Source organism: Bufo gargarizans, chromosome 10 (assembly GCF_014858855.1).
Source record: "Bufo gargarizans isolate SCDJY-AF-19 chromosome 10, ASM1485885v1, whole genome shotgun sequence".
NCBI classification, from domain to species: Eukaryota; Metazoa; Chordata; class Amphibia; order Anura; family Bufonidae; genus Bufo; species Bufo gargarizans.
Window position 1 is genome coordinate 65,768,104 of NC_058089.1, and position 121,896 is coordinate 65,889,999.

At 43.8% G+C, this 121,896-nt stretch overlaps 2 protein-coding genes across 7 annotated transcripts in view; one reads left to right on the forward strand and one right to left on the reverse strand.

Moving 5' to 3' along the window:
* Positions 1-283, forward strand: part of MUS81 (MUS81 structure-specific endonuclease subunit) — a 391,902-nt gene extending 391,619 nt beyond the window's left edge. For all 6 annotated transcript variants that reach the window (XM_044271087.1, XM_044271085.1, XM_044271088.1 and 3 more), the window contains one exon: positions 1-283. This exon is cut by the window's left edge and continues 603 nt beyond it. The gene's annotated coding sequence lies outside the window, so the exon portion shown is untranslated.
* Positions 284-43,600: 43,317 nt separating this feature from the next.
* Positions 43,601-120,670, reverse strand: EFEMP2 (EGF containing fibulin extracellular matrix protein 2). Its single transcript, XM_044269972.1, has 11 exons — positions 120,431-120,670; positions 118,956-119,036; positions 100,565-100,613; positions 99,981-100,208; positions 92,446-92,568; positions 91,540-91,656; positions 88,470-88,589; positions 86,473-86,592; positions 52,075-52,201; positions 47,534-47,729; positions 43,601-43,848 (listed from the first exon to the last, which is right to left on the reverse strand). Exons 2-11 carry the CDS (start codon positions 119,034-119,036, stop codon positions 43,693-43,695), a joined length of 1,317 nt encoding a protein of 438 aa, XP_044125907.1. The 5' UTR covers positions 120,431-120,670; the 3' UTR covers positions 43,601-43,692.
* Between the last annotated feature and the right edge of the window lie 1,226 nt (positions 120,671-121,896).

The window sequence follows — 121,896 nt, forward strand, 5'->3', positions numbered from 1 at the left end:
GGGGCTTCTTGCCAAGTGGAACTGTTCAGTGTTTGAAATCATCTAGCTATTCTGAACTGTTACTTAGGTCTACCTCATTTTCTGAGACTTTGACCATACCAGAGCAAACTATATCCCACTTTTATTAGTCTGTACTTATCAAGGACCACTTGAGTGTATACTTCAAATAGGTGTTTCATTTTTCTAATGTGAATTTAAGAGGTAGATTGTAAAATCAATGATATGTTGTACTGATGCTTTATTTGAATATGTCCTCAAATTTTCTTATTGTCAATAAAATATTTTTCAGATTTTTTTATATGTTTTATCTGTGTTAGTAATTCACCCAAAGTGCTACAGTTATTAAACAAATACTGTGTAGATGCCATATATTTGATGTGGACTGATTATGCAGAAAGCAGAAGATGGAAGTAATTAACATGACAGCTTCATCTGCAAAAGTGCACAAACCCTTAGCATATACCTTTTATAAAATTATAGCCTGTAAATAAGGAAAAACTGATTTGCTTGTATAAATCATTATGCAGTCTAGAAACTAGGTACACTCTCGTATGAACCCTTAAACATTTTGGTTTTCACATGCTCTCACTTATGTTACTTGACTTTTCAGCTCATTCATGTACAACAGAACTTGCCAGTATTATGCAAGCGGGTGTGGACCCACTGTGCCACTGACTGGCTATACTCTGGAGGGGCGTGACTAAGCAATTACCTGGTCTTCACTAGAGCCTCTGATGGTGGGGATAGGCTTGGGCTGTTAGGGTAGTTGCCAGGTGCCACTCCAGAGCAGTCCCCGAGTCAGTGGCAGCTGACCAGGGGGTCAGAGATACCAGTGCAAGCACCGAGGGGAAGTACGTGGTCAGGGTAGGCAGAGATCAAGCAAGGTCTGTAAACAAAGTCTGTGGGTCAGAGGCAGCTGGCAAACAAGCAATGTCTGTAAACGAAGTCTGAGGTCAGAAGCAGATGGCAAACTGGCAAAATCCTAAATTTCCAAAAGTAGGGTCCGGTACACAGCAGAGCAGAACTTGAAAAACACCTTCACACTTGGAACTAGGCAAGCTAGTGACCATGATTTTCTCAGGCATCTTCCTGTGGTAGGAAGCGCCTTTAAATGTTTCCTGCAATCCAGGCATAGGCTGGTAAGACAGAGGGCGTGTACGTGTTGCCTCACAAGTGAGGAGAGACACACCCATGCAAGCCCTAATAACAGTACAGGTCTCCAGCAGGAAGTAAACTCTGGCAAGGAGCATAGATGCAACAGTTCAGCTACCTGCTGCCCACGCTTGTCAGCATGGCAGCAGGAGGGAAAGAGGAAGCCCGGCGCCCATGTCCGCGAGTAGGGGCAGCAGCACCGGCATGGACCGCTGGGCTAACAGCCAGTGTCATCAATAGACAGCTTTGACACACCAATTTGATGAAAAAACCTGCGGCAAGCTGGAGTGGCAGATGAGGTTTATCATTGGTAAATGTAAGAATATGCACATGGGAAGGAATAACGCAAGTCACCCGTACATACTAAATGGTATAACACTGGGTAACTGTGACGGTCACGTAAACTACACACAGGGGGGAGGATAGTGACCACTGCGCTCCACCCTCACCCCTGGCCCTGCCTACTTGCCTCGCAAGTCCTAATGACAGGGGACAACTAGACAGCAGTCCCTAACTTAGGATACGTGCTGGGAAGACAGACAAGACAAATAACGGAACGTGAACAGACCGGGTCAATACCTAGAGAGCTACGCAGTACTAAGGAATGAGCAGAGAATAGTCAGGAAAAGCCGAGGTCAAATACCAGGATAGAAACAACAGGAGTCCGCAAAGAATCGTCAGGTGGAAGCCGGGGTCAGGATACCAGGAGAGATGCAAAGTACAGGAGGAGCAGGCAAAGGATCGTCAGGGAACAGGATCAGGTAGTATTCAGTAGTCCAACAAAATGCCAAGAACCTAGAATTAACAGGCAACCTGTGGCCAGCAGGCTGTCTGTATTTATAGTGGGGAGTGAGGGTCATGTGACGTGGCCAGCGTCACATGACCGACAGACCGACCAGTAGAGCACCGAGTGATCAGCTCGGCGCTCAAGGCAGACCTAGGAGCAGGGAGCCTCCCAGCTAGGAAAGCCGCCCTGGGAACGAGGTCAAACACAGATCCTCGCTCCCGAAGTTAAACAGCAGGTCTGCGGCTGATGGGAGACCAAGTGCGCCTTCGGCACCCTGTTACAGTAACATAGACATTTAAGAGGACTTAGACATTTTTGTGTACAGCAAACTAAACTGCAGAAACCACTGACAGGCAGCTGCTGCCAAGGCCAATAAGATAATGGGTTGCATCAAAAGGAGCATATATGCCTGTGATGACAACATAGTGCTACCACTCTACAAATCATTAGTCAGACCACACATGGAGTTCTGTGTACAGTTCTGGTCTCCTGTGAACAAGGCAGACATAGCAGAGCTGGAGAGTGGTCAGGGGAGGGCAACTAAAGTAATAACTGGAATGGGTGGACTACAGTTCCTTGAAAAATTGTCAAAATTAGGGTTATTCACTTTAGAAAAAAGACAACTAACCGTTGCGCTACCATCTGTTCCTGAAATATGCTTAATATAGCCATATTTCAGAATAATAGATGACCCCCATGTTTGTCCCTAATATAAAATGTGAGCACCCTATTTGAGGTGATATTCAAACTTTCATCTACAGTGCCTTGCAAAAGTATTCACCCCCTTGACTTTTTTGTGTGTTGTTACATTACAGTCTTAACTTCAATGTTTATTGTTTTACATGTCTTTGATAAAAAAAAATGTTTGGGTAAAAGTTATAGCATTTGCAAACTATGGTACAAAAATGTGAATTTCCGCTTTTTGAAGCAGCTCTCAGAAGAAGTAGGGCAATGTGTTTTGGGGTGTCTTTTTACATATACCCATGCTGGGTGAGAGAAATATCTTGGCAAAAGACAGCTTTTCCCATTTTTTTAATACAAAGTTGGCATTTGACCAAGATATTTATCTCACCCAGCATGGGTATATGTAAAATGACACCCCATAACACATTCCCCAACTTCTCCTGAGTACAGCGATACCACATGTGAGACACTTTTTTGCAGCCTAGGTGGGCAAAGGGGCCCACATTCCAAAGAGCACCTTTTGGATTTCACAGGCCATTTATTACACATTTTGATTTCAAACTACTTCGCACGCATTTGGGCCCGTAAAATGCCAGGGCAGTATAACTGCCCCACAAGTGACCCCATTTTGGAAAGAAGACACCCCAAGGTATTTCATGATAGGCATAGTGAGTTCATGGAAGTTTTAATTTTTTGTCACAAGTTAGTGGAATATGAGACTTTGTTAGAAAAATAAAAATCATCATTTTCCGCTAACTGGTGACAAAAAATAAAAAATTCTAGGAACTCGCCATGCCCCTCACGGAATACCTTTTACCTTTATAGGACAAACCTCTCCTTCCCCATGGGACAATGTGCAAAGCGCAAATCGCCCCAAAGATGTGGCGAAGTACATTATGCACTTTGTCCCAGGTTAAAGGAGAAGTTTGCAGCAGCTGTGTGAATGGGCCCTAATAGCCCTGTGTACCTGTCCTGTGAGATGTGATCCCTATGCTAAGTGTACCTGTGTGTGGTACTTCCGGAAACACTCCCCTAAGCATAGGGCAGGGTGGTCAGGGCAGTCGGGTCAGAAATAACTGGTGTCATGCCTTATTCCACTCCTGCTACAGACACAACATCTTTTTCGGGGTGACGGTTGGGTTGAGGTACCAGCAACGACATTGGGGAAATGTTGCTCGTGTAGACGGCTAACTACACTGGTGGATGGGGCCACGGAACCTCCTGGATACAGGAGGTTCTCGATGATCTCTTCCTGAAATTTGAGGAAGTATCCTGTTCTCCCAGCCTTATACTGTAGAGAACAAAACTATTATATGCAGCCAATTGAATCAAATATACAGAAACCTTCTTATACCAGCGTCTGGTGCGTCGGGAAACTACAGTAAATACAGAGCCAACATCTGGTCATTGAAGTCCACCCCTCCCATGTGAAGGTTATAAATCATGGACCGAGAGGGGCTTTTCAATGACACTGGTTGCCCGTTCTATTTGTATTGTCGTGTCTGCGTGAATGGAGGAGAGCATGCAAACGTCACGTTTGTCTCTCCATTTCACCGCGAGCAGTTCTTCATTACACAAGGCAGCCCTCTCCCCCCTTGCAAGACGGGTGGTAACGAGACGTTGGGGGAAGCCCGCGCGACTAGTTCGCGCGGTGCCACAGCAGCCAATCTGTTCTAGGAACAAATGCCTGAAGAGGGGCACACTTGTGTAGAAATTGTCCACATAAAGATGGTACCCCTTGCCAAATAAGGGTGACACCAAGTCCCAGACTGTCTTCCCACTGCTCCCCAGGTAGTCAGGGCAACCGACCTGCTCCAGGGTCTATCTTTACCCTCATAGATCCGAAATTTGTGGGTATAGCCTGTGGCCCTTTCACAGAGCTTATACAATTTGACCCCATACCGGGCGCGCTTGCTTGGGATGTATTGTTTGAAGCCAAGGCGCCCGGTAAAATGTATTAGGGACTCGTCTACGCAGATGTTTTGCTCAGGGGTATACAAATCTGCAAATTTCTGGTTGAAGTGGTCTATGAGGGGCCGAATTTTGTGGAGCCGGTCAAAAGCTGGGTGGCCTCTGGGACGGGAGGTGGTGTTGTCGCTAAAGTGCAGGAAACGCAGGATGGTCTCAAATCGTGTCCTGGACATAGCAGCAGAGAACATGGGCATGTGATGAATTGGGTTCTTGGACCAATATGACCGCAATTCATGCTTTTTGGTTAGACCCTTGTTGAGGAGAAGGCCCAGAAAAATGTTAATTTCGGAAACTTGGACTGGTTTCCACCGGAAAGGCTGGGCATAAAAGCTTCCCGGGTTGGCAGATATAAATTGAGTGGCATACCGATTTGTTTCTGCCACGACTATGTCCAAGAGCTCCGCAGTCAAGAACAGCTCAAAAAATCCCGGGGCCGAACCAATCTGAGCTGTCTCAACCCAAACTCCAGACTGGGCGGTGAAAGGGGGAACTAATGGTGCGGCTGAAGTTGGGGACTGCCAATCAGGGTTTGCCAGCACCTCACGGACTCTAGGGGCTCTACGGGCCTGTCTGTGCGGTGGCTGCGACGGGGTAACTATTGCACGTGCCACCGTACCAGCTTCAACTGCCCTTCTGGTACTCGCCACTTCACCATGTTGTACGGCAGTGCTGGTACTAGGTCCAGGATGGGCTGCGCTGTTGGTGTATGCCAGCCCCACTCTGCTGCCCTTGAAGCGGATCCTGCGCAACCAGTGGTCTAGCGACACGGGGCCGGGTATGCCTGGTGCTATCAGGGACCTCAACCTCCTCGTCCGAACTTTGGGTCAGACTGCCACTGCTTTCTACAGGTTCATATTCTGACCCACTAGATTCATCAGATGAGGGTTCCCATTCCTCATCCGACTGGGTCAGAAGCCTGTAGGCCTCTTCAGAAGAATACCCCCTGTTTGACATTTGGACTACTCAATTTAGGGGTATTCCCTGAGACTACCCAAGAAAAAAAGCAAGCCTGTCTTACAAATGGGAGGCTAGCGAAGTACCGGAGGCCGCTGCGATTGATAAAAAATATCAAAACAGATTTTTTTGTCACTGCGGCGGGGCGGGCGTGGGTGAACGCACGTGTGGGCGACCGATCAGGCCTGATCGGGCAAACACTGCGTTTTGGGTGGAGGGCGAGCTAAGGTGACACTAATACTATTATAGATCTGACTGTGATCAGTTTTGATCACTTACAGATACTATAAAAGTACAAAAGCTTATTAGCGATACGCTAATCGGCGAATAAGTGACTGCGGTGCGGTGGGCTGGGCGCTAACCGATTGCTAACTACCTAACCAAGGGGCCTAAACTATTCACTGGTATCAGTCAATACCGGTGAAAAAAAAAAAAGGGACAGTTTACACTGATCACTTTTTTCCCTTTCACTAGGTGATTGACAGGGGCAAGAATGGGTGATCAAGGGGTTAACTGGGGTGCTGGGGGGTGATCTGGGGCTAAGGTGTAGTGTTTGGTGCTACTCACTGTGATGCCTGCTCCTCTGCTGAGACCAACCGACGAAAAGAACCAGCAGAGGAGCAGGGAAGCCATTTAACACCTTATATTTATAAATATAAGGTGTTAGATGGCTTCTGATTTGAGATTTTGAAAATCGCCAGCCTGCCAGCAACGATCATTGGCTGGCAGGCTGGTGTCGAAATTGTTCTTCAACTTTTGCCGGCCCGCGATGCGCATGCGCGGGCCGGCTCAGACCGAAATCTCGCGTCTCGCAAGATGACGCACGGATGCGTCCAGGAGGAATTAATCGACCGCCTCCAGGACGCATCCGTGCGTTAGGCGTTCCTGGGGTGGTTAACAGTGACCTCCACAGTGCCCGCCCCTTCAACCCCTTAAGGAAATGGACATATTTCACCTTAAGGACCAGGCCATTTTTTGCAAATCTGACCAGTGTCACTTTATGTGGTGATAACTTTAAAACGCTTTGACTTACCCAGGTCATTCATGTTTTTTCATCACATATTGTACTTCATGACACTGGTAAAATGGAGTCAAAAATAATTATTTTTATTTATAAAAAATACCAAATTTACCAAAAATTTAGAACATTTTCTAATTTCCAAGTTTACATTTCTCTACTTCTATAATACGTTGTAATACCTGTAATAGTTATTATTTTACATTCCCCATATTCTACTTAATGTTTGGATAATTTTGGGAGTGACATTTTATTTTTGGGGGATGTTACAAGGCTTAGAAGTTTAGAAGCAAATCTTGAAATTTTTCAGAAATTTTCAAAAACCCAATTTTTAAAGGACCAGTTCAGGTCTAAAGTCACTTTGTGAGGCTTACATAATAGAAACCACTCAAAATGACCCCATTCTAGAAACTACACCCTCAAGGTATTCAAAACTGATTTTACAAACTTTGTTAACCCTTTAGGTGTTCCACAAGAATAAATGGAATGCTTTTTTGGCAGATTTTCCATTTTAATATTTTTTTTCCAGTTACAAAGCAAGGGTTAACAGCCAAACAAAACTCAATATTTATGGCCCCGATTCTGTAGTTTACAGAAACACCTCATACAGTCAGGTCCATAAATATTGGGACATCGACACAATTCAAATTTTTGTCTCTATACACCACCACAATGGATTTGAAATGAAACTAACAAGATCAGGTGAACTGTGTAGGAATTACAACAGTTTGCATATGTGCCTCACACTTGTTAAGGGACAAAAAGTAATGGGATAATAGGCTTCTCAGCTGTTCCATGGCCTGTTGTGTGTTATTCCCTCATTATCCCAATTACAATGAGCAGATAAAAGGTCCAGAGTTCATTTCAAGTGTTCCATTTGCATTTGGAATCTGTTGCTGTCAACTCTCAAGATTAGATCCAAAGAGCTGTCACTATCAATGAAGCAAGCGATTATTAGGCTGAAAAAAAATAAAATAAAAAATCAGAGAGATAGCAAAAACATTAGGTGTGGCCAAAACAACTGTTTGGAACATTCTTAAAAAGAAGGAAAGCACCGGTGAGCTCAGCAACACCAAAAGACCCGAAAGACCACGGAAAACAATTGTGGTGGATGACCAAATAATTCTTTACCTGGTGAAGAAAACAACCTTCATAACAGTTGGCCAAATCAAGAACACTCTCCAGGAGGTAGGTGCATGTGTGTCAAAGTCAACAATCAAGAGAAGACTTCACCAGAGTGAATACAGAGGGTTCACCACAAGATGTAAACCATTGGTGAGCCTCAAAAACAGGAAGGCCAGATTAGAGTTTACCAAACGACATCTAAAAAAGCCTTCACAGTTCTGGAACAATACCCTATGGACAGATGATACCAAGATCAACTTGTACCAGAGTGATGGGAAGAGAAGAGTATGGAGAAGAAAAGGAACTGCTCATGATGCTAAGCATACCATCTCATCACTGAAGCATGGTGGTGGATATGTCATGGCGTGGGCATGTATGGCTGACAATGGAACTGGTTCTCTTGTATTTATTGATGATGTGACTGCTGACAAAAGCAGCAGGATGAATTCTTAAGTGTTTCGGGCAATATTTTCTGCTCATATTCAGCCAAATGCTTCAGAACTCATTGGAAAGCACTTCACAGTGCAGATGGACAATGACCCAAAGCAAACTGCAAAGGCAACCAAAAAGCTTTTTTAAGGGAAAGAAGTGGAATGTTATGCAATGGCCAAGTCAATCACCTGACCTGAATCCGGTTGAGCATGCGTTTCACTTGTCGAAAACAAAACTGAAAGGAAAATGCCCCAAGAACAAGCAGGAACTGAAGACAGTTGCAGTAGAGGCCTGGCAGAGCATCACCAGGGATGAAACCCAGCGTCTGGTGATGTCTATGTGTTCCAGACTTCAGGCTGTAATTGACTGCAAAGGATTTGCAACCAAGTATTAAAAAGTGAAAGTTTGATTTATGATTATTATTCTGTCCCATTACTTTTGGTCCCTTAACAAGTTGGAGGCACATATGCAAACTGTTGTAATTCCTACACCGTTCTCCTGATTTGGATGTAAATACCCTCAAATTAAAGCTGACAGTCTGCATGTAAAGCACATCTTGTTTGTTTAATTTCAAATCCATTGTTGTGGTGTATAGAGCCAAAAATGTTAGAATTGTGTCCATGTCCTAATATTTATGGACCTGACTGTATGTGGTCGTAAACTGCTGTATGGGCACACGGCAGGGCGCAGAAGTAAATGAATACCATACGGTTTTTCACAGGCAGATTTTGCTGGACTGTTTTTTGACACCATGTCCCATTTGAAGCCCCCCTGATGCACCCCTAGAGTAGAAACTCCAAAAAATGACCCCATTTTAGAAACTACACCCCTCAAGGTATTCAACACTGATTTTACAAACTTTGTTAACCCTTTAGGTGTTCCACAAGAATTTATGGAAAATAGAGATAACGTTTAAAAATTTCACTTTTTGGGCAGATTTTCTACTTTAATCATTTTTGTTTCCAGTTACAAAGCAAGGGTTAACAGCCAAACAAAACTCAATATTTATGGCCCCGATTCTGTAGTTTACAGAAACACCCCATATGTGGTCGTAAACTGCTGTACGGGCACACGGCAGGGCGCAGAAGGAAAGGAATGCCATATGGTTTTTGGAAGGCAGATTTTGCTGGACTGGTTTTTTGACACCATATCCCATTTGAAGCCCCCCTGATGCACCCCTAGAGTAGAAACTCCCAAAAAGTGACCCCATTTTATAAACTACAGGATAGGGTGGCAGTTTTGTTGGTACTATTTTAGGGTATATATGATTTTTGGTTGCTCTATATTAAACTTTTTGTGAGGCAAGGTAACAAGAAATAGCTGTTTTGGCACCGTTTTTATTTTCTTATTTACAACATTCATCTGACAGGTTAGATCATGTGGTATTTTTATAGAGCAGGTTGTCACGGACGCGACAATGCCAAGCATAACTACTTTTTTGGTTGTTTGTTTCAGTTTTACATAACAAAGCATTTTTTATATTTTTTATGATTCTTTACATTCTGAAAGCATAGTTTTTATTTATTTTTTAGTTGACTGTCTTGTGTTGGAGCTCATTTTTTTTCGGGATGAGATGACGGTTTGATTGGCACTATTTTGGGGTGCGTATGACTTTTTGATCGCTTGCTATTACACTTTTTGTGATTTAAGGTGACAAAAAAAGGCTTTTTTTACACCGTTTTCTTTTTCTTTCTTTTTTTTTACAGTATTCACCTGAGGGGCTAGGTCATGTGATATTTTTATAGAGCAGGTTATTACGGACGCTGTGATACCTAATATGTATACTTTTTCTTTATTTCTGTAAGTTTTACACAATAATATTTTTTAAACAAAAAAAAAAATCATGTTTTAGTGTCTCCATATTCTGAGAGCCATAGTTTTTTCAGTTTTTGGGCGATTATCTTAGGTAGGGTCTCATTTTTTGCGGAATGAGATTACAGTTTGATTGGCACTATTTTGGGGTGCATATGACTTTTTGATCGCTTGCTATTACACTTTTTGTGATGTAAGTTGACAAAAAATGCATTTTTTTTAAACACTTTTTTTTTATGTTCACCTGAGGGGTTAGGTCATGTGATATTTTTATAGAGCATGTTATTACAGACGCGGTGATACCTAATATGTATACTTTTTAAAATTTACTTACGTTTTACACGATAACAGCTTTTTTAAAACAAAAAAATGATGTTTTAGTGTCTCCATATTCTGAGCCATAACTTTTTTTATTTTTTGAGCGATTGTCTTAGGTAGGGGCTCATTTTTTGCGGGATGAGGTGACGGTTAGATTGGTGCTATATTGGTGGGCATACGCCTTTTTGTTTGCTTGTACTTTTAGTGATGTAAGGTGACCCAAAAAATTGTTTATTTAGCATAGTTTTTATTTTTTACGGTGTTCATCTGAGGGGTTAGGCCATGTGATATGTTTATAGAGCCAGTTGATACGGACACGGCGATACCTAATACCTATTTTTTACCAATTTTTTGTTTTACTTTATTTGGAAATGAAGTTGTTTTTGTACTTTTTTTTAGGGGGAAAACTATTTTTTCAACTTTTTTTCACTTAATTTTTTGTCCCACTTTGGGACTTCAACTTTTGGGGGTCTAAACCCCTTTACAGTGCATTCTAATACTTCTGTATTGGAATGCATTGGCTGTATGAGTAATACAGTGTGTATTACTCATACAGCTTCCTGCCTGTGAGATCCAGGGGGCTGGATCTCACAGGCTCGTCACTGGAAGGCAGCGCCGATGCCGCAACGACCTGTAAAAGCTGCAAACCGCAGGTCTGAATTGACCTGCGGTTTGCTGCTCTCACTGACAGGGGGGAGAGGTGTGTCCCTCCCCTGTTCTTCTGATAGGCCGCAGGCACTAATGCCTGCAGCCTAACAGAGGCCGGCTCAGGCCGCGCGATGACGTCATCATCACGCCGCCTGAGCCGGGCAGAACACAGCAGGGACACAGGCCGGAAGAGGCCTGCATCGCATCGCTGCTGATGGAGGTAAGTATCAGTGTATATTTATTTATTTTTTATTATTTTTTGGAGGGGGGGGGGTCGCTGGCACTATAGGGGCATCTGACAATTCTTACAGACCCATTTTTTTGGGGGTGGCACTTCTTACTGGTACATTATGGGGGGGGGCACCATGGGGAGAGGAGCACTATGGGGGCTCTAAAGGGCTTTTTTTTTTTTTTTTTTACAACTCCACACTAAACAGGTGGAGTTTAGTTTCCCCTGAAGACGCCGACAGGCTCGGCGAAACATGTAGGGACACAGGTTGTGATTTTTAGGCAGGAGTAAATCAGGGAGCCCGATACTAAGTCTCAGTATTAAGAGATGGTTTACCAGCATACAATTAAAACGATCAGGAAGGTATAGATATAAGAGGTACAAGACAAACATATGTTAACTGGCAACTGACCCTGAAATTGTTACTCCTGAAGTTTTTAATATGTTCCCAGTAATATGTTGGTTTTAAAAAGATTATAATAAAATCAAGTTTTTTTTCTTATTGGCACATGGGGGGCATTATGGCATCTGGTGGCACTAAGGGGGCATTTTTTACTGGCATATTATGGGAGGCACTATAGGGGAGGGCACCACTATGGAGGAGTGGAGCACTATTGGGGCATATGGTGGCACTTTGAAGGGGCATTTTTTACTGGCACATTATGGGGCGGCACTATGGGGCATCTGGGGGGTCTAAAGGGGCTTTTTTATTGACACATTATGGGGCACTATAGGGGAGAATGGCACTATGGGGCATCTGGTGGCACTATAGGGGCATTATTTGGGGGCACTAAGGGGAAGTGGGTGCTCTAAAGGGGCCTTTATTCTTATTGGCACATTATGGGGGCATTATGGCATCTGGTGGCACTAAGGGGGCATTTTTTTACTGGCACATTATGGGAGGCACTATAGGGGAGAGCGGCACTATGGGGGAGAGGAGCACTATTGGGGCATATGGTGGCACTTAGAAGGGGCATTTTTTACTGGCATATTATGGGGGACACTATGGGGAAGGGGGATTCGAGCACTATGAGGGCATTTACTGGGGCACTATATAGGGGTATTTTATACTGGCATACATTATGGGGACATTAGCTCAACAGCGGGCACTAAGCGGGGGTATTTCATTTACTGTCATATTGTAGGGAGAATTATTAGTACTAGGAGGTATTATGCAGAGCTTTGCTACTACTGGGGGGCTATGAGGAACATGATTACTAGTATTGGCACTATAGGGGCATTATTACTACTAAGTGTGCTCTGGCAGAGAATTATTTCTATTTTGGGGAGCCCTTTTACTTTGGGGGGCACCCTGCCACAGTATCAGCTTAGCACAATAATTTTTGGGGGACATTATCTTTATACTATTAGTGTCTGGGCGCAGTTATTTTTTTTAGAGCACTGTGTGCCAATAATTGTTGATGGGGGCACCATCTGTGTGGTAGTAGTATTTCCAGAGGGACTGTTTCTGCAGTATAGTATTGGGGGTGCCAGGAAAGGGTGTTCAGAAGATGTGAAGATGATGGAAATGTGGGAAACTAATGTCTGTTTGTTAATCTCTGCAGAGATGGGAGATGGCTAAAAAATCATCATGGCGGTCTGGTCTGAAGACGATAAAGAAAGAGAACGTCTACAACAAAGGTGACATTACTGGATGTAAGAGGTATGTGGCGCTATGTAGGAGAGGAGATGCTCCGGCTCCTCCCCCTGCCATTTGCAGAAGGAGGATTCAGAGCTGGGTGAGGACAGTCAAGGGGGCAGCAGGCCACAGGCGGGTGGCAGATGGTGGGGGGAACCACAGGCCTTGAGCAGGATCTGGGGAGGGAGGAGAGCGGAGGAGCTTCCTGGCTGTAGCCTGCTGTTTATTGTATAATGTGAAGCAGGCAGTGCAGCCAGGACAAACCCCCCCCCCCCCCCCTCCGTATGATGTGTAGAGACAGGCCTCAACTATAGAATGTCAACTGTACAGTGTTTGTTGGGAATGGCCTATTAAATGTAGGAGGGGCTTTTAATAATGGGCGGGGCCCAAAAAATTGCAGCACGCGTGAGCTTTTAGAATCGGCAAGTAAAAGAATCAGCGCAACACACTACCCTCGTTCCCTGCACTTTAAAATATAAAGGGGGCTTTTAAAAATTGAATTAGCACAGCGCACTACACATGCCACATTTTTCTGCCTTTCGGGCCCCCCCTAGACAAAATTCCTGGGTGCTCCCCTGGTGGTAGGGATACCAAGAAGAATGCTAAGAGTGTTGCAAAAAATATTGCCAGAACTGCAATGAGATATAAAGTTTTTAGGGCTGTTGACTCTGCTGCATCTCCTCTATCCTCCTCAGGATCGGGGGAGGTGGAGAGGATTGTGGCGGAGGCTCAGGTTAATGAGACAGCTGCAGAAGCTGTGGAGGCTGAGGCTAAGGTCCCCACTGACCCAGTTGTGTCTTTGGGGGGGTTAAATGGAGGTGGCCACTGCAGATGTGGTTGCTCAGAGTAATAGTGAAGTTAATGTCATTGATGTTAATAGTGTTTTTGATGCTAATGGTGTTTTGGGTGTTGCTGCAGATCCTGGTTGGGGGGGGTGAGAGCGGGGGGTCGGTCGCCCGCTGTAAAAGTGGTGGGGGCCCCTCGTGGGGCAGCTTCTCCTGTATGTAGTGTGAGGGGGGGGCTCGTCTGCCCCTCCTGCATCAGTAGTACCTGGCAGAAGTTATGCCAGTGTGGCTGCAGCTGTAGGTGGGGAGTGGCTGTACTCGTTGGCTTCCTCGCTCTCACAGTCTGGTGATGGTGACTTGCAGCGGTGACTGTTGGAGGCCCTCAAAAAGGTGGGATAGCTCCATCACTGTAGAGGGGAAGAAGATTGATCTGTCATCCTGGATAAACAGACATGGCATGAGGGTCTTCCGAGAGCAGAGCAGGGGCGAGACCGCCTGGTCTTCACCCACAGCCGGCCCTGGAGTAGCGATGAAGCCTGCCCTTTAACAGTGAGCTCCTGCTTGGGATGGGTTTCAAGGCAACAGACATCTTTGCCTTGATCCATCCATATGGCTCCAAGGAGTTCAACGTCAGTTTTGTCCAGCCGGAGGGGCTAGAGCTCTTCTGGTCCGGATGTGAGCTGGCAAAGAACGCGCCGGACTGGCGCGGTTTCCTTGCAAAAGCGATAACCCGCCAGAGTGAGGTCAAGAGAGTGACCATTCTGACCCGTAACGGGTCGCTCTCTTGCATTGACATCATGACCTGGCTGGGCAGATATGGAGAGATCCAGGGGGTTCCATCTACGAACCTGGATGAGTTTGGCATTTGGTTCGGGCACCTGGACGTTTAGCTTTAAACTTAAAGGGAACCTGTCACCGGGATTTTGAGTATAGAGCTGAGGACATGAGTTGCTAGATGGCCGCTAGCACATCCGCAATCCCCAATCCCCATAGCTCTGTGTGCTTTTATTGTTTAAAAATAACGATTTGATAGATATGCAAATTAACCTGAGATGAGTCCTGTATGTGAGAGGAGTCAGGGACAGGACTCATCTCTGGTTAATTTGCATATGTATCAAATCAGGTTTTTTTACACAATAAAAGCACACAGAGCTATTTGGACTGGGTTTTGCGGATGTGCTAGCGGCCATCTAGCAACCCATGTACTCAGCTCTATACACAAAATCCCGGTGACAGGTTCCCTTTAAGTGTCTGGGGAGTACGGTTTCCAACATACCATCATCTGCCTTTATCGACCGTGACAGGATTTTGGTTTTCTACAGCGGGCAGCCTAAGCTCTGTCACACTTTAGCGCCAGCTGCAAAGTGCAAAAGTGCGTGCTGTGTGGGGGGGACTGGTCATCTAGCCGCATCTTGTGGGGAGATTAGGTGCAACCTGTGTGGTGAGCTCTGTCACCCTTTCAGTCACTGTCCTCTCTCTGAGGTAAAGAAGACTTTGTCCTCGCACTATGAAAGCGCTGCAGAAAATAGTAGGACAGAGTCCAAAAAATTTAGACGGAAATATCTTACTAACAAAAGACCTGGCCCGACCAAAGTAGCCAGGGAAGGCATTACCGGCTCCCCTCTGGAGCTCTCCAACCAGTTTCTCACCTTGGATGAGATCTCCGCCTCCTCTTCGGAGGAGGTTGAAGGTGGGGGATCGGAGGCGAAGGAGGGAGGGCCTTCAGCAGGCCCCGTGCCCCCCTCTGGTGGGGTCCTCCAGGAGGGGTGGCAAAACCAGGCCCTGAGACCGAGAAAGCCAGGAGTGGTGCGCAGAGGGAGGCGGTGGTGGCAAATGAGATGGACACCACTAGGTCGTGCTGCCCTAGAAGACAGCCCCAGGAGGGGCAGGAGGGTTAAAAAGAGTGGGAAGAAGGCCATCTAATTCAATTACTCTGAATGGCGGTACCCACTGTGCTGACAGAGCCAGCATTAAGTCGAATGCGGCTCGTTTTGCGGCCTTTGATTTTCTCAGCCGAATTGAGGCTGACATTTTGTTTTTGCAAGAGACCAGGCTGTCAGATTTGGCAGCGATTCATAAAGTCAGGAGGGAGTGGAGATCAGGGCCCTCCTACTGGTCTCTTGCGGCTGAGCCATATAGCGGAGTGGCGGTCCTTTTTACCGCATCGGTAAAATGATGACGAGTGATTGAGTTGGAAATGGGGAGGTGTTTGATCCTGGATGTCCTCATGAAGGGACAGGAACTGCGCCTAATACACATCTATGGGCCCCAGTCCAAAAGGGACAGGAAAAGTCTGTTTATGAGGATCAAGACTTTTCTTTTTACAAGTCGGCAGGTGGTCTTTGGAGAGGACTGCAACACAATCACGAGGTCCCAGGATAGGGGAGGCGACAGAGACCGACTTGGCTTATGATAGCATATTTTTAAATAGTGTAGCTAGTGAGGCTCGTCTGGTGGATGTCCACATTAGGGTATACCCCAGGCCACGAGGGTTTCACTTATTATAAAGGAAGTCAGACTAGGTCTAGAATAGAGAGGTTTTATTTAAAGGAGGAGGCTATTTTCTTGTCCTTCAGGGTTGTAGAGGTAGAATTTTCTGATCGCTGTCTGATTATGTTTTCTTTGAATATTTCAGAACAGAATCCCCCCAAATGGGAAGAGGTTACTGGAAGCTGAATTCAGGAGTCCTGGAGGAAGCATAGGTGGGACAATCCTTTGAGGACTTCCTTCAGAGTCAGGTAGCTTTGCTGGATCTTTGTGATACTAAGTCACAGTAGTGGGAGATATTCAAAGATCGGGCGGCAAAGTTCTTCCGCCAGCTCTCGAGCCTCAGATCCCTGGACAGGGTCTGAGGAGGAAACTCAAGCATCTGGTCTCGACTGGAGGTAGCTGCGAGGATATCTCCAGAGTGAAATCTTTAGTCAAGAGGTGCCAGTATGATAGGCACACATCTGAGGTTTTTGAGAGGGACTTCGGGAAGTACCGCTCGCCCGACCCTTACAGAAACTGCAAGATGTCAGTGAGTAGTAAGTTGGTGACAGGACTGGTTGATAGTACAGGATCCCTGAACAGGTCCAGATCAGGGATCCTGGAAATCGTCAGATCCTTCAACTCGTGCCTCTTGGAAAAGAGGGATCTGGATTGGGACAGGATGTCTGCTTTCCTGGCTGAAATCCCCCCTGAGTCAGGAGCTTACCTCTCTTTTGACGTTTTGGTAGAGGAGATCAGAAAGGAGGAAGTAATCCTGGCGGTGGAAGGGTTAGCTCTGAAGAAGTCGCCAGGCCCGGATGGCTTAACATCCGAGTTTTATAAGACCTTTAAGCATTCTTTAAGTCCCCTCTTGACTGAGGTTTTTAATGAGTGTCTATCCTCTGGCACTGTGCCGAAGTCAATAAGGAGGTCAGCCCTGATCCTTCTGTCAAAGGGTAAAGATCCGAGCCGTATTGAGAGCTGGTGGCCCATAGCACTTCTCAATATGGACAGAAAGATTCTGGCCAAGATACTGTTCAACAGGTTGGTGAAGTTTGCGTCACAACTCCTTTCGGTTTCAGGTCGCAGTACTTTTAGTGCTGTGCTCGGTGTCCGAGAGGCAGTGGAACAGAGTAGAGCAGGTCACTGGAAGGGGTACATGCTATCCTTAGATCAGGCAAAGGCATTTGATCGGGTGAACCACGAGTATCTCTGGTCGGTCCTTCTGAAGCATGGCCTGCCGGGGGGGGGTTTGTTGATTGTTTAAAGACCTTGTATGCGGGGGCGGAGAGTTTCCCGCTTGTGAACGGTTGGTGTGGCTGCCCTTTCGAGGTTGGGTCTGGTGTTCGTCAGGGTTGTCCTTTAAGGCCGCTTTTATACGTGTTCACGATTGATACTTTTCTTAAGAGGATCGAGAGGGGAGGCGGAATATGTGATGTCTGAGGTGGACCGCTACTCGGAGGCATCCGGGTCCATGATCAATCGAGATAAGTGTGAGAGTGTCTGGCTGGGAGGGGGTGAACCAGTTTTCGATCTCCCGGACACCCTTCCAGGGCCCCAGTCGTCAGCCAGAGTCCTAGGCATCCATTTCAGCCATGGGGATTACCCCACCCAAAATTGGGACGACAGGCTTAAGATCACCACTCAGAAGGTTGACCAGTGGAAGGGTTGGTCTTTGACCCTCAGGAAAAGGGTGAATCTGATCAAGACTTACTTTCTTCCTTTGCTGATCTATTTGGGCAGTGTGTATCTTGCCAGAGCCTCTCTAGACTTGGGTTTATAGCCTGTTCTTCCAGCTCTTATGGAGAAATAGGCTGAACCTGATCAAGAGAGAGGTGACTTATCGCACGAGGCGACTAGGGGGGGTTATCTATGGTCAACCCTGTGGTGTTTCTTGTGAACACCTTTGTTAAGACGAATTTGGCAAACCTCTGGTTGGAGAGGGCTCCTCCATGGGTAGTCTCCTGTAGGGGGTGGTTTCGGCCTTTCTTCCAGGAATGGGAGACAGGAGGGCAAGTGAAGGACTTGCGTACGCCTCACGGATATCTTCCGGCTTATGTCACCCCGATTCTGAAGGTGATCCGCTGGTGGGGTTTGGAAGTGAGGGAAATCAGGACTCTGTCAAGGAGATCCCTTGACGAGAGGGTCTTGTTGTCCCTGGCCCTCAAGTATTGCCCAAGCCGGGATCTAGACAAGGTTACAGTTGCTAAATTCGGCAAGGATCCCCTTGAAGTTTTGGGGCTTGGCGCTCTTTTCACAGGAGGCTGTATGTAAGGGAAAACTTGAAGTACAGGAACTCTGATGAAAGGGGTTGTCCCCAGGAAGAGTGTGGCTCCATACTGGAAAGTATGGAGCATTTCCTGCTTCATTGTCCCTTTAATACAGAGGTGTACAAACGGGTCGGAGCTTCCTAAGCTAGCCAGCCTCTCCTATGTGGAATGGGCGTATGGATTGTTTAGAGACCTGGGAAGGAGGGACCCGTGCATGGTTTTCTTAGTTAGCATAGTGGTTAGGTTCTGCACATGGAATGCATGATGTTTAGTTTCCACACAACAAAAATTCCTCCCAGTGGATGAGGTTTGTAGGAACATCCTGGGTGACTTGGTGAAGGTGCCTTCTCTTAAGTATGAGAGACTGGGTACCAGTAGGGCCTCTCTCCTCTGGAGAGGCTTTGCTTTTAATGTACCGTAAGTCTAGTCATACTGTTCCTGGTGATGCTTTTGCCTTAGATTTCTGTTTTGTGACATATTGAGGTCTTGGAAAAAAAGGCTTGCAAAGACCGAACTTGGGCCTTCAGGAGATTGTATAGTTAAGTAGTTATCAGCACATTCAACTATGTTGTCAGCACATTCAACTATGTAAAGAACAAAGTATTTCAGAAGAATATTTAATTAATTCAGTTCTTGGATGTGTTATTTTTGTGTTCCCTTTATTTTTTTGAGCAGTGTATATATATATATATATATAACAAAAGAGCGGGGCACATCAAAAATTAAGACAAGAGTGCCGGCACACAGTATATAATACACAATGTAATTTAAAGAGAAAGAATACCGAGATAGGAGCCGCACATCTAAAAAAGTATCAAATTTATTTAAAGCAACAGACACAACAAGAAATGGGTTAAAAACATGAATCCGGGCCATGTGGACCAATCATGTGCACATGCCCCCCTGACTCATCACTGAAGCATGAACATTCTCCAACATATACAGATATACAGCAGATTAAAGTGCATGAAATCCATCAACAATGAAATAATGGAAAGCTTATCATTTGAAATAGCGTAGTGGGGGTATGCGTGGTGGGCAAGAAACAAGACCAACGCGTATCGCCAGGCTCTGCTGGCTTCCTCAGGGGTGCCTGTTCCTGAATAGCACATAGCTCATATATATATACACATGGTAGATACTAATCATGATTATTCCCACCTGTCTCATAGGCGGCAACATGGAGCATAGGGGCGGTGACCCCACACTCATTGGGTCATTGGGAGGTGGAGAGGGAGGGCTCTGGTACCTTCTATCCACGCTGAATATCGCAGCCAATGAATGCCGAAATGCAAGGCAACCAGAGGTGACATACCAAGCGCGTGTGCCGCCGAGCAGGCGCGTCCTGCGTTCCAACTGTAAATTTCAAAATAAATTACATATATATATACACACACACACACAGTACAGACCAAAAGTTTGGACACACCTTATCATTCAAATAGTTTTCTTTATTTTCATGACTATGAAAATTGTAGATTCACACTGAAGGCATCAAAACTGTGAATTAACACATGTGGAATTATATACATAACAAAAAAGTGTGAAACAACTGAAAATATGTCATATTCTAGGTTCTTCAAAGTAGCCACCTTTTGCTTTGATTACTGCTTTGCACACTCTTGGCATTCTCTTGATGAGCTTCAAGAGGTAGTCACCTGAAATGGTCTTCCAACAGTCTTGAAGGAGTTCCCAGAGATGCTTAGCACTTGTTGGCCCTTTTGCCTTCACTCTGCAGTCCAGCTCACCCCAAACCATCTTGATTGGGTCCAGGTCCGGTGACTGTGGAGGCCAGGTCATCTGGCGCAGCACCCCATCACTCTCCTTCATGGTCAAATAGCCCTTACACAGCCTGGAGGTGTGTTTGGGGTCATTGTCCTGTTGAAAAATAAATGATGGTCCAACTAAACGCAAACCGGATGGAATAGCAAGCCGCTGCAAGATGCTGTGGTAGCCATGCTGGTTCAGTATGCCTTCAATTTTGAATAAATCCCCAACAGTGTCACCAGCAAAGCACCCCCACACCATCACACCTCCTCCTCCATGCTTCACGGTGGGAACCAGGCATGTAGAGTCCATCCGTTCACCTTTTCTGCATCGCACCAAGACACGGTGGTTGGAACCAGAGATCTCAAATTTGGACTCATCAGACCAAAGCACAGATTTCCACTGGTCTAATGTCCATTCCTTGTGTTCTTTAGCCCAAACAAGACACTTCTGCTTGGGCTTATCCTCCGCAGCAGAAGTGACTCTTGGTCTTCCTTTCCTGGGGAGGTCCGCATGTGAGCCAGTTTCTTTGTAGCGTTTGATGGTTTTTGTGACTGCACTTGGGGACACTTTTTCAAAGTTTTCCCAATTTTTTAAACTGACTGACCTTCATTTCTTAAAGTAATGATGGCCACTCGTTTTTCTTTACTTAGCTGCTTTTTTCTTGCCATAATACAAATTCTAACAGTCTATTCAGTAGGACTATCAGCTGTATATCCACCTGACTTCTCCACAACGCAACTGATGGTCCCAACCCCATTTATAAGGCAAGAAATCCCACTTATTAAACCTGACAGGGCACACCTGTGAAGTGAAAACCAATTCAGATGACTACCTCTTGAAGCTCATCAAGAGTATGCCAAGAGTGTGCAAAGCAGTAATCAAAGCAAAAGGTGGCTACTTTGAAGAACCTAGAATATGACATATTTTCAGTTGTTTCACAATTTTTTGTTATGTATATAATTCCATATGTGTCAATTCATAGTTTTGAGGCTTTCAGTGTGAATCTATAATTTTCATAGTCATGAAAATAAAGAAAACTCTTTGAATGAGACGGTGTTTATTTTTATATATATAATAAAATATAATTTGGCAAAGTCGCCCTGTTTTTGATTTCTCTTGGCTTTTTTTGGCAAAGGTCGCTTTTATTTATTTTTGCTTATGTTTGTTATATACTTTGTTTATTTATGACGAAATTAGTCTTCTTTTTGTTACCTCTTTCACACTTGCGTTGTCCGGATCCGGCGTGTACTCCATTTGCGGAAAAAACGCAAGTGAACTGAAAGCATTTGAAGACGGATCCGTCTTCAAAATGCGTTCAGTGTTACTATAGCAGCCAGGACGATATTAAAGTCCTGGTTGCCATAGTAGTAGTGGGGAGCGGGGGAGCAGTATACTTACAGTCCTCTGCGGCTCCCGGGGCGCTCCAGAATGACGTCAGAGCGCCCCATGCGCATGGGTGATGTGCCATGCAATCACGTCATCCATGCGCGTGGGGCGCCCTGACGTCACTCTGAAGCGCCCCGGGAGCCGCACGAATGGTGAGTATACTGCTCCCCCGCTCCCTACCACACTTTACCATGGCTGCCAGGACTTTAGCGTCCTGGCAGCCATGGTAACCATTCAGAAAAAGCTAAACGTCTGATCCGGCAATGCGCCGAAACGACGTTTAGCTTAAGACCAGATCCGAATCAATGCCTTTCAATGGGCATTAATTCCGGATCCGGCCTTGTGGCAAGTGTTCAGGATTTTTGGCCGGAGCAAAAAGCGCAGCATGCTGCAGTATTTTCTCCGGCCAAAAAATGTTCCGGTCCTGAACTGAAGACATCCTGATGCATCCTGAACAGATTTCTCTCCATCCAGAATGCATTAGGATAAAACTGATCAGGATTCTTCCGGCATAGAGCCCCGACGACAGAACTCTATGCCGAAAGAAAAGAACGCAAGTGTGAAAGAGCCCTTAGTTAGTTTTTTACAGCCGGGTCGGCCAGGTAAGTTTTAGTTAAGGGTTTTATGATAAAAGGTTTAGTTATTAGGGTTGGTCTGTTGATTTGAGATATGAATGTGAGTATGAGTGTAGCTGGGCCAGTGAGGGCTTTGTTTCATATTGTTTTTATTGAAATTGTAAAGTTTTGTATTTTTGTAATAAAAAGAGTTCCTAGAGAGCTGAGACCCAGTCTAAATCCTTCTCGAACACCTGATGTACCTGTGTGCCAAATTTGGTGAAGATCGGTCCAGTCGTTTGGTCGCGCATAAAGAATGTACAGACAGACGTCTAGACAGACAAACTCATTTTTATATATATAAGAGACTAGCAGAAGGACCCGGCTTCGCATAGGTATATTTCATCTATTTCATTTTATGTTTCCGTGTGTTGTAAAAAGATATCAACAGTTTCCCCCATAACAGCGACCTCCACAGTACCCGCCTCTTTATCAATGACCTTCTCAGTGCCCGCCCCCTTTAACAGTGACCGCCCCTTTAGCATTGACCACCCCTTTAACAGTGACTTTCACAGTGGCTGCCCCTTTAACAGTGACTTTCACAGTGGCTGCCCCTTTAACAGTGAATTTCACAGTGACCGCCCTTTTAACAGTGACTTTCACAGTGGTCGCACCTTTAACAGTAACTTTCACAGTGACTAGCCCTTTAACAGTAACTTTCACAGTGACTGCCCTTTTAACAGTGACCGCACCTTTAACAGTGACTTTCCCAGTGACCGCCCCTTTAAAAGTGACTTTCACAGTTACTGCCCCTTTAACAGTGACTTTCACAGTTACTGCCCTTATAACAGTGACTTTCACAGGAATCTGCTCTTTTAACAATGACTTTCACAGTGACCGCCCCTTTAACAGTAACTTTCTCAGTGACCTCCTATTTAACAGTGACTTTCACAGTGACCGCCCCTTTAACAGTAACTTTCACAGTGACCGGCCCTTTAACAGTAACTTTCACAGTGACCATCCCTTTAACAGTGACTGCCCATTTAACAGTGACTTTCACAGTGACCGCCCCTTTGACAGTGACTTTCACAGTGCCCGCCCCTTTGACAGTGACTTTCACAGTCCCCGCCCCTTTGACAGTGACTTTCACAGTGACCGCCCCTTTAACAGTAACTTTCACAGTGACCATCCCTTTAACAGTGACTGCCCATTTAACAGTGACTTTCACAGTGACCGCCCCTTTGACAGTGACTTTCACAGTGCCCGCCCCTTTGACAGTGACTTTCACAGTCCCCGCCCCTTTGACAGTGACTTTCACAGTCCCCGCCCCTTTAACAGTAACTTTCACATTGACCACACCTTTAACAGTGACTTTCACAGTGACCGCCTGTGACACACCCGCCAATCCCGTCGTACTAAGCCACAGTTGCCATACAGGTCTCCACTAGAGACTTCTGGAGGCGAATCCACTGTGAGCACAGAAGACGTTTAAGATTGGTTGGTGGGCCCAGACCGGATGCAATCACGATTGTATGTACAATCTGTAAAAATAAAATTACTGATTTTACGCTGGAAATCAAATTATTTTGCTGCCGCCACTCTTCGTATTGAATCGGGGTGAAGAGACCCCGGCTAGCTAATCCTAAAGGGACGAAAAGGTTATTTGCAACCTAGCTAGTACATTAGCAATTTATAAAAATAAAACTATTTGGTAGTATGTCTTCTGAGGACAGAGTTCTTAGCATAGATTAGGTCATCAAGTAACAAGGGCAAAACTGGAACGATGAAATCGCTAGTTTTTATTCTAAAACTATACACAAAAATATATATATTAAAGCTGACAGATAAATATACCTGCCAGTTGAACAGATTGGTTTAGATAGAAATAGGTAAGAGGTGGAAGGGAATAGAATGTCTGTAAGTTCAGAATTACCGTGGTAGTGTCCAGTAATAGGCAAAGTCTTTGAAAGGAATAATCCAAGATGGTGGGGTGTGTCCGTGTCCAGCAGGCGGTCGTGATGTTAGTCAACGTCAGATGGTAGGTGAAGGACGCAGGACCTGAGTGTGTCACTGTTTTTACCTACTCTGAAGCGGGGAGTGGTTATGACACGTTCAGGTCCAGCCTTGTGTAATTGGAACAGGGGCAGTCCTTTGCCCCATAGGGATAAAATCTGGCAGAATCTTTGCTTTGCCCATTTCTCCATATCCCGTAAGTCCAATCAAGAAATATAGTTGATATTGATAATCAGTACAATTTTACGCATCATCTGATAACAAATACGACTAAAAGATAATACAGGGTGCCTGAGAACCTTTATATCTCAGAGCGGGAATCTCTGATTTGCCCGCGGGTTTCCTAGAAGGTGGGTTAGAAGAAGCAAAACCATCTCTGAAAAGATGGTTCCTTTCACATTTCCATAACCCATGAAATATTAGGAAAATATGGGAAAAATATGAAGCTTATAGATTGAAGGGGACTTTCAGGTCATCTTCCTTCCTGTACCAACCAGCTGTGTGATAAGGATCTGTCCTTTTCTTCTGAAGCTCGCTGCCCAGGCTAAAGGTGTGAGACCCCTGCTGGTATTGGAGACACTATGGCTGCAGAAAGACCAGGTTTATGAGGTTCTGTCATAAGAGAACTAGATTGATGGCTACTCAACTTGGCATGGGCAGGAAAGGTTTGTCACTAGGTGGTGATAATGGCACCTCTGTTCTGTGAATTACTCCTTTAGTCAAAAAGAGAAGATTCTTAGTGAAGGCTCTTTTGTCTTTGTGATTGCGAAATAAGATAGGATAGGGGCTATCTATAGTATTTAGTATATTGGGCAGACTAGATGGGCCAAATGGTTCTTATCTGCCGACACATTCTATGTTTCTATATTTCTATGTTGACATGGCGCATTTGCGATTTCCTAGTATTGCTGTGGATCACAAAGCGTCATACCGCCCCTTTAACAGTGACTTTCACAGTGACCGCCCCCATAACAGTAACTTTCACAGTGACCGTCCCTTTAACAGTGACCGCCCCTTTCACAGTAACTTTCACAGTGACTGCTCTTTTAACAGTGGCCGCCTTTTTAACAGTGACTTTCACAGTGACCGGCCCCTTTAACAGTGACTTTCACAGGGACCGTCCCTTTAACCGTGACCGCCCCTTTAACAGTGACTTTCACAGTGACCTCCTATTTAAGTGATTTTCACAGTGACCGTCCCTTTAACAGTGACCACCCTTTTAACAGTAACTTTCACAATGACCGCCCCTTTAACAGTAACTTTCACAATGACCGACCCTTTAACAGTAACCGCCCATTTAACAGTGACTTTCACAGTGACCGCCCCTTTCACAGTGACCACCCCTTTAACAGTGACTTTCACAGTGACCGCCCCTATAACAGTAACTTTCACAGTGACCGTCCCTTTAACAGTGACCACCCCTTTCACAGTAACTTTCACAGTGACCGCCCCTTTAACAATAACTTTCACAGTGACCGCCCCTTTAACAGTGACCGCCCCTTTAACAGTGACTTTCACAGTGACCACCCCTTTAACAGTGACTGCCTTTTTAACAGTGATTTTCACAGTGACCGCCCATTTAACCGTGACTTTCACAATGACTGCTTCTTTAACAGTGACTTTCACAGTGAACGACCCTTTAAAAGTGACTTTCACAGTGACTGCCCGTTTAACAGTGACTTTCACAGTGTCCTCCCCTTTAACAGTGACCGCCTCTTTAACAGTGACTGCCTTTTTAACAGTGATTTTCACAGTGACTGCCCCTTTAACAGTGACTGCCCCTTTAAAAGTGACTTTCACAATGACTGCTTCTTTAACAGTGACTTTCACAGTGACCGCCCGTTTAACAGTGACTTTCACAGTGACCGCCCGTTTAACAGTGACCGCCTCAACAGTGACTGCCTTTTTAACAGTGATTTTCACAGTGACTGCCCCTTTAACAGTGACTGCCCCTTTAAAAGTGACTTTCACAATGACTGCTTCTTTAACAGTGACTTTCACAGTGACCGCCCGTTTAACAGTGACTTTCACAGTGACCGCCCGTTTAACAGTGACCGCCTCAACAGTGACTGCCTTTTTAACAGTGATTTTCACAGTGACTGCCCCTTTAACAGTGACTGCCCCTTTAACAGTGACTGCCCCTTTAAAAGTGACTTTCACAGTGACCGCCCCCAGGGCCGGCACCATATGTAAGGCGACCTAGGCAGCCGCCTAGGGCGCAATTTAGCAGGGGGCGCCGGCCACGTGCGTTTTTTTTAAGTATAGCAGGCGGCGGCGGGCCCTCCCCCGCACCGGGCGGCTGCCGCACTGCCCAGAGAGAGGGACTGACAGGAGGGAAGCGCCTCTAATGTAGCGTGGCCGAGCTCTGTTCGGTCCACGGTACAGGAGCATTTGTTTTCTGTACCCAGCCGTACTCACAGGAAGTGCTCACTTACAGCTCACTTACAGTGCTCACTTCCTTTCAGTTCGGCCGGGTACAGGAAACTAATGCTCCTGTACCGCGGACCGAACAGAGCTCGGCCACGCTACACTAGAGGTGGTGGTGGGGGGGAATGGAATGAGAGTGACAAGGGGGTGGGGGGGAAGGAAATGATGAGAATGAGTGACAAGGGAGTGGGGGGGGGAATGATGAGACTGAGTGACAAGGGAGTGGGGGGAAGAATGAGAGTGATAAGGGAGTGGGGGGGAGGAGAATGAGAGTGACAAGGAAGGGAGGGGGGAGTAAATGAGAGTGACAAGGGAGGGAGGGGGGAGTAAATGAGAGTGACAAGGGGGGAGGGGGGAGTAAATGAGAGTGACAAGGGGGGGAATGAGAGTGACAAGGGGGGGAATGAGAGTGACAAGGGAGGGGGGGAGTAAATGAGAGTGACAAAGGAGGGGGGAATGAGAGTGACAAGGGAGGGGGGAGAGAGTGACAAGGGAGGGGGGGAGAGAGTGACAAGGGAGGGGGGGAGAGAGTGACAAGGGAGGGGGGGAGAGAGTGACAAGGGAGGGGGGGGAGAGAGTGACAAGGGAGGGGGGGGAAGAGAGTGACAAGGGAGGGGGGGAGAAGAGAGTGACAAGGAAGGGGGGAGAAGAGAGTGACAAGGGAGGGGGGGGGGAGAGTGACAAGGGAGGGGGGGAGAAGAGAGTGACAAGGGAGGGGGGAGAAGAGAGTGACAAGGGATTCCTCAGAGCCAGACCAAGAACCAGACTGCAGCCAGAGACCAGATCATCTTATTGTCCTGGTGGTAAGTAGACAATGCAATATGTTTATTATTTAATTGTTTAGTTATTAATACTACATTGGAAACTAATTTACCTCACATTAAGGCTCCATTCACACGTCCGCAACGTGTTTTGCGGATACACGGAGCCGCGGATCCGCAAAACGCGGAAAGTGGCAATGTGCGTTCTGCATTTTGCGGACCTCACATTGCTGGCACTAATAGAATATGCCTGTTCTTGTCCGCAATTGCGGACAAGAATAGGACATGTTCTATTTTTTTGCGGAATGGAAGTGCAGACCCGGAGGTGCGGATCCGCAATTCCGTGTCTGGGCAGCACATCATGCTGCCCCATAGGAATGAATGGGTCCGCAATTCCGTTCCGCAAAATGCAGAACGAAATTGCGGACGTGTGAATGGAGCCTAAAAGGACACTATAGTCCCAGAACCACTACAGTTTAATGTAGTGGTACTGGTGTCTATAGCCTGTTCCTGCAGAGAAAAAGACACTGTGCAGTACTGGTGTTAAAGGAGCACTATAGTGCCAGGAAAACTCATTTTCCTGGCACTATATAGTTGTTAGGAGTAGGACACCCTCGTGTCCCCCTCCCACTGGGCTGAAGGGGTTAAAACCCCTTCAGCCACTTACCTTTCTCCAGCGCTGGCACTGGGAACTCTTCTCTCCAATTCTCCTATCAAATGCGCATACGCACGCGCATTCAAAACTATGTTCCGTGTCTTTCCACTGTAATTTTCACAGTGAGAATCGCGGAAGCACCTCTAGCGGCTGTCAGAGAGACAGCTACAGTTGTGTTCAAAATTATTCAACCCCCACTGAAATTTAGTGTTTTGGCCAGTTTGACATTGATTTTGATCATTTCAGTCATCTTGTTTACAATTAAATTAAAGAGGGACTTGTAAGTCAGACAAATATAACATAACATTTATAATGAAATAACCACAAATGTCTTTTCTGTGCTCACATCATTATCAGTTTTATTCAACCCCCAAGTGACATTCAATCTTAGTACTTAGTACAACATCCTTTTCCAGTTATAACAGCTTTTAAACGTGAAGCATAGCTTGACACAAGTGTCTTGCAGCAATCTACGGGTATCTTCGCCCATTCTTCATGGGCAAAAGCCTCCAGTTCAGTCACATTCTTAGGCTTGCGCGCGGCAACTGCTTTCTTTAAATCCCACCAGGGGTTCTCAATCGGATTTAAGTCTGGTGACTGCGATGGCCACTTCAAAATGTTCCAGCCTTTAATCTGCAACCATGCTCTAGTGGACTTGGAGGTATGCTTGGGATCATTGTCCTGTTGAAAGGTCCAACGTCTCCCAAGCCTCAGGTTTGTGACGGACTGCATCACATTTTCATCCAATATCTCCTGGTACTGAAGAGAATTCATGGTACCTTGCACACGCTGAAGCTTCCCTGTACCTGTAGAAGCAAAACAGCCCGAAAGTATGATTGACCCCCCGCCATGCTTCACAGTAGGCAAGGTGTCCTTTTCTTCATAGGCCTTGTTCTTCCTCCTCCAAACATAGCGTTGATCCATGGGCCCAAACAGTTCTAATTTTGTTTCATCAGTCCACAGAACACTGTCCCAAAACTTTTGTGGTTTGTCCACATGACTTTTGGCATACTGCAGTCGACTCTTCTTATTCTTTGGAGACAGCAAGGGGGTGCGCCTGGGAGTTCTGGCATGGAGGCCTTCATTACACAGTGTGCGCCTTATTGTCTGAACTGAAACTTCAGTACCCACATCTGACAAATCTTTTTTCAGTTCCTCAGCAGTCACACGGGGACTTTTCTCCACTTTGCACTTCAGGTAGCGCACAGCAATTAAAGTCAGCATCTTCTTTCTGCCACGACCAGGTAGCGTTTCAACAGTGCCCTTTGCCTTCAATTTGCAAATGATGCTTCCTATGGTGTCTCTTGGTATGTTTAACATCTTTGCAATCTTCTTATAGCCATTGCCCTTCCTGTGAAGAGAAATCACCTCTTCTCTTGTCTTCCTGGACCATTCTCTTGACTTCACCATGTTTGTAAACACACCAGTAAATGTCTAGACTCTAGAAGGAGATGAGTATCACAGTCCTTTTAAATCTGCCTAATTGGTGCTTATTATGCTTGATTGCTGCTCCTTGACATCCACAGGTGTTTTCAATACCTGATGGAAAACACTTGAATGAACCTCTGTTCTAAAGAGAGGTAGTCTTTAAGGGGTTGAATAATTGTGTCAATGAAGAAATCACAAAAAAAACATTTAATACTGTATTACAAAAACAATTGATGTCATTTTAGTTGCATTTGGTTCTTTAAAAAGTCTGTCACGACCGCTATCCCAGCAGCAGTCGTGTCGCACCAGACGGAGGGGAAGGGGGACCCTTATCTACGGATGGGAAATAGAACGGTCACCCCTGACTAACCCTAAGCTGGCACCTGTCTGCCCTGATACCCTAGACGGGGTGTGAACCCGTGCGGCGAGCAGGATGCCTAAACCCTCAGTCACCCTAACAAGACTAGACTGGGGAAAGGCAGATGGGAGCACTAGTCACCATCACTCATGTCTAGGAGAACAACAGGGGAAGACAGCAACAAGCAAACAAACAATCTATAACATAGATAGACTTATCCAGTCACGAGCAGAGAAGGTGATCCCAATAACGACAGTCCACGCCAGACAAGAGCTCCACAGCAATACCGTCAAACGCTCTCCTTCAAAGGTCAGAATAGCACTGGAAGTAAGGACTATATCTGGCAATGACTGCAAGTGAAACTGAAACTAATATAGTAGCTGGGAGTGGCAGACGGGACTCACCTGAGAAGGATGCCTACAAATTCCCAATCAGGACAAAAAGTTTCACAAGGCAAAACCCGGATGACATACCCTGAACCACGGAGCAAACTCACAAGCTATCGCGAGTAGCAAGTCGCTGCAACCTTCTCCTCCCAGACCTGTCTGGATCAGTCACAGTCGTGACAAAGTCCTTGTAAGATTTCATTCTGAACACAATTGCAAATGTACACTAAATTCCCTAAAACCCTTTACAGCATTGGGGGTTGAATAATTTTGAACACAACTGTACAAGAAGCTTGATTAACCCTAAGGGAAACATAGCAGTTCTTTTAATTTAAATGCTGAGAAAGGGGTGGAACATGATATGGACAGATCATCTGATAACGGGGGTAGGCGGCAATTTTTATCTTGCCTAGGGCAGCAAAAATCCTTGCACCCCCTTTAACAGTGACTTTCACAGTGACTGCCCCTTTTACAGTAACCGCCCCTTTAACAATGACTTTCACAGTGACCGCCCCTTTAACAGTGATTTTCAAAGTGACCGCCCCTTTAACAGTGACTTTCAAAGTGACCTCCCCTTTAACAGTGACTTTGACAGTTATCTCCCATTTAACGGTGACTTTCACAGTGACCAGCCCTTTAACGGTGACTTTCACAGTGACCTCCCCTTTAACAGTGACTTTCACAGTGACTGCCCCTTTAACAGTGACTTTCACAGTGACCTACACTTTAAAAGTGATTTTCACAGTGATCGCCCCTTTAACAGTGACTTTCAGAGTGACCGCCCCTTTAACAGTGACTTTCACAGTGACTGCCCCTTTAACAGTAACCGCCCCTTTAACAGTGACTTTCACAGTGACCGTCCCTTTAACAGTGACTTTTACAATGACCGCCCTTTTAACAGTGACTTTCACAGTGCCCACCCCTTTAACAGTGACCTTCACAGTGCCTGCCCCTTTAACCACCTCCCGACCGCCTAACGCAGGGATGCGTCCTGCGGGCGGCCGGGTTATTCCTCCTTGACGCATCGATGCGTCATCACGTGAGATTACGCGCATATCCGGCCCGCACATGTGCAGTGCGGGTCGGCAAAAGGCGCAGAAGGAGTTGGTCACCAGCCTGCCAGCCAATGATCAGCGCTGGCAGGTTGGTGACTTTTTAAATAACGAACCACAAGCCATATAACACATTATATTTATAAATATAATGTGTTAAATGGCTTCTGTGCTCTCTGCTGGGTCCTTTTCATCGGTTGGTCCCAGCAGAGAGCACAGATCACAGTGAGTACACCAAGCACAACATATTTAGCCCCCAGATCACCCCCAATTAAACCCTTGATCACCCCTGTCAATCACTAGTGAAAGGGAAAAAAGTGATCAGTGTAAACTGTCACTTTTTTTTTTCCAGCAGTATTGACTGTTAGGTTTAGGTTAGTTTAGGCCCCTTTGATAGGTAGTTAGCTTCAGTTAGCGCCCAGCCCACCGCAGTGACTGATCACAGTCAGATCTATAATAGTATTAGTGTCACCTTAGCTCGTCCTCCACCCAAAACGCTGTGTTTGCCCGATCAGGCCACAGTGACAAAAATGATATATTTTTTTTATCACTGCACAATCACTACACAAGCGCTGCGGCGATAAAAAAAAAAACAGTTTTGATATTTTTTATCAATCGCAGCGGCTTCCTGTACTTCGCTAGCCTCCCATTTGTAAGACAGGCTTGCTTTTTTTCTTGGGTAGTCTCAGGTAATACCCCCTAAATTTAGTTGACCAAATGGCAAGGAAGGGGTATTCTTCTGAAGAGGCCTACAGGCTTCTGACCCAGTCGGATGAGGAATGGGAACCCTCATCTGACGAATCCAGCGGGTCAGAATACGAACCTGTAGAAAGCAGTGCCAGTCTGACCCAAAGTTCGGACGATGAGGTTGAGGTCCCTGATACCACCAGGCGTACCCGGCCCCGTGTAGCTAGATCACAGATTGCGCAGGATCCGCTTCAAGGGCAGCAGAGTGGGGCTGGCGCAGCCCATCCTGGACCTAGTACCAGCACTGCCGTAGAACATGGCGAAGTGGTGAGCACTAGAAGGGCAGTTGAAGCTGGTACATTGGCACGTGCAGTAGTTCCCCCGTCGCAGCCACCACACAGACAGGCCCGTAGAGTCCCTGAGGTGCTGGCAAACTCTGATCGGCAGCCCCCAACTTCAGCCGCACCAGTAGTTCCCCCTTTCACCGCCCAGTCTGGAGTTCAGGTTGAGACAGCTCAGATCGGATCGGCACTGGTTTTTTTTGAGCTGTTCTTCACTGCGGAGCTCTTTGACTTAGTCGTGGCAGAAACAAACCGGTATGCCACTCAATTTATAGCCGCCAACCCGGGAAGCTTTTATGCCCAGTCTTTCCAGTGGAAACCCGTCCAGGTTTCCGAACTGAAGACTTTTCTGGGCCTTCTCCTCAACATGGGCCTGACAAAAAAGCATGAATTGCGGTCATATTGGTCCACGAACCCAATTCATCACATGCCCATTTTCTCTGCTGCCATGTCCAGGGCACGATTTGAGGCCATCCTGCGTTTCCTGCACTTTAGCGACAACAGCACCTCTCGTCCCAGAGGCCACCCAGCTTTTGACCGGCTCTACAAAATTCGGCCCCTCATAGACCACTTCAACACCAAATTTGCAGATTTGTATACCCCTGAGCAAAACATCTGCGTAGACGAGTCCCTTATACATTTTTTTTTGTATAATTGTCTTTTTTATTGAAAAAAGGTACAATAATAAAAGTATACATGTACAATTTCTCATGTGATCATTAGAAAATCAGACATTCCAAATGAAAAAGTAACAGGAATGACATTACAGATACAGCATCAAAATGCAGCTCAAATCAAACCCAATCAAATGACGTCTTATCCTAAGAAATCCCGAAAACCGGGAAAATGATTCACATACTCTATTGTGATATTGTATATTACGAGGAAACAAATAAGAGACAAGACAAGACACAAGAGGAGAGACATAGGAAAAGGGGAAGGGGGTTCTAATCGCTCTCATCAAAGAAAGTATCCCAAGGCTGCCAGACCTTATTAAATTTATCTACCGTATTATTAATGACTGCTGTCAAGTACTCCATCCTTCTGACCTCCGCAATACTAGTAAACAGCTCTAATTTAGTAGGTATGTCCCGTCTTTTCCAAAACTTAGCAATAAGGCGTTTCGCCGCCGACAGAACATGAAGTACCAAATAAAGCACTGGCTTCTTTAGTATTATTGGAGGCATGTTCAATAAAAACATGTATGGGTCCAATGAGAACGTAATATTAAAAAGCTGCAATAAAAGGTGTTGGACTTCCTTCCACAATGGAAAAATGACTGAGCAGTCCCAAAAGATGTGGAATAGAGACCCTTGACCAGAATCACAACTCTAACAAGTACCAGAAACAGTGGGGTTCAAATGTCTAAGCATCCGGGGTGTATGGTACCAAAACATTAATATTTTGTACGAATTTTCCCTAAAGGTCACACAAGTGGATGACATTGCGGCCCTACGCCAAATAAGCTGCCACTCACTTGGCGAGATGTCTTTTTAAAGGTATCTCTCCCATTTAGACATATACGCATGTCGTAAGACCTGAGGTGATTCCGGAGTTGAGAGGAGGACATAAATATCTGATATAAGACCTTTAGTAGAGGTCGAAAGTTTACATAGTCTTTCAAACTGTGTTGGAGTAGACACCTTCGTGTCCCGAAACAAGGATCTAAGCAAGTGTTTTATTTGCGAATGCTGCCATCTAGAGGCAGATTATATCTCTCCTTGAGCAAATCAAAAGATATGATCTCCAGAGTTCTATATTCCACTATATCAGCAAATCTAAATAACTTATTAGAAAACCATGGCTTAATGCACAAACCCTGCAATCCTACCGGAAACACAGGGTTGAATAAAAATGAGGTCAAGGAGGGCCTATCAGAGACTAATGGAAATTTCCGCCAACAACATTTCCAAATGTTAAACGTATGTGACATAGGGCCCAACAATTGAGCAGAGCAATCATCCGGTAAAGGAGACCACAAGAGGGCATTGGGGTGAATGGGAGCTAGCCAAAGCTTCTCAATCTCCATCCATCTAGAGAATGCCTGAAGTGAGGACCATGCCGGGATACGACTTAAATGCGTTGCCCAGTAATATTTCATTATATCAGGAAGCCCCAGACCACCTTGTGATTTAAGGGCAGTGAGAGTGCTGCATGCAATTCTATGTCTCTTCCCATTCCAGACAAACCTAAGGATAGAAGATTGTAACGCTCTTAGATCCTTTTTAGGTATCGGGACTGGAATAGTCTCCATCACGTATAGTAACTTGGGTAATATGGTCATTTTGACCGCTGCAATGCGCCCCAACAAAGAGATAGGCAGGGGCATCCACTTAGTCATAAGTGTATTACGTTCCTGAAAAAGTGGAACAAAATTGTGAGTATATAGGTTACCATATGTTTTCGTTCATTTCACTCCTAAATACTTAAGGGTGGTATCATTCCACCTGAAATGGTAATTGCTTTTTAAATTACTCAATATGTCCGGAGGGAGATTAATAGGCAATGCCTCTGTCTTTGACCTATTGATCTTATACCCAGATAGCTTACTGTATTCCTCTATGACCTGAAATAAATTTGGCAGTGAGATATGTAAATTTGTAAGCGTCAGAAGAATGTCATCAGCAAAGAGTGACAATTTAAAAGCCACTCTGTTTACTTCTACCCCTTGAATGTCAGGATGAGCCCATATTAGCACCGCCAGCGGCTCTATACATAATACAAATAGCAATGGGGACAACGGGCAGCCCTGCCTCGTGCCATTGTGGATGGGTATCAGTTTCGACTGGGCGTGTGTCATTTTCACAAAGGCCGTAGGGCGAGTGTAGAGGGCTCGTATAGCGTTCAGGAAGGGTCCCCCTATACCAAAACAACTCAGCGCAGAAAACATAAAAGGTCAACTCAGGCGATCAAAGGCCTTTTCTGCGTCTAGGCCTAACACCAATGCTTGCTGTTTCCTCCTATTAAGAACATCTATCAGATCTATAGTTCTTGTGTTATCACCTCCTTGGCGATGCAACACAAAACCAACCTGGTCTTTGTGAATCAGACTTGGAAGCAAGCTGACGTGTCTGTTTGCCAAGAGCTTTGTAAATATCTTCAAGTCTGAATTAAGGAGGGCTATAGGACGATAGTTCGCACAGTCCATATGATCTTTGTCTGGTTTAGGTATGAGGGTAATAAAAGACTGCAACATCGTGTCAGGTACAGGGTAGCCCTCCAAGAAGGAGTTAAAGGCCATGTGGGGGAGTAGAGTGTCTATATATGTCTTGCAATAAAGGTATGGTAGACCATCCGGCCCCGGTGACTTACGGTTTGGCAGACTATTAATCACTTCGGTTATTTCTTCTGCTGTAATTTGGGTGTTAAGTGTAGCTGCTGCTAGGTCGCTGGACAATTTAGGTAACCTACACTTTAAAAAAAAGAGCTGAGAACTGGTCACGTTGCTGTACAGGATCCCTTGCCACCTGCAGGGGAAGGGAATACAAATTCTCATAATATTTCTGGAAGATGGACATAATTTTATTTGGATCATAAGTGATAGTGCCATCAGCCTGTCTCAAGGCCGTCGGAGTGTTCGCTAAAGTGGAGTCCTGTAGTTGTTTCGCCAAGAGTGTGTGTGACTTATTCCCCTAGGCATAGTAACGCTGTCTGGAGTATAAGAGTAGCTTGTCTGTCTTTACCAGTGCTAAGTCTCTTAACTTAGCTCTCAACATAACTATACGCCTTAAAAGATGACGGGAACTACGGGATCCCAATTGACCCTCCAGACCTTCCAAATCTTTCCTGATAGAGCAATATTGCATATTCCTGTCCTTTTTTAATTTGGAACCAATGGCTATGCAGTTACCCCTAAAGACAGCTTTATGCGCCTCCCATAGAGTGGTTACCGAGGAAACTGATTGCTGATTTATACAAAAATATTCCGATAGGCCCTCCTGTAGCTCCTGCCTAGGTTAGAGAGTAGGCTTTCATTCAACCGCCAATGACAAACCTTAGTTATCGGATGTTTAGTACTTAATTTAAAAAAAATTGGCGCATGGTCTGACCATGAGATAGATCCTATATCAGCATCTACCATTAAACGCATTGTAGGAACATTACCTAAGAAATAATCTATGCGAGTGCGTACTATGAGGACGGGAGTAGAACGTGTATGTTTTAGATGTGGGATAGTTCACTCTCCATAGGTCAAACAACCCAAATCGTCTCACCAGGCGCCTGAAAAGACGCGAAAGCCTGGCCTGTTCTCTAGAAGGTAGTTTCCCTGTCAGTGCCTGCCTGTCAAATGTTTCAGAGAAAGAGACATTGAAGTCACCCCCCACAATGAGTGCTGCTGGTAACAAATGAGATACTTTAGTGAACACCTTGGTGATGAAAGGAATCTGCTTGGCATTCGGGGCATAAAGATTACATAACACTAAAGAAGTGCCATGTAGGATGGCCTGCACAATTACATAATGCCCCTGAGGGTCAGAGATCTGATCGGTCACTTGAAGAGGACAATTAGCAGATAGAAGGATCGCCATTCCTGCCTTTTTCTGCCTACTAGAGGCCAAGTAAGCCCTTGGGAATAGTCATTTAGCAAATTTAAATGTCCCTGTGTTATTGAAGTGTGTCTCCTGGAGGAAGACTATATCCGCCCTCTGGGCACGACATTCCGTCAAGGCCAGCTTCCGTTTGACATTGGAGTTCAGGCCTTTGACGTTCAAGGACATACACTTGATCATAGCATAAAGATTGGCTGCACCATATACTTGCTATTTTGGCAGTAAATGTCATTCCCCCAGGAGATCACATCCCGATTCTTCCAGTAGAGAATCTGAAAAAAATCATCGATATCATCAGATACATTAAACAGATAACATGATACGCGACACAAGAGGGTACAAGGTAACACAAAAGACGAGTACATAAAGAAGATATGAACAGGAAATATCTAAACATTGGACGTCCATATGGGGGCAATCAGAGAAGGCATAGAACATATAATATAGCCCAATCTCTTCTCCCCAACTCTATAGAGATCTGAGAAAAGGAAGAGGGCAAGTAGGATCAATCCCCCCTGTGGTGACATGGTAGAGCACACCCGACATAGATAACCAAACATTGTTTGAACAATATGCGTAGTAACTGAGGTCCTTAAAAAGCCCAATAACATGTTTTTCTAGAAAAATTAGGCACTAAAAACATATGAGGAACATCTGCCACCCGTCACAGCGGCATAAACTGTAGGAGGCGAGCATCAATTTATAGCTCAAGACCCAGCAGATCAGGTCATTTCATCTCTCATATTTAGTCTAAAATAGAGTTAAATAGCCCATTTAAAACCTCATGTAAATTCTCCTCAGAGTCCGATTCAGGCAGGCCCCGCACCCTAATATTATGTCTGCGACCCCTATTGTCCAGGTCCTCCAAGTGTCTAGTGTTATCTCGGACCACTTGGGTGCACTTCACAACAGTAGATTGGAGGTGAGCAATGTATTTGCGTGTAGTGTCGTGCTCAATTTCCAGAGAGTCCACCCTGGCTGTAACCTGTTGAAAGTCCTGGCGCAAGGATGAGATTTCAGCCTTAAACATGTCCCTGACTTCTACTATTAAATTTCTAAAGTCCTCTTTAGTAGGGAGATGTTGCAGCGACTGCCTTAGGGAGGCAGAGGCCTGTGACAATTGTAGAGCGCCATCTTCCATGTCTTCATTGATATCAGACTGTGAGTCCCAGGGCGCGTCATCTCCCCCACTTTTCTCCTTACCATGAATGTGGTCAGGGTCCTCAGAGCATCTGCCCAGTCCCTCCTGCGCTGCGTTGGTGTAGCTGAGGGGTTAATGCGCTTCGGCGCCATTTTAGGCGGCATGCTTGTGGTGTATTCAGCCCCCTGCAGCTGTCTCACCGCACCCGATGTCCCCCTCTGATCTTTCGGCTTGTATGTGAACTCCTCCGCTAGCGGAGACAAAGGAGAGCCACTCACTGTTACAGAGGCGCTGCGGGCAGCGCGTTGTGGCAGGAGAGCTTAACTACTTCCTCCTCCTGTGATGGCTCCCGCCGCGGTTTCGCGCCTCAGGCCTCCCAGAGCAGCAGGAACAGCAGCGCGGCGATCCAGGAAGACTGTGATGTCGTGGGTCCTCAGGTGGGGTGCCGGGCTTCCTCTTGTTCTTCTAGTGGGTAGCGATTTCCCCATGAGACCTGGGCACCGTGCTTATAAAGCTCTTATGTAGTGTCTGGGCAGCGGAGCTCCTCACTCACACAGCCATCTTGCCGGACAGCCAGGCCAAGCCACGCCCCCCCTTATACATTTTACCGGGCGCCTTAGCTTCAAACAATACATCCCAAGCAAGCGCGCCCTGTATGAGGTCAAATTATATAAGCTCTGTGAAAGGGCCACAGGCTATACCCACAAATTTCAGATCTATGAGGGTAAAGATCAGACCCTGGAGCCGGTCGGTTGCCCTGACTACCTGGGGAGCAGTGGGAAGACAGTCTGGGACTTGGTGTCACCCTTATTTGGCAAGGGGTACCATCTTTATGTGGACAATTTCTACACAAGTGTGCCCCAACGGCTCGTTACCACCCGTCTTGCAAGGGGGGAGAGGGCTGCCTTGTGTAACGAAGAACTGCTCGCGGTGAAATGGAGAGACAAGCGTGACGTTTACATGCTCTCCTCCATTCACGCAGACACGACAATACAAATTGAACGAGCAACCAGTGTCATTAAAAAAGCCCCTCTCGGTCCACGACTATAATTCGCTCATGGGAGGGGTGGACTTCAATGACCAGATGTTGGCTCCTTATTTAGTTTCCCAACGCACCAGACGCTGGTATAAGAAGATGTCTGTATATTTGATTCAATTGGCTGTATATAATAGTTTTGTTCTCTACAGTAAGGCTGGGAGAACAGGATCCTTCCTCAAATTTCAGGAAGAGATCATCGAGAACCTCCTGTGTCCAGGAGGTTCCGTGGCCCCAACGACCAGTGTAGTGAGCCGTCTACACGAGCGACATTTTCCCAATGTCGTTGCTGGTACCTCAACCCAACCGTCACCCCGAAAAAGATGTCGTGTCTGTAGCAGGAGTGGAATAAGGCGTGACACCCGCTATTTCTGTTCTGACTGCCCTGACCACCCTGCCCTATGCTTTGGGGAGTGTTTCCGGAAGTACCACACACAGGTACACTTAGCATAGGGATTGCGTTACACAGGACAGGCACACAGGGCTATTGGGGCCCTTTCACTCACAGCTGCTGCAAACCTCTCCTTTCACCTGGGACAAAGTGCATAATGTACTTCGCCACATCTTTGGGCAATTTGCGCTTTGCACATTGTCCCATGGGGAAGGAGAGGTTTGTCCTATAAAGGTAAAAAAAAATCAAAAAAAAAATCACCGGTATGCAAAAAAGTTAACATTCTGTTCAAAAAGTTAAATAAAGTTCATATTTTCCGTTCAAATGTTATTATAAAGTTAATAAATTTATTGTGTTGCAGCCTGGTTTTTTCTTTTTTGTTTAGTTTTTTTTACCTTCCAGGTGGACCAACCGATCGACTAGCTGCAGCACTGATGTGCATTCTGACAGAAGCATTGCGCTGCTGTCAGATTACACAAAAGTCTGTGTATGTGGCGCTGCAAGACGAGATTTCTTCTCTGCAGTAAAAGATACTTTTGCCGAGGCATATGAGCTGAGGGGGTGGCGGGGTTCATATGCTTTGGCAAACACTTTGTATATAAAAAAAAAATTAAAAAAATCCCGGCAATGATTTATTCATCCACATCGATTGATGTGAATGGAGAAATCGGGTTTGCCAGGGCATACGAGCTTAGTGGGTTTGGATGTTGGGCGGAGCTCCTATGTCCTGGCAGACGCCTTTCCCCTCCTTTTTTTTTTTGGGCAGAGATTTTTTCATCCACATTGATCGATGCGAATGAAGAAATCTGTACCGTTCATCAGCCCAGAGGCTGAACGAAAAAAAAAAATTTCATTACCCGTATGCTCAATATAAGGAGAATAGCAGAAGCAACTAATGCTGGCCATACATGTAATGATTGCGGAGACCCTCAAATGCCAGGGCAGTACAAACACCCCACAAATTACCCCATTTTGGAAAGAAGACATCCCAAGGTATGAGGGGCATATTGAGTCCATGAAAGATTGAAATTTGTATCCCAAGTTAGCGGAAAGGGAGACTTTGTGAGAAAAAACAATTTCCGCTAACTTGTGCCAAAAAAAAAAAAACTCGCCATGCACCTCATTGGATCCCTTGGGGTGTCTTCTTTCCAAAATGTGGTCACATGTGGGGTATTTATACTGCCCTGGCATTTTAGGGGCCCTAAAGCGTGAGAAGAAGTCTGGGATCCAAATGTCTAAAAATGTCCTCCTAAAATTAATTTGGGCCCCTTTGCGCATCTAGGCTGCAAAAAAGTGTCACACATGTGGTATCGCTGTACTCAGGAGAAGTTGGGCAATGTGTTTTGGGCTGTCATTTTACATATACCCATGCTGGGTGAGATAACTATCTTGGTCAAATGCCAACTTTGTATTAAAAAATGGGAAAAGTTGTCTTTTGCCGAGATATTTCTCTCAGCCAGCATGGGTATATGTAAAAAGACACCCCAAAACACATTGCCAAACTTCTCCTGAGTATGTTGATACCACATGTGACACTTTTTTGCAGCCTAGGTGGGCAAAGGGGCCCACATTCCAAAGAGCACCTTTAGGATTTCACAGGGCATTTTTTACACATTTTGATTTCAAACTACTTCTCACACATTAGGGTCCCTAAAATGCCATGGCAGTATAACTACCCCACAAGTGACCCCATTTTGGAAAGAAGACACCCCAAGGTACATGGGCATAGTGAGTTCATGGAAGTTTTTATTTTTTTCACAAGTTAGTGGAATATGAGACTTTGTAAGAAAAAAAAAATCATTTTCCGCTAACTTGTGACAAAAAATAAAAAGTTCTATGAACTCACTATGCCCATCAGCGAATACCTTAGGGTGTTTACTTTCCGAAATGGGGTAATTTGTGGGGATTTTCTACTGTCTGGGCATTGTAGAACCTCAGGAAACATGACAGGTGCTCAGAAAGTCAGAGCTGCTTCAAAAAGCGGAAATTCACATTTTTGTACCATAGTTTGTAAACGCTATAACTTTTTCCCAAACCATTTTTTTTTTTTACCCAAACATTTTTTTTTCATCAAAGATATGTAGAACAATAAATTTAGAGATAAATTTATATATAGATGTCGTTTTTTCAAAAAAAATTACAACTGAAAGTGAAAAGTGTCATTTTTTTGCTAAAATTTCGGTAAATTTTGATTAATAACAAAAAAAGGAAAATTGTCAGCAGCAATGAAATACCACCAAATTAAAGCTCTATTAGTGAGAAGAAAATTAGGTAAAATTCATTTGGGTGGTAAGTTGCATGAACGAGCAATAAACGGTGACAGTAGTGTAGTGCAGAATTGTAAAAAGTGGTCTGGCCATTAAGGGTGTTTAAGCTAGGGGAGCTGAGGTGGTTAAGCAGTAAAGAAAAATGGCTGGGTTGTTATGGAAACCTGGAGTAAAACTTTGTTTATGGCAGTTGGGATTTGAAGAGAAAGACTTGCAGGCTTGTATTGGCTAATGTGGGTAATTTTGGGGAAATATCTCAGGAACGGTACGTCCTAGAGATCTGAGACCCGGTCTAAAACCTTCCCGGACACCTGATGTACCTGTGGGCCAGATTTGATAAAGACAGACAGAAACTCATTTTTATGTATAATATATATATATATATATATATATATATATATATATAATGTTGTTTCACACTAGCGTTTTTCTTTTCCGGCACTGAGTTCCGTCCTAGAGGCTCTTTACCGGAAAAGAACTGATTTTGCATACTGAATGGAGAGCAATCCGTTCACCATGTCTTCAGTTCAGTCTTTTTTGACTGATCAGGACAGAGATAAAAAAACGCAGCATGCTACAACATGTCATTACAACAATGGTCTTTAGTACAGCCATTGTTGTAATGACATGCTGAAAAATTACTTTCTTTCTGTGAGTATAATAAAACAGGATTTTAACTGTGCTGGTGGTACTCTCACTATTGTGCGGTTTATGACATCTTGCAGATAGCCCACGACGGCTCAGCATAGAGGTGTGGGTGGTTCTGAACTATGCAGAGATTACATGTTGAGCTTACCAACCTGGGTGGAAGTATACTGCGATTTAATCTAGAGGTGTCTGTCTTGAGCCGGATTAAGTGAATACCTACATTCGAGGAAAAAAGCTCTGTGTGAATGAGAAGCAGCGCGGTCCCACCAGATTGACATTTTATAATTGTGAAGAACCCACTTCATTCAAGGAGACCAGCAGAGCAAGTACCATTGAAACCTAGGACTTATTTTACTCTTTTTTTTACAAATGCCTTCAATTGGCATACGTTTTGACGGATCTGGCAGGCTGTTTCGGCGACGGAACTGCCTTCCGGAATCCTCTGCCGCAAGTGTGAAAGTAGCCTAAGTTGGAGAACTGCTTTGAGGTAAATCCAGGACAACGGACTTTCATTCCCCACCCTCATAGACAGACCACAGGACTTTTTTTTTTTTCTTTATTAATGGACAATAAGAAAATATTACAAAGAGGAGTAATTTACAAGGATGGGGATAATATACAGAGAGTTGGGCTGCTAAACAATGTTTATACACCATAAATTCCACACCCATTGTAGAAGCCATGCACTGAACACCCATCTAGCACATACATTGTTATTTAGGTTTTACTTTGCTCAACGTAAACCTATGGAAATCTTATAATTTAATAACAGCTTGTAAAAAGGAAAACACACAATATAATAAACTAGTAGTAGTAGCTCATGTACCATGAGTTCAGCTCTTCATTCTTTAAATAATAAAATGATGCCATAAGCAAGAAACTAAACAACTATCAACGGAATGTATTGTATAATCCCCATGAAAGCAGTGCACTTTAGCCTGTCCCCAGTGGAACCATTATTGTTGGTTTCAGACATTCATAACACACCAGCATTTTATAATCTTTATTGATGTACCCCCCAGTTCCGAGTTAGTGAACTAACTTCAGTTTGGATCATGGGGGTTCAGGTCTTGCAGGGGTAATGTAGATATTAAAATGTGACCATTTGGAACCTGAATCACAGTCTTACAAAGCCTGGTAGTATAACTGTGTGTAGTCATACTGTATTACACAGAGAGCCTGGCCATATTTTGGATGCTATCCTATATTAGAGACAAGGACTTCACCTTTCAGTGCCAGACATGAAATTGCCTTGCACTGAAAGACGTTTTGGATCATTTATCAAACTGGTGTAAAGTAGAACTGCCTTAGTTGCCCATAGCAACCAATCAAATTCGACCTTTCATTTTTGACAGCTCCTTTGGAAAATGAAAGGTGGAATCTGATTGGTTGCTATGGGCAACTAAGCCAGTTCTACTTTACACCAGTTTGATAAATGACCCCATTGTCTCTTTCAAAACACAGACTGTGTTTAATAAAAAAGAAAATAAATAAAATACCAATGAATGAAAATTACTTAATAGCTCAGTGGCCAATGATACTTGTTGTCTAAAAGGGATGTGCTCCCACAATAATGGTAAGTCTCAGGACAGAGCTGTAGGTAAGTAGAGAGTTGGAGGTCAGCATTTCAAGATCCAGGACAAACTCCTGAGGACCTTTGATAGGACGTGCCAGGACAAGCATTGCACTGATGTTGTTTATTTGCTGTAAAAGAAGGAAACATCTGTTTAATTCTGATTCATAAAGAACAAGCAACTTAGGCCCCTTGCAGACGAGCGTGTCCGGATTAGGTTTGGATGCATTGCTTCTGCGATCAGGGAAAATCGTGCGAGTAGGTACGCAATTGCAGTCAGTTTTGATTGAGATTGCTTTTCGATGTTCGGTTTTTATTGCGCGAGTGGAATGCGTTTTGCACGCGCGTAATAAAAAACTGACTGTGGTACCCAGACCCGAACCCGGACTTCTTCACTGAAGTTTGGGTTAGGTGTTCTGTAGATTTTATTATTTTCCCTTATAACATGGTTATAAAGGAAAATATTAGCATTCTTAACACAGAATGCTTACTAAAATGTTGCTTGAGGGGTTAAAAATAAATAAATAATCAACTCACCTCATCCTGCTGTTCGCTCAGCCGGCATCATCTTCTTTTTTCTTCTTTCAGGACCTGCCAAAGGACCTTTGATGATGTAATTGCGCTCACCAAGTAGTGACGTCAGCACAGGTCCTGCTGAACGAAGATAGAAGATTTCTATCTTCATTCAGCAGGACCTGCGCTGACCTCACCACGTGGTGAGTGCAATTACGTCATCAAAGGTCCTTTGGCAGGTCCTGAAAGAAGATGATGCCGGCTGAGCGAACAACAGGATGAGGTGAGTTAATTTTTATTTATTTTTTAACCCCTCAAGCAGTTTTTAGTAAGCATTCTGTATTAAGAATTCTATTATTTTTCTTTAGAATCATGTAATAAGTGAAAATAATACAGTAAATTGACTTTTATCAATTTGCTTACATCATCTCCTAGCAACCATGCGTGAAAATCTGCACTTGCTTGCAGATGCTTGCGATTTTCACGCAGACCCATTCATTTATATGGGGCCTGCGTTGCATGAGAAACGCATTGCACCTGCACGGAATTCTTGCCCGTATGAAAGGGGCCTTAAAATTGAAATTGGCAGCAGGAAAATGGCCATATACTGAATTTATCTTTAGAGGAGATTTTGTGCCAGCATGCATGACTTTCTAAAGGACTTTATGTTCCTGTGCCATGGTATAAGGAATCCCTAGGGACCCTTGTGTACCACATGTGCCACAGTATAATAAGCTCTATGAGGAACCAAACTGTATTGTCCTTTGGAAGCAATACTTCTAGGGAAGATTTCCTCAGTAATACGGCATGCAATGCTATTTATAGTATCTGTGAGAAAAGCAGTTTTTTTACATGCAATTTTTGGTGTTAGTCTATGGATTCTTAAAACTAATGCAAACGGGCATTTCTGGATTCAATTGCTATGCCTTTTTTTGTTCATGTTTTTTTTTACCTTAAATGACAGTATGTTGTAGCTACAGCATTTTTTCACACGTGTAAAGAAAAAAAATGCCATCAAAAGTGCATTTGGCGGGAGGAGGTTTATAAGCCATACATGCTCATCTGGAATTCTGGGAAGAAAGGAATGCAAATAAGCTCCTAACAAGCTCTGCCTCTAACTCCACCAAATGTAAGGCAGCTATCCTATAAGTCAATGTTTCCTTATAACAGTAGATGAGGTACTGGCTCATTTATTATCCAACTCATGTCAGGTTCTATTTTAAGGGTCAAACATTGACTTATAGGATAGCTGCCTTAAGCCTCATTCACACGTCAGTGTTCCACGGACAGCACACGTCCCCATTCATTTTAATGTGCGTTTTTAGACATCAGTGTTTTAGCACGGTCCACGGTGTTTTCAGTACGGATGCATGCTCTATTTTGTCCGTTCACAGATCCATCACATCTATTATAGTCTATGTGTCAGTGAAAAGCACAGATGCCATCCGTGTTGCATCCGTGTTTCACGGATCATTAGGAAGAGATGCTTTGCTTTGAAAAAAAAAATTCAGCTGTTTAGTGTCAGTGAAACACGGATGCAACACGGACAGCAAAAAACAGATCCTTCACGGACAGCTTCACGGATGCATCACTGACCACCTGCTCACGGATTTGAGCACGGACGTGTGAATGAGGCTTTAGGCTTCTATTGCAAGTGCAGATCAGCAAGGCAATTGTCCGGAGGAAAACATTCCTTCCTGGCAATTGCCTGCTCGTTAGCGGAGAAGACCGCTGCTAGTACATGCAGCAATCTCCTCCACAGTATGGGGACAAGCAATTCCATCGCTTCTCCCTAAACAGAATCATTGTTTGCCGCAGCAGATCGTGATTAGACAGGACTATCTGCCGTCAGTAAGCGATGATTTTAAAACCTGCTGAAAGATTCTGATTGCCCAAGCATCGTGTTCATTGTGTAATTTGTGGCAGTATTACACAGGCAGATCATCGCTAACACTCATTCCTTTGAACACTTGTTAGCTATAATCTGCCTGATTATCTGCTTGTTTAATATAAGCCTTAAGGTGCATTTACAGGGCCCGAGAATTGGGCAGATTATCAGGAAATACTGTTCTTGTGAACAGTCGTTTCCGACGATCTGGCCATGTAAATGTGCTACTGATCACCCGATGATCAAGCAAAATGCTTTTTCATCGGATGATCCTATCGTTCATGCAGACATCACCAATCATGGCAGCAGATCGTGTTGTCTAAACAGCGATCTGCTGCTCAGAAACCATAATGATGTATAAGCACTAGGCATCACAGTAGCGTGTAATTGCAGCAGTCTCCTTCACTGAGCAAGCAGCCAACTGTCGGGAAGGAACACTTCCTTTCCTACAATTGGCCGCACAGTCAGCCTGTGTAAATCCAGCTTTACATCTGGTGGCGGTGCTGGCAGAGCTTGCTAAGAGTTCATTTGCATGCCTTCTTACAAGAAAAAGACACATGCTGTTTTATGGGGGAGATGTGCAGCAAAAAACACCAAAACTAATACATTTTGGACATTTAGGCTAAATGCACGGGAAAATCCGCACCGTAGGTCATGTACATTGTATTCTATGAGAATTTGAAATTCTCAAAGCACACAATGCAGATTTTTTTCTGCGTGAATTTTAAAATCCGCAGCATGTCAATTTATTTTATCTTTCCTGACCGGATTTTCTTCATTCACTTAGTAAAATCCGCACCAAATCTGCACACAAATCTGCATGCAATTCCGCACCAATTGATGTGGATTGACCGCACAGATTTGCCTGCGAACACCTGCGGATTTCAGTGCGGATTCTCCGCACATTAATCCTATAAGTCTGCATGTACCCTTAGGGAGTTATACACCTCTGACACTTGCACCTATTTGGAGAACTGGAGCCCACCAATCCACCTGGTAAGGTGATCACCAGCAACCGCATTCAGGCAGAGAATGAATGGAGAGCGGGAGGTGCATGTGCGTGGTTCTCTCCACTTCCATAGGAGTTACAAATATGTTATATAAGGCCAAGGTGGGATTATCTCTCTAACTGTCCCCTTATGTAGATGCCATACTGAGTAGTGCACACTATGTGATCCACGGCTGGGAAAGATGTGCAGCCAATCAGTGGCTGAAGTGGTTCACTGCTGCTGCCATCCATTTCTTGCTGTGTCGAGACAGGAGCAGGAAGTGGAGTGAGGCAGGGACCCAGTCACCATCAGAACAGCAGAGCCAGAGGATTGGTGAGGTATCTTATGTTAATGTTTTTACAGCATGTGCAGCCTGTGGGAACACTTTTTTATTGCATTGGAATAACCTTTAAAATTGTCACTTACCCTAATATAGAAATCGCCTTGTTCATTTCCTGACCGAATCTGGAAGGTATTGTATGCTCTAGGATACACACTGGTGGCCTGGATTTGGAATATGTCAGAGGGAACACTTCTGTCTGATGTTATGCTCATGTGCCGATACAATATTGAACCAGGCTCATCATGGCATAGTGGATTGCTGCCTGGGCACATACAGCGACTGCAATATAAAAATCACACAGTTCAAGTATAAGTTTAAAAAAAATCCTATTTTCAAAGAATAATTAAATGGTTCGAACCCAACAATCAAGGTGGTCCCACTGAGGCTCAAATGGGTTCAAGTCTAGAGAATTAGTAGACCAGGGTAATACTAATCATGGTCATGCTGTTCTAACCAATGACACTTCTAGTTGTGTGTCGCATGTCACATGTCGCATGCATGTGATCTGCAAGGATAGGTTCATTCTCAAATCAGTTGGAAGTGGCTTCTACATGGATGAGTGATCTCAGAGAATGCCACTAAAACATCCCCCAGACCATAGACTAGCTTGTGTTTTTCCAGCAACAGTTGCAGATTGTTTTTCTCTGATGTTTCTCCCCTGACTCCAGATGAAGTGTTGGCTTATTTATAATCTTATACTATGTCTCAAGGCCTAGTTATTAGGGTCAGACATTCACTTATAGGATAGCTGCCTTACATCTGATGGCATTAGAGCAGAGCTTATTCACAATGGTGCCATTTGTCCACTCACAATACATTTTCACCACAACATGAACAATTCACAAACTGTACCGTTTAAAAAATATAGCCACCCTTGGCCCGAAAGCCAGTAATCATCCCTATTTATAACGCTGATAAATCGCCCCTTTTACCTATGACAGCAACAAAGGATATGTCTGCAGACAGCCCATCACACACCTTATACACCCACCAAGCCAGCTTATGACACAGGACCTCCTTCATGAGCAGATGTTGAAAGTAGGAAGTTGTCATAAATAATAGTGTAATGTGACTGTGTGTGTATATATATATATATATATATATATATACACTAGCAGAAGGAGCCAGCTTCGCACGGGTATATTTAATCTATTTCATTTAATGTTTGTGTGTGTCGTTAAAATATATCGACAGTATCCACTATAACAGTGACATCTGCAGTTCCCTGTCCCCTTAAAATGTGACCTCCACAACACCCGCCCCCTTAACAGTGACTTCCACAGCATCCCACCCCTTAACACTGACCTCCATAGCGGACCGTCACCTTAACTGTGACCTCCGCAGTTCCCTGACCCCTTAATAGAGACCTTCACAGCGCCTGCCCCTTTAACAGTGACCTCCACAGCATCCTGCCCCTTTATCAGTGATTTCGACAGTAGCCAGTCCCTTTAACAGTGACCTTCACAGCGGACACCCCTTTATTAGTGACCTCCACAGTACCCCATCTCCTTAACTGTGATTTCCACCACACCCCGTCCCCTTAACAGTGGCCTCTACATCAATCTTCCCCTTAACACTGACCTCCATAGCAGACCGTCCCCTTAACTGTGAACTCCACAGCAGTCTGCCCCTAGGGTGGCCAGAGGTCCGGTTTTAGGCTGGACAGTCCAGCTTTCAGACTCCCTGTCTTCCGTCTGGCGCAGGGCCTGGACGGACACCGGGATGTCCTTTTGAACAGCTCACTCTCAGACAGAAGCACAGTGCTGTCTGAGCGTGAGCTGCAGGGAGAAAGTCACCCTCCCTCCCACCCCTGCAGCTGACAGAAGTTGATTTTTACCTTCATTTTTTCAATCCCCGTTGGCTGTGGAGTGGGAGGGGGCGTGGCTCAGTGAAATCTGGGGGTGGGTTTTCAGTCCATCTTTTGAGGGTGGCCTTAATGGCCACCCTACCTGCCCCTGAACTGTCACCTCCACAGCACTCTGCTCCCTTAAGGCCCCTTTCACACGGGCGTTGCGGATTGTGGCCGGATGCAATTTCAGTGCAATTTTGACACAAAAACGCGTCAGTTTCACTGCAATTGTGTTCCATGTTTGCATTTTCCGTGTGGGTGCAAAACATTGTAATGCGTTTTGCACGCGCGTGAGAAAAATCGGCATGTTTGGTACCCAGACCCGAACCCGGACTTCTGCACAGAAGTTCGGGTTTGGGTTAGGTGTTGTGTAGATTTTATTATTTTCCCTTACAACATTGTTATAATACAGAATGCATAGTATAATAGGGCTGGAGGGGTTAAAAAATTTTTTTATTTTTTTTATTTAACTCGCCTTAATCCACTTGATCGCGCAGCCCGGATTCTCTTCTGTCTTCTTCTTTGAGGAATAGGACCTTTGATGACGTCACTGCGCTCATCACATGGTCCAGCACATGATCTTTTTACCATGGTGATGGATCATGTGACGGACCATGTGATGAGCGCAGTGACGTCATCAAAGGTCCTTTCCCTGTGCACAGCAAAGAAGAAGACAGAAGAGAAGCCGGGCTGCGTGATCAAGTGGATTAAGGTGAGTTATATATTATTATTATTTTTAACCCCTCCAGCCCTATTGTACTATGCATTCTGTATTAAGAATGCTATTATTTTCCCTTATAACCATGTTATAAGGGAAAATAATAATGATCGGGTTCCCATCCCGATCGTCTCCTAGCAACCGTGCGTGAAAATCGCACCGCATCCGCACTTGCTTGCGATTTTCACGCCGCCCTATTCACTTCTATGGGGTCTGCGTTGCGTGAAAAACGCTAAATATAGAACATGCTGCGATTTTCACACAACGCACAAGTTATGCGTGAAAATCACCGCTTGTGTGCACAGCCCCATTGGAGTGAATGGGTCCGGATTCAGTGCGGGTGCAATGCGTTCACGTCACACATTGCACCCATGTTGAAAACTCGCTCGTGTGAAAGGGGCCTAACAGTCTCATCCACAGCGCCCTGCCTCTTTAAAGCTGACCTGCAGAGGTGAAGAAAAACAGCTGGGTTGTTATGGAAACCTGGTGTAAAACTGTGTGTATCTGGAGGACCTGCAAACTTCTATTGGCTGATAAGGGACATGTGACCGTGTATGGCAGTTGGTGACATGAAGAGAAAGACCTGCAGGCTTCCATTGGCTAATGTAGGTCATGTGATGTGCCATATTTGCATTTTTGGGGAATATCTCAGGAACGGTACGTGCTAGAGAGCTGAGACCCGGTCTAAAACCTTCCGAGACACCTGATGTACCAACTTTCGTAATTGTAAATGCGACTGTGCGGATTCCTTTAGCGGACATACATACAAACACACACACATACATACATTTAGCTTTATATAATATATATTGTGGTAAGGTGAACAGAAAAGTGTATGGTAAAGTCCTGGAAGGGGTGTATATCCCACCCAGCTTCCTCAACTGGGTGAGGTAAATAAAATCCAGAAGGTTAAAATAGTCTCATCAATGTGTAGGTTGCTGAGACAGTTTTGTTAAGTTTATGGGCTGGATTTTATTGGACTGGGAGAAGGTAGGTTTGGTAGAGGGATCTCCCCAGTCCACCCTATTCTGGGACAGGTTTTCCCCTAGCCTGAGGGATCCCCAGCTGAAGCCAGCTGGGATCGTCAAGGGGAAATAAAGCACAGTCCAGGCTGTCAGTCTGAGGAGAGTAATGCCTGGAGAAAGTCTGGGAAGATGGCTGCCCTGCTGGCTAGAGAAGCTAAATTCTCTGTGTGACCTGTGTTCACTAGGTGAGCTAGGAACTTCACTGTATTATCCAGAGCCCAGACGGGCAGATGTTTATTTTGGTTTGGTTTATGTTTTGTGGTGCTGGACCTTCACCTTACCCAGTGAATTATAACTGGGGTTGCCTGTATTGCTGGAGTGTGATAAATAAAGCAACATTTGGACTTTAACCCTGTGATCTGCAAGAGAATCTGTCATCGCCGCCCTACCTGAGAGTGTAAACCCTTACAAAATATATATTTGCCCTTTTCTGTATGGTCTATGGCTGATATTGTATCTCGGCTCTGTTCTCTTGAATGGGGAGGAGGTGCAGACCCTCTTAATAGGACCTGAGTTTTGCAGTCCGTAAGTGTTTTGCAGTCTGTAAATTGCGGGTCAACAAAACAGATACCGGCCGTGTGCGTTCTGCATTTTGCGGACCGCACATGGCTGGCCCTATGATAGAAAGGCCTATTCTTGTCCGCGGACAAGCTCTATCTTTTTTGCAGGGCCATGGAATGGAATTATGGATGCGTACAGCACGTGGTGTGCTGTCAGCATCTTTTGCTGCTCCATTAAAATTTATAGGTTCGCACCCATTCCGCAAAATTGTGGAACGGATGCGGAGCCAGAAATACGGATGTGTGAATGGAACCTTAAGTTTCTTGAAAGATAGAAAATGCAATAACCGCTGAACTGATAATAAGTAATATACTTACAATCTAATAACCCACACAGGTGGATGAAAGTTCCTCCCTATGGCATTTATATTAAGATTTTGGGATACATATTTGGGGAGTGACATCTACAAGTCTAACGTTCTATTCAGTTATTTAACTGCATTGGGAATTGATCTCTTGTTGCGCAACTTACTTGTCAGACACTTGTATATAGGGCTCAACACACAGGTTTTTTTCCACACAGCGGTATCCTCCATGGAAGTTGACACAGGTTTGTTGGTCCGTGCAGGTGGCAGTTCCACTCTCGCATTCATTGATATCTGTTAATAAAATCAAGAAAAGAAATATCAAAATAAACAAAGCACATAACAGTTTGAAAAGTCTACCCATTCCGTGCATTGAGGGCCGCAATTTGCCAATGCATGAGCACTATCCGTGCGACTGCCACAGACAGATCGAGACCCATTTAACTTAAAGGGGTCCGTGATCTGTCTGCACCGCAAAAAATAGAACACTACGTAATGATTCCATGGGGTTCTGTGCCTCCATTCCGTACCTTCTGGATTGCAGACTGATTCAAGTGAATGGGTCCACATCCGTGATGCGGTGTTCACAGGGCCGGGGCCCGTATACTGCGGACCCAATGTTTTCGGGCCGCAATACGGGCAACGGCCATGTGCCTGAGGTCTCAGGATGGGAGCTTGCAGAGTCACGCTAGGCCTTCCTCTGTCAGCTATCAAAATCTAAGCGATTTTAGCTGCCATCACTCATCATATCAGGCTGACGAGACACCTTGCATTACACAGCACATAAGTACATCCTAAGGGCTGTTTCACATGAGCGGATGCCGTGCGTGTAGGGTGGCCACTGGCTTCACCCAAGAAAGCCGAACCTCACGGCCACGTCCACTTAAATGAAGCCACACCCTTGCTTCCATGAAGCAACGCCCCCATCGCCGGCCGTGGAAAAATCTGGGGGAGGAGAGGGAAGAAGGGAGGTGAGCTGGGGGCAGCCCCTGCGCCGGACGGAGGACAGGGAGCCTAAAAACCGGACTGTCCGGCCTAAAACTGAACGTCTGGCCACCCTACGTGCGTGTCATCCGCAGCGTGAACGACAGCCAAGCCCCGCACTGGACAGTGATTTTGTAGTAAAAAGATCACAGAGAAGTACGGAGCATTATCTATCATGTTAATGCTCCGTGTCTCTGCTGTCCAGTGCGGGGCTTAGCTGTCATTCACGCTGCTGATGACATGCACGGCATCTGCTCGTGTGAAACAGCCCTAAGGGTGCTGGCACACAGTGCAGTTCTGACATGCTAAGACTCACTGTCCTCTCTAGGTTGTGGCTTCATTAGAACACAAGAAGGCTCTTATTAAAGTGAAGTTTTAAAGAGGACCTTTCACCAGGAAAAAGTATCTAAACTGACTATACCGATGTGTAGAGCGGCGCCCAGGGATCCCCCTGCACTTACTGTTATCCCCGGGCGCCGCTCCGTTCTCCGGTTATAGCCTCCGGTATGTTCCTAGTTAGGCTCCACCCAGGGGAACTTAGGCTCCACCCAGGGGACCTGCCGGCGTCTCTCCTATGCTGTAGCGCTCGCCAATCGCAGCGCTCAGCTCATAGCCTGGCTATGCACACTATTCAATGCACACTATTTTTGCACTTCTGAATATTTTTTATAGAGCCGGTCGTTGCGGACGCGTATGTCTATTTCCGAAAGTCCTCCACCATTTCCCATTATAATAAAATGGGCCAGCGGGAGTCAGGTAGCATATGTCGGATCCAAACATTATATACAGGTCCTTCTAAAAAAATTAGCATATTGTGATAAAGTTCATTATTTTCTGTAATGTACTGATAAACATTAGACTTTCATATATTTTAGATTCATTACACACAACTGAAGTAGTTCAAGCCTTTTATTGTTTTAATATTGATGATTTTGGCATACAGCTCATGAAAACCCAAATTTCCTATCTAAAAAAATTAGCATATTTCATCCGACCAATAAAAGAAAAGTGTTTTTAATACAAAAAAAGTCAACCTTCAAATAATTATGTTCAGTTATGCACTCAATACTTGGTCGGGAATCCTTCTGCAGAAATGACTGCTTCAATGCGGCGTGGCATGGAGGCAATCAGCCTGTGGCACTGCTGAGGTGTTATGGAGGCCCAGGATGCTTCGATAGCGGCCTTAAGCTCATCCAGAGTGTTGGGTCTTGCGTCTCTCAACTTTCTCTTCCCAATATCCCACAGATTCTCTATGGGGTTCAGGTCAGGAGAGTTGGCAGGCCAATTGAGCACAGTAATACCATGGTCAGTAAACCATTTACCAGTGGTTTTGGCACTGTGAGCAGGTGCCAGGTCGTGCTGAAAAATGAAATCTTCATCTCCAAGCTTTTCAGCAGATGGAAGCATGAAGTGCTCCAAAATCTCCTGATAGCTAGCTGCATTGACCCTGCCCTTGATAAAACACAGTGGACCAACACCAGCAGCTGACATGGCACCCAGACCATCACTGACTGTGGGTACTTGAAACTGGACTTCAGGCATTTTGGCATTTCCCTCTCCCCAGTCTTCCTCCAGACTCTGGCACCTTGATTTCCGAATGACATGCAAAATTTGCTTTCATCCGAAAAAAGTACTTTGGACCACTGAGCAACAGTCCAGTGCTGCTTCTCTGTAGCCCAGGTCAGGCGCTTCTGCCGCTGTTTCTGGTTCAAAAGTGGCTTGACCTGGGGAATGCGGCACATGTAGCCCATTTCCTGCACACGCCTGTACACGGTGGCTCTGGATGTTTCTACTCCAGACTCCGTCCACTGCTTCCGCAGGTCCCCCAAGGTCTGGAATCGGTCCTTCTCCACAATCTTCCTCAGGGTCCGGTCACCTCTTCTCGTTGTGCATCGTTTTCTGCCACACTTTTTCCTTCCTACAGACTTCCCACTGAGGTGCCTTGATACAGCACTCTGGGAAAAGCCTATTCGTTCAGAAATTTCTTTCTGTGTCTTACCCTCTTGCTTGAGGGTGTCAATGATGGCATTCTGGACAGCAGTCAGGTCGGCAGTCTTACCCATGATTGCGGTTTTGCGTAATGAACCAGGCTGGGAGTTTTTAAAAGCCTCAGGAATCTTTTGCAGGTGTTTAGAGTTAATTAGTTGATTCAGATGATTAGGTTAATAGCTCGTTTAGAGAACCTTTTCATGATATGCACATTTTTTTAGATAGGTATTTGGGGTTTTCATGAGCTGTATGCCAAAATCATCAATATTAAAACAATAAAAGGCTTGAACTACTTCAGTTGGTATGTAATGAATCTAAAATATATGAAAGTCTAATGTTTATCAGTACATTACAGAAAATAATGAACTTTATCACAATATGCTAATTATTTTAGAAGGACCTGTATATACAGTGCAATGCGAAAGTTTGGGCAACCTTGTTATTCGTTATAAGTTTCCTGTATAAATCGTTGGTTGTTACAATAAAAAATGTCAGTTAAATATATTATATAGGAGACACACACAGTGATATTTGAGAAGTGAAATGAAGTTTATTGGATTTACAGAAAGCGTGCTATAATTGTTTAAACAAAATTAGGCAGGTGCATAAATTTGGGCACCACAAAAAAGAAATAAAAACAATATTTAGTAGATCTTCCTTTTGCAGAAATTACAGCCTCTAAACCAGGGATGTCAAACTCGTGGCCCTCCAGCTGTTGCAAAACTACAACTCCCATCATGCCTGGGCATACTACAGCTATCAGGGAATGATGGGAGTTGTAGTTTAGCAACATCTGGAGGGCCATGAGTTTGACATCCATGCTCTAAACGCTTCCTGTAGGTTCCAATGAGAGTCTGGATTCTGGTTGAAGGTATTTTGGACCATTCCTCTTTACAAAACATCTTTAGTTCATTCAGGTTTGATGGCTTCCGAGCATGGACAGCTCTCTTTAAGTCACACCACAGATTTTCAATTATATTCAGGTCTGGGGACTGAGATGGCCATTCCAGAACGTTGCACTTGTTCCACTGGCCACACAGCCCCACAGCATGATGGAACCACCACCATATTCTACTGTAGGTAGCTGGTGTTTTTCTTTTCTTTTTCCTCCATGCATAACGCCCCTTGTTATGGCCAAATAACTAAATTTTAGTTTCATCAGTCCACAGCACCTTATTCCAAAATGAAGCTGGCTTGTCCAAATGTGCTTTAGCCCACCTCAAGCGGAGCTTTTTGTGCTGTGGGCAGAGAAAAGGCTTCCTCTGCATCACTCTCGCATACAGCATCTCCTTGTGTAAAGTGCACCGAATGGTTGAACGATGCACAGTGACTCCATCTGCAGCAAGATGATGTTGTAGGTCTTTGGTGCTGGTCTGTGGGATGACTCTGACTGTTGTCACCATTCGTCGCTTCTGTCTATCCAAGATTTTTCTTGGTCTGCCACTTCGAGCCTTAACTTGAACTTAGCCTGTGGTCTTCCATTTCCTCAATATGTTCCTAACTGTGGAAACAGACAGCTGAAATCTCTGAGACAGCTTTCTGTATCCTTCCCCTAAACCATGATGGTGAACAATCTTTGTCTTCAGGTCATTTGAGAGTTGTTTTAAGACCCCCATGTTGCTACTCTTCAGAGAAAATTAAAAGAGGAGGGAAACTTACAATTGACCCCCTTAAATATTCTTTCTCATAATTGGATTCACCTGTGTATGTAGGTCAGGGGTCACTGAGCTTACCAAGCCAATTTGAGTTCCAATAATTAGTTCTAAAGATTTTGGAATCAATAAAATGACAACAGTGCCCAAATTTATGCACCTGCCTAATTTTGTTTAAACAATTATAGCGCACTTTCTGTAAATCCAATAAACTTAATTTCACTTCTCAAATATCACTGTGTGTGTCTCCTATATGATATATTTAACTGACATTTTTTATCATAACAACCAACGATTTATACAGGAAAATCATGACGATTAACAAGGTTGCCCAAACTTTCGCATCCCACTGTATATATATATATACAGTACAGACCAAAAGTTTGGACACACCTTCTCATTCAAAGAGTTTTCTTTATTTTCATGACTATGAAAATTGTAGATTCACACTGAAGGCATCAAAACTATTGAATGTGGAATTATATACATAACAAAAAAGTGTGAAACAACTGAAAATATGTAATATTCTAGGTTCTTCAAAGTAGCCACCTTTTGCTTTGATTACTGCTTTGCACACTCTTGGCATTCTCTTGATGAGCTTCAAAAGGTAGTCACCTGAAATGGTCTTCCAACAGTCTTGAAGGAGTTCCCAGAGATGCTAAGCACTTGTTGGCCCTTTTGCCTTCACTCTGCGGTCCAGCTCACCCCAAACCATCTCGATTGGGTTCAGGTCCGGTGACTATGGAGGCCAGGTCATCTGGCTCAGCACCCCATCACTCTCCTTCATGGTCAATTAGCCCTTACACCGCCTGGAGGTGTGTTTGGGGTCATTGTCCTGTTGAAAAATAAATTATGGTCCAACTAAACGCAAAACGGATGGAATAGCATGCCGCTGCATGATGCTGTGGTAGCCATGCTGGTTCAGTATGCCTTCAATTTTGAATAAATCCCCAACAGTGTCACCAGCAAAGCACCCCCACACCATCACACCTCCTCCTCCATGCTTCACGGTGGGAACCAGGCATGTATCCGCTCACCTTTTCTGCGTCGCACAAAGACACGGTGGTTGGAACCAAAGATCTCAAATTTGGACTCATCAGACCAAAGCACAGATTTCCACTGGTCTAATGTCCATTCCTTGTGTTCTTTAGCCCAAACAAGTCTCTTCTGCTTGTTGCCTGTCCTTAGCAGTGGTTTCCTAGCAGATATTCTACCATGAAGGCCTGATTCACACAGTCTCCTCTTAATAGTAGTTCTAGAGATGTGTCTGCTGCTAGAACTCTGTGTGGCATTGACCTGGTCTCTAATCTGAGCTGCTGTTAACCTGCGATTTCTGAGGCTGGTGACTCGGATGAACTTATCCTCCGCAGCAGAGGTGACTCTTGGTCTTCCTTTCCTGGGGCGGTCCGCATGTGAGCCAGTTTCTTTGTAGCGCTTGATGGTTTTTGTGACTGCACTTTGGGGACACTTTTCAAAGTTTTCCCAGTTTTTTGGACTGACTGACCTTCATTTCTTAAAGTAATGATGGCCACTCGTTTTTCGTTACTTAGCTGCTTTTTTCTTGCCATAATACAAATCCACAGTCTATTCAGTAGGAATATCAGCTGTGTATCCACCTGACTTCTCCACAACACAACTGATGGTCCCAACCCCATTTATAAGGCAAGAAATCCCACTTATTAAACCTGACAGGGCACACCTGTGAAGTGAAAACCATTTCAGGTGACTACCTCTTGAAGCTCATCAAGAGAATGCCAAGAGTGTGCAAAGCAGTAATCAAAGCAAAAGTTGGCTACTTTGAAGAACCTAGAATATGACATATTTTCGGTTGTTTCACACTTTTTTTGTTATGTATATAATTCCACATGTGTTAATTCATAGTTTTAATGCCTTCAGTGTGAATCTACAATTTTCATAGTCATGAAAATAAAGAAAACTCTTTGAATGAGAAGGTGTGTCCAAACTTTTGGTCTGTACTGTATATATACATATTTAGTGCCATTTACTGTTATTGACATCCGCACTGGTCTTTGGCTACCAGTCACTGACCCAGTGAGCGCTATCCCTCTCCTATATTTTTTGTGAGCATTTGTCTAGTATGTCTAGTATAGTGTATATGTCTATATATATCTTATAAGGACGTATTCACACTAGGATACAGTCATTTTTCTGTCTAGCATAGTGAGATAACTCTCTGGATCAACTTTGTAGTACAACAGACTGAACTGGATGGACAGTTGTCTTTTTTTTCAGCCTTTTAAACTATGTTACTATTAGAGATGAGCGAATTTCATATTTTGAAAACGCTTCGTTTGTTGGTAAAAGCAGAATTGCGTTATGCATTCTGTTACCACGGACCATAACGCAATTCTATGACGGAATGCATAACTGCATGCCTTTAGAGGAATTCCGTTATTCATTCCATCATAATAGAAGCCGTCCATGCTCGGAAGCCATCAAACCTGAATGAACTAAAGATGTTTTGTAAAGAGGAATGGTCCAAAATACCTTCAACCAGAATCCAGACTCTCATTGGAACCTACAGGAAGCGTTTAGAGGCTGTAATTTCTGCAAAAGGAGGATCTACTAAATATTGATTTAATTTCTTTTTTGTGGTGCCCAAATTCATGCACCTGCCTAATTTTGTTTAAACAATTATAGCACACTTTCTGTAAATCCAATAAACTTAATTTCACTTCTCAAATATCACTGTGTGTGTCTCCTATATGATATATTTAACTGACATTTTTTATCGAAACAACCAACGATTTATACAGGAAAATCATGACGATTAACAAGGTTGCCCAAACTTTCGCATCCCACTGTATATACTAGATCAATGGTAGTTAGATATATATTGATTATTGGAAGCTAGTACTAGGATTTATTAGTTATGTTTATATTCTTTTCAAGTATAGGACATTGAAGGAAGGTTTGCTTTATACTCTGTTATCCATTTATCTTGTAACCTTTTACTTTATTTTTTATTAATTAAATAAGCCATTGCTTAAATCCGGATTCCTCATCTTTCAAAGACCATGCAAGGATAGACAGCAGAAACCCTTGGATAAAACAACCACCAAACGAAGCGTAAATGAATTTCAGAACATGAAATTCGCTCATCTCTAGTTACTATGTTAAATATTGCAATATACAGGTCCTTCTAAAAAAATTAGCATATTGTGATAAAGTTCATTATTTTCTGTAATGTACTGATAAACATTAGACTTTCATATATTTTAGATTCATTACACACAACTGAAGTAGTTCAAGCCTTTTATTGTTTTAATATTGATGATTTTGGCATACAGCTCTTGAAAACCCCAAATTCCTATCTCAGAAAATTAGCATATCATGAAAAGGTTCTCTAAACGAGCTATTAACCTAATCATCTGAATCAACTAATTAACTCTAAACACCCGCAATCATGGGTAAGACTGCCGACCTGACTGCTGTCCAGAAGGCCATCATTGACATCCTCAAGCAAGAGGGTAAGACACAGAAAGAAATTTCTGAACGAATAGGCTGTTCCCAGAGTGCTGTATCAAGGCACCTCAGTGGGAAGTCTGTGGGAAGGACCCTGAGGAAGATTGTGGAGAAGGACCGATTCCAGACCTTGGGGGACCTGCGGAAGCAGTGGACTGAGTCTGGAGTAGAAACATCCAGAGCCACCGTGTACAGGAAATGGGCTACAGGTGCCGCATTCCCCAGGTCAAGCCACTTTTGAACCAGAAACAGCGGCAGAAGCGCCTGACCTGGGCTACAGAGAAGCAGCACTGGACTGTTGTTTAGTGGTCCAAAGTACTTTTTTCGGATGAAAGCAAATTTTGCATGTCATTCGGAAATCAAGGTGCCAGAGTCTGGAGGAAGACTGGGGAGAGGGAAATGCCAAAATGCCTGAAGTCCAGTGTCAAGTACCCACAGTCAGTGATGGTCTGGGGTGCCATGTCAGCTGCTGGTGTTGGTCCACTGTGTTTTATCAAGGGCAGGGTCAATGCAGCTAGCTATCAGGAGATTTTGGAGCACTTCATGCTTCCATCTGCTGAAAAGCTTTATGGAGATGAAGATTTCATTTTTCAGCACGACCTGGCACCTGCTCACAGTGCCAAAACCACTGGTAAATGGTTTACTGACCATGGTATTACTGGGCTCAATTGGCCTGCCAACTCTCCTGACCTGAACCCCATAGAGAATCTGTGGGATATTGGGAAGAGAAAGTTGAGAGACGCAAGACCCAACACTCTGGATGAGCTTAAGGCCGCTGATTGCCTCCATGCCACGCCGCATTGAAGCAGTCATTTCTGCAGAAGGATTCCCGACCAAGTATTGAGTGCATAACTGAACATAATTATTTGAAGGTTGACTTTTTTTGTATTAAAAACACTTTTCTTTTATTGGTCGGATGAAATATGCTAATTTTTTTAGATAGGAAATTTGGGTTTTCATGAGCTGTATGCCAAAATCATCAATATTAAAACAATAAAAGGCTTGAACTACTTCAGTTGTGTGTAATGAATCTAAAATATATGAAAGTCTAATGCTTATCAGTACATTACAGAAAATAATGAACTTTATCACAATATGCTATATTTTTTTTAGAAGGACCTGTATTCGCACTAGGATGTGGTATCTTGTCAGTGTCCAGCATAGTGAGATTATATAGGAATAAATTCACACTAGGATGCTTAAAAAGGACATTGCATCATATTATAGTGCATGGCATGTTTTATCATTCTTGAATGAAATTAAATGCAGCAGATATTATCCTTAGCGCTCATGCACGCAAACGTGTCCGTTCAGTTTTTTTTTTGTGGCACATATGCGCAACCACTCACTTCAATGGGGAAATGATTCTGTGTGTGTTCCGTGTCTTTATGTCCACATGTCCTATTATTGTCTGCATTACAGACAAGGATAGGACTGTTCTATTATGGCCTGGCTGTTCCGTTCTGCAAAATGTGGAATGCACATGGCCGACACAGCAATTTACAGACTGCCAAACAACAGTTTTGTCCAGAGTATGGGTGTTTGTTAGGGTTACTAAAAGGGTCGTTTACAAAAGACCGTCGTCTTGAAGTCCCTGTGTACTGCCTCATAATGCACATAATTTATGACTAGGCGTTCACCGTGTCATAAATTAAGTGCATCTACGGCAGTCCATGCGCATAAAATGAAAATCTACTCCACTCCCTGAGAGGAGTAGATTTTCGGCAACTTTTATGCATAACATTCGCGTAAATGTAAGTAATTATGCTGGGACTGATGGTGCAGCCCTGGCCCGGCCTCTGCCACTTCCAAGTGGCGAAGAAGGCATAAAAATGCTGAATGCAACATGTTGTCGCATGGGTGTAAAAAAATCTCAAAATGAGGTCTTGCGTCTTTCATGCCAATAACCCCTAAGAATTAAAGACTATATATACCTTTGGAGGCAATTTTTTTTATGATTGTATGTTACTCATTTTTGGCTAAAAATAATTTTTTCAATGTATTAAAAATATTGAGCTGTTCTGTCACAAAGGGGTTAACTGTTTTTCTAACTGTGTGACTGGTACTTTCACTTTGTGCTCATCATCTAATAACCCTTCTCTCTAAACTACTAAGAGGTCATAAACACTTATTTAATCCACATTCTCATCAGTAAGGCTTCATTCACATCACCAATCAGCCTTTCCGTTCTCAGGAAAACGGAAAGGATGGATTCGGCACATAGCACAACCGAATGGAGCCTACGGGCCCCTTAGACTATAATGGGGTCCGTTAGGTTTCCGCTCAGAAGATTTTTGAAGCGGAGACAAAAGTCTTACATGCACAACTTTTGTCTCCGCTCCAAAATCTTCTTCTGAGTGGAAACCTAACAGACCCCATTATAGTCTGTGGGCTCCGTTTGGCTCAGTTATGTGCCAAATCCGTCCTTTTCGTTTTCCTGCCCCGAGAACAGAAAGGCTGAACGGTGATGTGAACGAAGCCTAAGATAAAAGCTGATCTATAATGAATCTTTAGAAGGTCATAGAGCAGATAAAAGACGTCTGCTCCCCAGATGATGGAAAAGACAAAAAATCCAAAGGGTGCTTCTAGAGCATGTCAGCTCTGTACAGAAAAAAGGAAGCCATATTTTTTTTATAAAGACTTATTTAAAAAATAATTTTTGCTCAAATCACAATAATAAAAAAATACCCTCAAAGGTTTACATAGCCTTTAACCCCTTAGGGACACAGCCTTATTTCACCTTAAGGACCAGGCCATTTTTTTGCAAATCTGACCAGTGTCACTTTAAGTGCTGATAACTTTAAAACGCTTTTTTATTTATAAAAAAATACAAATTTTACCAAAAATGTGAAAACAATTGCTAATTTCCAAGTTTCAATTTCTCTACTTCTATAATACCGTATATACTCGAGTATAAGACGAGTTTTTTGGCACATATTTTTGTGCTCAAAAAGCCCCCTCGTCTTATACTCGAGTCTCGATTTGGCCGACCCGAAAATGCCACTGCAGCGAGCGGCCCGGCCGGCGGGTGACTGACGTCACTTAGTAACGCTCCTGCTTCCTGAAGTTGGAGGAGCGTTACCTAGTGACGTCAGTCAAGCGCCAGCCAGCTCCCGCTCGCTGTAGTGCATTCATCGTGACAGTGAGTACAGAGGCCGGACCTGTTATCAATAGGAGAGAGATTGTTTTACACACTAGTAAATTACTTTACACACAAATCCAGTTATGTGCGCAGTTTAGGACACATGAGGGGACACATAGGGCCATGAGGGGGACCAGCATAAGATGCTATATGTCTTATGCTGCCCCCCCTCATGGCCCTATGTGTCATAGCACATATCCCCTATAACAGCGTCCTCCACAGATCCACCCCATAACAGTGCCATCCACAGATCCACCCCATAACAGTGCCATCCACAGATCCACCCCATAACAGTGCCATCCACAGATCCCCCATAACACTGTCCTCCACAGATCCCCCACATAACAGCGTCCTCCACAGATCCCCCACATATGCTGCATTTTCCACCCTAGTCTTATACTCAAGTCAACAATTTTTCCCATTTTTGAGGGGTAAAATTAGGGGCCTCGGCTTATATTCGGGTCAGCTTATACTCGAGTATATACGGTACATAGTAATACCTCCAAACATAGTTATTACATTACATTCCCCATATGTCTACTTCGTGTTTGCATCATATTGGGAATGATATTTTATATTTTGGGGATGTTACAAGGCTTAGAAGTTTGGAAGCAAATCTTGTTTTTCAGAAACTTTCAAAAACCCAATTTTTAGGGACCAGTTAAGGTCTGAAGTCACTTTGTGAGGCTTACATAATAGAAACCACCCAAAAATGACCCCATTCTAGAAACTACACCCCTCAGGGTATTCAAAACTGATTTTACAAACTTTGTTAACCCTTTAGGTGTTCCACAAGAATTAATGGAAAATAGAGATATAATTTCAAAATTTCACTTTGTGTGGCAGATTTTCCATTTTAATATTTTTTTTTTCAGTTACAAAGCAAGGGTTAACAGCCAAACCAGACTCAATATTTATGGCTCTGATTCTGTAGTTTACAAAAACACCCCATATGTGGTGGTAAACCGCTGTACGGGCACACGGCGGGGCGCAGAAGGAAAGCAATGCCATACGGTTTCTGGAAGGCAGGTTTTGCTGGACTGTTTTTTTTGACACCATGCCCCATTTGAAGCCCCCCTGATGCACGCCTAGAGTAGAAACTCCATAAAAGTGACCCCATCTAAGAAACTACACCCCTTAAGGTATTCAAAACTGATTTTACAAACGTTGTTAACCCTTTAGGTGTTCCACAAGAATTAATGGAAAATAGAGATACAATTAGAATTTTTTTTGGCAGATTTTCCATTTTAATAATTTTTTTTCCAGTTACAAAGCAAGGTTTAACAGCCAAACAAAAGTCAATATTTATGGCCCTGATTCTGTAGTTTACAGAAACACCCCATATGTGGTTGTAAACTGCTGTATGGGCACACAGCAGGGCGCAGAAGGAAATGAAAGCCATATGGTTTTTGGAAGGCAGATTTTGCTGGACTGTTTTTTTTTTTGCACCATGTCCCATTTGAAGTCCCCCTGATGCACCCCTAGAGTCGAAACCCCCAAAAAGTGACCCCATTTTAAAAACTACGGGATAGGGTGGAAGTTTTTTTGGTACTAGTTTAGGGTACAATGATTTTTGGTTGCTCTATATTACACTTTTTGTGAGGCAAGATAACAAGAAATAGCTGTTTTGGCACCATTTTTATTTTTTGTTATTTACAACATTCATCTGACAGGTTAGATCATGTGGTATTTTTATAGACCAGGTTGTCACGGACGCGGCGATACCTAATATGTATACTTTTTATTTATTTATGTAAGTTTTACACAATGATTTCTTTTTTGAAGCAAAAAAAATCATGTTTTAGGGTTTCCATAGTCTGAGAGCCATAATTTTTTCAGTTTTTGGGCGATTACCTTGGGTAGGGTATGATTTTTGCGGGATGAGATGATGGTTTTATTGGCACTATTTTGGGGTGCGTGTGACTTTTTGATCGCTTGCTATTACACTTTTTGTGATGTAAGGTGACAAAAAATTGTTTATTTAGCACAGTTTTTATTTTACATTTTTTATGTAAATTTTTTCATGTGATATATTTATAGAGCCGGTCGATACGGACGCGGAGATACCTAATATGTATACTTTTTTTATCTATGTAAGTTTTACACAATAATATCATTTTTGAAAGAAAAAATGATGTTTTAGTGTCTGCATATTCTGAGCCATATTTTTTTTATTTTTTGGGCGATTGTCTCAGGTAGGGGCTCATTTTTTGCGGGATGAGGTGACGGTTAGATTGGCACTATTTTGGTGGGCAAACTCCTTTTTGATCGCTTGCTGTTGTACTTTTTGTGATGTAAGGTGACAAAAAAATTATTTCTTTATTTTTTATTTTTTACGGTGTTCATTTGAGGGGTTAGGTCATGTGATATGTTTATAGAGCCGGTTGATACGAACGCAGCGATACCTAATATGTATACTCCCCCCCCCCTATTTTTTACCAATTTATTTTTTACTTTATTTGGGGAAAATGACATTTTTGTTTATTTTTACTTGAAACTTTATTTTTTGAACTTTTTTTTCACTTTATTTTTTTTTCCACTTTGGGACTTGAACTTTTGGGGGTCTAATCATTTGCAATGCATTCCAATACTTCTGTATTGGAATGCATTGGCTGTATGAGTAATACTGTGTATTACTCATACAGATTCCGGGGCCTGTGAGATCCAGGGTGCTGGATCTCACAGGCTCGTCACCGGAAGGCAGCGCGATGCCTTCCTTAGGTATCTTTCACATCTGCGTTCTTTTCTTCCGGCATAGAGTTCCGTCGTCGGGGCTCTATGCCGGAAGAATCCTGATCAGTTTTATCCTAATGCATTCTGAATGGAGTGAAATCTGTTCAGGATGCATCAGGATGTCTTCAGTTCCGGAACGGAACGTTTTTTGGCCGGAGAAAATACCGCAGCATGCTGCGCTTTTTTCTCCGGCCAAAAATCCTGAAGACTTGCCGCAAGGCCGGATCCGGAATTAATGCCCATTGAAAGGCATTGATCCGGATCCGGCCTTAAACTAAACGTCGTTTCGGCGCATTGCCGGATCCGACGTTTAGCTTTTTCTGAATGGTTACCATGGCTGCCGGGACGCTAAAGTCCTGGCAGCCATGGTAAAGTGTAGCGGGGAGCGGGGGAGCAGCATACTTACCGTCCGCGCGGCTCCCGGGGCGCTCCAGAGAGACGTCAGGGCGCCCCAGGCGCATGGATGACGTGATCGCATGGCACGTCATCCATGCGCATGGGGCGCTCTGACGTCACTCTGGAGCGCCCCGGGAGCCGCACGGACTGTAAGTATACCGCTTCCCCGCTGCCCGATCCTACTATGGCAACCAGGACTTTAATAGTGTCCTGGGTGCCATAGTAACACTGAAAGCATTTTGAAGACGGATCCGTCTTCAAATGCTTTCAGTACACTTGCGTTTTTCCGGATCCGGCGTGTAATTCCGGCAAGTGGAGTACACGCCGGATCCAGAGAACGCAAGTGTGAAAGAGGCCTTAGACATCGTGCTGCCTTCCCTGCCATCGGGTCCCCCCCACAGCCGCATGGGGACCCGATGGCACCGCCACATGCCACCACCGCAACATTGAATTGCCGCAAACCGCAGGTCTGAATTGACGGGACCCCCCTGGGCATTTAACCGAAGTGCCTGCGCGGCGGTGATCGGAAATACACAGGGCATACAGGTATGCCCTGTGTCCTTAAGTACCAGGACATAAGGGCGTACCTGTACGCCCTATGTCCTGAAGAGGTTAAGGCATTTCATTCAGATTATATTCCACCTCACATTGATTGGTGCGCCTCTATCTGCGACTTCGACCTGCTGACGCCAGTTCTAAAATTGTGGACAGGGAAGGGGACAGGCCTGTAGGCACATCTCATTTACCATTTTCTACGCCTGGTTTAGGCATAGAAAATGGTTTAAATGTAAGCCAGCAAGGAAGCTGTCTTACATTTAGAACTGGCGCTGGATGCGCTGAAGTAATGGAGAGAACGCCAGCTGGTGTCTAAAATGCTGGTCTTAATAAATGTGCCCCAGAATTTTTATTACTTGCTGTGAACAAGAGTGCTTAGGGAATGAAATGGGTATGCGAGTTTCATCATATTTAAATGAACATTACAATACAGTAAGCCTAGTGCCTTTTACCACTTGCCGAAATGCTTCTATTGATATTTGTATGTTTGCCTCATGCTGTAGTTGGAGTGGTATCCGTGCACATGGTGGAGGGATGACTGCAAGTTTGGTGAGCTGGTGCTTCTTCAGTTTACAGTAGCCTCTGCAAAGGTCACAGAGCATGGCTAGAAAACTCTCCCACTGAAGTCAATGGGGGTCATTTTTCAAAGAATGGCTTTTTATGCGCTGCCTGAGAATGCACAAAATTGATGCACCTTGTCAAAAATTATACACCTTCTCTGGCATTAAGGTGCTGGAGTAAAATTGGGGTAGCTTTTGACAACCTTTACACCTATAAATGGCATAAATGTTTGTCAATTGTACTGGGGGCAATGGGCCCGTGCTACTCCCCAGTGGTGAGGATGGCTTATAAAGCCTGTGGGACAAGAAGAGTGTTTAAAAAAAAAAATCGCAAAACAGGGTCTTATTTTTTCCTGCCAAAAACTAGCAAAACATTATAAGTAAATGACCCCCCAATAAGTCCCCTCCAGTCTGTTGTGTCTATGGCCCATGGTGGCTGCTGTAAAGCATTGTTGTTTCCATCAACTGGATGGCCCTTGATATGATCATGTTCAGAAGATGGACTAAAAATCCGAAAAGAAATGCAGATTATAAAAAAGAAAATTTTTCACTAGAAAAAATATAGGTAACACATTCCCTGAATTCTGTTGCAGGTTTCAGAACTGTTATAAAAATAAAGGTGGAATTTATGAAACCTTGCACCCCAGAATATTGGCTTAAAAAAGTCACAAAAGAAGGATTTTGTGACTTTTAGGGATTTTTTGCACAAATATGTGTGAATTTGCATTTTTACACCACTCAGTTTTGAAACATGTGAGTGGTCCCTTCTGCTACTGAGGTGTACAGTAGTTCAGATTTAGACATATTTAATGATGCAGCAGTTTTATCAAACAAGTTATGACATTTGATAAATTTGGTGCAAATAATGTCAACACAGACTCAATCAAACCTGACTTCAATGGGGGTGAAGCCTCACGGCATACCAAGACAGTTTCTTTCTGTTAAGCTTCTGCTACAGAGACCTTGATTCTTCTGTGTTTGCTGCACTCCAAGTCTCATTATGGTGAAAGACAGTTAAGGACAGATCCAGAAAGGTGATGGACACTCCAAAGAACAAGTGTGGCTTGCCAATATGGATACATTCTTGAAGAAGAGATTTGCGGTCTTTGCCGCCCATGCTCTTAAGATGACTTTGGGCCAGTTTCAGAAGAAGTTGGATGTGCCAGAGGACTCTGACTTAGGCCTCCTGCACACGACTGTTCTTCTCCCCTCTCCACCACTCTCCACTCGACCTTTCCCAGGCTTGACAAGCCTTAAACATACAAGCTCTGGACATACTGTCTTGGATGCCATCTTCTCCGCACTCTTGACTGCCATCTCTGCCTCCAGTTGAACCGTGGTCGACGGTCAAAAAGCTGAAAATGCCTAAAGATAAAAAGGTTTCCATCTGATACCTGCCACTCTGCTGACAGTACATCTATTGGACTGAAACCAATAGAACTTTTCTCCTCAACATTGTCCTGACATGTGGATGAGAATCTGACTCTTTCTGTTATTTCAGCTTAATATGGATATCTTCAGTCTTCTTCTACAGTACATACGGTAATTATATCTAGTGTTGTTATCAAGCTGTAGCTATTTTGATTCAGAGTCTGTTGTTCCCGATCAGGCCTAGTGACATCTCTCCCCCCATCAATTAGTTGGCATTACCTTGCTTTTAACATGCCACATGCTACGTGTAAATTGGTTACATTGTTTTTATGTTTCTTTATTGGGTTTCAGTTTTCCTTTTTGTTAACGATTCCCTGGGCTGGTGTGATAACATTATCATACGAGAACAACATGGCATCTATGAAGGTTACCTCATTTAATTTTAGAGGTTTCAATACTGTTCAGAAAAAGTCAGAGGTTATTACTTTACTTAAAGGGGTTATCCAAGACTATTACAAACCGGATTTCAAGAAAGTTGGGACACTATACAAATCGTGAATAAATACTGAATGCAATGATGTGGAGGTGCCAACTTTTAATATTTTATTCAGAATAGAAGATAAATCACGGAACAAAAGTTTAAACTGAGAAAATGTACAATTTTAAGGTAAAAAATATGTTGAATCAGAATTTCATGGTGTCAACAAATCCCCAAAAAGTTGGGACAAGGCCATTTTCACCACTGTGTGCCATCTCCCCTTCTTCTTACAACACTCAACAGACGTCTGGGGACCGAGGAGACCAGTTTCTCAAGTTTAGAAATAGGAATGCTCTCCCATTCTTGTCTAATACAGGCCTCTAACTGTTTAATCGTCTTGGGCCTTCTTAGTTGCACCTTCCTCTTTATGATGCGCCAAATGTTCTCTATAGGTGAAAGATCTGGACTGCAGACTGGCCATTTCAGTACAGTACCCGGATCCTTCTCCTACGCAGCCATGATGTTGTGATTGATGCAGAATGTGGTCTGGCATTATCTTGTTGAAAAATGCAGGGTCTTCCCTGAAAGAGATGATGTCTGGATGGGAGCATATGTTGTTCTGAATATATTTTTCTGCATTGATGGTGCCTTTCCAGACATGCAAGCTGCCCATGCCACACGCACTCATGCAACCCCATACCATCAGAGATGCAGGCTTCTGAACTGAGCGTTGATAACAACTTGGGTTGTCCTTGTCCTCTTTGGTCCGGATGACATGGCGTCCCAGATTTCCAAAAAGAACTTCGAATCGTGACTCGTCTGACCACAGAACAGTCTTCCATTTTGCCACACTCCATTTTAAATGATCCCTGGCCCAGTGAAAACACCAGAGCTTGTGGATCTTGCTTAGAAATGGCTTCCTCTTTGCACTGTAGAGTTTCAGCTGGCAACGGCGGATGGCACGGTGGATTGTGTTCACTGACAATGATTTCTGGAAGTATTCCTGAGCCCATTCTGTGATTTCCTTTACAGTAGCATTCCTGTTTGTGGTGCAGTGTCGTTTAAGGGCCCGGAGATCACAGGCAGCCAGAATGGTTTTACGGCCTTGACCCTTACGCACAGAGATTGTTCCAGATTCTCTGAATCTTCGGATGATGTTATGCACAGTTGATGATGATAGATGCAAAGTCTTTGCAATTTTTCGCTGGGTAACACCTTTCTGATATTGCTCCACTATCTTTCTGCGCAACATTGTGGGAATTGGTGATCCTCTACCCATCTTGGCTTCTGAGAGACACTGCCACTCTGAGAAGCTCTTTTTATACCCAATCATGTTGCCAATTGACCTAATTAGTGTTAATTGGTCTTCCAGCTCTTCGTTATGCTCAAATTTACTTTTTCCAGCCTCTTATTGCTACTTGTCCCAACTTTTTGGGGATTTGTTGACACCGTGAAATTTTGAATCAACTTATTTTTCCTTTAAAATGATACATTTACTCAGATTAAACGTTTGATCTGTCATCTACGTTCTATTACAAATAACATATTGACATTTGCCATCTCCACATCATTGCATTCAGTTTTTATTCACAATTTGTATAGTGTCCCAACTTTTTGGGAATCCGGTTTGTAAATGCACCCTATATGCCCGGGCCCCTCACAATGAATATACTTTCCTTACTCCTTAGCGTCACCCGTAATGCTAGGAAGGCTCAACCCTGCCCCCCTTTAAGAACCATCACAAAGATGTGTATTTTCTTTTCAAGAGACACACTCTTATATTCATCATTAGTATGATAACTGCCATGTTGGGGCCTCGCAAGGGGGTAACATTGCACTTGGGTAATAGTTTGCATTTATGCATTCGATCAACTGTGCAGACCCAGATGGGCACTTCCTGTTTGTTAAGGGTAAAATCAGGTCCGTTCAGGTTTCTCTGACAAACCCGTATGCTCCCAATACCAATCAGGTGTTATGACTCAAGGACACTTTAGCCAAGTTACATATCTTTACTGAAGGGATCAGAATTGTAGGTGGAGACATCAATAATGCTTTAAACAAAATCCTAGATACATCTATGAATACCTTAGCATTATCTCAAATGGCTCTTAGTAGGAACTATAAAGCCCTGCAGGATGCTCATTTATAATAATCAATTAATACAAGTCAAATAATACCTCAAAGCACATGATCCTATATACTACTAATATGAATTTATTGAATTTATTTAGGATGCTCATTTAATTGATGTATGGCGATTGAATGTTTCTTTCAAGAATTAAACTTTTTATTCATGACTCGTATTACAGCTTAGATTACTGGAATTTTAGCTTTATAAGGTGCACCTGATGATAAGTAGTGATGTTGCGAACATAAAATTTTCCGTTCACGAACGGCAAACGCGATTTTCTGCAAATGTTTGCGAACGTGCGAACCAGGTGAACCGCAATAGACTTCAATAGGCAGGCAAATTTTAAAACCCCCAGGGACTCTTTCTGGCCACAATAGTGATGGAAAAGTTGTTTCAAGGGGACTAACACCTGGACTGTGGCATGCCGGAAGGGGATCCATGGCAAAACTCCCATGGAAAATTACGTAATTGACCCAGAGTGTGGTAAGTTGAAATCGCAATGCGATTTATAGAACTTGAATTAATCGCATTGCAATTTCAACTTTCTCAAATCAGACAGTACATTCAAGCATGGAGTCGTTCCCATGGTGATGGGGACGCTCGATGAGCACGCAAGTCGGCAGAAGTTCTAAGTTGAAATCGCAATGCAATTTATAGAACTTCAATTAATCGCATTGCGATTTCAACTTAGAACTTCTGCCGACTTCCGTGCTCATGGAGCGTCCTCATCACCATGGGAACGACTCCATGCTTGAATGTACTGTCAGATTTGAGAAAGTTGTAATCGCAATGCGATTAATGCAGGTTATATTAATCGCATTACGAATTCAACTTAGAGCTGCTGGGTTCCTAATGGTTGTATTGCTAGAATATAACGAAGATTGAGAATATAGTGCTATATTCGTTATATTCGATCGTCAATTCTAGCAATACAGCCATTAGGAACTTAGCTCTAAGTTGAATTTGCAATGCGATTAATATAACCTGCATTATTCGCATTACGATTACAACTTAGATCTGAGTTCCTAATGGTTCTATTGCTAGAACTGACAACGAATATAGCACTATATTCTCAATCTTCATTATATTCTATCAATATAACCATTAGGAACCCAGCTCTAAGTTGTAATCGTAATGCGATTAATATAACCTGTATTAATCGCATTGCGATTACAACTTTGTGACACTACAGCTTCAGAATTAATCTAAGATGGATGCTGTCCTTGCTTTTTGATAGGAGGTGGGAGGGTCTGGGAGGGAGGGTATGCTAATTGGCTGGAATGTGTCTGCTGACTGTGAGGTACAGGGTCAAAGTTTGCTCAATGATGACGTATAGGAGGCGGACCGAACATCGCATATGTTCGCCCGCCGCGGCGAACGCGAACAAGCTATGTTCACCGGGAACTATTAGTTCGGGACATCTCTAATGATAAGATGCACCCAGGGTTCAGAAGAGGAGGAAAATAAGGAATCTGATCAGACCCTCAGATCAGAATCCCATATCAGGACCTCAGATCAGACCCCTATATCAGGACCTCAGATCAGACCCCCATATCAGGACAGAAGATAAGACCTGCATATGAGAACCTCACATCAAGACAACCAGTGACTCTTCTTTTTCACTTCCTAAATCTTCTCCATATTCAGTCAGCTAAGACATATCAATATGCTTAATTTAAGTACTTTGCTTATGGTGTGACAAAGGCAATCAGTTGAGGTCCAGTTTGATTAAACAGGAGAAAAACTCTCCTGTTATTCAGTCTATTGTGACTAAGGTACCACGGTTCATAAGACCAAACTCATAGCTTAGGAGTTCAGATAATTTTATAATTCTCTATATAATTTAGATGGTTTCTCTCTGACTTTCACTCCCAAGTAACATTTTTTTATTCGCTGCATCTTCCAAGTGTCTCACTGCAGGCTGGCTCAGCTCTTTTAAACCTATTTCGGCTGAAGAGATTTCCAAAATAATACATTCCCTCCGTTTATCTAAGAGCCCAGGGCCCGATTGTGTTCCCTCGGGTTGTTATAAAAAGTTTCTCTCTACCCTCCTTCCTTACATGATGTGCTAGTGTAATTCACTTCTGGGGGGTGCCTTGCTACCTAACCAAGGGGGTGGAGCCAAAGAGGTGTGGGAGCTGCCACCCTATATCTCTACTAAATGTAGATTAAAAAATCTGGGCAAAGTTACTTGCTAACAGACTTAAAGAATTATTCCCCCACTTAATAAACCCAGAGCAGGAAGGATTCATTCCAGGAAGGGAGGGATGCCATAATTCTCAGAAAGTAGGTCAGGCTAAGCAATATGCAATTTCTCACAAAATTCCATTATCTTACTCATCAGTGATGCCAAGAAGGCCTTTGACAGAATACATTGGGGATTCATGGAAAGAACTGTTAGTAAGTTTGATTTTCCACCTATCTTCATTACTGCTATTATGTCCCTGTATCAGAATCCTAGTGCTAGAATAAGAGTATCCAACACCCTGTCTGGGGCCTTCTTTATTCAGAATTGCCCATTGTCACCTTATCTCTTCATGGAGACCCTATTACATTCCATATATTTCAGGTTGCAAATGGGTAAGACCACTCATACCTGTGCAGAAGATGTATGTTGCTAATGAATACAACACCAGTCCTTTTCTCATTTTCTGGAACTATTATCGAACTTCAAAATCAACTATAACACACCCGACATTTTCAACTGATTGTGTCTCGTAGGTGAGCCGTTTCTTTCAACTGGCAACAGACTCAAATAACATATTTGGGAGTGCAGATTCATAAACGCCTGTCTTTTATTTTATATTATATTATATATTTTATTTTATATTATCTCCCTTTAGAAGATAAGATAATAACACAGATTCCATGGCTATTGGATGGATGTCATGGATGGGGAAGAAAAATCTTCTGAAATGCTTTATATTACCAAAGCTTCTTTGTCAGCAGCTTTCTTTTGGAACGTACACTTCTTATTTATATCCATCCTATGGAGAGGCAAGAGAGTGGCTTATTCTTACCAGATCTTCAAACCTTTTACAATGCCGTCCAGTTAAAGAGATGGCTTCAATTAGTTGATCCACATTTTAAGACTTTGAACTCAGCTATTGAGAAAGTGTCTTTAACCCCTATGCTTTGGGCAGGTCTCTGGTGAATTTCTTGTGCTAGCTCCTCATCTAATGTATTTACCGATGGCACCCTTAAAGTAATTTAGACACTCCGCTCTAAAAATAATATACTGAATAATCCATCTCCCCTGATGCCAGCCACATTTATTCCATTCCTTGTAACCTCTGATTTATTTATATTTTTAACCTTTGGTATTGCTGTGGTATGTTGACTGTGGCGAAATTCATATTTCTCCTTTATTTGCCCCAGTAACTCCTTCATCCTCAATTTGCAGAGAGAACCATTACACCATTACTAAATTGCCTCAAGTAAAGCCTTGAGAAGACAGCAGAATGAACTGCTATATTCAGCTTCTACAGACACTGCTGTGAATTGAGGGAATATGGCTGAAGACACCCTTATCACCAACCAACCTTCCTCAATACCCTTGCTGGTGCCAGAGAAGAATTGCACTAAAGCTTCCTGCTGCTATTTATAAGTTCTATGTTGCACTTAGTAAAAAGTACTTTGTTATGTTCCACTCTGGCCTCATACTTCAGTGCTACAGCTTTCACTGCAACTGACCCCAGGGAGCAACGGCCTGAGGTAGGACACTGACACTACAACACTACATCAGGGCCTGTAGCCCTCAAACAAATAGCTATAATGGACAAATTGGAGATGCAGCTCAGCAAGGTAAACATTGGAACATATTTTCTGTTATTGTCCCGAAAGTAGGAGTTACTGAGTGGGGATTGAAAATGCTATTCAGAAGATTTATGACTGTAACAGTATATTGACTCAGGTGGCGGTCCTTCTCTGGCTGCCTAATGACCACTGGCAATTGTGGAGGACGAACTTGATCACCCATTTAATTCAAACCTCTAAATATTTTAGTACCTCTGAAATAGTTGGATTTTCTATCCCCCATCTCTCACCATGTGGTATGACAATGTGGACCAAATGTTTAGATTTGAGGAACTAGCCAGCTGGGCTTCTAGAACTCACTCTAGCTTCAGTTAATTTTGGGGACCCTGGATAAGATTCAGGGAATCAATGAGATTGGAGGCTTAGCGGGTATGGACCTGTACCTTTATAGATACCCATTTTCTTTAGGAGATTGGATGCTCACATGCCAGACCATAGTGCTGCAGATTTGTATCTATGGCCCAGGGAGTTATAGTTCTTGGTTTAGCTTATGTATTACCCTCTCTCTTCTTTTTAACCGTCTTTTTTCCTCCCCTTCCCTTTCCTCCCTCTCTTATTTTACATCTCCTCCCATCTATTACAATTAAAATGAGTACATTTTTCTATACCCACCTATTAAGATGTGTTCATATATTGAATGATACAATATGTGTGGGGTGGGTTTATAACACTGTGGGTATGTTTCTTTTGCACTTGTACCTGATTGTTTGCTAATATTCCATTGTGTATTCCTTTAATAGAAAAGATTTATGACAAAAAAACTGATTTCAATAATTTCTCTCAAGATAAATTCCCCACAGAAAATGCTTACTACTAGGGTTGGGAGAGCATGCTCGGCCGAACACCATTTTGACTCGAGCGTCGCAAGCCAATAAATGTGCGGGTAAGTACTGGCACTCACTGTAATGCCATAGCCATGTTGGTTACTGGCATTGCAGTAATTGGCTGCCGGGAACGCGTCATCGGGTGCTATATAGCATCCAATGACACGTGGTTCGGCTTAGTCTTTTTTTTTAGGCATGGTTTAGTCGTGAAAGGTGTTAGAGACCCAAAAGTCCTTTTAAGGACTATTGTTTTATCTGGCTGCAATATATATTATTCGTGCAACCTGCGCTAAATTGCGTGCAATTGTTTGGCCGCTGCTGACAGCGACTTTACCTGCGCTACATCTCCTGTATAACGTTTACGCATCCTAAATATCTGTGACCTTCAGTGTAATTTATTTGTGCATACACTTACAAAACCTGCGCTACTGTACGTGTGACATACTTGCAAGCATATATACCATTTAATATGCTCAAAGCGAGCAGTAAAGGACGGGGAAGTGGCCGTGCTGCTGATGGTGCACGCAGAGGCCGTGACCCTGGGCACGGTGAAACTGTGCCTGCTGCCAGAGCACAAGAAACACACTCATCCACTATACCTAGCTTCATGTCCCAGTTTGCAGGGTGGCGCAGGGCACCACTCTCAAAGTCACACCAGTGCGACCAGGTGATCGGTTGGATTGCAGCAGATAATGCTCCGAGTCGGTTAAGCACCATCCTGTCTTCCACAAAGTCCAGTCTCAGTAGCCAAGAGTCTGGTCAACAGAATCCTCACCCTGATCCTCCTTCCTCCCACCATGGAGAGTCTTGGCAAGTGATCCCAAACTCTGATATTCCGAGAGGATCTTTTCATCGCCATTCCTTCATTTGGCTTTCTCACCAAGCTCTCTTGTGCACTGATTCCCAAATTCTTGAGCATCCACAGTCAGAAAAAGATGATGGTGGGTAACGGCAATTAGTGTTTCATGAGGTAGATGATGAGACACAGTTGCCAATAGGTCAACGGCAATTAGCGTCTCAAGAGGTTCATGAAGAGGATGAGACACAGTTGTCAATAAGTGAGGTTCTTGTTAGGTCAACAAGTCAGAAGGATGACCAGAGTGAGAAAGTAGAAGAGGAGGTGGTGGATGATAAAATCACTGACCCAACCTGGGAAGGTGGCAAGCTAAGCGAGGACAGCAGTACAGGAGGGGAGGGATCCGCAGCACTGCAACAGGCTGGAAGAGGCAGTGGGGTGGCAAAAACGGAGAAGACGGCCACACCAAACAGGCCCATAACTGTTCCCCGAAGCACACCCTTGCGGCAATCTCCCTTGCCAAGGGGTAGGTGCTCCACAGTCTGGCTCTTTTTTGAGGAAAGTGCGGACGATAAAAGAATTATCATTTGTAACCTGTGCCATACCAAAATGAGCAGGGGCATGAACACTAGCAACCTCACCACCACCAGCATGATCCGCCACATGGCATCAAAGCACCCTAATAGGTGGGCCGAACGCCTGGGTCCACAATCAGTGTCTGCAGGTCACACCACTGCCTCCTCTTCCCCTGTGTTACATGCTGGCCAATCCCCTGTCCAAGATGCAGGCCCGGATGCCACCCGCCCTGCACCTAGACTTTCACAAGCACCATAATCTAGGACATCCACTTCTGTGTCCCAGCGAAGCGTACAGATGTCCATACCCCAGGGCCTTTAAACGAAAGCGCAAATGCCCAGCCACCCACCCACAGGCCATAGCACTAAATGCGCACCTTTCCAAATTGCTGGCCCTGAAATGTTGCCATTTAAGCTTGTGGACACTGAGGCTTTCCGCAGCCTGATGGCGGTGGCCATCTCTTGTTACTCAGTCCCCAGCCGCCACTATTTTTCCTGGTGTGCCGTCCCCGCCTTACACCAGCATGTGTCCCGTAACATCACCCGTTCCCTGACCAACGCAGTTATTGGGAAGGTCCACTTAACAACTGACACATGGACAAGTGCTTTTGGCCAGGGATGCTACATTTCCCTGACAGCACACTGGGTGAACGTTGTGGAGGCCGGGATTGAGTCGTACCCTGGGATGGCACAGGTGCTACCAACGCCAAGGATTGCGGGTCCTACTTCCATCAGGATTTCTGCCACCACCTACATTAGTGGCTGCAACCCCCCCTTCTCCTCCTCCACTTCCACCTCTGAATTCTCATCTTGCAGCACCAGTCAGCCGTCAGTAAATAGCTGGAAGCAATGTAGCACTGCAGTGGGGAAGCGGCAACAGGCCGCGCTGAAACGAATTTGCTTAGGTGACAAACGGCACACTGCCGCAGAGCTGTGGCAGGGTATAAGGGACCAGACTGAGCTGTGGCTCTCGCCACTCAACCTACAACCAGGCATGGTTGTGTCTGATAATGGCCTTAACTTGGTGGCGGCTTTGGAGCTCGGCAACCTCGCACCCATACCATGCCTAGCCCACGTGTTCAACTTAGTGGTTCAGCCGTTTCTCAAAACCTACCCTAATTTGCCTGAGCTATTAGGGAAGGTGTGCAGCATGTGTGCCGATTTCCCAAAGTCATCTACAGCTGCCGCCGGTCTGGCAATTCTGCAGCAGCACTTGCAGTTGCCAGCTCACCGACTGTTGTGCGACGTGAGCATGCGCTGGAACTCCACGTTCCACATGTTGGCCAGGCTTTGTGAACAGCAGAGGGCAGTAGTGGAATACCAGCTGCAACATGGTCGTCGCCTTTCCAGTCAGCTTCCGCTCTTCACAAGCGATGAGTGGGCATGGATGGTAAGCGGCGATGCCCCTATTATCAGCGTAACCATCCTACTTCTGTGCCTACTGAAATGCTCACTGCTCACAATAAAGGCGGACGCTTTGCATGTAGAAGAGGTGCAAGTGGGGGAAGACAGTATACAGGGTGATATCGAGACCACCCTCAGTTCGTCTTCTCAGCGCAAATTGGATGATGATGATGAGGAGGAGCAGGAGACGGTTGCCTCCGCTACAGAGAGTAGTACCTATAGCAGGTTTATTCCATCTGTTCAGCGTGGCCGAAGAGGATGAGAAGATTGAGAGTCATTCTTCTGATGAGGACAGTGAAGTCTTGTCTGTTGGGACTCTGGCACACATGGCTGACTTTATGTTATGCTGCCTTTCCCCTGACCCTCGCGTTATACGCATTTTGGCCAATTACTGGTTGTTCACCCTTCTCGACCCCTGCTACAAAGAGAACTTCTCATCTCTCATTCCTGTGATGGAGAGGACTAGCAAAATGGTGCAATACCAGAAGGTACTTGTGGAAAAATTGCTCCAAAAATTTCCAGTTGACAATGCTGGTGGCAGAGTACGTAGTTCTTTGGGCAACCGAGGAGGGGAGCCGAGGGGAACACACAGCAATTCAAACAGAGGCAGGGCAACACTCTCCATGGCCTGGGACAGCACCAGAGTACCCGAGCACTTTGGTGCTCGATCAACACTACTTACTACTAAGTGAACTTGTTATTTTTAGTAGTGTGATGTGACAGCAAATTAACTCTTAGGCCTCTTTCACACTTGCATTGTCCGGATCCGGCGTGTACTCCACTTGCCGGAATTACACGCCGGATCCGGAAAAACGCAAGTGTACTGAAAGCATTTGAAGACAGATCCATCTTCAAAATGCTTTGTGTTACTATGGCAGCCAGGACGCTAAGTTCTGGTTGCCATAGTAGGAGCGGGGGAGCGGTATACTTACAGTCCGCGTGGCTCCCGGGGCGCTCCAGAGTGACGTCAAAGCGCCCCATGCGCATGGATGACGTGCCATGCGATCACGTCATCCATGCACGTGGGGCGCCCTGACGTCACTCTGGAGCGCCCCGGGAGCCGCACGGACGGTAAGTATGCTGCTCCCCCGCTTCCCGCTACACTTTACCATGGCTGCCAGGACTTTAGCGTCCCGGCAGCCATGGTAACCACTCTAAAAAAGCTAAACGTCGGATCCGGCAATGCGCCGAAACGACGTTTAGCTTAAGGCCGGATCAGGATCAATGCCTTTCAATGAGCATTAATTCCGGATCCGGCCTTGCGGCAAGTCTTCAGGATTTTTGGCCGGAGCAAAAAAGCGTAGCATGCTGCGGTATTTTCTCCAGGCCAAAAAACTTTCCATTCCGGAACTGAAGACATCCTGAATGGATTTCACTCCATTCAGAATGCATTAGGATAAAACTGATCAGGATTCTTCCGGCATAGAGCCCCGACGACGGAACTCTATGCCGGAAGACAAGAACGCAGGTGTGAAAGAGCCCTTAGAGGTTTCTTGTTCTCATGTGTGTGGATCTGCATCTCCAGAAATAAACATTCACTATTTTAGAAGCTATGAAACACTGTATAAATAGTTTTTTTACTCTGTAATTTGACAAAAAAGAAAATACTATTGTTAGCCATCCTCTTTGCTGAATTGTGGTTTCACTGTATTCCGTATTTGCCAGATCAACCCTAACATAGATATGCATGAAATTTAAAAAGAAATGTGTAATTTAACAGCAAGTCCAGATATGCTAAGAAACTACCAACAAATTAAGAAAAGGAGCTTACTACATATTGAACTATTTAGTTTTTCATTGGCTATTAGTGTTGAGAGCGAATATTCGAATCGCGAATATTCCCACTTTGAGACTTTGCGAATATTTAGAGTATAGTGCTATATATTCGTATTTGTGAATAGTGTTGATCGCGAATATTCTAATCGCGAATTTGTATGGCAAATATTTGATTTTCTCAATCAAGTAAATAATGACTGGAGATCTTGAATTTGCTAATTTATGGCGAAAATGTGGCCAAAAATGGGCAAAATATCGCAAATTCGAATATTGCCAATGCCGCTCATCACTATTGGCTATATGCAATAATTTCCTAAGTTCTCTCTAGTGGTGGCTGCAAGTAGGTAGAACGTCATCTTTTAGTTCTGTATCCAAAATTTAAACTTTGACACTCTGTCAATAAATATTAATGGGTTAGTCAAGATTATATCAGACCTCATAGAGTGACCGACCCATGGTGGCGATCATACTTATCTGGTTTCCACCACTGGGTTCAGTTTCTATGGCTTCACAGCTGCAATTCAGCAGAGAGCATCGCTAACAGTAATATTTGCTTTTTTTGTCAAATTACAAAGTAAATCTATTTATACAGTATTTCATGGTGAAACTTTCATGGTGTGCTGATGTCTACATCCTATTGTAACGGAGCATGTGACTGCTGCAACCAATAGCTGGCCACAGAGGTGACCTGCTCTCCTTGCATCACATGACCCATTTTCTCCTAAATACTGCAATATCACATATGGGTACACCACAGGGCTCAAAAGTTAAGGAGCTCCATTTGGCGTTTAGAGGACAGATTTCACTGGAATTGTTCTGGTAAAAAAACAATATTAAATTGGTATCTCTGTAATTGTAGTGATCATCAGAATAAAGTTAACATGTCATTTTGTCCACAAAGTGCACGCCACAACAACAAAACCCAAAACGCAATCACAGAATTGCTGTCTTTTTCTTTATCCTGCTTCCTAAAAAGTGATCAAAAAGGCTGATGTACCGCAATATAGCAATATAGTACCAATGATAATGGCAGCTCATCCTGCAAAAAAAAAAACCCTCACATAGCTCCATCCAGAGAAATATAAAAAAAAATTATGATTGTCAGAAAATAGCTGTACTGGTACCCCAGAAGCAGTTTGAATGCAACATGGTGCCTGTAAACCAATCCAACAAAATCTGCCCTGCAAAAGCCATAAGGTGTTCTTTCCCTTCTAAACATCAATTTACATTCACATTTATGGCATTTCTTTGTCCAGCAGAACCCTCACGATTTAAGGGGCGTGGTGTGTCTCAGGGTGGCACAAGATGAGTGCAACATTTTGGGAACAGAAATGCCATATCTGTATATCTGTGGGGAAGTTTAAATTTTTATTTTGCACAGTCCCCTGCTCATTAAATTCTACAAAATACATGTGGTGTCAAAATGCTTGTTCCACCTCTGTTTTAAAATTACCTGCTGTTTAAATCACTTTCTTTTGTTTAACATATTTTTAAATAATTTTTGATGATATTATTTTTCAGGGCACTTTTTCTATTTAAACTAAAACCAAAAATCCAGCAGTTTTAGCACTGGCCACTATGTCTAATAATTGGCGCCACTTCTTGGTTTGTACAGATTACTTTACTGCAGTTAACTTATTCTAATCCTGCCTGAAATTATATCATCTCTGTGTATAGATAAGGCAGGATCCACCATTCACAATCGGTGATCATCAAAGCGTATCTATCCTTCCATGTACAATGACTTCTGCACACGTCACAGGGCATGTAAGTCAGTAGGGTCCCCTCCTGTCCATTGTATCTGTGGTCCATGGGGCTACCGTAAAGCAATTTTTTGCAATTTTTTAATGTTGTGTAAATGCTATTAAGAATAGCTCAGGCAAGATGGCAAGCCCCAGAAAATAAAAACAGATTAGGAAAAAGGATGTCTCCTACTATCTGGTTTTAACTGGCAGATACAAATTTTGGTGTCACATTTCCTTTAAATGTATGGTACCAAGGGTGGACTGGGACAGAAATTCGGCCCTGACATTTGAAAGCATACTGGCCCACCCGAAGATGAAGGCTTTACAGAAACATTCATAAGAATATTTCCTAGCTATTTGTGCATTTCTGTTATGTTTCTAGTACATGCTCATTGCTAGTTATATTCCGTTATTTTATATAATATCTGTGGCACATTTACACAGGGTGTTGATCAGGAACATGTATTTTTAATTCTCAATCTGATTCATTTTCTAGAACAATCTAGGAGGGGGGTTCAGCAGTTGGGACAGAAACAAAGAGGAGGTAGAGTGTATATCCAGGCACAGTGCTGGTCAGGAAGTCCTCATCATTATCACCTCCTGTTACTTGAGTTCAACCCAGACCTGGCAGTACTGAGACCCCAGGGTAAAGGTCCTGACCTGCTCGCTCTGCCTGCTGCTATGTATACAGATAGTCTCTACTCCTGGAGGAAGCTGTGCGCAGCACTAACTGGGCACAGGTTACAGAGCAGTGAGTAACACTGGAGGATACCTCTGCTGGACAGACCACTTGCTACAATAACCAGCCTACAACAGTTAATGACAGTAGTAGGCTATGCAGTGCAGGCAGGGGAGGACTTGGCATTTGTGGATCCCCAAGCAGTTATGTCTGGAAGCCCTAATCAAACACATTTTTGTATAGAAAAATACAACAATAATCACTACCTCCTATGTGCAACTACTCTGACCCAAATACCACTCTGCCATCAAATGTGCCACCACCCTGCCCAAAATGTCACTCTGACCCCAATGTGGCACTAGTCTGTTCCAAATGCCACTCTGCCCTCTAATGTGCCTCCACTCTCCTTCCAATGTATTTATTTTTTATTTATTTATTTTATGCACTTATATAGCGCTGACATATTTCACACCACTTTACAAACATCAGCATTACACTTTCCCCGATGGGGCTCACAATCTAAGTTCCCTATCAGTACGTCTTTGTAGTATGGGAGAAAACCGAACAGGGAATCAACATGGCAAACAATCACTACTAGTAAGTGATAAAGTGTTGTTTCCTGTCAATTGATTCTGAAAATTGCAAAACCGGAATACCCCTTTAATGGTCCTGTTTTATGTACAACTAGAAAACAAATGGGTGGTCGCTTCTAACCATATATATGCCACCATGGTGCAGCGGAATCTGCGACTTCTTCCCCACCCATGCCAATTCTAAAAAAGTGAGCGTTGCGGGCCTGTCTCTGGTTTAAGTGTAGAAAATGGTCTAAATGTAAGACAGTTAGGAAGCTGTCTTACATTTAGAATCGGCAAAGGATATGCCGAAGTGCCTCTACATAACTTCGGTGATCCACCGCCAGCTATAGGTCTTATTAAGACCGCCATCTAAAACGCTGGTCTTAATAAATGTGCCCCATAATCCTGACACAAATCCTGATGGAAAATGCTATTTGCTATGCCATGTGTTTAGCAGATCATCATACAGATAGGAATCCTCTTAGATTGGCGGTTCAGATAAAAATCACATGACACATGGCTGTTCTGCCTCACCAGACAAAACAAAAATACTAAGAAGATACAGCCGTGCTGTGTAATTCTACACATGAATGCATGGAAGACAGAGAAAAAGTACCCTAGAAATATTCTATGTCATCAGGTTTGTTTTAGCTCCCAAGAAAAAACTGAGAATGGACCTTTATTTCCCAAAACTCAGATGTCACGGCCACGGTTATGGTCGTGACTCTTTGGGAGCCGCATACAGTGGCCCGCGGTTGTGGTTGTTGTTTCAACCGCAGCTGAGGCATATTGTAGTTGGCCTCAGTGCGGTTGCCGCGGACAACAGCTATGTGTGCGGTTCCCGGGGAGTTGTGTGCGTGTGTGGATGCACTTTGTTTGTATGTCTGGTGTGCACTTGTTGTTGTTTGGTGCGCACGGACATCGTCCTTTCACTGTGGCTGCCCGTGGCAACGTTTGGTATTATGTACATGTGGTGGCAGTGTCTCGGCCTTCGGGCTGTCTCCCAGGACGGCTGCCACCCATGTCGTTGCCAGCGGCAACAGCCACAGGGTGATCAGGTTGGTCACTTCCCCTGTATGTGTGTTTTCCCTTCTGTGTGCTGGAAGGGTTAACTTCCTTCCCAGTGTGTGAGTTGTGTCACTGGGTGTGGTTGACCGGTGGGTGTGGCCACTTTGCCCTATAAAGCCTGTGTCTGGAGCACAGCTCAGTAGGTTGCTTTCAGTCATGCTTGGCTGAAGCAGCCTCCTGTGGATTCCATCCCTCTTGTAAGGGCCACCCTTCCGGTCATAAGTTTAAAACCTTTGTTACACGGTGTTATCTAGGTGTGTGTGGGGTTTTGTGTTATTGCAGCTATGGTCCAGGGTTCCTGTGTGATGTCTGGTGTGTGCTGTGTCCGTTGTTGTCTTGTACTTACAGCACCTGCACATGGGTTCCTGGTTCTGTTGCCTGTGGCAGGTGAGTGATGAGTTGGTTCCATTTGACTGCCACTGCCATAGCTGTTTTTGTATCCCCTGTGTTGCTTGGCCGTTGAGACTCCTGCTCCTCCGTGTCTAGGAGGAGCAGGTCGTCTTACTCTGTCCCCTAGTTCAGGGCCGACTTGAGGGCTTGCAGGGACTCTTAGGTTCCGGCGTATGAGCCCTCCTACCACCAAGGTCGGCTCATACTGACAGGAGACAGGGTCAGCGTTAGGGACGCAATAGGAGGTTACCTGCTCCCTAACTCTGTGGTCCCGGCCAAGGGGTAACCCTACCATCTCCTGGCACCGCACGGCTGGCGGTTTCCCCCACCACCAGCCGTGACATCAGATTTGGACGTTATTACAGTAGGCATGGTAAGCCTGTATATATTGATGGTGTTTACATTTATTCAGTTGACAGATATCTCCTCTGACTCCCCCACAAACATGTATGCTCAGACCAGTCAAGAGAACCTTTTCACTACAACTTACCTTTGGCAACACACCTTCTGTTGAAATAAAGGATCAAGTATATTTATATTGCAGGAAGTCTGACACCCGGTACCCCTACCGATCAGAAACACCACCACAGTACATAGACTTGGAGCTAAGCTGCAGTCCTGAAGTGTGGTGTTCTGGCTGCAAACACTGTATTTTCAGAACGGTGGCTGCCACAAACAGCTGATCAGTAAAAATGCTGGATGTTGGAACTTCACTAATTTGATAATAACAACCTATCCTATCAAATGGTATCAAACCTTTAAGGGGGTTTGCAGGCCATATATATATATATATATATGACCTATCATCAGGATAGGTAATCAAAATCTGATCAGCAGGGGTCCGACACTCCACATAGTCTTGAAAATTTCGTCTGTGCAGTGTAATTCACTTGAATGGAGCCAGTACTTGCAATTACACTACGCTATCGCTCCATAGGAGACGACGTGTAGTGTAATGAACAGGAAGCAGCACTCACATGAAGTTCTGCCTCCTCTTCAAACAGCTGCTTGGAGGGGGTCCTGGGTGTCGGACTCCACTGATCAGATATTGATGACCTGATAATAGGTCATCAATATACAGTATATGGATTTCACAGCCCCTTTAAAATCTATACACTAGATGCTGTCATGATATAACTCAATATACACAAAAATTACTGGGGAGGGAATTTATCATTTGCAGTGGATTTATAAGGGACACCGATCACACCCTTATCACCTGTCCTGTGGATAGCCAATAAGTTGTCATTTTGGGACAACCCTTTAACAAACTGATCATATATATTATTACTCCTATCATTATTAGTGATGTCATTGTCTTCCCATCACTAAAGATGTCCCCTCCATATCCCATTGCAAATGAAAAATCATTTGTATCGTGAAATATCATGCACTTGTATTTTCTGAGATAATTCTGAATTCTGCAATAACTGGCCTCACCTTGACAAAGCCGAGTGCCCAACAACCGGTATCCATCAGGACAAATGCAGGAGAAGCGTCCAGGCTCATTCACACATTGATACTGGCACAAATAGCTGGAGTAACTGCACTCATCAATGTCTAGTGTAAAATTGACACAATGAATTATTAATGCAAAACAGAACATGGGTTTACAAAGATTTGAAATAAAGAAAATAGTTTTAAGATTGTAACTTTCATTCTGGAAATGATCAGCGTACTTCAGTCTCATTTGCTCACAAATGCCAGTAAGGACAGATTATGGGAAAATACCGAAGCACTGGAAACACATAAGATTATATATATATATATATATATATATATATATATATATATGACTATATGAAAGACTATATGAAATTGGCCATAGGGGATGGATCTTTTAAAACTGTTCCGGTGGAAGCTGTCAAAATCTTACAATGACTTTGTTGCAGTGGGTTTCCTATAATGCTCTGCCTTATAAAAGAGGGTCAGATTACAACAGCGAGTTATAGGAAGCCAACTGCAACAAATTCATTGTTACATTTTGACAGCTTCCACCTACACAGTGTTAGAAGGTTGACCCCCTATGGATCATTTATCAGTTTTAGAAGCATCAATAGTGATATGAATGTTTTTGAACAAAGGGCTCAATCTTTACGTTTATGTCTATGGGAGAGAGGTTATCTAGAAACTTCTGCAGAAGGCTAGAAGATTTGATTAATCTATGCTGCTTTGTGGCAGTGTATTAAAAACTAAAAGGAAAACTGGTGAAAATCGGGCTGTATTTTCTTTTTAGCACAGCCCCATGGTATCAGTCATTAGAACAGCGATAATAATAACTGCCAGATTCTGCAAAGTGACACTACCTTAGGCCTCATGCACACGGCCGTTGCCCGGCCGTGCCAGTATTGTGGCCCTCAAACTGTGGGTCCACACAAAGTAGCTCTGGTCGTTTGTGCAACGAATCACGGATGCAGACCCATTAACTTAAATAGGTCTGCAATCCGGAAGGTGTGATGCAGAAGAGAGGCACGGAATCCCACAAAAGCACTACAGAGAGCTTCCTTGGGGTTTCTCTTCGTGCCTCCGCACAGCAAAAACATTGAACGTTCTATTTTTTTGTGGTGTGGACGGATCACGGACCCATTCAAGTAGATTGCATCTGGCTGGTCTGCGGCAGCTGGACAGCAGGGAACGGCCTGGCAACGGCTTCATGCATGAAGTCTTACAGTCACTTACCAAAGAAAAACCTATCATAACAATTAGAAGAAATCACACCCTATATAAAAAATCTATCACTACATGGTTGGATAGAATGATACCTCAGGGGAATTTCAAATGTGGACATTTTTCCTATTTTGTTACAACACATGCTCTAGATAACTTTTTAGGGAATATGAACTGTTCATGACTTTATTAATTGTAGAACCAACTTTGTGGTCTGTTATACTATGTCCCTGTAATAGATATTATATTGGGAAAACGACTAGTTACCTATATAAGAGTATATGCAAACATTTTATTTCTACGGAGAGGTGTGTCCTTTCAACTGCAGATGGAGGCAGTTGAAGGATGGAACTGAGTATGTGCTTCCAGCTCAGTGAGCAGGACAGAGAGATTAGAAAAAGAGAATACAGCAGGTGGCGCTATACAGATACATTTCATTAAATAACTGAGTAGCTAGAATACATTTTTAATTACATGCAATTAGAAAAGTATTCAGATCCAGGTACTGGTTTGAAAACTGTAGAATATTTTTATTGGGAATATTAACTGCTTTGATCCATCACATTTTCTGTTATTTAGACGCATGGAAGCGGTTAAATGATTTCTATTAATAAGACTGGATTGGGGGAGGAAGCCTAATTAAGATTCATGAGCAGCCATTTACATTATGTGAAGAAATAACCCTCATACAGTGGTAAAATACAGTAAATGATACATATTGGAAGCTATCCCAAATGGTGTTATATACCACCTAAAACTGTATTACGTACCATTGCAGGTATACCCATCATTGTCCAACTCAAAGCCCTGATTACAGCGGCAAAGAAAGGTGCCATAGGTGTTATAGCAACGCTGTTGGCATGGTGCACCCATAGAACACTCGTTGACATCTGTAGGTGAGAAGTTATGGTTTCCATGTTATTAGCATGTTACTGTACATTCCAATAACAGAGGGAACAGTAAACAATATGACATTTTATAATTCTTAAGGCCCCATTCACATGACCGTATTTTTGGTCCAGATCCGATTCCCATTTTTTGGGGATCAGATGCGGACCGATTCATTTCAATGGAATGGACCTTGTGCTGTCCGTATCCGTATGTCCATTCCGTATTCCCACCAAAAAGATAGAACACATCCTATTCTTGTCCATATGTGAACAATAATATGCATTGTTACAATGGATCCACACAAAAAACGAATGCAACACGGATGTAACATGGACGTCATCAGTATTTTTTGCGGATTTGCATTTTGCAGACCGCAAAATACATACGTCGTGTGAATGCACCCTAAATATCCCCAGGATTTCACAACCTTCCTTTAATAGAACCTTCCTGAGGCCTATAATGATGACTGTCTGTGTCACAGAGTAAAACCTTCCTCTGCTGCCCATATTCAAGTCCAAAATATTCCCCTATGTTCACTTTTCATTACTCAAGCTATGGCTGGACTTCAGTTGATTTCTGAATTATTACTACTACATACCTTCCAACCATCCCGGATCCAGCAGGACAGTCCCGGATTTCAGTGGCTGTCCCGCTGTCCCGGTACCGGGGAGCTATGTCCACTTTCTGGCAGCTGTCCCTGCGTCCATAGGAGAGACAGTAGCTTCCTGCTTCATCATACCTGCCAGCTCTCCACATCTCTTGTCTGTTTGGGGGGGCGGGGCCGGCTGACTGTCAGCCTTGGCTCCGCCTCCTACACAGACTTGAACAGCCGATGTCCCGCTGATACCGCTAGGAACAGGATAAGTATGTGGTGTTTGTTAAATTTTTTTACATTCTGTCAGGGACACGATCTGGGGCATATTACTGGGGGCACAATGTAGGCATATTACTGGGGGCACATACCTGGGCATATTACTGGGGGCACAGCTGGGTATAATTGTCGAAGGACGCACAATGTGAGGATAAATACTGTGCGGTGGCATGAAGGGGAATAACTACTATCTGGGGCATTAAAGGGATTGGATGGTATTAGGTGTATAGTTATGTTTTGGGCAGAGTTAGAGGCGTGGCCTAGTGCAGAAAAAATATGATGCAGCGCCCTTCGTGTGCCGCACAATGTGTCCCTCTTTGTTCGCTTACAAAGTTGGAAGGTATGCTACTATTACTTTCTGTAACGCTATTTTAACATCAGTTCACAACCCAGCAGGCTTTTTAATGTTTATGGACGTCATATAGGACAGCTCCCCTCTCAGACACCCCTCTATTAATGAGAGTGAAGAGCAGCTGCAGAAAGTGACCTCTACTCTAGATCAGTGGTTTTCAACCTGAGGTACACATACCCCAAAGGGTTAACACCAAGCATTGCACAATAATGTAGTATTGTAGAAAAAAACTAGCTGTTCTCTCCCATAATAGAATCTCTGCTAAGTTGTTAGGGGAGATATCTGATGACAGAATCTGTGGACAGATTACAATAACAGCCAAGAGAATTATGATTACAGCTCTAGACTATTAAGGTTTGGCTAACAGCCCTCATTTCGGACCCCCCATTGGTACTTGGAACCAAAACTGAGTTCGGTAAAAGGTTTTTAACAGTAGAAATTAATTTCTGAAGTTATTACCAAAAGTCCTGCAAGACTTCGTGAAGTAATAACTTCGGTTCATAGGAGCCAATGCATTCTAGTACTGTACGGAGCTACAGTATTCTAACAAAGTTTTATGCAAATCGACTTTGGATGTTTCATCTCAAGTCGATTCGCTCGTCCCTACCCATGATGTTTATTTTTTATATATATATATATATATATATATATATATGTCATTTTTGGGGGAATTTTAATTTTGTGGAAAGTTGGATAATGATTTTTATATCTCCCATAGGGAACTATAACAAGCAATCATCAGATTGCTTCTCTGATAGACCCAATGCATTAGCAATGGAGTCTATGAGGATTACATTATGTTTCTATGGAGCCCTGCCACAGGCAGGGGCTCATTAGGGACATATATATAGTAGCCTCGAATCATTGAGGAGCAATGAGGCTGCCGCACATTCCATCCGGCCCACCCAATCCCCACTAGGGGAAGTCGGTGCACACCCAGAAGCACATGCTTCCGGGTTTTTGCACTCCCAGATGGCGTGGATGTTTGAGGGGTTAAATGTATGTGATCAACATTATCGTCAATCACATACATTAGTCCCGGGTGTCATTTGTTTAAAACAGCAGGCACCTGGTGGCTGTGGTGTCGTTCGTCGTTAAAGTCTTGCCCAGTGCCATACAGCGCTGGTCGGGAAGGGGTTAATTATGGCATTTTGAGGTAGATAATACTCAATTTAAAGGAGACATTTATAAAACATTTTTTAATTATAATGTATAGCGTAAATTAATTATGATAAATGCATGCTGAGATATCTGATGACTTTTCTGGTCTGTCCTTATCAGGGACAGTGGTGTCACAGAGAACTGCCTTGAATAGTGGTAAATATATGTAAAGTATATATACAGTATACAGATCAGTGACCAGCTATACAATGCTCCAACTCAATTAAAACCATCTTAGGTTGAATTCCCACTTCAGTTATTTGGTCAGTTATGTCCATCAGTTATTGTGAGCCAAAACCAGATCTGGGTCAAAAACACAGAAAAGCTGCAGATCTTTCCTTTATGCCTGATCTCTGAATAGGCTTCATTACGGGTTTTGCTCACAATAACTGATGGAAATAACTGATCAAATAACTGAAGTGTGAACTCACCTGCAGAGTGACATTGTAAGTGGGTCTTGCATCTCCCACCTGAATTGCAAGGCCTTCAGTTAAAGTGTCCAAATCAAATATATTATTTATTTTTTCAATCTAAAACAGGTTCAAAACCCGCCTGCCGGCCTTACCTACACATGAGCGGTTGTTGGATGCCAGCTGGAATCCAACCTCACACTGGCAGGTGAAAGATCCAGGAGAGTTAACACAGCGATGCTGACAGTATCTATATCTGCATTCATCAATGTCTGGAATGACACAGAAAATAAGTAAAAATGATCATTATTTGTTGCATTATTATTTGGTATCAATACAAGAAAAGGTTTGCCTCTCTGAAATGTGTAATATCTGTGAGGAATGTTATTTATCTGTAATGATATTGCTGAAAGTGTAGCCAAAAATGTACCCCACTTCTGAGTAACTAAAAATCTAGTTTGGATTGTACAGTTGTCTGGTCTACGATACTTCGATGAGGATAGAAGCAGCGAGGACCTGGGTTGTATTTCTCTTTCCAAGTGCAGTGATGGTATTTACGCTCACATATCACAGATATCTTCCCATACCACCCCTTTTCCAATTTTCCGTATTATGTTCTCTGAAAAATGACAATGTTTTTTCAGCCTTTGCAGGCCAGTGAAAAGTCATATGAAGTACTCATGGCCAATTAGATTTGCCAAGTTCAACTTTAGTCCTAGAAGCTAAGAGAGAGTTGAACACAAGGAGCATTAGATTGCAGATTGAAAAATGCCATGGTGTATAGGGTAATACTTGGCAATAGAACATCCACATAGAAGGCTCTATGAGGAAGGAGGACTCTAGTCCCCTACTTAGGTCAACCTCTGTAATATGGAGTTTACTTGACTAAAATGGCCACCTTCGCAATATGTTCTCTTAAACGCCATAGTTAGTAATTATACTATAAGGGGCAATAATCTGAAGAGGTTTAATCTAGTGTGGAGGTTTAGTGGTATAGTAGACTGAGTAGTGTCTATAGCTCTACTATGAAAGGAGTGTACACAGCACAGTCTTATTCTCACCTACACACTCATTTCCGATCTTCCTGTAGCCATCCGGACACTTACAATGGAAACCACCTTGTATATTTACACATTCTTGGCTGGGAAGACAGTCATCCATTTCATATTCACACTCATTTACATCTGGGGAAAAAAAGAAACACAGTACCTTCACCTGGCATCGTGTATTTATACCGCTATATGGTGACTGCCACTGCCTATTTCCCCTCACACATATTCACATATATTCTAGGCAAAACAAAATAAAGCTCAATCAAAAATATCTGCCTAGTCCCCTCTCTTTGTTTCTGTCAGTTGCATTATTTTCATACGGTATTTTATTGGCAGGCAAAAGTGACCTATATAGATCTGTGTGTCACATGTGTCAAAAAGTTGCACATCTGAGCAAAAGCCACAAATGGAAAGCACTATGTAAATATAGCCTAAAAGCCTCTAAAACGGACTGAAAAGGAAAATACAGTTTATACAAATTTGGTGATGACTAGAAATGAGCGAATTTTTCAAAAATTCAATTCCGCCAGTTTGACGAATTTTTCAAAAAGATTCGGTTTAATCCGAATTTATTCGCAGCGAATTGCGTAAAAAAAAAAAGAAGAAAAATTCCTGGCTGCAGAGAGCCTTTATAGTGGTGTAGAACATTGTGCCTTGCAGAAACACGCATAGGGAGTTTGCTGTGGTAGTGAAATTATACTGTGAGTCAGTATGACAGGCATCGCTCTTAGAATCACTGCACACTTCACTTATTTGGGCAGTCACGGGGCCAAAACTGACCAAATAACTTAAGTATGAACTCAGCCTTACAGGTTGATGTTGGCGTCAAGAAGAAGCGCACTCCTTTTACATCGTTGTCAGCTGATTCCACATAGAAGTCTACAGAACATGTTCTATTAAACGCTTATACAAGTAGAGCCCCCTTGACAGAGTGGAGAGGGTGTCAGCAGTAAGTTTGTGTTGACGTCATTGATTATTTTGCCCTTCCTCTGATCCATCAGAGCAATATCCCCCCAAAAAAGGGATCCTGTCTGTTGAGCATCCGCCTTCACTCAGTAAGCATTTGGTCAGTAATCCATCAGTATTGCTAATGCCCAAAAAACAGGAGTGGATCTGCAACGAGCCGGTCCCCAGGGGAGAACACGTGAGGTTCACAGTGGGCCGAAAGCTACAACAGTTTATCGGGTACTCACGGTTAGCAAGTGCCTCCCTGGGCCAGCAGTGCAGTGAAGGGGAGAACAGCACTGGATTCTCCAGGGCACACTCTATTACAGGGGACACTGGCCAGGTGGTGATCGAGGTGCCCTTAATGGTGATTGGGTTTCTGAGTGCTTCTGCGGCTGGGCCCCTGACCTAGGTAATGATGTGACGCCAGCACCTTGATGGTGCAAAATTATGAGAGTGGTGGTAGTATTGAGATAGAAGAATGAGGCAGGTTTGAATCCAACTAAGAACTTTACTGTAACCAGGATCTTGACAACAGTTTGCATCCAGTTATAAAACAGTCTCTTATAAACATGCAAGTTGGATGTGATGAATCCCAGTAACAGGCTGTACATGTAGTTACGTCTCAGGCTATAGTGGGTAGTTGTGTACTCACTGATATTCAGCTCTTTGCCTTGCTTCAGTCTCAGTAGAGGTAGTCCAAGTCTTTATCTTCTACACATAAGTGAGGCAACAGATATCTTATCTGTCCTTAAAATAAGGTGAGGCTGCCGGAGGCTAATAAATCACTCACCTTGATACAAAGGTCCTTAACCCCTTCAGGACCCTGCCATTTTTCCCCTTAGAGACCAGGCCATTTTTTGCAAATCTGATGTGTCCTTTGATGTGGTGATAACTTTAAAACACTTTTACTTATCCAGGCCATTCTGAGATTGTTTTCTCGTCACGTATTGTACTTCATGACAGTGGTAAAATTGAGTCCAAAAATAAATGTTTATTTATAAAGAAAATTTTAAATGTACCAAAAATTGGGAAAAATTAGCAAATTTCCAAATTTCAATTTCTCTACTTTTATAATAGATAGTAATACCTCCAAAAATAGTTATTACTTTACATTCCCCATATGTCTACTTCATGTTTGGATCATTTTGTGAATGCCATTTTATTTTTTGGCGATGTTAGAAGGCTTAGAAGTTTAGAAGCAAATCTTGAAATTTTTCTGAAAATTTCTAAAACCCACTTTTTCAGGACCAGTTCAGGTCTGAAGTCACTTTGTGAGGCTTACATAATAGAAACCACCCCAAAATGACCCCATTTTACAAACTACACCCCTCAAGGTATTCAAAACTGGTTTTACAAACTTTGGTTACCCTTTAGGTGTTCCACAAGAATTAATGGAAAATAAAGATAAAATTTCACTTTTTTGACAGATTTTCCATTTGAATCCATTTTTTCCAGTTACAAAGCAAGGGTTAACAGTCAAACTCAATATTTATGGCCCTGATTCAGTAGTTTACAGAAACACCCCACATGTGGTCGTAAACTTCTGTACGGGCACGCGGCAAAGCGTAGAACGAAAGGAATGCCATGCGGTTTTTGGAAGGTAGATTTTGCAGGACTGGTTTTTCGACACCATGTCCCATTTGAAGCCCCCCTGATGCACCCCTAGAGTAGAAACTCCAAAAAGTGACCCCATTTTGGAAACTACGGGGTAAGGTAGCAGTTTTGTTGGTACTATTTTAGGGTACATATGATGTTTGGTTGCTCTATATTACACTTTTTGTGAGGCAAGGTAACAAGAAATAGCTTTTTTGGCACCATTTTTATTTTTTGTTATTTACAACATTCATCTGACAGGTTAGATCATGTAGTATTTTTATAGAGCAGGTTGTCATGGACATGAAAATACCAAATATAGTTGTTTGTTTCAGTTTTACATAACAAAGCATTTTTGTCCCACATAACAAAGCATTTTTGTCCCACATAACAAAGCATTTTTGTCCCAGAGTGAAGGCAAAAGGGCCAACAAGTGCTAAGCATCCCTGGGAACTCCTTCAAGACTGTTGGAAGACCATTTCAGGTGACGACCTCTTGAAGCTCATAAAGAGAATTCCAAGAGTGTGCAAAGCAGTAATCAAAGCAAAAGGTGGCTACTTAGAAGAACCTAGAATATGACATATTTTCAGTTGTTTCACACTTTTATGTTATGTATATAATTCCACATGTGTTAATTCATAGTTTTGATGCCTTCAGTGTGAATCTACAATTTTCATAGTCATCAAAATAAAGAAAACTCTTTGAATGAGAAGGTGTGTCCAAACTTTTGGTCTGTACTGTACGTCACTGGCACAATGACAGTGTGGAGGTGGCGGCAGCATCAGTAGGCCACAGAGCGGCACAATGATAGAGTGTGGAGGTGCTGGCAGCAGCAGCATCAGGAGGAGGCCACAGGATAGCACAATGACAGTGTGAAGGTGGCGGCAGCATCAGGAGCTCACAGAGCGGCACAATGACAGAGTGTGGAGATGGCGGCAGCAGCATCAGGAGGAGGCCACAGGGTGGCACAAGTAGCAGCAGCATCATTAGACTACAGAGTGGCAAGGTGACATAGTGTGGAGGTGGCAGCAGAATCAGGAGACCACAGAGTGGCAAGGTGACATAGTGTGGAGATGGCAGCAGCATCAGGAGACCACAGACAGCTCCCTTGGCTGAGGTGGTGGAGCCTTGAGTGCCTTAAACCGGGTGCGTGCCACTGGATGATGCAGCAGTTGCTGTGGCAGGCTGGACCACCACATTGGAGCCACAGTTCTCCCAGGCCACTTTATGGTGATGCTGCATATGTTGACGCAGGGCCGTGGGGCCAACATTGGCACCCTGGCCACGGTTCACCTTCTGCCCACAGATTCTACATATGGCCATGTTCACCTTCTCCGGCGGCTTAACAAAAAACTGCCACACAGCCAAGTAGGTGATTTTAGCCCCAAAACTACGCACTGACTGACTGCTAGCGCCACTGCTTCCGTGAACCCGTGCACCACTACTTTCCAGGCAGGTAGGCTCCTGCGAAGCGTGTGGTCTACCCAGGGCACGTTTGGCTCCCGACCTCCCACTGCTGCCGCCCTAATGACTCCCAGCCACGCTAGCGACTTGCTGGTTCTGCCACTGCCTCATGGGCAAGCTGTCATCCTCTTCTCACGATGATGATGAAGCCCCTAATTCTCACAGCTCCCAAGTGCAATCAGCTACATCATCATCATCGAGTACCATCTTCACGTCACTGATGTCCTCCTCAACGGTCTCTGGGTCAGGAGCCTCACCGCTCACACCAGCTCCCACACTACTTTCCCGCCTAGTGGAGGAAGCGGCGGATGTCTCCTCCATATCTTGGCTGGCCAGTAGCTGCTGACTGTCCTCTAGTAGCTTGTCCTCACTGTATAGTGGAGCTGAGCCCACAGCATATAATACTTCTCTGGCTGAGGGAACAGAAAAGGACAGAGGCAGGTTGAGGACAGGCGAGGGCACATGACCTGCTCCCTGGCCATGCCAACTAAGTGTTGTGTCTGACGAACCCATCGACTCTTGGCTGGGAGTGTCACTTGGGATGAAGTGCATGACCGAGTCAACCATTCATGAAACGCTGGGTTGCAGGTCAAGACACGACCACTAGATGACACCAGGAGCTCAGGCCTCTCGCTGTGACTCCTGCTGCCATGCCCCCTTACTCTGCTGTGATCTGTGCCTGCGCCAGAAACATTTAGGCCTCTGCCACGCCCCTGTGAAGGGCCTGGCACTTCTCTGACATACTGTTAGATCAAAAAAATAATTTAAAAGGAAATTAAAATACCCCAAAAAAGTCTGCAATTTTCTCACTTCACCACACAACGGCTAATAAACACTTTTTTCCCAGGGAGTGAGAGAAAAGAATGCAACCGGCACTGCTACATACACCCATGCAGTCACTGGAGCACATAAAACACTTGGATCCCGAACCTTCACGGTGGTGCTCTGTCGGTGGTATAGTAGTTATGATGATAGCAGAAGAAAAAAGTACCGCGGCACTCACCACTGGTCACAAAGTTGCTGTTTGCAGTTTTATTTTTCAGATACACATCGTGGACGCAGACAGGACACAGGTGAATGGACAGGCTACAGCTGTTTCGCGCTGTGTTGCGCTTTGTCAAGCCTCCTGTGACATGAAGGAGGAGGGGGCTAGAAATACCCCCATCTCATGCACGTCACTGGTTACAATTAAGTGCGTCCACGATGTGTATCTGAAAAATACAACTGCAAACAGCAACTTTGTGACCAGTGGTGAGTGCCGCGGTACTTTTTTTCTTCTGCTATCATCATAAACACTTTTTTCCCCCACTTATATATGCCACAAAAGGCTGTAGAAGATATACACCGATGAAAGGCAAATAATATATATTTTTTTGCAACTAATACATGCCAAAAAGGGCTTTAGAACATATAACTGCACCACTGAACAGCAAACAGGCCCTTTTTTTCCACTTATACAGGCCTCAAAAGGCTTTAGAACATATACCTACCCCGCTGAACGGCAAATAATATATATTTTTTTGCCACTAATACAAAAGGGCTTTAGAGCGTATAACTGCACCGCTGAACGGCAAATATTTTTTTTTTATTTGCCACTAATACACGCCAGAAAGGGCTATAATTTTCTCACTTCACCACACAATGGCAAATAATTTTTTTTTGTGCCACCAATACCAGCCAAAAAGGGCTTTAGAACATATAACTGCACCACTGAACGGCAAATAGGCCCTTATTTTTTTCCACTTATACACGCCACAAAAGGCATTAGAACATATAACTGTACCTGCTGAACGCCAAATAGGCCCTTCCTTTTTTCCACTTATACATGCCACAAAGGGCTTTAGAACATATAACTGCACCTCTGAACGCCAAATAAAATATATATATTTTTTGCCACTAATACACGCCAAAAAGGGCTTTAGAACATATAACTGCACCACTGAACGCCAAATAAAATATATATTGTTTTATGCCACTAATACATGTCGAAAAGGGTTGTAATTATAGCACTTCACCACACAATGACTAATAAGACCTTTTTTTCCCACTAATAGAAGCCAAAACATGCCTTTGAACATATAACTGCACCGCACAAGGGCAAATAAGACGTATATATTTCCTTGTAATAAACCCTGTTAATTGCTGTATCAAACAGCACTTGCATCCCAATAAGAATGGTTTGCTGGAATTACAGAGCTGTATAATAGCAATTTGGATTCGCAATCAGTGCAGAAATGTGTAATAGGATTGTTCCTATTACCCAGGCTGTAACCTTCCCTACTGAACCCTGTTCTGCTTCAATACTATAATAAGTCCTCCCTATCATCTCCCTTCACTTCTAATGCTCTTTGACCTGAACTTCTATTGAGCAAAATATAAGCTTTGAAGTCTTTCTTAGCACTGTCCCTAGTGCCTGCTAACGTCTCTCCCTGCACTAAGTAAACTGGAAAATGGCAGAATGCAAGATGGCTGAGGCTATTTATAGGGCTGTGACATCACAGGGCTGGCTGGCTGCTGATTGGCTGCATGCATGGCATTGTGGGTGATCCCTCATTCCCAGAGTTCCTTGCTCCATGTCCTCACACGTGCAGCAGCCATTTTGGCAAAAGTGTAAGGAAATCCAGATTCGGTGCAAATCGAATAATTCCTGAAATTCAGATCGAATTCCACTTCATCAGTTTCGGTTCACTCATCTCTAGTGATGACATTAAACTATAAAAATCACCACACCTAGAATCCATCTTTAAAGGATAACTGTCACACTTAGACCCTAATTTCAATTTTCCTATATGTAGTTACTAATAACATGATATTCCAGAATCAGTTACTATTAGACTGACTTACCCCATATTTAATAAGATTCAGCCCTTAGCAACCAGTCTGCATAAAACTGCAATTTCACTATTCAGTTAAGATGGCCGCCACTGCCCTCACCCTGAGGCTAATCCCGTCTGCCCTCACTAGCCAGTAACAATAGTCCCCCAAAAGTGTCAATAACCAGAGCCCTCCCCCTAAAGGGTTAATCTCCTGCAGCACAAAGGGGTCCTCATACCACATGTTGCTTTCATTTATACACTGAGCAGACGGCAGATCTCCCTTCCCTGGTCTGCGCTGGTTCAACTCTACATTCTCCAGCTCTGCTGAGTGAGGGAGCGTCTGCCAAGTGCAGGGACAGGGAGAAGTGCACTCAGCCCAGGCACTGTTATCAGCTGCTGGGGAGGACCTGGCTCTAATCATTTACTTACAGTCCCTGGCAGTCAGTAATCTGACCTTGCACGCAGCCTGCTTCTGCGTCCTCCTCCGTCCTTCAACAGACAGACGGACCTGCCTAGCAACCCTATTTTAAGCACAGGTAAAAGTAGGCAGTGCAGGGAACAAAACTGTGGAATTAAGGAGTAATTAAATACACAGTGAAAAGTATAAATAGGGCCACCAAGGAGATATTAATCACCACAATCCAATACTCAAAAAAAAAAAAATATATATATATGACAGTTATACTTTAAGGCTATTATGCTTGGCAGTTACACTTTACTTACCTACACAGGTACCTAATCCTTGAGGGTCTGGTTGGTAACCATTTGGACATGGGTTGCTTCTTGGATCAATTCCAACACCTGTGTTTGGTTCTCCGGCAGTCCCTTGGTCTGTATTGGTGTCACTAATCACAGAGGCAGAGCGAGGGAGGCACAAGTAACCTCCATAATGATTAATACATTTCATTTCACCTTTGCAGGCATCAGGAATAGTCAAGCACTCATTAATATCTGTAAAAGATGCAAAGTGAAACACTTGAACCAATGTAACTATTATCAGATTGATGGGTCTTCTACCTCCGGGAGAACCACCAATCACAAGAACTGGGACCCTATACTCCTCAGACCCCCTTCGCCCTACCCAAATGAACAGAGAAGCAGGTCGGGCATGCGTACTGCAGCTCCATTCATCTCTATGGGAGTTCCAAAAATAGCTGGATTCTGTACTTGACTTATCTCCGGAACTCCAGTACAGATACATGGAGCAGCAGTGCTGTGCTCCCCGCCTGTGGATAGGGAATAACTTGTAACAACTAGAATACCCCTTTTAATATCATATACACACTATAGGGATAACTATACAGTACCTTTACAATGCTGTCTTTCTGTATCCCACTCATATCCATCTGTGCACTCCTAAAGGTTATAGAAGAAAAGATTAGAGAATGCGTGAAAGTAAAGTACATCTGCATTATAGAAGCTTGTAGCCTGAATCCTTTGTGCTTTCTGTATTAAGCATATATCAGGGAATGATTAGGTTTTAGGGAATGATTAGGTTACTGCTATATATTAATTTTTTTATTTCTCTCTAAACGACCATTTGTAAGAGAAGAACAGATTTTTTATTTCCCCTTATGCTATGTATATTGGGACTTTTCTTTTTACATGTACATCAAAGTTTTGTAAAGGTGCATGTCCAACCGAATAAAATGCGCATGTTCTTACCATGTCACCAAGAATTCTACAGGTGCCATTATATAGAGCAGGAGGAGCTGAGCAGACTGATATATAGATTTGGGAAAAGATTCAGTAAAACTTAATCCATTTATCCGTTTAAATCTTTGCCATTTCTGATTTCATTGTTTATGAGGAGGTGTTATCAGTGACTGACAGCTATCCCTCTATACACACTTAGGCCTCATGCACACCATATTGCGGCCCACAAACAGCGGGTCCGCAGGGCACCGGCCGCGTGCCACCCGCATCACAGATGAGGACCCATGTGCATGAGGCCTTACACAGCTAATGCTATCAATCACTGATAAAACCTCCCACATAAACAATGAACTCAGAAACAGCAGAGATGTAAGGCCTCTTTCACACTTGCGTTGTCCGGAGCCGGCGTGTACTCCACTTGCCGGAATTACACGCCGTATCCGGAAAAACGCAAATGTACTGAAAGCATTTGAAGATGGATCCGTCTTCAAAATGCTTTCAGTGTTACTATGGCAGCCAGGACGCTATTAAAGTCCTGGTTGCCATAGTAGTAGTGGGGAGCGGGGTAGCGGTATACTTACAGTCCGTGCGGCTCCCGGGGCGCTCCAGAATGACGTCAGGGCGCCCCATGCGGCTGTGAGCTGTGCGCTGCGATTGGCCAGCGCTGCAGCCTAGGAGAAGGAGACGCCCACAGGACAAGTGCAGACACCGCCTACTATAACTTACAGAGCAAAGGTACTGGAGGGCATAACGGGAGAACGGAGCGGCGCCCGGGGATAATAGTAAGTGCAGTGAGATCCCCGGGAGCCGCTCTACATGTCTGCATACTTAGTTCACATTGTTTTTACAGGTGAAAGGTCCTCTTTAAAGGGAACCCGTCATGTAGATATTTGATTATAATCTAACTAATTATATACAATCATTAACTACTAAAAAGCACCTTAGATGTATTCACTTACAGATGGTTACCTCATAATATACACACAAAGATGCTGCATGCTAATGAGCTGATTCGAGTCCAGCGTGATGTCATTGAGTCCAGCATATATTTAATTCAGAGCTATAGCCACTCCCCTGCCCACCTGCTGCTGATTCCTATGGCAACAAACTGTCACTCAGCAGCAGGTGGGCAGAGAGAGTCAGGAGCTCATGAATATTCATGACTCATCATTATCAGCTGGAGCTTTTCAATATAAGATGTTGGCAGATTGACTGGGTCAATTAAAGAAAGTGACCCAGCATTTTGCTAAGAGAATCAGTCATTTATTTATGTTGCCCTTAGTTAGGACACCATAAAACTTGTGACAGGTTCCCTTTAACATAAACAGAAAACCTGTAAAACTATGATAAATAGGTTGGATTTATGTGCAGTTTTTATTGTGTTTTTGTTGCAGTTTTGAAGCAGATTTTCTGTGCACTCAAAAGTGGTGGAATTTTCTGCCAGAAAATCTGCAGGTGCAAATTTTTGCAAAGTTGCAGATTTATAATTGTTGTGTATTTCCTGTATGAGAATTTCTCCATTCAACTCAATGAGAAACTGATTCAGCAGTGGAAAATGCTACAGAAAAATCTGCCACAAAATCCACACAGATTCCTCAAACCCGTTTTCCACAGCAGAATCAATTTCCCATTGAACTGAATAGAGAGATTTTCATACAGGAAATACGTAACAAAACATTATTTAAGCTATGGAACACAACGCTGGGATAGACAATTTTCAGCCCCATAGGATAACATGGAGAGGTCTTGATGTTGCGTGAGTGCACACGGTGCAGATTTGTGTGCAAATATCTACATTAAATCTGCACCAAAACTACACAAAAAACTCCCCAAAATATGTACTACTTATTGCATTTTTTTTATTGTGTTGAAAGGGTTAAATCTGCTCAAGACAAACAAACAAAGGTCTCTTCTTACAACAAGTCAATTTCCACACCTGAGGAAAAGGCAAAGTGCTGGCACTGTATCACATTGCAGTTTTTTCTGCTTAAAAATCCATGCAGAAATAAACGCATGTAATCCTCACCATATGCAGTTATTTTTTACGGGTTGGATACAGACAGGACACTGTGTGTCAGTTCTGTGGCATCCCCAAAAATATGGATTACATCCTATTCTTGTCCACATTACGGACCAGGATAAGACTGATCTATAATGGGCTGGACATTCTGTTCTGCAAAATACGGAACACACATGGCCAGTATCCGTGTTTTGCAAATCTGCAATTTGCAGACCGCAATAACGGCAACAGCCATGTGCATGAGCCCTTTTATATTGACTTGTATGATTGACAGAATAAACTGTGCTTCCGAAGACTTATGTGCTCTACTGGGAAATACAGGGAACCCTGCTGTACTACAACCTGGAATCTGCATTATACCGTACGTTATACCTCCCTCCCCCAAAGCTATAGGGTGGGGTTACACATTATTTCTGCATTACTGCCACTGTACAGTTTTACCACAGTTTTCTTAAATTGTGCTGAAACTGCAGAAAACCACAGCAAAAAATCGACTGTGACAAAAAAATAAAAAATACAACCGCAATGTGCACAACCTGTCATAGACGTTTAACAATAGAGACAAAGACAAAGGTAAATCATTGGTATGTCTCTAAGACAAGGTGAGCAGTCAGTGCACATGAACCTACACATGATATTCCAGCTTCCAGTGAAGGAAGCCAACAAATGGATTATGGCAGCAGAAGAAGAAATTAGGATAACTGTCATTTTTTATTTTATTTGCTAGTTTGTTAGAACTAAGCATGTATACCTGAGTTAGTCTGTCAATGATTGCCAAAATATCTGTAATTATATTATAATAACACCTTTCATTAATGTCTCCTGTCCCTTTCCACTGCTCCCTTAAAAGACCATTGCTAGGGCTCATCTGTCTCCAGCTAGGAAGACAGAGGGGCGGTCCTTCACACTGCATGCCTGCATTAGGCTTCAGAGTGAGGAGGCGTGTCTCTCAGTAATCCAATCTGATTGGCTGTCAGGAAGCTGCTGGCTACAGCAAGTATGTATGTGACCTGAGGGAATACAGTTTTGGCCTCAGAGAACTGGCAGAGGCAGTGGCATGCCCAGTGGCATGCCCGGCGGGTCCTTTCTCTCACCCCCCCCCCCCCTTCCCAATACTTGACCACATACAGTTGCAAGAAAAAGTATGTGAACCCTTTGGAATGATATGGATTTCTGCACAAATTGGTCATAAAATGTGATCTGATCTTCATCTAAGTCACAACAATAGACAATCACAGTCTGCTTAAACTAATAACACACAAAGAATTAAATGTTACCATGTTTTTATTGAACACACCACGAAAACATTCACAGTGCAGGTGGAAAAAGTATGTGAACCCTTGGATTTAATAACTGGTTGAACCTCCTTTGGCAGCAATAACTTCAACCAAATGTTTCCTGTAGTTGCAGATCAGACGTGCACAACGGTCAGGAGTAATTCTTGACCATTTACAGAACTGTTTCAGTTCAGCAATATTCTTGAAATGTCTGGTGTGAATCGCTTTCTTGAGGTCATGCCACAGCATCTCAATCGGGTTGAGGTCAGGACTCTGACTGGGCAACTCCAAAAGGCGTATTTTCTTCTGTTTAAGCCATTCTGTTGTTAATTTACTTCTATGCTTTGGGTCGTTGTCCTGTTGCAGCACCCATCTTCTGTTGAGCTTCAGCTGGTGGACAGATGGCCTTAACTTCTCCTGCAAAATGTCTTGATAAACTTGGAAATTCATTTTTCCTTCGATGATAGCAATCCGTCTACGCCTTGACGCAGCAAAGCAGCCCCAAACCATGATGACCAGACCACCATACTTCACAGTTGGAATGATGTTTTGATGTTGGTGTGCTGTGCCTCTTTTTCTCCACACAGTGTTGTGTGTTTCTTCCAATCAACTCAACTTTGGTTTCATCTGTCCACAGAATATTTTGCCACTGCTGCTGTGGAACATCCAGGTGCTCTTGTGCAAACTGTAAACGTGCAGCAATGTTTTTTTTGGACAGCAGTGGCTTCCTCTGTGGTATCCTCCCATGAAATCTATTCTTGTTTAGTGTTTTACGTATTGTAGATTCTCTAACAGGGATGTTAGCATATGCCAGAGACTTTTGTAATTCTTTAGCTGACACTCTAGGATTCTTCTTCACCTCATTAAGCCGTCTGAGCTGTGCTCTTGCAGTCATCTTTACAGGACGGCCACTCCCAGGGAGAGTAGCAGCAGTGCTGAACTTTCCCCATTTATAGACAATTTGTCTTACTGTGGACTGATGAACAGCAAGGCTTTTGAAGATACTTTTATAACCCTTTCCAGCTTTATGCAAGTCAACAATTCTTAATCGTAGGTCTTCTGAGAGCTTGTTTGTGCGAGGCATCATTTACATCAGGCAATGCTTCTTGTGAAAAGCAAACCCAGAACTGGTGTGTGTTTTTTATAGGGCAAGGCAGCTGTAACCAACACCTCCAATCTCATCTCATTGATTGGACTCCAGTTGGCTGACACCTCACTCCAATTAGCTCTTGGAGATGTCATTAGTCTAGGGGCTTCACATACTTTTTCAACCTACACTGTGAATGTTTACATGGTGTGTTCAATAAAAACATGGTAACATTTAATTCTTTGTGTGTTATTAGTTTAAGCAGACTGTGATTGTCTATTGTTATGACTTAGATGAAAATCAGATCATATTTTATGACCAATTTGTGCAGAAATCCATATCATAGAAACATAGAATGTGTCGGCAGATAAGAACCATTTGGCCCATCTAGTCTGCCCAATATATCTGAATCCTATGAATAGTTCCTGGCCCTATCTTATATGAAGGATAGCCTTATGCCTATCCCATGCATGCTTAAACTCCTTCACTGTATTTGCCGCTACCACTTCTGCAGGAAGGCTATTCCATGCATCCACTACTCTCTCAGTAAAGTAATACTTCCTTATATTACTTTTAAACCTTTGCCCCTCTAATTTAAAACTGTGTCCTCTTGTGGTAGTTTTTCTTCTTTTAAATATGTTTTCTTCTTTTAAATATATCATTCCAAAGGGTTCACATACTTTTTATTGCAACTGTACCTGTACCTGTTTCCTCTTCTCCTCCGTTAGACCTCCATGACAAATTCTTTCAGTCACATCTCGTCTCTACAGAGTTTGTAACACAGACACGTTAGATTTCTAAATTTTTCCATCAACCTCCCCATCCTGGTGTCCCCACAGTGTCATCCTACTGCCACCCCAAATACTGTGCCCGTTGTGCCCCCCAATGACCCCAGTAGACATAATTGGGGTAATTTATCAAACTGGTGTAAAGTAGAACTGGATTTCCAAAAGAGCTGTCAAATATGAAAAGTGAGATCTGACTGGCTGCTATGGGCAACTAAGCCAGTTCTACTTTACACCAGTTTGATAAATTACCCCAAATTTCCCTATAGTGTCCACAGCAGCTATAATGTCCTCTAGAGTGCCCCCAGTAATAATAACACCATATATTGTGCTCCAGGTAATAATCCCTGTATAGTGTCCACAGAAATAATAGAATTGCCCCTACAGTGCCTCCCCAATAGCAAGGCCCCCCACGCTGCCCCCATATAGCAATGTCCCCCACACTGCTCCTATACAGTAATTTTCCCCACACTGCCCCTATAAAGTAATTTCCCCTCACACTGCCCCTGCACAGTAATTTCCCCTCACACTGCCCCCACAGTAATTTCCCCTCACACTGCCCCCACAGTAATTTCCCCCACACTGCCCCTGCACAGTAGTGTCCCCCACACAGTAGTGTCCCCCACACTACCCCCCACACAGTAGTGTCCCCCACACTGGCCCCACACAGTAGTGTCCCCCGCACAGTAGTTTCCCCCACACTGCCCTCCAGACAGTAGTGTCCCCCAAACTGCCCCCACACAGTAGTGTCCCCTACATTGGCCAATTAAGTAATTTCAATCTCCCCCATAATAATTTGCCCCCACACAGTATCCCACCATATTCCCCCCCCCCCCCCCATCCTCCTGTGTGCACCCCCCTCATGTCCCCCAAAGTTGGCACATAAAATAAAAAATTTTGCCCCCACACAGTATCCCACCATATTTTCCCCCACACGTCCTCCTGTGTACACCCCGGCCCCCTCATGTCCCCCAAAGTTGGCACATAAAATAAAAAAGTAAATAAATAAAAAACTAAAAGCTAAATGCTCACCTGCTCTTGATCGTAGAGTCCCGACACTGTGCTGCTGAGTCCCGGCACAGGCACACGTGAAGACGTCATGACGCGTGCCTGCGACTGGATTTCACTATCGCATAGGCCTGAAGCCTATGGTGGTTATCTGCGGCGGGGCAGGGAACTATGCGCTCTGCTCCTGTGCCCAACCGCAGTATGTGGGTGTCAGCGCTTCAGCAATGAGAGCTTCCATCTGTATTGATGGAAGCGCTCATTGCTTCTGGGCCTGCTGGCACCCCCGTGAGAACCGGCACCCGGGGCGGACCGCCACTGGGCAGAGGAGCCATATTGAGAAGATTCTCATAATGTAGGATTCAAAACAGCCATAACTAAGGGGAAAACTCAAGGAAAACAGTAATTTCCCCCACACTGCCCCCAAACAGTAATTTCCCCCACATTGCCCCATATAGTAATTTGACCCCCACATACTAATCCCTCACATAATTGTTGTCCCTCATAGTAATCCCTCCCATAATAATGAATATGGCCAACCAATCTATTTTGGTTCGTTACCCTGCCTCCCCTAAACTTTCTTGCTCACATGCACTAACATCAGAAGTGGTGAGGACGGGGGAAGAAGACATGGCTTCAGGCTGAGAGAACAATGCACTGCTGTTCTAGATTATTTTTCATGGTCTGTATTTATGATATCTGAATAACAAAGACATTTAAGGAGATTGTTAGGCTGAGGTCAGTGTCTGCCGCTGTCCTGCTGTACCAGACAGGTGCAGGCTTCACTCTACTCTCCCTGTGTGTATTGGGACTAGGACTCAGTGAACTTATTTACAACATTGATAGACTTAGGGCTCTTTCACACTTGCGTTCTTTTGTTCCGGCATAGAGTTCCGTCGTCGGGCCTCCATGCTGGAAGAATCCTGATCAGGATTATCCCCATGCATTCTGAATGGAGAGAAATCCGTTCAGGATGCATCAGCATGTCTTCAGTTCAGGACCGGAACATTTTTTGGCCGGAGAAAATACCGCAGCATGCTGCGCTTTTTGCTCCAGCCAAAAATCTTGAACACTTGCCGCAAGGCCGGATCCGGAATTAATGCCCAATTGATCCGGCCTTAAGCTAAACGTCGTTTCGGCGCATTACCGGATCCGACGTTTAGCTTTTTCAGAGTGGTTACCATGGCTGCCAGGACGCTAAAGTCCTGGCAGCCATGGTAAAGTGTAGTGGGGAGCGGGGGAGCAGTATACTTACCGTGCGTGCGGCTCCCGGGGCGCTCCAGAGTGACGTCAGGGCGCCCCACACGCATGGATGACGTGATCGCATGGACACGTCATCCATGCGCATGGGGCGCTCTGACTTCACTCTGGAGCGCCCCGGGAGCCGCACGGATGGTAAGTATGCTGCTCCCCCGCTCCCCACTACTGCTATGGCAACCAGGACTTTAATAGCGTCCTGGGTGCCATAGTAACACTGAACGCATTTTGAAGATGGATCCGTCTTCAAATGCTTTCAGTTCACTTGCGTTTTTCCAGGTCCGGCGTGTAATTCCGGCAAATGGAGTACACGATGGATCTGGACAACGCAAGTGTGAATGAGGCCTTAGGCTTGGTCTACACGACGACATGTGTCGCACGACAGATAGGGCACAACTACACTGCAACATTTGTTGCGTGACATTGGTGCAACAATTTTTATAATGATAGTCTATGGTGTCGCAATGCGATATGCTGCGAATGCGATGTGACAGTCGCAAAAAAATCCATCTCGTCGCAGCATGTCGCAGTGCGACACCAAAATGTTGCGCGACAAATGTCGTCATATAGACCTAGCCTTAATCCTTTCCTCTTGCTCTCTGTCCAGCTGCTAATCAGCTACCCTATTTAGCTGGGCTGTGGAACTACCTCCATGCCTGAGCTTTAAGGTTTTCTAGCCTTTAGTAAACCAGCGAAGGTGTGGTCTGACTATTCCTGTACTGTACCTTGCTGCCCTCCTCAACCGTGGAACTGCTACCTGGAATACGCACATGCTCAGCCTGCTCTGATCTTGGACTGTGCTCAGACTATGCCTTTTGCCTGAGTCCTTGGTACTTTGCACCAGTATCTCCGACCCCCATGGGTCAACAGCTAGCTACACCAGGACTACTCCAGGAGGTAGTAGGGTTGAGCGATATACACCGGTATACATCCACGATATACCGCAATATTAAAACACGGCGATATCACAGTTTCCGAAAAACCGCTGTATTTAATGACGTCATAGGAGTGGTCGCATGTGTGCTGACCTACTTCTAAAATGTCCGATTCCACCTGCTTATGTTCCCCGGCCACTGGCCTCTCCCTCCTGCATTACTACAAGTACGCGGAGGGCTGAACCTGGCTGCAGGGACGAGCAGGTTTTTTTTTTTTTTCTTCACTTTATATAAACCAGTGCTCCTGAGCAAGAAAATGGCTGTGCTGTGCTGTGCGGCCTGTGTCTTCTAGTGAAGTGACCACCTCACCAGTGTTGTGTGTGTCACAGTGTGTGTCTGCAGATACACTGCCACCGAGCTGAGCCTGCAAAAAGCACTGTGTTGTGTGGCAGTTAGGAGTGGTGCAGACAGTCACAGTGGCACTGTGGTGTGTGGCTGTTAGGAGTGGTTCAGACAGTTACAGTGGCACTGTGGCAGAACAGTGTACAGGCAAGAGGCAGCAGACTAGACAGACTAGAGAGGTCGTTTTTCAGTTAAGGGCCTTGCTGCATTGTATTTTCAATGGGGGGGAGGGGGCGGGTGTTGAGGAGTCACAAGGCTGCTGCCAGCCAGTGCCAGGGCAGAAATTTACAAGGGGCCCAAATATGGATAGGAAAGACATATTGCAACACATTTTACGGGGAAAACCCTTAAATTTGTACGAGAATATGAAACCCTTAAACTTGTACGAGAATATGAAAAGACAGCAAGAAAACTGACTGGCAGACTATAGAAACCACCTGCGTTTCAACCTAAGATGCCGAAAACAGGGGCTGGTACCATGCATCGTGTATTTATGGACTTCCTAAGATACATAAGGGTGGGACCCCTCTCAGGCCAATTGTCAGCAGCATCAACTCTGTGACCTACAATGTGGCAAAATACTTAGCCAGAATCCTAGCGCCCTTGGTTGGAAACACACAACATCACATACAGAACTCTCAGGATTTCACCACCAAAATCCAGAACTTGGTATTGGGCACAGAAGAAACACTGGTCTCCTATGATGTTACATCCCTCTTCACCTACATACCCACTACAGAGGCAATTGAAACAGTCAGGAAACAGTTGCTACTAGAGAACACCTTAGGCTGCAGAACAGAACTTAGCCCAGACCAAGTGCCTTACTGGACCTTTGTCTGAGTACCACCTACTTCAAGTATAAGGACAAGTTCTACAAGCAAAAACATGGCTGTGCTATGGGATCGCCAGTCTCACCTATTGTAGCGAACCTGTATATGGAGGAAGTAGAAAGAAAAGCCCTGACCACTTTCAAGGGAATTACACCAAGTCATTGGTTCAGATATGTGGATGACACTTGGGTTAAAATTCATAAACAAGAGTTACAGGCTTTTACCGACCACATCAACTCAGTGGATCATAACATCAATTTCACACGGGAAGATATGCAGAACAACAAACTGGTGTTTCTGGACTGAACAGTGGAAGAGGGAAGGAAGCTGGGAATAGAGGTCTATTGAAAACCAACACACACAGACCAGTACCTGCTATTTGATTCCCACCATCCTCTCTAGACCACAAACTGGGAGTCATCCAGACTCTACACCACTGGGCAGAGAAAATCCCCACCAGCACAGAGGCCAAGGCGAAGGAATTCAAACACCTCAGAGAGGTACTTAAAACTTGTGGGTATCCAGTTTGGGCCTTTGTCAAAACAGAAGGAAGGAGAAGAAAGAGCACCAAGACTACCAGTGAGGGCGAGAAGCATGACAGACGCAAGAATATGGTTATACCATACGTAGCTGGGGTGTCTGAGAAACTCAAAAGGATTTTTAATAAGCATCACATCGCTGTCTGCTTTAAACCCAGCAACACACTGAGGCAACAACTGGTTCACCCCAAAGACCCAACGCCTAAACATAAGATGGACAACATCTTTACTCACCTAGGCTGCAAAAAAGTGTCACACGTGGTATCGCCGTACTCAGGAGAAGTAGGGCAATGTGTTTTCGGGTGTATTTTTACATATACCCATGCTGGGTGAGAGAAATATCTCAGTAAATTGACAACTTTGTATAATTATTTTTTTTAAGTTGTCATTTACAGAGATATTTCTCACACACAGTATAGGTATATGTAAAAATACACCCCAAAACACATTGCCCTACTTCTCCTGAGTACAGCGATACCACATGTGTGACACTTTTTTGCAGCCTAGGTGTGCAAAGGGGCCCAAATTCCAATGAGTACCTTTTAGGAGGGCATTTTTAGGCATTTGGATTCCAGACTTCTTCTCACGCTTTAGGGCTCCTAAAATACCAGGGCAGCATAAATACCCCACATGTGACCCCATTTTGGAAAGAATACACCACAAGGTATTCCGTGAGGGGCATGGCGAGTTCCTCGAATTTTTTTTTGCCACGAGTTAGCGGAAATGATTTTGTAAGAGAAAAAAAATAATTCCGCTAACTTGTGCCAAAAAAAAAATATTCTAGGAACTCGGCATGCCCCTCACGGAATACCTTGGGGTGTCTGCTTTCCAAAATGGGGTCACTTATGGGGTATTTATACTGCCCTGGCATTTTAGGGGCCCTAAAGCGTGAGAAGAAGTCTGGAATAAAAATGTCTACAAAATTTTACGCATTTGGATTCCGTGAGGGGTATGGTGAGTTCATGTGAGATTTTATTTTTTGTCACAAGTTAGTGGAATATGAGACTTTGTAAGAAAAAAAAAATATATATATAAATTCCGCTAACTTGTGCCAAAAAAAAATCTTCTATGAACTCAAAAGTGATCTTTATAGCGCCACAGCGATTTTACTGTGTTTTTGCAGTGATCAGAAGAAAAAAAAATCTGTCACTGCGGCGGGGCACACTGAACACAAGTGTGCGCACAAGATCAGGCCTACTCGGGCAAACACTGCGTTTCTTGTAGAGCCTATGGAACATGTCCTTTTCTTGTCCGCAATTGCGGACAAGAAAAGGCATTTTCTATATAGTCCTGGCAATGTGCGGATCCGCAAAATGCTGAAAGCACATTGCCGGTGTCCGTGTTTTGCGGATCTGTGGATCCATGGATCCGCGGACCCGCAAAACAGATACGGACGTCTGAATGGAGCCTTATCAATGACAGGGTGGGGATCAGGGGCTAATAAGTGACAGGGGGGGTGTAGTGTAGTGTAGTGTGGTGCTTGGTGCTACTTATTACAGAGCTGCCTGTGTCCTCTGGTGGTCGATCCAAGCAAAAGGGACCACCAGAGGACCAGGTAGCAGGTATATCAGACACTGTTAACAAAACAGCGTCTGATATACCTTTCAAGGGTTAAAAAAATCGCATCTACAGCCTGCCAGAGAATGATCGCCACTGGCACGCTGTAGATCCACTTGTTTACCGTCCGATCCTGTGTGCGCATGCCTCACGCGAGATGACGCGCCGGCACGTCCAGGAGGAACAACAGGGCCGCAGCCAGGACATAATCCTGCGTGCGGCAGTCCTGAGAAGGTTAAGTGTTGCGTTTGTTATATTCCCTGTTGTTTGTATCTGGGCCTGAGGCAGAGACTTCCTTTCGTCCATCTGCAAATAGTGGCAGTGCCGAGAGAAGGGCGCTCATAGGGTGAGTATGTAAAAAAAACCACTATATCCACAATGGTGGGAAATGGTTTGCTCACCTATTTGGGTTGCACCAAATTGGGCGCAACCACAATGTAGGCCTAGTGGAAACGGTTAATGGTTGGTGCAGCCTGAACTCGTCCAATCACCTTGGGCGGTGGCCACACCACCAATCAGGTACACAGTAGAAATAAAAAAAACACCGGACCATAGGAGTCGAGCTTGTGGAGAGGGCACACATTCACAACCAGTTGTTTAACACATTTTTATTTATTCAATGACCATGCATTTCGGGGTACCGCTGACCCCTTTATTAAGTCTGCTTGGAATGGGTTGTCTTTGGTCCTAACCTTTTTCCAGGGCATTATAGGGAATAAAGGGTCTAGGTATCCTGCATATGAATATTCCTACCTTCAAGGTCTATTCATATTGATAGGTAGTTAGGGCCCGGATCAGGGTTGTTTAGGAGATGTCCTGTTCCTTCCCTAGTTTCCAGGCCCAGTTACTGTTCCCCTTCCCTCCTGTGTTCAGTGTGGAAGATTTCCCCCACACTGATCGTGACAATGAGGTGACAACCTACCTATATCTTTGGAGCTATGGATGTAAACTGTGCTACTTAGGATTGACATTTGTTTCAATAAATGTTAGGTAGAAAACAGTTATGAAAATATGGAACATAATGCAGACAGCATTGGAATGGTGTAAGCTGATTCATGTCTCAAATAAAATGTTGGAAATAGTCTTTACTTTTTACTAGGACATCAGTATAATTTTACATGGCAAAAATGATGTTGTGTTCTCACAACCCTTATCTCATGGCCACCTAAAGTTCAGTTATGGAAAGAATAACAGGGAGGACTGGGGTGCAGAGTGACAAACCAGGACAATAGACTGGAAATACAATAAATATGGCTCTGTTGTATAATGGTCATTGCTGTAAAATATGTATTTATTCCAAAACATGACGCATTAACATCCAGGGTACACCCAGATGGGAACCCACTGACACATACATTCTACAAAATATCCTGGCAGGCCCTAATGATCAGACAGTTATCACATTTCCAATAGATATGTCATAAATGTTTGAGTGAGAAACTGCTTTTTAAAGTATAACTGTCATATATTATTTTTTTATTTTGAGTATTGGATTGTGGTGATTAATATCTCCTTGGTGGCCCTATTTATACTTTTCACTGTGTATTCAATTACCCCTTAATTCCACAGTTTTTCTCCCTGTACTGCCTACTTTTACCTCTGCTTAAAATAGGGTTGCTAGGCATGGTCCGTCTATGTGTTGAAGGACGGAGGACACAGAAGCATGCTGCGTGCAAGGTCATATTACTGACAGCCAGGGGCTGTAAGTAAATGATTAAAGCCAGGTCCTCCCCAGCAGCTGATACCAGTGCCTGGGCTGTGTGCACTTCTCCATGTCCCTGCGCTTGGCAGACGCTCCCTCACTCAGCAGACTGGGACAATGCAGAGCTGAAGCAGCGCAGACCAGGGAAGGGAGATCTGCCGTCTGCTCAGTGTATAAATGACAGCAACATGTGGTAAGAGGACCCCTTTGTGCTGCAGGAGATTAACCCTTTAGGGGGGAGGGCTCTGGTTACTGACACTTTTGGGGGGCTATTGTTACTGGCTAGTGAGGGCAGGGGGGATTAGCCTCAGGGTGAGGGCAGTGGCGGCCATCTTAACTGAATAGTGAAATTGCAGTTTTATGCAGACTGGTTGCTAAGGGCTGAATCTTATTAAATATGGGGTAAGTCAGTCTAATAGTAACTGATTCTGGAATATCATGTTATTAGTAACTACATATATGAAAATTGAAATTAGGGTCTAAGTGTGACAGTTATCCTTTAAATCTGGAAACAGGAAAGGAGTAGCATCCAATTAACTTCTCCGCCATATTCTGCGGTGCAGGTCACTGATTGTCCCTAAGACAGTTACTAATTTTATGCAAAGCTAATATACCGAACGGAGCACCGTTTATCAGTGCTCAGCATTCCCTTGCAGGACTGACATTCTGAGTTTAAGGCCGAATGCACACATATTACTGTACTGTGGCGGCAGCAGGGAGCGCACGGCGTCATAGCAACCAATGGCGCTGTGCGCTCCTGCTCTCAGCAGGAATCCAAGCCGCGGTTCCACGGACCGCTCACGGCCGTGAAAAACGTCTGTGTGTATTCGGCCTAAGGGTACAGCTACACAGTGACATATGTCATGCGACATTTCAAGTAATGATTGTCAATTGTGTGTATCTTCTTCTTAGTAAAGGAGGCACTATAAAATATAAGTCCCAGTTCTAAGGATTTTGGGCCTTTTTTTGGATCTGATGAGGTTTTAAGACTAAAAGTCTTCAGTTGTCATCTGTGTGGAGCGGTTTTCCAGTGAATGACGCAAACTAGGTTTATTACCGTCTACTTGCTTAGGCTACTTTCACACTAGCGTTCGTCGGTCCGCTCGTGAGCTCCGTTTGAAGGAGCTCACGAGCGGACCCGAACGCAGCCGTCCAGCACTGATGCAGTCTGAATGGAGCGGATCCGCTCAGACTGCATCAGTCTGGCGGCGTTCAGCCTCCGCTCCGCTCGCCTCCGCACGGACAGGCGGACAGCTGAACGCTGCTTGCAGCGTTCGGGTGTCCGCCTCGCCGTGCGGAGGCGTGCGGATCCGTGCGGATCCGTCCAGACTTACAATGTAAGTCAATGGGGACGGATCCGTTTGAAGATGCCACAATATGGCTCAATCTTCAGGCGGATCCGTCCCCCATTGACTTTACATTGAAAGTCTGGACGGATCCGTACGAGGCTATTTTCACACTTAGCTTTTATATGCTAAAATAATGCAGACGGATCCGTTCTGAACGGAGCCTCCGTCTGCATTATTATGATCGGATCCGTTCAGAACGGATCCGATCGAACGCTAGTGTGAAAGTAGCCTTACTTGTCTTTTACTAAACAGGACAATGTAAGCATCTCTTCACTGCCGGTCATTGAGGTATAGTCACTTGAGTCAGAAGTTCTGGATGCGGCACATAACTGAAACAAATTGAGCCGAAGAGATTCAATTGACTATAATGGGAACCATTTGGTTTGCTTTCAGGTGTCCATTTTTTTAATTTTTTTTTAAGTCCTATATAAAACCCAGCCAGCAGTCTCAGCTGAGGGTGGTTTATCCTGCATCTGACAGAGAAGCTGGGGAGGCTCTGTGAATTTGTGCCATGCTAAAGGGCTGAGAGCCACATGCTGGGAAGCAGGCCCCTAATGCCTGCTGTGGACTGCGGGTGGAAAACTGCTAACCAGGTGACGATTTTGTTTTATGGACATTGCATGGTGTGAACAAACACCAAGACTGTGAACAGTCATTTTGTTTTTCCTTATGTGTGAATAAACACCGAACTGTTTAAGTTAAAGACTTTGTGATTGCCTCTATACTGCGTCCGCTAGCCTGTCTACCAGAGAAAAACCCCACAGCACTTAATTTTGCACAAGATTTTCTAACATGTTAAACACCTTTTAAAGTAAACTTGTTGTTTTGAAAAATCGAGTGGTCTTACAAACTGTGGATACTGGTCACCAGATACAGACACGCACGTATACTCATGACATGAAATAGACAAGCAGTTTTTCTACAAGAATCAGTCCAGAAGCCCAGTACTCCACCAGGTCTATGTGTTTACTGACTACACCGGAAACACACGATTACAAGTAACAACCCACAGTAGAAACAAGCAGTAATTCACAAGAACTGCCTGTAACTTTTATATAGGCTCTATGATAGCACACATCCAAGTTTTAAAAGGGAAAACTAATCTGCCATTTTTATATTCTGAATTTTTCAAAAATAGCACTAGTTTCAGCAATGCAAGGACTCTTTACCTCTCAGATTCAGTCTTGATCATATGATTGGGGAAGATCTAATCTCTAGCTACCATAACTTTGTGCTCATTAAGCATTAATTTATTGTTTTTGCTAGGATTGAATACTTTCATATATTTACTAAGGCTACTTTCACATAATGGATCTGTAAAAACTGATCCGTTACAATAATACAACCGCATGCATCCGTCATGAATGGATCCATTTGTATTATCTGTAACATAGCCAGGATGGGTCCATCATGAACTCCATTGAAAGTCAATGGGAGACGGATCCGTTTTCTATTGTGCCAGATTGTGTCATAGAAAACTGATCCGTCCCCATTGACTTACATTGTGTGCCAGAACAGATCCGTTTCGCTCAGTTTCATCAAGCGTTTTGGTGTCCGCCTCCAGAGCGGAATGGAGACTGAACGGAACGAAAAAACGGCAGCATTCTGAGCAGATTCTTTTCCATTCAGAATGCATTAGGGCAAAACTGATCCATTTTGGACCGCTTGTGAGAGCCTATGAGGGATCTCCTAAACGGAAAGCCAAAACAAGAGTGTGAAAGTAGCCTTAGTACAGTGGCGTTTGAAGGGCCATAAAGCTTCTGCCACAGTAATGATGGCAACATAGGGGCACATTTATTAAGATCTGCATTTTAGAGCAGGCTTCTTCATAACTTTGGCGCATCCAGCGCCAGTTTCAAATGTAAGTCTACTTTCACACTCACGTTTTGTGTGGATCCGTCATGGATGGATCCGTTCAGATAATACAACCGTCATCCATTGAGAAAGAATCCGTTTGTATTATCTTTAACATAGCCAAGACGGATCCGTCTTGAACACCATTGAAAGTAAATGGGGGACGGATCCATTTTCTATTGTGCCAGATTTCGTCAGTGAAAACGGATCCGTCCCCATTGACTTACATTGTGTGTCAGGACGGATCCGTTTGGCTCAGTTTCATCAGACGGACGCAGCAGCGTTTCGGTGTCAGTCTCCAAAGCGGAATGGAGACGGAACAGAGGCAAACTGAGGCATTCTGAGCGGATCCTTATCCATTCAGAATGCATTAGGGCAAAACTGATCCGTTTTTGAGCACTTGTGAGAGCCCTAAGACAGATTCCTCGCTGGCTTACATTTAGACCATTTTCTACACAAAACAGGCCTGTCCCTTTCCCCGCTCACGCCACACCCACTTATTTAGATCTTTATCACTTATTTACAGGTGAAACTTGAAAAATTAGAATATCGTGCAAAAGTCCATTTATTTCAGTAATGCAAGTTAAAAGGAATTGCATTAATGCAGCTTAAAATTAGAATTTTGTCACACTAGTCAGCTAATTAATCCATACCCCCTGAGCAAAGGGTACCGGAGATTCTGACTTTGTGGTTTTATAAGCTGTAAGCCAGAATCATCCAAATTATAACAAATAGAGGAATGAAATATCTCGCTTTGCATGTAATGAGTCTATCTCATATGTTAGTTTCACCTTTTAAGTTGCATTACTGAAATAAATGAACTTTGCACAATATTCTAATTTTTAGCGTTTCACCTGTAGATTTAGACCTGGCGTGAGCGGGGAGAAGTTGCAGATTGCTGCTGAAATACACCTAATTTAGGTATATTTCAGAATGATAAATGACCCTATAGTGTTCATTATGGAGCACAAAGTGTACATGCATGCTGGCTCTATGCCATGATTTTCGATAGTTATACTGAATTATATGTACACATTTCTGGATGGTCAACATCTTATGATTTGGGGGATTCTCTCCTTGTACAGTAGATAGCATGATAGCACCTAATCAGTGTGAGGAGTCTTATAGATCAGGCAATGCTCCTTTGGAATTCATCTTATGAATAACCTGTTTTATTGTGTTTCAAAGTATACATTTAATTTCACAACTACTCATGACCCGAGCACTCTTAGCTATATTGGGTGTGTGAATATTTTTGGCCTATGCTGGACCAACAGAACTTCTTCACCCTCACTGATGCATTTTGTTTTCATAGTCATGCAAAGACTACAGATGTGTATGTTATTGGTGTATCTGTATACAGTAAGTAGATACAGGTAATTCCTAAAGAAATAGGGGCATTCTGAAACCCCTGACTTGATTAGCAAGAACTGACCTTTACTGTGATTTTAATTTTCATTATTGTACAACTTTATTAAATATGTATATATGACGGCAGATTACCGCAAAGGTGTTCGCCTCCTCATTTTCTTGTTGGATGCTAGGAACCAGAAGGACACAGAGCAGTATGAAGAAATACATCATCTGTAAGAACCAGAAAAAGAAGATGAAAATTAACGAGAGAAGCATTCCTGAATACAACCATGCTCATCTACATCTATATATTTATATATATATCTTAATATAGTGGATGTTTCTTCTTCTACAAGCTAAAGAGTGGAGATTTATCAAAGCCCAGCATTTTATGGAAGTATTTGAAATCTCCTGTGCTGCCGAAAGATGCCTCTAAATTAGGAGCAACCTCTGGCAGTCCTCATGCCAGAATGAAATATACGGTAGCTCGGAGCTGCCATGGATTTCTGTTTACATTTGCTCCAGAAAACTGTTGAAAATGAAGATAAATACTTTGGGCCCCATCCCATCCTTGTCCCCCTTTGGGAAAGTGGTGAGGGTGGCGCAAAAATGACACTTGCAACAAAATTTAAAAAATTGCTGACATAAGGTTTGCACCTTTTTAATGCAAAGAAAAAGTGGTGCATTGAGATACATCTGCCCCTGGAAATATATGAAGTTGCTGTGGGAAACTGACTTGATCTGAAACCCTCTGCTATTTATATGTGAGCACTTTCTGTACAGTAGCTCAAATCTAAGCATACTTTCAGTCTACAAATCTGTTGGGGCTCTCATTGAAGAAAATAAACTTTTTTAAAACAATGTCTTCAATACAGCGATGGACAGTGGGCATCCAAGACAATTCCTACTGATAAGACTGTGGTCACTTGCCAAGAATTTCAATGTCTTGTTAGACATCTGATACTTCACCAGTTATGAAACTGGACCAACACATGCACTATGTTCAGTTTTATGGAGATTTCACACTGAAGACTCTATTATGGCTTACCCTTATGTAGGAAGGCAATTTATCGGGCAATAACCCATATATAGTATGCATTAGGAGCCTCAGTTCATCCATATGTGGATAGTTTGACCTAGTCAACTTTTAGCGACACTGCCTGATATATACATCAAAACAAACTGCTTTGAGACTGAGCATCCTCTGCTAGATGACACAAATTTAATTTTACACAATAGTCAGGTTCTAGATACTTTAAGTATATGATATTGGGAAATTACTATGAAATTCTTAAAAGTGGTTTTAAGACTAGATGAGCTGAATCAAGTGTTTCCATTGCATTTACTTTACTTATTCTGGTATATTTTAATCTCAGTTATTCCAGGTATAATTCAGTTTATACACTGTTTTTCACTGGAGATATAACTGGAGTTATCACAGAAGGTATCAGAGACTTTCTGCTAAAAGTGAAGTCTAGTTTACTAACTCTAAGAGCAAGCTGCTAAGATAGATACTGTATATTGCATGAGTTGATCTGCTGGAGAAGTCAAAACAGATATAATGTATTATATGGGAAGAGCAGGAATATGTACATAGATGTAGACAGAGAAACATGCGTACTTACAGTTCTTTATGATGAATGAAAGCAGCCGGTTCACTTTCTTGCACACTTTTTCCTTCTCTCCTGTATACCGACACTCCCCCCTCTTCAGTCTTCTCCACTAAATGTCTCCCTTGTTCACGTCCTCTTTGTGCGCCAGTCTCCCCTCCTTCTCTAACACTATGCCAGGAGTTGTCTCCTTCTGCTCTAACTTCTTACATCTAGTGAGCAAGTTCCACCCTGTGTGTTTAAGCTCTCACAGTTTCTATCTGTTTCTCTTTTTCTCCCTCTCTCCAAATTCCTGAATTTCTGCCAATCCCTCCCTGCTTTCCAGTAACCCCCCCCCCCACACCTGGTTTTACTTAAACACAGACACATAGCTCTTTTATGTCCAGCTGTTCGCCCCCATCTGGGTCCCCACCTCTTACACACCCCTAGAGACCTGTGTCACAACTTCTTCCCCTAGAGACTCCACGACTCCTAATTTTTGTTCCTTACATAGACACACTCATAAGCTGTAGCCTCTGCGTTTACCAAATTCTATGCTCATCCTCCCTCCCACACATTACCACCACCACTAAACTAGTGTTACACACACCAGTCACCTTTCACCTAGCTGCGCAAATAAAAGTTGTCCTGTAAGAGACCCAAAAATCTAAAGCTTAAGACCTTCCATTGGTCTTGCATTATACATAACTATCACAATCTGTATAACTTACAAATACAGATTTACATGACACCTATAGTGCCACTGTGTTCTTCTTAAAGGGCCAAAGCATGCTAGACCCTGTCTGTCACACATGACAATAGTTATATCAGTGGATTTCTCTTTGATTTAATTTCTGGGAGCATTTAAGATAAACTTCCAGTCAGCTTTCTCATTTTCTGTGTCTCACAGATGTATCTTATGAGACAGGCCCTTAGGCTCTGTATATATGGAGTAGGTCCCACTGGATATGAATTTGATTTCCTGCCCTTCCCTGGGGCAATTTTAGATGCACATGTTAACCACATATGCTCATAGATCGCTTTAGCTATTTCTCAGCCTTGCTTTGAATATTTCCAACAGGTCGATTTTTCATAGTTGGGAAGAAGGAATCTAAAATTATAACCAATAAAATTGAATTGGATAGTATCCATGTTGAAAAGTTAATTCATTTAACACGTGTTGCACTCATTCAGAATTAGCCTACGTATTTTGATTACTTTAACATAGATTGTATATATCTCCTGCTTTCTGTCGGCAAATTTGCGTTGCATAAATGCATACCCAAAGCCTACGGCTAAGCATCAGAAATAAATTGAATTTTTATGTGTGTGGAGATGAAAGTACCATATCAGATATTTATTTTTTTTGCCATTGTTCCTGTCCAGTTTTTATTACACATTCCCTTTCTTTTTTTTGCTGTTCGAAGATTGGGTTAAATGCACTCTTCAGATATCTGCCCCCTCTTCTTTTTTTTTTGTATAATTGTCTTTTCATTAAAGTA

Bases quoted from the DNA above. Each gene is read 5' to 3' on its own strand.
- EFEMP2 (XM_044269972.1), bottom strand. From the start codon at position 119,036: ATGATGTATTTCTTCATACTGCTCTGTGTCCTTCTGGTTCCTAGCATC. The intron at 100,209-100,564 runs GTACTGTATAGT...CATCTTTTACAG, and splicing joins AGAAAGACAGCATTGTAAAG to ATATTAATGAGTGCTTGACT. The intron at 47,730-52,074 runs GTAAGTTGCGCA...TTTATATTGCAG, and splicing joins TATATACAAGTGTCTGACAA to TCGCTGTATGTGCCCAGGCA.